We start from the raw sequence: 125,598 nt of genomic DNA on the forward strand, positions 1-125,598 counted from the left end.
TGGCCAGGAAGGCTCCTGGGGCAGCTTACAAGATAGGTGGTAAGATCATCGCTGCCATCAGGATTGCAATGTAAAAGACGTGGCACGCATGGAAAAGGGTAGAGGGAGGGAAGAGGAAAAATACAAGCTCAGGCACCGCTTTTTTAAAGTTGGAAGGGTGGAAATCCAGCTGGAACTTCTTTTTTCTGCAGCAGAGACCTTTGGTAAAAGAGGGGAAGCACCCCTTCCATGGTCATGCTGTCTCACCCTGTACTCAGAGGGGACCCCCCAACTGTGCAGAGCAATTTGGGGGGGTGCTGGGCACTGTCAGGGGGAGAGGGATCCCCTTCTGCTAGCAGATAGCTCCACCAGATCAAAGTTCTGACAAGCACCCCCTGAAATGGAAACCGTTCGGGTACCCTGGTGGAATGGTTGTTGCTAGGCAACCATTGAGGGAGGGGCCAATGGTGGCTAGCATGTCAGCAGTGGCGACAGAAGAGCTTCCTTCTCTCCATCATGGACCATGTTGGAGCCCACGTGGTTTGGGAATCTGTTAAAATCAGGAGGCAGATTATAGGAATTATGAAGTCATTTGAGACTTGGGAGAAGCTTCTCAGCTGCCACATCTCAGTTTTCAGTTAACCTTTAAAAAAGGACAGAGGGCCATAATGATGGCTGACTGGAACAGTTATGGACCACAGGTATGAAGTTCACGGCATGCAATGCCTTAAGAGAGAATATAATGAAAATGATATACAGGTGGTACATGACCCCAGTCAAGCTCGTAAAAATCTATCATTTGCCCGATAATAAATGTTGGAAATGTAAAGAAACTGAAGGTACATTCTTTCACCTTTGGTGGACGTGCCCAAGGATTAAGGCTTTCTGGGAGATGATATATAATGAACTGAAAAAGGTATTTAAATATACCTTCTTGAAGAAACCAGAGGCCTTTCTCCTGGGCGTGGTCGGCCAAATGGTGCCAAAGAAGGACAGAACTTTCTTTATGTATGCTACAACAGCAGCAAGAATACTTATTGCAAAGTATTGGAAGACCCAAGATCTACCCACTCTGGAAGAATGGCAGGTGAAGGTGATGGGCTACATGGAATTGGCGGAAGTGACTGGCAGAATCCGAGACCAGGGTGAAGAGTCGGTGGAAGAAGATTGGAAAAAATTTAAAGACTATTTACAGAAATATTGTAAAATTAATGAATGTTAGAATGATGTAAGAATGAAATTAAGTGGTTCTAGCAGTAATGTTATAAAGGTGTATGAAAAAATAGATGGTTAATAGGTGAGAATTTAAAGTTATAATATATTAAGTTAAAGGACTAAGACAAAAACAAAGAGGGAAAGGAATTGCTGAATTAACCAATTGAACCGGAATACAAAAAAGGGAGGTGAGAGGAGGTCAGGGAAGTAAGGAAATGAAATGTAAAATATGGAAGGATAAATTTGTTTTTAAGTGTTTTTTCTTAAAAAAAATTATACTTTGTATTTTGTATGTTTTTTCTTTTTTTTCTTTTATATTTTTCCTTGTTTATGTAATTTTTTGTTTCTGAAATCTTAATAAATATCATTTTTTTAAAAAAAGGACAGAGGGCTTCTCCAGATAACCTGTATATTCATTCTGCTTCGTTTGCACAAAGTTTATACAGAGGCTAGATTATGTCTGGTCTTTACTGAACATTCATTTGTATTGTCTTGCTGTTAGTCAGTCACTTATTCCACACTCTGAATGCATTTCTTCTTCATGTTCCTAACTGTGAAACAAAGGTTTTCTATTTGGAGAAATTCGCACTACAATGCCAGTGAATTTTCTGTTAAGTTAAACTAATTGGAAGTAGCTTGCAAGCAACAGATTGGCTTAGGAATTTATATAAGTTAAGTGATGTTTAACATGTACAATTTTGAATTGAAAAGATATAAGGATGTTAATGGACTAAGTTAAGTTTATAAGAATTATGATTTGGAAAGCCGTTATAAGGATATGCATAGAAATTCAACCAAGGGGAAGCAAGGAAGTCACTTAACAATGTTAATAAGTGTAATTTTAATAAGGTTATGTTTTTGTTTGTTTGTTTGTGTGTTTTGTTTGTGTATAATTTTGCGAAACTTAATAAAAAAAATTGGGGGGGAAATGCCAGTAAATTTTCACAATTACTTTTTATTATTTTTAAAAAATGGCAAACTGATGTGGAAATATGGAGAGATGAAGTCTTGAATAATGAGAGTCTGAAATCAACAGACTTCCCCACCATTACATCTTCCTTGGTTGGGATTAAATCCAAATCATCCCTGCCTGGAATGCCAAAGAGCAAAGAAAGATGCACAGGGTGTTGTTCCTTAGCTTCCACCAAGGAATTGTGGGAAATTTAAATGGTGCTTAGCCCAGCCTTCCACTATTTAGGACACTTGGAGCAGAGCCCTTCTACTACCAGGTAAGCCTGTCAGGCCTCACAACCAGAGCGGGGCTCCTAAGAGCCAGCCCTGTTTCGTCTGAGTATCCCTCTCATGAAGCATGACAGAAATGTGCACTCTGTATATGTTCAAGGTACTTCTTTATCCACCTCCAAATGGGGGAGTTTCAAAGCAAGTACCAGAGGTTACCCACCAAAAACGCCAACAACAGATACTGCATCACAGCATCCAAAATGTGTTGTTTTTTCAGGATCACAAACGAAGCACTGGATTCAGTTCCTTAAAAGGTTGCTGTTCTGGGGGTGGTGAGAGATGCACTCTGTACATGCTCTAAGGTGCTCTCTCTGTACCAGGTCTGAGGGCATATTTCAGGAAGGGCAGAATATAAACACAGCTAATTAAGAAGAATTAAAAGTGGGGAGGGAAGTCTGGTTTCTACAACTGGAAGCAGAATGCCGAACTATCTTTGATTCGATCCAAAAGGGCTCCTCCTCTTGTTTTCTTAACAGCGGGCTGAACCCAGCCTCTAGCTATGCTGCAGAGTTCGCCCTTGAACTGCATGTTGCAAGCAAGGTCTGAAAATGAGAGGCCCTTTTCGTTTACCGGGCTATAATCTGCATCTCACAAGTCTGGGCCATAGCTGTCGCGTGGCACCTGCCTTCTTCAACATCCTGCTTTGTCTTGGGGGCAAAGTCCAGGATTGCTTGAAAATATACCACATGTGTATAATAGTGTAATTTTCCTCTCTGGGTCTCGCATGGTTCAAGCCTCCTAAGCGATGTGGCAACAGCCCAACGTAACCCTGAGGAGGTTGGGTCAGCTGTGCACATAGACTGCAGCGATTGGGTTTCCATCCTAACAAGTCGAAACAGGGTTTTGAGAAAGAAAAGAAAAACGACCAGGAATTCCGAAATGGAATGTTGAGCAACCGACAGGTGCTGACACCCAAAGCTCCAAACTTCGGCACCCAACAAGTCCAAGGAATCAGGCTTTCTGTTATTTGCTCAGATATCTTAAGGCAGATATCTCCAGAGGTCCTCCAGAGGTCTTGGGCTACATGTCCCATTAATTAATTTACCGTATTTCTATCCCACCTTTTCCTCCAAGGAGCTCAACGTGGCATGCACGATTCTCTGCCTCCTCACAGCAACCCTGAGAGATGGTGAGTGAGGCAAGGTCACCCATTGAGCTTCAAGGTCAGGTAGAGATCATCAGGCCTAGCCTGGTGCTCATCTGGAGAGCACCATGGCTGGTGAAAGTTGTCTTTGAGGAAGGTGAAAACGCCTGGTCTTACACGAGGAAAACAAATGGGGGTTCCTCCCTTTGCAACAACAACAACAAAGATCCTAAATTCCTTAAAACTGTAGGCACCGTATGTTCAAAACAACGGCAACACAATATTCTCCTGGTTTTTAAAATTGGTCACGCATTTTTAAAAACTGAAAGCAATGCAATAAGAGAACCCGTTTTCCATAATAAATCCAGCCTTCTTCTTCCTCAAACCATACGACCCTTCTCTCATAAACCTGTGGGACCCCCTTCAGAAGTCTTCTTCACTTAGCCAGCAGGAATAAGGCCTAATAATTCTGGGCTGGGCCACCTGGATCAGGCCAGTGGCCTACCTTGTCCAGCATCGTGCTCTAACAGCGGCCACCCAGGTGCCCATTTTTGGAAGCCCACAAGCAGAACTTGCATGCAACAGCACCCTCCCCTCCTACAGTTTCCAGGAACTGGTTTCCAGAAGCATTTATTGCCTCCATCCATGGAGGCAGAGTATAGCTGTCATGGCTTAAATAGCCACAGATAACCTTATCCGCCATGCCTTTGCCTAATCGTATTTTAAAGCCATCCAAAGTCAGTGGCCATAACTTCCTCCTGTGGAAGTGAGTTCCATAGATGTCTTTTCTTTCGTCTGGCCTGAATCTCCCAACATTCAGCTTCACTGGATTACCTCATTGGGTTCTAGTGCTATGAAAGGGGTGAAATAACTTTTCTCTGTTTTGTACACCTCTTATCATGTCCCCTCTAACTCACTTTTCCTCTAAAAAGCCCCAAATGCTGCAACCATTCCTCATAGGGAGCCTCTCCATCCTCTTGATCAGGCATAGGCAACCTTCGACCCTCCAGGTGTTTTGGACTACAATTCCCATCATCCCTCGCCACTGGTCCTGTTAGCTAGGGATCATGGGAGTTGTAGGCCAAAACATCTGGAGGGCCAAAGGTTGCCTATGCCTGCTTTTGATCATTTGGATTGCCCTTTTCTGAACCTTTTGCAACTTTGAAATATTATTTTAGAGGTGAAGCAACCAGAACTGTACACAGGAATTCCAACTACACTTGAGACTGTGTGTGTGTGTGTGTGTGTGTGTGTGATCCACCACAAGTCCCCTGTGTGAAGCAAAGTAGCGCAAAATACTTTGCTCAAACCTTCTCTCTGGGGAACTACCTTACTACATGGCAGAATTGCCACTGTTGGTAAGCAGGAAGAGCATTCCAAGCTGTGTAATCTAAAACAGTCCAGTCCAGAATTCTGCCACCTCAGTTTGTATCATGGGTAGATCAGCTTGATGGAGATAGCAGAGCGAGTGATCCGAAGTATTTTCAACCTCCAGGGAATGCAGCAGGAATCTTGCGAGCCGGGAACCATTGACCAACCAGCCCAGAAGTCAGGCTGGCTCTAAACTCGATGGTTTCTCTGCCTGCCTTATGACAATCTCTCTCTCTTAGTTGATATTTTGGTGAAAGGAAACATTCCCCCTGCTTTTGAGCCTCTCTTGTGACAGTGTGTGGATGTTTGACAGCAGAAAAGAGTTATTTTCTCATATATAGATAGATGATAGATAGATGTTGTTTAGTCGTTTAGTCGTGTCCAGCTCTTCATGACCCCATGGACCAGAGCACACCAGGCACACCTGTCTTCCACTGCCTCCTGCAGTTTGGTCAAACTCATGCTGGTAGCTTCGAGAACACTGTCCAACCATCTCGTCCTCTGTCGTCCCCTTCTCCTTGTGCCCTCCATCTTTCCCAGCATCAGGGTCTTTTCCAGGGAGTCTTCTCTTCTCATGAGGTGGCCAAAGTATTGGAGCCTCAGCTTCAGGATCTGTCCTTCCAGTGAGCACTCAGGGGGATATATATGTGTGTGTGTTTGTGTGTATAGGATTTTACAGCTGGGCTATGAAAAATAGATCAAAAATGCCTATTGTGTGAGTTTAAATTTCTGAATTAAAACTTTCTACCCTCAGAGAAATATTCTCACATTGGCTTTATCCACTGAGGAGCAGTCTCTTGCATTTGCCACAGAACCACTGTCAGCAGAGGATTCTGGGATATATCCCAGAATGCATCATTCATGTGGGGTCCTTATATATTGAGAGCCCCACCATCATTGGCAAGTTTCCAAGGAAAGCCAGGGGTGGGTAGGTGGTTGGGTGGGTATATGCGCAAACACCACCACCTGGTGATCATATTTGGGAATGCCATGCATTTGTTTGGTCAGTACGACAGAATGTGAATGTGATAGAAAAACAAGCTTGGAAGCTCATGCAGAATGTGGTTGCCTGTTGACAGGTTTCAGATGAACAGATAATATAACATCAATTCTCTGTTCCAGCTATACTGGCTGCCTCTTCCGAGCCCCATTCAAAGTGCTTGTTTTGAGATTTAAAGCTACTCATTGCGTGGGACACCAATATTTTCTAGAATGCCTCTCCTGATATGAACCCACGCAGGCCCTTAGATCATCATCTCATGCCCTTCTCCAGGTCCCACATCCGAGGGAGAATCAGAGGCTGTTGATAAGGCCTTTTCAGTGTTGGCTCCTCATTTCTGGAATGCTCCCCCTAGTGAGGTCTGCCTGGCTTTAACTACATTTTATCAGCGCCTGGTAAATACTTGCATTTTTTCTCCAGGCTTTTGATAGACTTAGGATGATACCGCTTGTTAGTCTGTGCTGCCAAAACTTGTGATGATTATGGGGTTTGTTCCCCCCACACACACTTTTTTGTTTTCTGGTACAGTGGTACCTCAGGTTACATACGCTTCAGGTTACATACGCTTCAGGTTACAGACTCCGCTAACCCAGAAATAGTGCTTCAGGTTAAGAACTTTGCTTCAGGATGAGAACAGAAATCGTGCTCCGGCGGCGCGGCAGCAGCGGGAGGCCCCATTAGCTAAAGTGGTGCTTCAGGTTAAGAACAGTTTCAGGTTAAGTATGGACCTCCAGAACGAATTAAGTACTTAACCCGAGGTACCACTGTATTATCAATATATTTGTGATTTCAACAGTATTGTAAGTCATTTGGAGAACTTCTGGTAGCAAGCGATTAACAAATCTAAGAATGAAAGCAATAATTTAATTAATTAATAATTCTTGGGTAAAAAAGGGAAAAAATTTGGTTTGGCTCTGAATTAATGTGACCCTCCTTAATTAGCATTTTCTGAAACCTTTTGCAAACTGAAACCCAGCTTTTCCTCTCTGAATTTTGTAAAACAGTTATCCAACCCAGTAATGTGTACAAAAGTGACTCTATTAGGGGGAAATGTACATTAAAATGCCTATATATTAGTGAAAATAACATTTAAAAGCTTTACATTGTGGGAAATTGTTTGCCAAAATGTGCATGTCAGGAAAAACGGCGTATTAGGAGAAAGTTGCACTAAAATGTTGGTGGGTTTTAATGAGGACTTAAAAAAACAAAACTACTCACAAACTGATGAAGGAACATGAAGGTCTGAACTTAAAGCTGGGAAAATGAGAAACCAAAATTGAAAAATCCATTCATTCAAAGGGTTCAAGTTGGGGGGATTCATATTATGAGTGTGGCCTGAAACCCAGGGAACTGGACCAGAAGGCAACCTATTGGTTTTCTCTGAATTCTATGACCAAAAAGGAGGAAATGGTTTTTGGCATGCAAATGATTTTTTTATAGCAGAACAGAGCAGAGCAAAGCAGCTGTCGTTACACTAGTGCTGCAATGCATGGTTGGTGCTCTTTTCATGCTTTGAATGATGGCAAAATGCAGGCAGAGGTTTCGTGGTGTGTGCACAGCACCCCCTGGCGGCTAGGAAATATTTTCAGAAGAAGTCCACAGTTTCTCCTGCAGCATCGCTCCTTGAGTATTTGCCCTGATTTGTTTGCAGGAAGGGAAGGCTGGACCACACCAGCTATTTATTGAACATTATTCTGCTTTGTTTTCGGATAGCTTCAAGGAAGTGCCACCCCACACTTTGCCATGCTTTCCCCCACCACTTTCCTGACTGCAAAAAGTCTGTTTCTGGGCAGACGTGGGTATGTTTGCAGAAGACCTCTCAATGAACTATTATCGTGCAACCTGAATCTGCCAGCATATGATTGAATCTTGCATTTCCCCTTTCTTTTCCTTCATGCAGAGTCAAAAACCATCCAGAGATGATCTCCTGCATGATCTCAGTCATGCCTGCTCCATATCAGAATCATACCAAACAGATCCCAAACGGGTGTGGTGGGCAGAATAGATTGGAGAAGGCAGATGTGGAGAATAATTCCAGTTTCTTGGATTTTTATTTTTGCTTCTGCACAACCCTAGCTAACAGGCCTATGATGAACAGAGACTCTTGCACCATCAAGGGGAGACTGGCATGTATGGGTGAGCTCTCCTGAATATCTTGGTTTGCTAGCCTTCATAGAATTGTGCTGCAACAACTAATCCCACTTTCCAGGGAACTCTGGGAATTGGAACTCTCTGAGGGGAACAGAGGTCTCCCAATTGCTTTCGGCGCCCTTAACAAACTACTGTACACTTCCCAAGATTCTTTAGGGGAAGCTTGTTTAAAATGGTTATGATACTGCTGTAAATGTGTGGTGCAGATGATATTGGCTGGTTGTTGATAAGTGTGGAGTTTTTCTGTGTGTGCAGCTTTAGTCTAGGGATGAGCAGAAGGTAGGTCTCTGGGAAACCTGCAGTAGATTGGCAAGGCCTTCTGATGGCCAGCTGCCTTAAGAGCAGCAACATTTTAAAAATGTCCCCAGGTTGCTGAAAAGAATGCTTGGGGGGAAACAAGGAGTGGATTTTTGTGCAGGCTTGGCTCTAGTACTGATTACGCATTCTTGGCTTCAGCATGTGCCCAGGGGCACCATGTTTCTCAATTATTCAAGAATAGTTACAAGTAGGTAGCCATGTTGGTCTGCCATAGTCGAAACTAATTAAAAAAAAAATTCATTCCAGTAGCACCTTAGAGACCAAGTAAGTTTGTTATTGGTATGAGCTTTCGGTATCTGAAGAAGTGTGCATGCACACGAAAGCTCATACCAATAACAAACTTAGTTGGTCTCTAAGGTGCTACTGGAAGGAATTTTTTTTATTCGAGAATACTCACTCAGTTGAGCCACAATTTTGCACTGGGCCCCAGTTGGCATATTGGCAGCAAAAACCAAAACAGATCCCATAAGCCTAAAGTCCACCCACCTCTTAGATTGATTACATTTATATCCCACCATTCCTCCAAGGTACTCAATGTGACATGCATGGTTCTCTTCCATTTTATCCTCACAACAACCCTGTGAGGTAGGTTGGGCTGAGAGATTGTGACGAGCCAAAGGTCACCCCACAAGCTTCATGGCTGAGTGGGGATTTGAACCTCTCAGTTCATAGGCCAACACTCCAACCACTACACCACAAAGGCTCTCTCAAGATGGTCACAACCCTTTAAGCAGTTCTTTAAATAAAACCAGAGGGGCTTATGTTTGCCCCTCTGTCACGAGTCTCTTTGGTTTAGTAAGTCCTTCGACATTCGTACGACCCCCAAAGGGGGCTCCCATCTTCCTTTGGCCAGAGGGAGCTGTTGTCAGGGAGAGGGGCTGTGTCTGAAGACTCCTCTGAAGAGGTCTGGAGCATCTTGGGAGTCAGGTCACTGGCCACACTGGACATAAAAGATGAGAATGGGTAGGGAGACGCAGCAGAGTAGCCGGCTGCGTAGTGGACGTCATCCAGAGCATGGAAAGAGTAGGATTGAGTCCCAGAGATGGGTGAATTCCAGCTGGGATTTCTGTACTGGGAGGAAACTCCCAGCTCATGAGAGGAGAGGCAGCCAGCAGTGATGGAAGGTGCTTGAAGGGGGTCGGGAGGACACACATCCGATTGGCCAAGGCTGTCGGGCATGGCTTGCTCCCAGGAGTCTCTCTGCAAGGAAGAAAACGGCCCACAGCTTAGAGTTTTCAAAGCGGATCGAGAAGCAAACCTCCCTACAGAGTTACAGGTAGCAGCTTGGGCAGGGAGACATGATAAGGCCTTCCCTAGATAATCTCCGTTTATTTCTTTGTGTGTGCATACATGAGAGAGTTAACTGTTGCAGGGACACATCAGGGTCCTGCACAAGGGCTTCCCATAACAGGAATCTGGTTGGCCCCTGTGAGAACAGAATGGTGACTAGATAGACTACTGCAATGCGCTCTACGTGGGGCTACCTTTGAAGGTGACCCGGAAACTACAACTAATCCAAAATGCGACAGCTAGACTGGTGACTGGGAGTAGCTGCCGAGACCATATAACACCGGTCCTGAAGGACCTACATTGGCCCCCAGTACGTTTCCGAGCACAAATTCAATGTGTTGGTGTGACCTTTAAAGCCCTACACGGCCTCAGTCCAGTATAACTGAAGGAGCGTCTCCATCCCCATCGTTCAGCCTGGACACTGAGGTCTATCTCTGAGGGTCTTCTGGCAGTTCCCTCACTGTGAGAAGTAAGGTTACAGGGAACCAGGCAGAGGGCCTTCTCAGTATTGGTGTCCTACCATCAGATGTCAAGGAAATAAACAACTACCTGACTTTTCGAACACATCTGAAGGCAGCCCTGTTTAGGGAAGTTTTTAATGTTCGATGTTTTGTTGTGATTTTAATATTCTGTTGGGAGCCTCCCAGATTGGCTGGGGAGGCTCAGCCAGATGGGCAGGGTATAAATTTGATTGACTGATTGGCTTCTGGCCTGATCCACCAGGGTTCTTCTTAAGCTCTTGGATAGAAGAATCTGCTAGGTAGGTCAATGTCTACTAGGCATGATGGTTCTTTTCTACCTGCACTGTCCGAGGCAGTATGCCTCTGGAGACCGATTGCTGGGAATCTCAAGTGGGGAGCAAACTGTTGCAATCAAGTCCTGCTTGCGGGTTCCCCAGAGGAAGAAGAAGAAGAAGAAGAGTTTGGATTTGATATCCCGCTTTATCACTACCCGAAGGAGTCTCAAAGCGGCTAACATTCTCCTTTCCCTTCCTCCCCCACAACAAACACTCTGTGAGGTGACTGAGCCTGAGAGACTTCAGAGAAGTGTGACTAGCCCAAGGTCACCCAGCAGCTGCATGTGGAGGAGCGGGGAAGCGAACCCGGTTCCCCAGATTACGAGTCCACCGCTCTTAACCACTACACCACACTGGCTCCAGGTTGGCCACTGTGAGAACAGGAGGCTGGACTAGATGGGCCTTTGGGCTTGATCCAGCTGAATGGGCCTAGTGTGTTCTATCTTATGTACTTACACTTAAAAAATGTGCCGAGTCACTTGGGAAGGATGGCATGACTGACGTCAATGGTGACGAGGCGCTAAAGAGGGACGAGGCTCCAGAGGTGACGGATGCAGTTCGGTGGTCAGCATATTGGTCAATGAAATGGGTGTCTAGAAGCGAAGGATATCCCTGAACTGCCGGTGATTCATACGCAAATGGCTTTGCTATGAGGGAGGAAGTGTAGATGTCACTTGAGATCTGCTTATTGTTTTGTAAATCCGCATCTGCCATTAGGGATCTTCGGATGCCATAGTAACCAGACATAGCAGAAGAACCTATTGGCAGTGGAGAAATCAGTTACCATAGCACCAGAAGCCAACAGGGAGTGAGTTGACGTGGGGATAGACACAGCATATCAATACACACACTAACGTTTGAGCTGCCATCCCATTAAAGTAATCACAGCTGATTAATTGTATTAAGGTTGAGATGAACAATTGATTGCATTTGCATAGAGGTAAAAACAGTCGTTGTGAATGAAGAAATGCTCAGGCTGCTTCCACATTGCACATTTATTATGAATTAGCCACACTTTGTTCACTCGTTTTTCACAGGGTGTCTGCTCAAAACATCCCCCATCTAAAGCTTTCAGCTTTAATGGTTTCCCACCCTGCCCATAGCTCAGAATATCCAGGTTGCTTTAGACCCCCTAAACTCAGTTGAATAGCCATACAATTATCCACTGGTCCATGGCCTATTGCACAGCTGTTGTGGCCAATTCTTGCCTGTATTGCTCTGAGCAGCATTCAGCTATGTTTTACTCAGAGTTGCCATTAATGAGCATGAGTAAGTTCAGTCCATTAATTTAAATAGATCTACTCTGAGTAAAGGGGACGCGGGTGGTGCTGTGGTCTAAACCACTGAGCCTAGGGCTTGCCGATCGGAAGGTTGGTGGTTCGAATCCCCGTGACGGGGTGAGCTCCCATTGCTCTGTCCCTGCTCCTGCCCACCTAGCAGTTCGAAAGCACGTCAAAGTGCAAGTAGATAAATAGGTACCGCTTCAGCAGGAAGGTAAACAGCATTTCCGTGCGCTGCTCTGGTTCGCCAAAAGTGGCTTAGTCATGCTGGCCACATGACCCGGAGGCTGTCTGTGGACAAACGCCGGCTCCCTCGGCCTATAGAGCGAGATGAGCACACAACCCCAGAGTCGTCCATGACTGGACCTAATGGTCAGGGGTACCTTTACCTTTATCTTTTTACTCTGAGTAAAACTTAGTTGAATACCCTATAGTCAGTTCCTAAATTGCGCAAGCCACAGATTTCTCTACGGTCCATCTTGCTTCTTTAGAAATCAACTCTATCACTTTAACCCTTCTCTTTCCCTTCCTTAGCATTGCCTTGAAAATTATTTCTCTCCCACTAATCGTGACCAGGAGAATTTTGGGGGAGATATTTAACTATCTCTCAGTCACTCATTCACTCAGTCTCTCTCTCTCTCTCTCTCTCTCTCTCTCTCTCTCTCTCTCTCTCTCACACACACACACACACACACACACACACACACACACGTGTCTATGGCATCTCATGCTCACTGAGTTGTTTCAAGAAAGACAAACCAGCACAACCCATCTATGTCCCCATGGGCTTTTTGGAGGAAGGAATATACTCACCTGCCAGTGGGACAAATGACGACTGTGTTGTGGCAAGACTTCCCTGAAAGGAAAAAGAGCTAGGTGTTGAAATCTTAATCATTTCCCTCTCACGTTTACCAGGTTTGACTGGGTAATACCTTGGGAATCCCAGTGAAATTCTGGGGCCAGTGAAGCAAGCTTGAAGTGCTAGCATAAGCTTAGTGACAAGGCAACGATGCAGGACAAACTATGCCAACCTGTTTACCCCAAGTAGCTGGAGCTGGTGGGAGTTGCAGTCCAAAAACATCTGGAAGGCACTACTAGGTTTGCAAAGGCTGATGTGTGAGAGAGCTCCCTTCTCTCAGTACAAACTGGGCCACTTCATTCTCACCCAAACCTCCATCCTCCACTAAAAACAAGACTACTGCAGTGAGTAGGAAGTGCTCCCATTGGCCTTGAACCGCCTTCCAGTTTGCATAGTGCAAATAGGAAGTTCCTGACATGGCAAGCAACCAAATTTAGAGGTTTGGATTTGAATTAAAATTTGCCAGTGTCAAGACTTCCTTCGGGTTAACAACGCTCAGCTTCCCACCTGGCCATGTGCTCTTCCATGGAAATGAGCTCATTGGATCTTGCCGTAGTTACAAACCACAGGGCAGGGGGGAAGCGATGCAATATTCCATCAGCAACTCGAAACTGACACCTTCCCAGGGATTGTTTTGGAAAAACCGATTCACGTCATCGCTCCAGGGGGCTTGTTAGGTTACCTACCAAGCCGCCTTCCACTGACTCAAAACACTGGTCCCCCTAGATGAGTAATATTGGCTCTGGCTGGCAGGAGCTCTCCAGCAATACAAGCTCCCTAAGGTAGGGACCTTCAGTACTGGGGCAGGGATGTCTGGAGCCAATGACTCCTCAAAATCACTGGCAGTGTAGAGCCACCTGGTGGGTCCAGTCATTCAACCAGCTACAAATCCACCTAACATTTATCTCATCCAGTCCAGATTTTACCAGCTTCTCTGCAAGAATACCAAGGGGGCCTTTGTCAAAAGCCTCACTAAAATCAAGATGCTTTGATACCAAGATACAGTGGTACCTTGGGTTACAGATGCTTCAGGTTACAGACTCTGCTAACCCAGAAATAGTAGCTCGGGTTAAGAACTTTGCTTCAGGATGAGAACAGAAATCGCGTGGCGGCGGTGGCATGGCGTCAGTGGGAGGCCCCATCAGCTAAAGTGGTGCTTCAGGTTAAGAACAGTTTCAGGTTAAGAACGGACCTCCAGAACGAATTAAGTTCTTAATCTGAGGTACCACTGTACACTATGTTCACAGTATTCCTCTGATCCATCAAGCTTGTAACTCCATTTTTTAAAAATGAAGTTCGTCTGGCATGACTTGTTTTTGAGAAACCCATTCTGCATCTTAGTAATCACAGCATCCTTTTCTAAGTGCTCACAGACCGACTGTTGAATTATCTGTTCTAGGACCTTTCCCAGTATCAGTGCCAAGCTCACCAGTTGGTAGTTACCTGGGTCTCCCCCCCTCCCTTTTGAAGATGTGGACAACATTTGCCCACCTGCAGTCTGCAGGGACCCCACCTGTTCTCCAATAATTCTTAAAGATCATCTGCAGTTGTGTCAAGGCAAGTATTCTCCCACACTTTCCAGTGCCTTGTTGTATCACCTTTTTGCAGAACAAGTCCGATCTTTTGGGGAAGTGGGTTTGTTGCACAAAAGCTCCCTATAAAGTAAAACCGCACAACCTCAGTTTGCTGGTATGTGATTGAATCCCATTTGAAAATATTGAGAGTCTGGAATCTCCCTAAGTGTTTAAAACGGAGCATTTGCAAATTCTAGAAATAGTTATTATTCTCGCTGGTTTGCATTTAGTGACGTCTGGGATATGCTAGCACAAACGGCTGCACAATAAGTGTTGTTTATTTTATAAGAATATTTACAAAATGGTTAACTTATAAGCAGGGCTTTTTTCCTAGAAAAAGAGGTGGAACGCGGTAAAGGCCAACCCAAGTGGTTGAGCTTTTAGAGAGAGGACCTTTTTTAAAAAAAAGCTTTTCTTCTCCTGCCACCGCAATGCTACAGAGGTGCCGGAATGCACCAGAGGTGACAGAACTCAATTCTGGTGAGTTCTGGCTGGAAAAAAAGCCCTACCCATAAGAAAAATATCATGGCAATGTGCAGTTAAAATCTTAAAACATCATAAGAATGTAAAATTATAAAAGAATCAACAGGTAGAGGTCTGCAACAGAATGTTGCTGACTTGAATGCTGCTGTTCAGGATTCCAGCTGGGAAACCATATCCCCTTTCAGGAAACTTCATTTCCATCCCCCATTTTTCTCCTTCATTCCCCAAACAGACAGACAGCATTCTGTGGCCACTGGCCATGCCCTCTCCTTTGGGGGCTTGCTTGTTTGCTTGACCAATAGGTTTCCCCTTCTTTTATTTTTAGAACTGCAAATTTCTGGGTTCTCCTGAACATGCTGGTACATTCCTCTTGCTTTTCCCTGTTTTGGCTACAAGTGGAGAAAGATGGGAAATTCAATCAAGTTTGCATTTTGAGGCAAATCCTCCAAATTTGCACTTCCTAAATCAATAGGTGAACGGAAACGCAGCCATCCTTGAGAATTCACAATTCTCCGAATGTCGCAATGCTGTTCTCCAGCCTAGTAATGTCTCTATTGGGGAGGGGGGGTGCCAAAAAATACATATGCTGGTGCAGATAACATACAAAAATGTTGTATATTTGGGGACATCACTTTGCAAAAATGTGTGTATTTGGCAAAATTGTGTTTGTGTGCGTATTAGGAGAATTTTTACACTGAAATGCTGTTGAATTTTCATGAGGTCCTTGTAAAAAAGATTCTCAAAGTAACACAGAGATGTGGAAAACTGAACTTAAATTTGGAAAAATAAGAAACTGAATTTGACAGGTTCACCCATCCCTTACTATACAGCAGTTGGCACTCACCCACTGAGTTTACAGTTGGAAGGAGACGATAGGATATTGTCATTGCTGCTGCTTTATATAGCAGCACATGGTACTTTACAAACTATGAAGGGGCAACAGGTGCCTGGCCTGAAGGATTCACAGTGTTTTATACTATCAAGTCCCATTTCCAAAAGAAGATGCACAGAGTCAGAGATGTGCAGAACTGGCCAGATATGGAGAAGAAGAAGAATATGTGACCTGAAATGTGAGTGGCGTTTTGTAAGGGACTGCTGTTCCTAAATGAACCCCCTCACCATTGACATATCATGGGCAAGGCCACAAGGGGCAGTTGCCCTTGGCACAAAATTATTAGGGACACAAAATTCCAGAAGAATGAAGTAATGAAAAATAAAAAAAATTGTGTGCCCTCCCTATCACACAGAAAATCTCACAATGTTTGTGTGGAAGAAGGAAAGGAGAGTGAGTTTGGATTTGATGTCCCACTTTATCACTACCCTAAGGAGTCTCAAAGCGGCTAACAATCTCCTTTCCCTTCCTCCCCCGCAACAAACACTGTGAGGTGAGTGAGGCTGAGAGACTTCAGAGAAGTGTGACTAGCCCAATGTCACCCAGCAGCTGCAGCGGGGATGCGAACCTGGTTCACAAGATTACGAATCTACTGCTCTTAACCACTACACCACACTGGCTCTCTGTGGGTGGACAGAAGAGAGGATCTGGGAAAAGGCTGGTTGCTATGGTGCTTTAGAAAGATACCCGCTCCTGACCAATCTCCCATCCCGCTCTCTGCACTCATGGGGTCCTGCGGCTGCCACTCAGGTAGGTTGCCGAGCCATTGCCCGTCCGTTGCAGCCTATTGGCAGGTGGAGCCAAGGATACTTGCCTTGCCCCGGGTGCTGGCAACACACACTACGCCACTGCCCCTGGCTAACCCCTGTTGATCCACGGCACACATGAAGCCCAAGTCTACCCTCCTGGGAAATAAAAAATGCAAACAGCGCATATATCATCACCATGCAAATTGTGCCTCTGGTGATTGTCAGGTAAGAGCCAGCCCTTCAAAATCCCAACAGTGTAGATGGTTCATTTAGACAAGAGGCCATCTGCTGAACTCCACCCTTTTTCTCCACAGCCAGGTCTAGAATCATCTGCCCATGAAAAGTTTTGTTTTTGTTTTGCTTTGGCAAATCAGAGTTTTGGGTGCACTGGATATCAGTTCCAAGGAAAGGCAAGCTCCTTCCTCATCAGCTGGCCGAATCACCCCCACTCACCTGCTGTTTGCTTTCAGGGTTATAGTATCTGTTTTGCGACAACTGTGACAACACAGTTGCGAGACTGACCAGAGTGCCGCCTGGGCTCTGTGCAAACAAGGAAGTTTGTTCCCACACTGTAGCTTTTGGATTGGGTTGAATGGGCCCATTGATAGCTGCTGGAGTGTATTGACTCTGAGAGGCAGATCTGGCTGTGAACCAAGAGGTCTTTGGTTCGCTGTTTGCTGATGCCCTACAGCCACCCACTCAGCATCCTTAGGCGAGCTGTTATTCTCTCAGCCTCAGCTAGGGATGCAAGAAGGCATTGTTTTCTGTCTTGCCCTGTATCCATCATATGCAGCACTGTTTCCCTTCAGCCACAGTTCACCTGCCACCAAGAACCACCCTATTCACCTCACTGTCCCCTGTAGCGAATATACATAACTGAGATGATTAACTGCATAAAGTATGTTTCCATTAACATTATTCCACCCCGTTCATTCCTGTGCGAAGGAAGCATAATGCAAATGGGGTATATAATCAATTACGTATTTTATCAAACTGAAATCAACAGCAACAGTAATACTCATAACACTATGGATTTATTTCTGCTCCAGACACGTGCCAAATAAGCAAACTTTGGCAATTTCCTCTAATAATAATAACAACAACAACAACAACAACAACAACAACAACAACAATAACAATTTATTATTTATATGCTGCCCATCTGACTGGGTTGCCCCAGCCACTTTGAGCAGCTTCCAGCAAATTAAAAAATCAAACACAGTAAAACATCATACGTTAAAAACTTCCCTATACAGGGCTGTCTTCAGATGCCTTATAAAAGTCAGAGAGTTGTTTATTTCCTCGACATCTGATGAGAGGGTGTTCCACAAGGCAGGCACTACTACTGAGAAGGCCCTCTGCCTGGTTTCCCTGTAACCTCACTTCTCACAGTGAGGGAACTGCCAGAAGGCCCTTGGTGCTGGACCCCAGTGGCCAGGCTGAACAATGTATACGGGTCTACTCCCATTTCCTTCCAAATTCTCTGACATGCCTAACCTCAGCTCCACATCTGCAAAATGTGGAGACCTACCTTGCAGGATAGTTCTAACTTCTAAGCTTGATTTTGTCATTCGGATTTTGGATCTGTATCTCTATCTTTAAATCCTCTTCACATTTTCGAAGGTGAATTTTTACCCAAGACTTGAAAGACATGTGGCTTTGCTGGCAACTCATCGTTGTTTTGTCAGCTCTCAAATATGAAACCCCCTAAGAGGTGGTCATATACTAAATACTGTCGCATTCCGTATGCTATTGCATGATGCCAGGTGACTAAATGCTATTTGTGCCATCAGTATCAAGTATGAAACATCAACATCAAGTATGAGACATCCATCAATGTAAGGTATGAAACACCACCGCATGTCAGTTGTCAAATGCTGCCGTACTTCAACTGTCAAATGCTGAAATCAAATACCATTGAACATCAAATACAGATTTCAGATATTTGGGGAATCTCTGAGAATTTGGAGAACATCTGGGGAACACTTGTGATCCAGAGTCTGCAAAGGGCAATTCTAAAGAGCCAAAGAGGTTTCAGCTTTGTTCTGTGGCTTTGCTGGTTTGCAGGCAGACCAGCACTGATCATTACCCAGCTTTTGGCATTAGTGCACTTTTTGAGATCTTTCTGTATGTACCTCTTTCATACTTCCAAAGATATCAGGGACCAGCAAGACTAGCTGGTCAGGACAGGACAGGACTAGCTGGAGTCTAGACTCAAAAGAGGGATGCAAAGGTTTGTGGGGACCTGTACTAGCCAGTAGGGAAGAATCAGAGGCAGGGAACGCTTCAGAGCTGGAGAGTGGAGCACGGGATGGGTCGGAGGAAGAGGCAGGTCAGGCAAATGAAAAGCCAGGCGCTTCCCCACCCTCTCCTGCATCTCTGTCTCCCAGAACCAGCAGGGGAATGAAAAGGAATGAGCAGAGGAAGTTTCCACGCAGGCACAGTCTCTGCTTGCGTATGTGCAGCCCATCGGGAGAAGATACATAAACTGGTTAAGGGGAAGTAGTCTCCTGTTGATGCAACCGCTCCATGGAGCATGGACCTGGTGTGCGTAGGTCTGCAGAGCTGCAGAAGTGTTATATTTGACAATAAATACTTAACTATATGCTGTGTGCATGCATTCCTTTGTCTGGGAAGAGCCTTGACATGGGTGAGGCCAGAGTCACAGCAATGGATGTGACTTTTACCTCTGTGCAATGGCTGGATACATTCCAGCCACACGCAAGCCAGAGGTTTCTGCAACCATGCAAGGCACACACACCTCCATCTCCCCATCCTTTATCCAAGCAAATGCAAGGCAAAGGGCACAGGGCCAGTGTGGGGCTTAGAGGCCTGGGGAGAGTCCTGAGGGCCAGATAGAGAGGCCACATTTGGCTCCCAGGCCTACAGTTCAGCATCCTTGCTCCAGATCACACTGCACTCTTCAACATGCACTTACGTTCAGCCGTGAGCTGCTGGTCTGCCTTGAACGCTTTTCAGCCAGCAGGTCCTTCACCGTGTGCTTGACCCGGACTCCTTGGTAAACCCGCTTGCCGTAGTCTGCAGGGACTGAACCAAAGAAAGAAGCATGAGCGGGGAGGAGGACACCCAAAAGGGAATTCATTCTGAGCCCAATGCTTAATCAGTGAGGAGGCCCACACATTCTCCACTCAGCCAGGTTATTCACTAGGTAGTCCAGTCTACTTTGCAGGGTTGTTGTGAGGATAAAACAAGGCAATGCTATAGATGCCACTCCCTGATCAATGGGCAGGGACAGGGACAAAGCCTGGGCGGTTTGGGTAACATAGGAGGTGAAGCCTGATGGGTTTTGGTGGACTGAAGGGTAGAGATCAATGCAGCCTCCAACAAACTGATGCCCTACAGATGTTTTGCACTACAGCTTCCAAAAGCTGCAGCCAGCACAGCCTTTTCCCCAAAGAAAGCAGATGTAGGGATGGAGGAGTCTGTCAGTTTTGGTTTCTCTTTTTTGCATTCTTAAATTTGGTTCTTTACATTTCTGCCGCAATTTGCTTTTTTGTTTTTTTTAAGTCCTCCTGAAAGTTTGTCAGCATTTTAGTGTGAATTTTCTCCGATAAACATCCTGTGTGCGATTTTGGCTAATATACACATTTTACAACTATTTCCTCTAATATAATGTACTTCGGTACATTGTTTTCGCAAATGCACATATTTTTATGCATACTGTTCCCTTCCTATATGCATTTTTGCACACAATGGTTGGACAACTGCAAATTTCAGAGGATAGCTGTGTTTCGGTTCATGTATTGATCTGAGATTAAATTAGTAGGGTCTCTTTAAAATGCAAACAATATTGGATTTCTCCCCCATCCATACTCTGTGCACATACTTAGCCCAGCAATTTGCTTTCAGGACCAGAACTCATCTCATGGTCCTTTCACACACAAATTCATTTCTGGTTTCCCCACAAAGTTTCTTTGCTTCAGCAATCTAATTTAGATGGGGTGCCTTTTCTTGTAGCTATTGTTAAAACAGTGGGAGTCAGAAACTAATATGAACATGATAAGAGCCTGCGCCTTTTTGTTTTGATTATTTTGATTATGTATTTTGTGTTTTGATTATTTTGATTATGTATTTTGTGTTTTGATTATTTTGTGCTTTGTATACTGTAACAACTGTGTTGTGAACCACCCTGAGACTGACGGTTATAGGGCAGTATACAAATTTAATAAATACTAATAGTAATAATAGTAATAATGGTTTTCCCAGTAGAGATGTATGGAAGTGAGAGCTGGACCATAAAGAAGGCTGATCGCCGAAGAATTGATGCTTTTGAATTATGGTGCTGGAGGAGACTCTTGAGAGTCCCATGGACTGCAAGAAGATCAAACCTATCCATTCTGAAGGAAATCAGCCCTGAGTGCTCACTGGAAGGACAGATCCTGAAGCTGAGGCTCCAATACTTTGGCCACCTCATGAGAAGGGAAGATTACCTGGAAAAGACCCTGATGCTGGGAAAGATGGAGGGCACAAGGAGAAGGGGACGACAGAGGACGAGATGGTTGGACAGTGTTCTCGGAGCTCCCAGCATGAGTTTGACCAAACTGCGGGAGGCAGTGGAAGACAGGAGTGCCTGGCGTGCTCTGGTCCATGGGGTCACAAAGAGTCGGACACGACTAAATGACTAAACAACAATAATAGTAATAATAACAAAAGAGCCCACTGAAGCAGGCCAGAGCTCTTTTAGTTCAGCATCTTGTTCTCACAATGGCCAACCAGATGCCCATGGGAAACCCTTAAGCATCCCTGAGCACAAGACCATACACCCCTCCTGCAGTTTCCAGCCACCTTTGGGGATTGTGTCTAGTAGCCACTGAATCCGTCTAACACTCTTTTAAAGCCCTCCAGTTAACCGACCTGACCGGAAGAGTCCGCGACCAGAAGGAGGAGGAGTACCAAGAGGAATGGAAGAAATTCAAAGATTACTTAGCTAAATATTTTAAGATAACTTAAATAAAATTACTTGCGAGTACCAGATAGGCCTAGGATTTAAATATGTGATGGTGTAGAATACTATGTTAAAAGTTTAAATGAAAAGAAAGAAAGATGTTAATTGACTAAGTAAATTTTATGTGAAAATAGTTTTGGAAAACTGCCACAAGGATTTATATGGAAACTCAGCCAGGGGGATTCGAGGAAGTCACCCAACAATGTTAACAAAAGTGGAACTGTTATAGCTAGGATAAATGTTTGTATGTTTGTTTTTGGTGTTTTTTGTTTGTTATAAATCTGGGGAACCAATAAAAAAATTTGGGGGGAAATTAAAATAAATAAAGCCCTCCAGTTTGGTGGCTGTCGGTACCCTCTTGTGGAAGTGAGTTCCACTTTGTCTGTTCTAAATCCTCTAACATTCGGGTTCACTGGATGTCCGTGATTTCTAGTGCTATGAATAAAACATTCAGCTTGGCTAAGTGGTGCATCCTCTTCCTACAAACAACTGCCCCTTGTGCAGAGAACCGTGTGCCAGCCCTTTGCTACAAAGGATTTTGTTTCGCACTCGCAAAAATGCCCATTGTTCACTTCATTATGTCTCTTGAGTTGTGCCTTTAAACTGGCTATTTGTTTGTATGTTTTCGACCTTTTTCAGAAGGCCCATCCCTGTGCCAGCCAGCCCAGGATAATGAGACAGGATCTCTTTTCTTCCATTTGCCCCATTGGAAAGAACCTGCACCTGTGATGGAAGCCTGCATCAGGCTGGGGAGAGCTTTTAGTCAAATGTTACAGGTGGGAGCGTGGTGCTCTGCTTAATCCTTTAGAAAACAACAAAGATGAGCATTTCCTGAGCTAAAACAAACATTCATGCCCTGCAGGGGAATTGTTTGATCTTTTCCAGTGCTGGTTTGCTGTTCCAAAATTCGGACCTTTTGTGGGTTTGCATTTGGAGCTTTTGTTTCACCTGGATTGCGACAGCCAGATTAGTTTTGCTAGGAAGGGATGGAGCTTCAACAGAAGCTCCTCCACCTCCCAAGAATGGGGGCCTATCCATACCTTGGCTGAATGTGGATTGTGAACCCCTTGGGCCTCGTTTAATTCCTCTTCATCATCCGTGCGGCATTCTCCTCCAACTACTGTTGCCCTGCTCTTTCTCCTCCTTAAATCCAGAGTCTCCCTATGCTTTGAAAATCCAAATAGGAGAGCTATGTCGATTGCATATAAGGAGTCTGCAGCTTTAAGCAGGACAAAGTGTGGGACAGAAGTGTTTAGAGGAGATCACCTCACAGATGAGGGTAAATTAAAGGAGGTACCAGGGGTTCAAAGCTCACATTAGGCGGAGGTCTGGACGAGCCCTGAGATCACCTACAAGAAAAAAGAAGCTGACCATCTTGTTTCTAGCTTTCTCCAATTTCCTGCTTAGGCTGTCAGACCTTTCAAGTGTCTCTCTTTTCCAGGGACAGTCCCGGATTTACAGAAGCTGTCCTGGTTTCTGATTTGATCCGGGAATGTCCCGCTTTTACTTAGGACATCCTTATTTTCACCAGAGAAATGTTGGGAGGGTATGGAGTACTGTGAGCCCTGAGCCAAGGAGATAAGTAACTATACAACCTCCAGAAGATGTCTGAAGGCAGCCCTGCATTGAGAAGTTTTTTAATGTTTAATGTTTCATTATGTGTTTATATATGTTGGAAGGGGAATAATAATAATAATAACAGCAGTCTGTGCACTGCACACAGCCTTAGGCACAAGGTTCATCTACCCTACTACCACCAATACTATTCAGAGATTTAAATGGTTTGTTCTTTAAGCTAAAGCAGCCTTCCTCAACATGGTACTCTTCAGCCATCTTGAACTACAATTCCCATCAGCCCTAGCTAGAATGACCATGCATCCTGGGGCTGATGGGAGTCATAGTCCAAAATATCTCAAGATCCCAAGTTGGCAAAGGCAGGCTTATGGATTTGAAAAAGGTATGTTTGAATTGCTCTGCTTTTTTCTTCATTATATGTTATATTCAGTGCTATTTTTCTAGAAAAAGAGGTGCCAGTGCTGAGCTCCGGCTGAAGAAAAAGCCCTGGTTATATTTAAAAACTGGGAATAAATGTTACTTTTTCTTTTATAGCACAGGTAGCTTCTGGAACCAATACCTAGGAAAAGCAAGCATATATTTGTAGACATCAAATGCCCTGAACCTCTGCAGACTTGGTCAACGCTGCTGCCACCCTAAGCTAATAACTGGAGTCAAAAGATGCTTCCAGATGAGGGTTTGATTTGTAAATGAGTCACTGAAATGTTTCAGTCAGGTTTTTGGCAACAGAGGGTTTTTTTTAAATTCTTGGATATCTCCCAGAAAGAGTAAATCAGGATTACATAAGGATTTTATTTATTTTTAATTGACTGGTGTTTTGATGCCAATTACATCATTGCAAAAAACTTGCGTGCACAAGGAGTGCCAATCTCACAATAAACACGTACCCGGAAGCACCTTGTTGTTGTGTTGAGTGCCCAGTGAGAGCCCAGAGTAATCTAATAAGATTCTTGTAAAATGTACAAGGTCAGTACCAGTAGCAGTCAGTGGCGGAGCTGAGTTTACCGAAATTGGCACAGTGCAAACACACAGCAGAGTCAATCCAGTGCCTCTGTAGGTGCATTAGGACCACTGCAAACTCATCCCTTCCCCTCCTGATAAGCCATGGCAATGTTGGTAATAGGAGACCAGGTAATCGCCACCACCCACTCCTAGTTGGCACAAAAGACCACAGAACTGTAGAATTGGAAGGGACCCCCAAGGATCATCTAGCTCAAAGCAAGAATATTCAGCTGTCCCATATGGGGATCGAACCTGTGACCTTGGTGTTATCAGCACCATGCTCTAACCAATTGAGCTATCAAGAAGATGACCATTTATTTGCAGGATTGCCTTACTCCATATATGCCCACTCAACCACTTTGATCCGCTGAACTGGGACTGTTACTGATGCCAAATAATATTTGTTCCACACTTGTAAGAAATTGATCTTTTAGTGTGACAACAGCTACACTCTGAAACTCCCTGCCTACTGAAATCAGGCACCTTCGCTTTCTTCTTTTTGGCACCTGCTTAAAACATTTTTGTTTAGGCAACCCATCCAGAGATATGTAGAAAATATCACATATGCTTTAATCTATCTTTATATTGGTGTTGATTTTAATTATCTTTTGAAAAATTTTAATACCTGGTTTTGATTGTCTTTTAATTTTTTCTTATAAAAGATTTTTATTGATTTTTTGATTTCCAACAAAATATGAACAAAACATTAAGTTTCCCCCATTTCCATCTCCTCCCCCCGAAACAGAAGATTAATGTGTCAGATTTTGTCATAAACCTGTGTGCGTAGTTAGTGGGTTCCAGTCTGCCAAATGTTCAGTGATTGCTTTTTCTTGATAATGATAATGTTTTATTCTTCTAAATCACTTAGAGGTTGTGTTACAATCAAGCAACATATAAATTTTGCTAAATAAATAAATACTAGGTAGAATTTACATAACACATTTTCAAATGCTTCACACAATACATTGGCTGCATTTCAACAACCATACATTGGATTAATAGGCTGAAATGTGCAGACAGGAACCTTTTGCTTACATACATGACCTCTCCCCTCTTCTCTGTGTGTTGTACCTGAATGAAATGCAGAAATTTACAGCTAACCACAGTTTCTCATTTTGTCCAGATAAAGAAACTATGGTTAGGACAAGACGGGATCTCAAACCATGGTTTAAAATCTTGAAGTTGGTAATCACAGTTTCCTAGTTTGGACAAAAGAGGAAACTATGTTTAATTGAAGATGTCCACGTTTGGTTCAGGCTGCAGAGGCAGAAGAAAAGGGCTACATGCATAGGCAAAAGTGGAAATCTCAGCCTATTAAGCCACTGTACATTTGTCCAAAATGTACCATTATCTTAGTAATCCCTATAACAACCCTGTAGGAAAGATTGACATCATTACCATACTGCTCTTATAGGACTAAGCCTGAGGTCTAGTTTCTTGCCTGAGGCTACCCTATTAAGAATGAAATGATCAGGCTCCTAACTTCTCCATGGACCTGTCCTTCAAAGGCATCACCCCAGTCTGGGGCCCCATTTTCTGTCTTGTGTCTATAGAAATACATACGTAAATATGTATGTTTTCCATTGTCAATAACTGATCTTTTGTGTAACAATCATCACACGACTTTCATCAAGAGAGTGTGCCGTCGATGACACCTACCCGTTTCCATGGCGAAAAATGATCACTTCCACCTCTGTATTCGACAGGACTTTACGGTGGGATGATCAACCTTCATGAGCTCCGATCTGCAAATGAAGCCACTGCAAAGGGCTGTTCCTGGTCAAGCTTGATTCTGAGCCAGACGGAAATGGCCTTCTCCACAATTTGGGGCAATGCCTCTGAAATGGCTTGCCTGGGATTTGCGTACATGCAAATCCTTTGATGTCTGTTTAGATGCAATTTGCATGGCCGGCGAGGAACACCATGAAAAGGCTCTTTCACTGGACCAAAAGGATACTTCAGAAGAAAGAAGCAGGGGAGGGCAAAATAAAAATAAAATAAATGGGGTGTTCTTTTACTGATAAAAAATTAAATGCTTTTGCAGTAGAGTGTTTTAACATAAAATTCCTCAAGTGCTTGACTGCTTAAAGATGATGGGACCTGTTCAAAACTGTTTGCTTAGATTATTCTTAGAATTTCTATTCAGCATTTGTAACTCAATTGCTTACAGAGACCCTTTTTGAACTAAATGTTCCACAGAGGATTGGCTAGCCAAGAGACCACCCTGTAAGGGCTAGTTGAACCATTCTGCTAAGTACACTATAGCATAGAAGCCTGCTTACCTGAGTCCTTACCTTTAACAATTAACAACATCATTCAATTTTTAGAAGCCTCTTCCAAAGGGAGTTTTTCAAAACTTTTAATTTTTGTTCTAATTTTAGTTAGGTTTCTTCTCTTTCATTTCTAGTATAATATATTGTTATATATATTTTTAAATCTTAATAAATTTTGCATAGGAAGGTGGGGGAAGACTCTTGCTCCTTGCCTTATTCTCTCTCTCTCTCCCAAAAAGAGCTGAAATGAAATGTACACTTCCAAATTTGACAGCATCTCAGAATTCAAATTCACCTATGCAGATCTATAAGTAAAGGGGGGTATTTGCCAATTTGTGTTCAATAACATTATCTTTCAGCTGAAACCATCTACTTGATGAATAGTCAAATGGTTCATGTTTACTCTGCTTTGGTAGCGAACTGCAGCTGTCAGGAGCTGGATTATATTATGGGATGGTGGTGTAAAGAGCAAGTTGTTTACACAAGTCCAGTGTCTTTTTCATGTTCTGATCGAATGCAGCACAACACATGGCATATCATGTTGCAGGAAATAGCTTTTTATTTTGTTAACACTTTGTCAAATTTCAGTGGAAAAGCAACGTGGATTCTGCTGTATCTGAAATCCCTAAAGCTCATGATAACCAGCTGCATGAGCAGTGAGCACCGGAAGCTTCACGAAGCTTAGCTGCTTGATCAAACCAGAATTCTTAGCAATCAGTAACCCAAGATAAGCTTTGCAAGATCAGAATTTAGTAATCGGGGATGTGATGAATATGAACATGAGGCTTAAACATTCTTGTTGAATAATACCCAATTTATTTTCTCTGAATGCAGGAAGTGTGAGAGGTGGCGCTTCTCAAAACCTAGACCCTGACATTCAGAGGGCTAGGATCCCATTGCCACGAAGATGCCCCTCTATGAGCCTGCAGGTGTCTTTGGCTGTGTGCACACCATGCATGTATAAAACACATTACTTTCCCCCAAAGAATATTGAGAACTGTAGTTTAAGGTGCTTGAAATTGTAGCTCCATGAGGGGAAAACACCCAGGATTCTTTAGGGGAAGAAGTGTGCTTTAAATATAATGCTGTGTACATAACCTTTGTTCCATCTTCCTCCACTGCTTGCTGCCACCATTCAGTACTGATTTGCCCTTGATTATCCTGGCTAGGTATAAATATTTCACAGTAATGGCTGATTGTGGGATAGGTCTATTTGGCTGTGTATCTCCATGCCCAGTTGGTTAATTCTTGTTCCCACCTCCTGTTCTTAGATCAATTGCCTAACTCTTGACTGCTCTTAATCCCTGGATTAAGCCTGGGTAGATCAGACAAAAACCTACCCATCCAGTTTTCCACCATGGCCAACAAGATACCTCTTGGAATTCCCAGCAACTGGTGTTCAGAGGCATGCTGACTCCAACAGTGGAGGCAAAACATAGCCATTGTGGCTAGTTGCCAGGGACAGCCTTATCCTCCACAAAATTGTCTCAACGTCTGTAAAGCCATCCAAGTTTGTGGCCATCGCTGCAACTTGCAGAAGCAAATTCCATAGTTTAACTATGTGCTGCTGTGTGAACAAAGACTCCCTTCTGTCTATCCTGAATCTTACAATGTTCACCTTCCGTTGATGTCCCTGGCATCTGTTGCCCCACTTTGGCACTGTCCTGAGTCTACCGCCATTCAGCTTCATTGGGTGACCCCATTGGTACTAACATTATGAGATAAGAAAAATGTCTCTGTCCACTTTCTGCTCATCATGCATTGTTTTCTAAACCTGAATCATGTCCCCCACATACTTGACATTTTTCTAAACTAAAAAGCACCAAACATTGTTTACTGTTCCCCAAAGGGAAATGACTCCATTTTGCATGCACATTTCTGCACCTTTACAGCCCTGCCAATACCCTTTTTAAAATGCAGTGACCAAAACTATACACAACACTCAAAGTGATGTACCATATAATGTTTCACACAGGGACGGCACAATACATCTTTGCCCCTGAGGGCATAAAAGGGCACCCCACCGGAGGAGTGACAAGAACCAAACAGAAGGTTATGCCATATTTTTTAGCCAGGGTCACCCTGTTCCAAAAGCCAGTCTTCACCAACCTAGCCCAAAATTAGGGTTGCCGTATTTCAAAAAGTAAAAACCAGGACACCCCAAAAGTTGTTGAAATATACTTGGAGTCAAGAGTGGATTTCATGCTCTTTATTCAGCTCATAGTGGTGAGGGGGAATGGAAGTTCCCCCAGAATGTCTCCTTTATATACATTATTTACACAATGGGTCCCACGTGATTGGCTAATTTCAGGATTCTCCTGTAGGCCAATCAGGTTGTGGATTCACTTCCACCTGGAACTGGATTGGGTGGCTCCTGTGGACCAATCAGACTGCTGCATTCTGAATCCTTTTGTTCTAGGACCAATCAGACTGCTGCATTCTGAATCCTATTGTTCTAGGACCAATCAGACTGCTGCATTCTGAATCCTATTGTTCTAGGACCAATCAGACTGCTGCATTTTGGATCCTATTCAACTCAGTACATAACAGTTGTTGAGTTTGCTTGTTTTTTTAAGAAAACCACCAACATTGTTGAGCATATGGCAGCCCAACCAAAATATGGGGAGATCACCATGCTGGCATAGATTGCCATAGGCACACTCTATTCCTTTTGAACAGGAGCAGTATAATGTCTGGTACAGCTGGTGGAAACCATGGAATACAGAATTGTAGAAAGGGACCTTAGCGATCACCCAGTTCAGCGCATTGTCTTGCTAAGAAGCTAACTGTATTCATATACAGGGCTCAAATTAGAGAGGCAGTCTGCCAGACCCTGCTAACTTTTATGATGGCTCCCTACAATTCCCAAGATCCCCTAGGAGAGGCTCCAAGGGCGTGTTTTACCAGAAATTTACATTGTGGGTGGGGGCATGAGATGGTCCTGGGCGTTTATAGTACAGTGCTTATTTAATACAAGGCAAGTTTAATCAAGAGGCAAGGCAACAAGAGGCTGTTTATTGATGAGCAGGCTAACACACAACTACATAGAAAAATAAAAGCACCCACAAGAACAAGCTGAAGGGTGGAGTCTTAGTTCCAATCCATAATAACTGGAGACAACGTCTAAGTCTATAAGTACTAGTTACTGCACGCGCGCAGCGTCTTTTTCTATCCTTTGATTTGTTTATGTTTTTCTCCATATAAATGGCCCCTTTTAAAAACCCATGAGGCTTTCAAAACAACCCGGAACCAAAACATTGGAGCCGCTTGTTCCCAGCCGGACTCCACAACCCGATACCCACTTTATGTTTTGACAGCCCGGCTGGGGCCCGCCCTTCATGCGACGCCATTGGCTGCCTCAGCGGCTCCTGGCGCTCTCATTGGCCGAGAGGGTTCATCCGGGCCGTTCGTCGGCGCACAGGTGGCGGGGGTGGGAGGGGAAGGCGACCTCGCGCTGGAAGTTGGAAGGGCGGAAAACTGACGGTAACTATGGAAACGGGGCCTAGTGCCTGCCTCTAAGCCCTGGGTTCAAGGCCCGAAGGTCTTTTTCGTTCCCTGAGCTTTTGCTTCTTCGGCAGTTGGGCTCCTGAGTGGGGAGGGACTGGGAAGCCCCTTGCCTGGTCCTTCTTGGTCTTGCTCAGAGCCCTAGAAAATCGGGCAGGGTGGAGTAGCCTGGAAGATGGGAGAATGGGACGTTCGTGGGGGGTGGCTTCCGAATTGAAGGAGGGGAGATAAGATTCATTATATCGAGGGATTGCCTTGGCCTTCTTTGGGGGCAGCTTGATCTGAGGAAGGTAAGGGGCAGCGCCATGAAACATAACCAACTTCCACTTCTCTAGCCGAAAAACAAAATATATCTCTTATCTATCGCCCCAGCAACTGTCCTTTCGCTTTGGGAGAGGCTGCAGCTTCCCTGCCAGGAACTCTAAACGAAAGACTTAGGACTGTCAGGGCTTTATGTGTGGTCTAAAAATAATAAGTAAAATGACTGGGGAAGCTGAAAGGTTGTGGTCCAATTTTTCAAGCTAGCCTCTGGCAACCTGCTTTCCTGCAGCTGTGGGGAACCTTTCCCTTCCAAATGTTGTTAAACTCCTATCATTCCTTGCTCACGCTGTTGGGAATTGTAGTTTAGCAACATCTGGAGGGCCAAAGGTTCCCCACACCTGAGCCATCCTTGCCCATTGGCAGTGTGGGTCAGATAACAAAATCTACCACTTTTACAGGGTGGTTCCAATGGTAACCCAGGTAGTGTATCTGAAGTACTTTGAATGCTTTCTGTATTATTTTATCACTTTTATTTCTACGGGCTGATTTATTTTTTTATGTGAAGCTAATTTAAGATACCTTAAATTAGAAAATAGTTAATTGCATTCTCGCTTACTATCCCATTTTAGACGAACCCCTTCTTTGCAGTGTAATCATATGCATATCTATGTGAAAGTGAGTACTGTTGAGTTCAGTGGAACTTACTCCCAGGTAACTGGGCATCAGATTGCAATAATGTAAAAAGCACTTGAACTGTAAATTGCCAAGTGTGGATTTCTGTTCTGTCTGGTGCTTAAACCTTACACAGTTAATTCAACTATCAGAATAAAAAATGGAAAATCTTAATTTTAAAAATGACTTTAGTTTGAGATTCTATATAGTAGTCACAGCCTCAAAACCGTTACTGCAAAACCTGTAAAAGTTCACATTTAGAAGTTCAAATATAATTTTAGTGTAATGAAGTGTGTGTGTGTGTGTGTGTGTGTGTTTGTTTGTTTTGCAGGCGAGGAAATATAAGAGAGCCAAGGTTCTTCTAATTGTGGGAGCTGGATATTTTTCTAAAAACAAAAAGTCAAAAGCCTTCCAGTAAAATTCCACTAAATAATGTTAGCCTAAGGGAGGCATATAGGAGAAGATGATACTCCTATCTATCTGAGACACACACACACACACACACACACACACACTGTATATATATGCTTTTGTTGAGGTAATTTGTATTGTGGTAGAGAATGAGGGGAAGGCTGCCAGTCTCTATCTCAGAATCTAAGAGAGATTGTATTTCTCTAGAGAATCTCTTCTTTGTCTTTCTCTAGTGCTCTTAACATGCCTCCCGGGAAGCTGAGCCACAAGCAAGCCTTGGTCCTGCAGTGTGAGTGGGACATTTGCAGCTTTGTGGCCTCAAAGATGGAGGAGTTCTGTGAACATGTGTCAAAGCACTTGCAGCAGCATCTTGGTGACAAAGATGAGGATGATGAAGTGGATTCTCTCGGTAAGGGGTGCAGTATAAAATGAGACTGACCCTGAATTAGTCTTTAGTGTAAGTTATGGTGTTACTCTCTGAAAACTGCTACTTCTGTGATCCCCCATGAGATAGATCTCTTTCCCCAGCCCTGCCATAACAATTGCATTGACTTGCTTGATTTTATTGAATGGGGGTGGGATCGTCAATGGTTTGATAAACTGAAGAGCAGTATCCAGGGTTAGTGGTGGACACTAGTAGTGGGAAAATGATAGCTGTAAAGACTTAATGCTTGGGATATGCAAAAGTGTGGTTAAGATCACACTAGGGTTGTATGAAATGAATCTGCAAGCCCTTCTCTGCTGTGCCCTCAGTTCTCTGTGTGTAGAATTTAAGTAGCATGGAGCGGCAGATCAGGAGTGCAAGAACCAAGCAGATAACACACAGTATAGTTTCAATGTGACTAGTGAAAATGTGGGCATCCCAATAGGCTTAGAAAGTAGGGAACACAGCTTGATGAAATCTGGGAAACATAAACTTTCACATTTTTTTAAAAAAAGAAGTAGTGTTAGCAGCCCTACACATAAGTTAGGGTGGTATTTCCCAAAAGAGAAGGGAGGGGAAGACTCTAAAACTAGCACTTGCCACAGACCAGATACTCTTTGTTGTTTGCTTTATGAAAAAAGCTTTTCATTCCCATACTTATGTAGGAGAACTGCCTTTGAAAGGTCTCTTCTGGTTCCATGCATACTAGTTCCTTGGACCTGCAGGCCCTCATTTACCTGCAAGTATGAATTTCTGTATTCTTGCATTTCAGAAAAATACTCCTGCCTCTGGCAGGAGTGTGGATTCTGTTCTCCCGAGAGCCCTACAGAGCTGGCCCGCCATGTTTACTTCCATTGTTACCACACCAAGCTAAAGCAGTGGGGACTACACGCCTTACAGAGCCAGTCGGACCTAACCCCCTGTCAGTTGGACTTCCAGAGTCGCAACATTATCCCCGAGATCCAAGAGAACTTCCTCTGCCTCTGGGAGTACTGTGAGGTGAGAGACAGGATGGGTGTTGAAGTATTTCCAGGGGAAGCATCAGGGTGGTGGGGGTGGACTGTTCAGTGTATGAAGCTGGAGAACAGCCAGATTCAATGAGGAAGGCAATGGAGTTTGTTCATGAACTGTAACTAAACTGCACTTTTCTTTTTCTAAAACAAAACTATCAATTTGTACAAATTATTTTCACTACTGAGTAAACACACCTAAAGTTCTAGAACAGGCATCCTCAAACTCGGCCCTCCAGATGTTTTGAGACTACAATTCCCATCATGGTCCTGCTATCTAGGGATCATGGGAGTTGTAGGCCAAAAACATCTGGGGATTGAAATTGAGATTGACATGTATATAAATCCTATTGGTTTTTAATTTTGATAAGCTGGCCTGCCACGTACTCTCTGGCTGGCTTACAAGATGTGACTATTTCTCCACTGCCCAACTTGCAGCTCATTAGGAAATTATCTTCCTTTCCCTGTCTTCTCATCAGAGAGGGTTTGATAACCCTGAGTGGTTCTACAGGCATGTGGAAGATCACAGTTTCTGCACAGAGTACAAGGCAATTGGGAAGGAGAACCACATGTTCTTCTGTGGCTGGAAAGGTAGGAGTTCACCTTGCATGAGAGTCTTTGGGGTTTGAGGTGAAGTGGATCTGCACAGTGGCATTCAGAACATTTTGGCAACTCCAGGTTTTCCTGTTGCTTTGAGCCAGAACAAAATATCTAAAATACTGTGGGATTTAGAAAATCTTTTTTCACAGTTCTGTTGAGTTTGTTTGTTATTTATTTGTTTATACTGCAATATGGTAAAATCTCAGGGCAGCGTGCAGTAATAAAACACACCATTGAAAAACAATACACATAATCATTAAGCTCTTGGCATAAATAAGTTCTCAAGAGACACCAGAAAGTCAAACAGCGGGTGGGGCAGGGGGTGCCTGTGGAATCTCTGCTGGAAGACTGTTCCTCAGCATGGGGTGGGCAACACTAAATGCCCAGCTTCTAAATGAGGTCAGTCAGGCCTCTGTAACACAGGAGACAACCCAGAGGGCACCTCTGGATGATTTCATATTGGATCATACTTAACTGGCATCCTTGGACCTGCTCAGAACAAATACGATTCTAATCATTTTTCCTCCCGGGTCTAGATTGTGACTGCGCCTTCAAAGGCCGGTGTAAGTTGCGCGAACACCTGCGCAGCCACACGCAGGAGAAGGTGGTGGCATGTCCCACCTGCGGCGGGATGTTCTCCAACAACACCAAGTTCTTTGACCACATCCGCCGGCAGACGGCTTTAGAACGTGAGTATCTGAGCAGCCAAGCAGGCAGAGGGGCTAGACACAGTTTCTTTCTGGCAAAAGTGACACTTGATGGTGGTATTTTAAGGAACTTTAAAGCTTCTTCTAGTCACCAGAACCAGAAAAAAAGATTGTCCACAATATATGAGTTTAAATAGACTCATATATGGAATCATTTGGACAAAAAAAAAAGACTTTTCATCACTCCACATAACAGGTCAGCTACATTTACATGTTATGTAAAACCATACTGGGAATGAAAGTGCATTAGTTGTCCCCCTTGTGAAAATGTCCTCTGACAGGCATCACAATGAGGTCTAAAAACAGTCCTTTTAAAGAAATAATTAAGCTGATGCTGGAAATCCTGAGATGTCTTTCCAGAAGCAACAGAAATTGTTAGACATGCCCACAGACAGGGCAGTTCCATGATGCCTGACTTGGATGGTTTATTTACAATATCCATATACCATTTTTGATAACTTGTCAATTCCTAGGTTCCACCGTCTTCATAAGAACTATTCTTCTTACTGTGTGAGATCCCTAAGTGGTTTACGTAAAGCACAATGAGATCATTTCTTTTTTAAAAAATCCATATCACAGCATTTATAAGCAAAGTTAAAACAAATTCCAGTGAAAAGGAAATCTGCTTCGGTAAAACAAAGCAGTGTGATGAATCTAGTGTGACGGGGAGACTGCATAAATAGATGGGTCTTCAAGAAGCATTTGAAGCTTGCTACTGTTTCCACATCATGAACTGCACATGGGAGGATGTTCCAGGGTGTGTGTGCAGGATACCCTCTGTGGGTTTTGCAGTAAGAAACTAGAAAGGCTTTGCACCCAGGTAGAAGGGGCCAGTTGCTGCCAACAGGTGCCAAGGGGGAGAAACACTCTCCACCTGAGTCTTGCCCCTCTCTGTTCCGTATCTGATTCATCTTCACCTGCTGCCTCCTCTTTACAGAGCAGCGATTCCAGTGCTCCCACTGCTCCAAGAGGTTCGCCACAGAGAGGTTGTTGCGTGATCATATGAGGAATCATGGTAGGTGGCAGGAGTTTCTCTTTCTCTTCCCTCCTCCATCCCTCCTCCCCTCCCTGTGCTAACCTCTCCTCTTCTTCCTCTTCGGCAGTCAACCACTACAAGTGCCCTCTGTGTGACATGACCTGCCCTCTGCCCTCCTCCCTGCGCAACCACATCCGCTTCCGGCACAGCGAGGAGCGGCCCTTCAAGTGCAATTATTGTGACCACAGGTAAACTTGAGGCTGGTCTAGGGAGAGGGTGGGCAGTTCGAAAGCACCCTTAAGTGCAAGAAGATAAATAGGTACCGCTTTATAGCGGGAAGGTAAACGGCGTTTCCATGTGCTGCGCTGGTGCTGGCTCGCCAGAGCAGCTTCGTCACGCTGGCCACGTGACCCGGAAGTGTCTCCGGACAGCGCTGGCCCCCGGCCTCTTAAGTGAGATGGGCGCACAACCCTAGAGTCGGACGCGACTGGCCCGTATGGGCAGGGGTACCTTTACCTTTAGGGAGAGGGAAGCAAGGAGAGGGTGGGCACAGAATCGCAGAGCAAGGTAGAGAGGGAGGCTGGATGAGAGCCCTGAACATTAAGGAAGGAAGCAGCATTTTTTGCAACTGGCTCTTTTTCACTGTCTTAAGATTTTGGGAATTACAGAGGCCTAAATTGCGACAAAAAAGAGCTGTTGCGTAAGTGAGATGGAAACATACAGACAACTGTGTCCCATTGTTTGGCCTTAAATTGTATTATTGCTATTGTGGCCTAAAATTCCTAATCTACCCACCTTCCCAACACAGGGGTTGTTAACTTTAATAAAAGAAGCCACCATACTTAATTCAAATGATATTCAAATATCTGTGGATTCAAGGATTGATCTGTCAGGCCGCTATTGTCCCGTCCTCTGGGGGAAATGTATTTATTTATTTTCATTTTTAAAATTTCTATGCCATCCTTCAGTATAAAACTCTCAGGGCTGCATGCATTAAAGGGGTAAAAACAAATATATGTCTGTCACTACAAGCATAAAGCTAGCAGGTCAGCAGCGGTCAAAACAAAAAATGCTCAGCAGGAAAAGCCTTCTGAAAACTAGCACATGTTAAATGTTGGAGTGCCTGGGTAAATAGAAGCTTCCTTGTTTGATGCTTGATTGACATCAAAATTGACACTGGATGAGGGCATTCCATAAATGGGATACCATAACTGAGAAGACCCTCTTCCTGGTCACAATCTGCAGGTAGCAGGGTGAACAGAGGGCGACTTCTGAGGATAATCATAGAATCTGGAGCAGGGGGTTGTTTGGTGGAAGGAAGTCCCTCTAGTAAAAGGTAAAGGTACCCCTAAAGTGGCAGGAAAATTCAGCCTTGGTGCATGCTTTTATTGAGTCACTGATTGACATTTTTCACTCTTGCAAAACCAAGCCATTCTTCCTGGGAACTCTCCTGCACTTGAAAATAGTAGAGCTGTTTTCACTAGCAGCAACAGGTACAACATGTGCACCTTCTGGCTTGGAGCCTCTGCAGACTGTCAGCTGCGGTCCTAGTGTGCCAGAGGTTGAGATCCTTCCTTTTGCCTATTCCTTCCAGCTGTAAGAATCTCATTGATCTACGGAAGCACCTGGATACACACAGCAAAGAGCCGGCCTACCGCTGTGAGTTCGAGTCCTGCAACTTCAGCGCCCGGTCCCTCTGCTCCATCAAGCTGCACTACAAGAAGGTTCATGAGGTGAGATGGAGTCACAGAGCCTGGGGCTGTTTACTCTTAGATTTTCAAAAGAGCATCAAGGCCTAGGGGACAATAAAAATCTTTGCAGCGTTCATGAAGGATATGGTTGAGATTTGACAATGCCGTTGGCTAGACCTAAAGTGAAATTCAGTTTTCCAGCAAAAGGGCATATGGATATATGGCACCTTCATTATACACCTTTAGGCGCCAGGCAAGAACATTCCTCTTTAACTAGGCCTTTGGTCGATTGACATCCTATGCCCTTTTAAAATGTGTTGGGAGAGGGTTATTGGGCTGTTTTTGTTTTTGTTTTGAGGTTTTATATTCTGGTTTTATCCTGTGAAGCACCTTGAGACCTGCATGTATAGGTATACAAATTTAATAAATAATAATAATAATATTGATAATAATATTTGCACCAGCTAATTTTGTGTTATTATCTCCCTGAAACTACTGCAGCCATGGATAGGGGTGAAGAATAACTGGGATTCTCCCCCTTCAGTACTGGAAATTCATCTCAGTCCCTTATTTAAAGATTTTACCAGCCCGACTTTTTGGGTAGAGGGGTAGCCAATGTGAAGCCCGCAGGATGTTGTTGAACTACAGCTCTCATCATTCCCATCCAGCATGGCCAGTGGTCAGGAATGATGGGAGTAATAGCCCAACAACATCTGGAGGGCACCGCGCTCTCTACCCTAGTCTAGAAACTTGCTTTTTAAAACAACAATGAAAGCTGAGGTTTGCAGCATGCTGAATTTCTCATCCAGGACTTAAACCGTGTGCTCTTGAATGATGCGCTGGTAGAAGATATTTGTGCCTCGCCACTGCTGTGCTGACCAGAAAGCACGCTCGATGCAGATGGTGTATAGGAACTTTCCAGCAAACCAAAAGATGCATACCTTTGTTTTCTCTTTTTCCGCACCCGCTCAGGGTGACTCGGAGCCCCGCTACAAGTGCCACGTCTGTGACAAGTGCTTCACTCGTGGGAACAACCTTACTGTGCACCTCAGGAAAAAACACCAATTCAAGTGGCCTTCGGGTCATCCTCGCTTCAGGTACGTAGGCTTAGGGGTGGGCTTTCATCCTTCCCTCCTCTTTTTTGTGGCCCTCATTTGCAGGCAATGAGAGCCTGAGTGATTTGGGGGGCGGGGTTTGCAAGATTTTGAGGGGGGAAATCAACTTGCTACTCCAGTGGGCTGTTGGCTGCCATCTTGTACCCAATGGCATTCTGGGGGAAAGTTAATCAGAGCTGCCAGCCTTCAAGGAGCTCTAGCCAGTCCCCTCTTAAATCATGCCCCCCCCCAAAAGGCAAACAAAGCTGGGTGTGGGTGTTTATACCTTTATTTTGCTTCCAACCTCTCTCCCTCCCCCAACCTACATGGTCTTGCTGGCCTTTTCCTTCAGTCTCCACAGAACAAGCAAGGAGACTAATTGGAGAGCAGGATTGCTCCTCTTCCATTCACATCCCTAAGGCTACGCATGTTGCCGTCCAGTTGGAGCCAAGGCCACAACCAAAAATGGCTGTGGTTGCCACAGTACAGTGGCTTGTGATCTGCAAAAAAAACAGGCTGAAGCAGTCTCTATAAAATCACCAGTTCTTGTGCTCTTTGCAAGAACCACTAGGTGGGGCAGTTGGCATTGCAAAACTCAACAATTAGCCTTTGCATTGCAAAAACATTCGTATTCTGCCTTTTACAGAACTTTGACTCATTTCCCGTTACTTTAATAGCCAGGTGGGATGGAATATTTTTCTCTGGGATTATTATGCCCTTAAAGCATTGTCTCACCTTGAGGTGAGATTTCCGTATAAAGAATTATCATGTGAATTTGCCCCATAGGTGGCATGACACCTTTCCAGCGTGTCCCTTTGATCTTTAGAAATTGGCCATCTCTTATATCAGCCATCTCCACCTGGTCTGGTTGTGATTTCAGCCCTAGTAGATGCTGTGCACAAACAGCTTAGAATGCAGCGTTCCATAATGGCTTACACCTCGCTTATTCCTCCTCCCCACCAACCCACAACACTCCTCCCCCAGGTACAAGGAACACGAGGACGGCTACATGAGGCTGCAGCTGGTGCGTTATGAAAGTGTGGAACTGACAGAGCAGCTGCTGAAGGACCGGGAGAAGCAGGGTGAGGTCCTGGATGACACAGCCCAGTGTGTGGTCCTGGCGGGGGCTGAGGGCAGCCTGCAGGGCATCATACTGGAACCGTCAATGGAGGACGATGCTGACGTGGACTTGCAAGCTGCCACGCCCCCCCAGGGGCCTGCTCAGCCAGAGGCTGATGCGTCGCCAGACCAAGAACCAAGTGCACCATCCAGCCCCATCATCCGCGTTGTGAACAGGACCAACGAGCATGGGGAGAGTGAGACTGTATACTACGTCATGGCCAATGCACCCTCTCAGAGCCGGGCAGCTGCGCCTAGTGGGTTTGCCACGGACCTGGAGGAGAACGTCATGGACAGGCTTCAGAAGACAGCTGAGGAACTGGGCATCCAGATTGTGTGAGGCTCCTGGATAGATTATCAGGTGCTTTCCACCAATCCCAGTAGGTGGCCTGGAGTCATGAATGCCCTGCTTTGGCTCCCTGTGCTCCTCAAATGCACATCATGAGAACCAGATGATGCTACAGGGAGAAGGGGACTGTTTGTTTCTCCCCACCCTTCAAGCATACTCCATAGGCTCCAGACCCAACAGATGCGTCCTCTTTTCTCCTGCCATGGGGATCTGGTGGGTGGTCTGGCAAAAGGAAGAAGGAAGCCAGCTTCTGAGATGGTTAGGACAGAGGGCAGGGGCTGGTTCACCTGTCAGCTACTTAGGAAGGCGAGGACAGCTGCTGCCTCTGGTGTACCCTGTGCTGTGGAGACCATCCTAGGAATGCAAAATATCAGGGCTGAGTCAAAGCAGTGGGTTTTCCAAGACGCCAACTCATGCTCCTTGCCTTGACGGTTACCAGTGCCCCCACCAGAAGTGTTTACTTTTCTTTTGGCTGCATCCTGGCCAGCCTTGTTCCTTACTGTGAGCCCCACATTCGGACTCTGTAGTTCTTTCGTATGCCTCTTGCCTCTCACCTGTTGGTACCCCTGCCTTTTGAGATGCTTTCTGTTATCCCGTTTGCCCAGCATAGACAGTAATACCTGATTCAGTCTCCATCCCTTCCAGACTGTTCTGCATTTGACTGTTCCAAGAGAGTTCCAGCACTGTTACCTGTTTGCTCTGGAGTTTGAGATTGTGAGAACCTGTTATTCCCAGCTGCCACTCCACAGTTAGTTGCTTACTGCCTTTTTTGTCATTGGCATGACCTCCGCTTGCATTATCTTTGTAGCATGGGAGTCACTTGGGTAATGTAGAAAGCTTCAGGTTTTCATGTTACCTGAGCAGTGCAGGAAGCAGTGTGTTGCAGTGGCTCCCACAGCACAGAGAGGTAGAGCAGAACAAAACAGGGTGCTAATTCTTGCCCTGAGGTCCTTCCCCCACATTGGGGTTCCTGCTCCTGGCTTGCAAGGTTTGTGTTACAAAAAAATAATAATTAAAGAACAACAACACTACCAGGTCTTGTGGTAGACATGATGTTTGCTGTAATCTGTCCTGGAGGTGCACGTGATTGGGTCAAATTTGAGACAGGTGGCGGTTCAAGAGCCCAAATCCTTGAGTCGGTGGCCAGGGTTGGGTGGCTGCCACAACTGATGAACGGCATGGAGCTGCATGAAGACTTGGAGATGGGTTTTGTGGTCATGCTTGGCATCGTGATTATTAAAATGTAGTGCTGTATGATCATTCTGTTAATGCAAGCATTCCAGCTCATGTAATGGAACTTCCCCCTGCTCTTGTCTTCCAGTGCCCTCCCAACATCTGCTCTGGAGGGTTGGGGAAAACCCCAGAACAGATCTAGGGACTGTACAGGGGGAGGAAGGTTTGACTGTGCAAATATAAATCCTTGTGCTGGCGTAACAAGTTTGTTGGATACCACCCATTAATACATATTTTTTCCTACTCTTCACCGTAAGGTCCCAGGGGCAGGCCACATCAATTTAAAATACAACATTAAAGACAGTTTAAAACAAGTGGCCATATTGCAGCCAGGAAAAAGTTTCTGCTTCAGTAGGGATGGCTTCTCTAAAAGTGGGGTATGGGAAGGTTGCCTTCCTCTGCTGCATGCAGCTGGGTTCACTTCCTGCCTCATCTAGATTCATTTTCTCTGCCAACACCTGTCATAGTGTCACCTGGTCAGGGGCCACAAATATTGGCTGGGTTCAGTAGCCAACCATTTTTGTTGTAGCTACCAGACGCCTCCACACAGAGTGATTGTGTGAGAAACAGCAACTTGTCTCTGGTGTTGGACTGGCAGCAGCAAGACTTGTCCTCGCTCCTCTGACCCAGCATGAGGTCAAAGACAAATTCCTGCTCATCTCTCCCTTCTTGCAGGACCAAGCAGCTGCCAGCCTTAAAGATCTACCCACTCCTGACAACCCTGTTGCTGCCCATTGTATCTATACTTTGTGGCCTGGATTATTTCTTTGTTGAGGGGGGAGAGTCAGGCTCCTGCCTTGTAAAAGGGGTCCCAAAGTGCTGGCAGGTGATTTTCCACTACCCCCGAGATACCTATATGATGACTCCAGAGATCCTCTACGCAGGGGTGGGGAACCTCTGATTTGGTGCAAATATGGTGCTCCAGGCCTGGGGACTCTGCTCAGGCCATGCCTGCAACAGACCTGGCCCTCTGTGCTTTTGCCTGACTGGAATATGTCCTTGACCTGTGATGAAACCTATTGCTTGCCTGGATGGACGATGACAGATGTGTGCACACGAATCTGACACTTGTGTGGTTGAAACACAGCTGGCTGCGCAAAGGCAAGAGTCTTATCTGTTGCTTTTGCCTTGAGCCACACCCATCATTGGTGCTGACCCCACCCACTGATGCCTCTGGGAGATTTCCCAAGGGGGGAAATGGTTCACTGAACTAAAAAGCTGCCTCTGCTTTAGCCTCATGATGGGTACCTGAAGCCTGGTAAAGAAAGGGCTGGGAATTTGTAAATTGTATTTTGCATCTGCTTGCTATTCCCCCTCAGCCTTAATCTGGGATATATCTTGAACAGCTGGTTCTGTTTGCTGCACATTCCCAGTACAGGCTCTTAATCCAGGGCTTGGCATTCTAGGTTTTGTCCCTGGAAACTCTGGACCAAGGTTCCTGCAATATAACTCACACTTGGAAAGTTGACTCTCTCTCCCTCCTTTCGCCTTAAGATTGTCACCTGGAAATGACAGACTGGGGCAGTATTTACATGCCTTCCCGGGTTCCCCCTTTTAAAAACAGTCCATTACACACACACACACACACACACACAGAGAGAGAGAGAGAGAGAGAGAGAGAGAGAGAGAGCCAATATCCTTAGGAGACCCTCCTGTAATCTCCTTACCCATCCCTTTACGGAGCTTGTCTTGCAAAGAAGATGCCTTCTGTTCCAGAGGTTATCCCAGGTTGCTTTCTTTGAAATGCTCTCTCTCTGTAGTGTTTTGTGACATTTTCCCACGCAACAGCCCTGTAAGGTAGGTTTAAGGCAGCTGATAGGACATGGTTTGCTCAAAAGCCACCCAGTCCTAGTTCTCCATACCCCAAATTCTATCCAGTGTGTCTCCATTCTCTGTGGTCCCCAAACCTTCCCCACACTAACTACTTGAAAATGGCTGGTTTAGGAAAGCATCTATGTTTGGTGCTCCTGTGTGAGATTCCAGGACTTGTGGTATAAGGTTTTTGGAAGAGAGAGGAAAAAATAATCGCTCTTGCTGTTGTGGGATTATCTGTGGCATGGAGAGGCGGGGAGGGTTTGTTGAGGGATTAATGGAAGCTTCCCAACCTCCCCCTGTGCTGCACAGTATCTTGGAAAAAAAGAAGCGAAGGCGATTTTCTCTGCAGTTTGAATGGATCTGGGCTGCTGCAAGGCCCTCTGGCGATCAGTTCAACTTTGCCATGCCCATGAGGGCAGGTGAAAAAACTTATTCCCCAAATTCCACCTCTCCCTTTGAAGCCACTGAAAAGCTGTCCCCTAGCGGGGTGCCAGCCCTGCTATACCCACCATGGCGCTGATGATTCTCTTCTTCCTCCTTTCCTTCTGCGAGTTCCTCTCGGGCGAGGAGTTGGAAGGTAAGTCACAGGGAACCAAGGTACAAGGTAAGGGCTGAGCTTCCTCCTTCTTGGTGTTGGAAGCTTCATCCATGCTAAAGTAGCTCTTGGGGTTAAGAGGCACTGATTTCTGGGTCAGCGGCTGCAGAAGGAGTGGTGAGTCTTACAAGTCAGTTGCACAAATAAAGTTTCCAACTCATGGTGCATAGTTAAATGATCCAGGTAGCCCCTGGTTTATATTTTACTCTGCCAGAAACTAGTTGGCTGCCCTTAGACAAACTACAATCTATCTGAGCCTCAGTTACACATCTGTAAAATGGGGGGAAGAATACTGACCTTTTAATTGTAGTTGAAGGGGAAGATAATGATAAAAGTTTACACACACAAAATCCTACTATATAGCAAATTTTTAAAAAGAAGACAAAATACTGACACTTTTATCGGGTGGCTAAGTTTGCAGTCTTATCTGATTACTTGGGAGCAAGCCTCATTGAACTCTGGGACATGGATAGGCTTGGCCTATAAAAAAGGATTATCAAGGTAATAACTTAATTGCTCTGCATGTTTTGATGCTAAAAGCCATTGTTGTTTATTGTGCTGTGTAATTCCAGGAACTTAAACTAAGATTAAATAGTTCACAAGTTTGAAATCTGAAAAATTTTAAACTTTATATTTTTCTGTTGTCAAGTGTAAATCTTGAGAGATTTTTTCTTTCTTTTTAAAAACCTCTTGACCAAACTTCAAGGCAGCCTTCTTAAATCTAGTGTCCTCCAGATGTTTTGGACTACAATTCCCATCAGCCTCTGCCAGCATTGTTGTGAGACACTTTGCAGACTCTGAAGTAGGAAAGTAGCAAACTCCTATTTAAACAGATAAATAAATGAAATGTTATGACACTAAATAAAAAAATTCCTTCCAGTAGCACCTTAGAGACCTAAGGTCTCTAAGTTTGTTATTGGTATGAGCTTTTGTGTGCATGCACACTTCTTCAGACACTGACACTTAATAAGTATGTGCACTACCTAGTTTTATTTCTGTCACTTAAATGCTGGGGTTTACCAAATATTGTAACGTTTTCATTCAGTTATACCAGTGTTCCCCAACCTTGGGCCTCCAGCTGTTTTTGGACTACAACTCCCATCATCCCTCGCTAGCAAGGTCAAGGATGATGGGAATTGTAGTCCAAAAACAGCTGGAGGCCCAAGGTTGGGGAACACTGAGTTATACCAATCTGGCTGACAGAAAGAGGCCACGATCCTAACCTCACTTACCTAGGAGTCAGCTCCATTGCATTCAGTAGGATTTCCTTCTGAATAGACATGCTTAGAGCTCTGCATTTCATAAATGGATATAACAATCACAGTCATACCTCGGTTCCAGTTACAGATAGGTAGCCGTGTTGGTCTGCCATAGTCAAAATAAAAAAATTCCTTCCAGTAGCACCTTAAAGACCAACTAAGTTAGTTCTTGGTATGAGCTTTCGTGTGCATGCACACTTCTTCAGATACCAAGTGTGCATGCACACGAAAGCTCATACCAAGAACTAACTTAGTTGGTCTTTAAGGTGCTACTGGAAGGAATTTTTTTATTTAGTCATACCTCGGGTTACAGACGCTTCAGGTTGCGTTTTTTCGGGTTACGGACCGCCAAAACATGGAAGAACAGGTTACTTCCGGGTTTCGGCGGTCGCAGATGCACTAAATTGTGCTTTGTGCATAAGCACCGAATCGCAACTCGCGCGTGCGCAGACACCCACTGCGGTTTGCAAACGTGCATCCCACACGGATCACGTTTGCAACCCAGGTGTCCACTGTACGGTGGTACCTCGGGTTACATACGCTTCATGTTACATACGCTTCAGGTTACAGACTCCGCTAACCCAGAAATAGTGCTTCAGGTTAAGAACTTTGCTTCAGGATGAGAACAGAAATCGTGCTCTGGCGGCGAGGCGGCAGCAGGAGGCCCCATTAGCTAAAGTGGTGCTTCAGGTTAAGAACAGTTTCAGGTTAAGTACGGACCTCTGGAATGAATTAAGTACTTAACCTGAGGTACCACTGTACTATAATTTATTTTTAGGATAGAACAAATTATTACACTTTAGGTTGTTGTTTTAAAAAAATCTTCTTTTTCCAGAAAATGTGGACACTTATTGGTCTGGGACTGCCCCCATCTGCATGGGAGGCTGTAAAGGAAAGCACAAAGAACTGAAGAAAAGCACGTGTGGGAATGGAAGCTGCTGTTGGTTGGGGTACAAATCATTTTGCCGGGGTATGTGCAAATCCAGAATACATAGATTCAAATCCCAATTAGGCTGCAAGCTGCAACCGGCGCTGTAGTGGTCTAGGGTCATGAGAGGTCAAAGGCCATTACTAATTCTGCCACAGGGTGCCTGCTGCCAATATCCTGAAAGGGGAGGGGGGGTTTTAGCCACTGAGAATGATTCTTCTCATCCTTGATGCTGATTGGAACCAATCAGAGTGAAAGGAGGTGCGTCAGACATTGAGGATTGGCTCCTAGGGTCAGTCTGGAGAAGGCGCTTGTATGTTCCAGAGCATAGGCGCCAACTGTATGTCCCCCCGATAAAATATTGGGGGGGTCACCCTCCATATTTTCTGCAAGTTGGGGGGAAGTGGGGGCAGCGGGAGCACACATTTAGGAACACCCAAGTGCTGAAAAGAGAATGGTGCAATGGAACATCATGGAAAACAAAATTTAAGTCACTTTAAAATAAGATGTTGGAGCACTCGAATTCATTTGCCCACGTAGGTGCATAGAAATCTAGCTGAAAGGCAACACATCGGAGATCTGAACTGATTGTTGCATTGCATCCCTAGTTGTTGCTGTATAAGTCTAAGATTATTGTATAATTATAAGATTATACAACCTTCTAAGATCATACAATAATTTTTGAGAGTGTGTGGGTCATGAAAGGACCCTGTGCTTCTGAATTTGCCATGGCATTACTGGATGCAACTAACTCCCCCCCCCCCCATGTAGAAATATCATTTGTTGCTGATGAGGAATATGGGGTTGTGGTTTTTTTAGGATTTTTATTTTAGGGGGGGAAATCATTAATAATTTAGCACACGCACATACTGCAATCACATGTCATCACCGCTCTTGGAAATGATTGTGTTGTTAATGAGGGCAAACAGAATGGAGATTGTAAAGCGTTTAGCTACGGTAATCGTATAGTAGTAATTGGGAGGGGAAAGGGGCGACGTGGAGGATTTAAAGAGGATTAAACTTCTCTTTTTAAAAAAGGATTACTCAGGTTCACGGTGGAGAAGAGGCTGATCAGGCAGGCTGTCATCCTAGTTAAACAGAACTTCCATGTGACTAGATAGTCTATCATGATATACAGGTGGGAGAAACTCGAAGGAAAGACACTCCCTGGTGGTAAGCTCCCAGAGACATCTGGTTGGGAGCAGAATGCTAGACCAGGTGGACCTTAGCTCTGATCCAGTGGGACAATACTTCAGCAGTATGCTGGCCTGGGATTGGAAGCAGGGCCCAATGTTTGGGGTAGAGGGGTGCTTTGGGGGGAACATGAACTGAAAATGGAATGAGGCCAACAGAAATTCGGACTCCGAGGATTATGTAAGAGTTTCAGCACCAGAAACCAGCAAAATCACATTTTTTTCTGCATTATGATTTGCTCTCATGATGGCATCCGGGGAGTTATAATAATAATAATTTATTATTTATACCCCGCCCATCTGGCTGGGTTTCCCCAGCCACTCTGGGCGGCTTCCAACAGAACGCTAAAATACAATAACTTATTAAACATTAAAAGCTTCTCTAAACAGGGCTGCCTTCAGATGTCTTCTAAAAGTTTGGTAGTTATTTTCCTCTTTGACATCTGGTGGGAGGGCATTCCACAGGGCGGGTGCCACTACCGGAAAGGTCCTCTGCCTGGTTCCCTGTAACTTGGCTTCTCGCAGCGAGGGCACTGCCAGAAGGCCCTCGGCGCTGGACCTCAGTGTCCGGGCAGAACGATGGAGGTGGAGATGCTCCTTCAGGTATACTGGACCGAGGCCGTTTAGGGCTTTAAAGGTCAGCACCAACACTTTGAATTGTGCTTGGAAACGTACTGGGAGCCAGTGTAGGTCTTTCAATACCGGTGTTATGTGGTCTCAGCGGCCGCTCCCAGTCACCAGTCTAGCTGCTGCATTCTGGATTAGTTGTAGTTTCTGGGTCACCTTCAAAGGTAGCCCCATGTAGAGCACATTGCAGTAGTCCAAGCGAGAGATAACCAGAGCATGCACCACTCTGGGGAGACAGTCCGCGGGCAGGTAGGGTCTCAGCCTGCGTACCAGATGGAGCTGGTAAACAGCTGCCCTGGACACAGAATTGACCTGCGCCTGCATGGACAGCTGTGAGTCCAAAATGACTCCCAGGCTGCACACCTGGTCCTTCAGGGGCACAGTTACCCCATTCAGGTCCAGGGAGTCCTCCACCCCCACCCCACCCACCCCCCAAAAACAGTACTTCTGTCTTGTCAGGATTGAACCTCAATCTGTTAGCAGCCATCCATCCTCCAACCGTCCTGCCAGCATTTCACTGCTGTGCAAAAGTGTCCCTCTTAAAGGCGAAAGGAGGAAACATAGCTGAACGGCCAGTCAAGCAGAATGGCGTGCAGATGGTCCGTTATAAACCCACTGCTAAAACACAATTCTTGCGTCAACGGCATGTTGTGGAAAACAGTTGCCACAAAGCAACCACCTGGAGGGTCCCTGTGTGTGTCATTTTTCTTTCTCAGTAAACTGCGGACGACCAGAAACAGAGTTCAATTCGGTGGTCTATGGGAACGACTGGTGGGTCGGGTCGGTGGTGCGCTACAGCTGCCGGCCTGGGTACCTGCTGGTGGGGGATCCTGCTAGCGCCTGCCAATCGAGTGGCCGCTGGACCCCCAAACCTACTTGCCTCAGTAAGTATAACTGTGTGCCTTCCATGCGTGTATCCAGAGCTTTTTTTTCAGTGGGAACTTGCTGCAACTCAGTTCCGGCACCTCTCAGGTAGGCACCATTGCCAATCTTTTTCTTTTAAAAAAAAGTTTTTATTTATACTTTTCATGTTTATACGTTTAATTAGTTTTACAATCAATATAACATTTCAAAATTTGACTTCCTTCCCCCTCTTTTTGCTGTTCCTTAAATTTATTTTAAATATCTTCTGCATATCCAAATTCATTTAACTTGCTCATTTAATTATCTACTATAGATATACACTGTAAATATATACTGGAGGTTATTACAATAATCCTGCCAATGTTCTTATCTGTTTACAGTTTATTTGTAAATATTCAATAAACCATTTCCATTCTTCTATTAAAAAGTTTGTTATCTTGATTTCTTATTTTTCCAGTAAGTTTTGCCATTTCTGCATATTCTTGAACGAGTCATTCTGGCGTCATGCCTGCTTTTATTGCTTTGTGTCTTTCTGCGAAGGGATCTGCCTCCGGGGTCGGATTGAGATAAATGAGCGGGATATTGATGGGAGCTGCTCCTCCACCTGTCCCCATAAGGTGTACCCAGGGGCCTTTCTCAATCATGGCTGCATCAAGATCTCCTCCTGCGTCACCAAGCAATCTGGCTGGACCCGATGGTTCTCTCGCTGTGACTTTTGTGAGTGCGATTGCTACATCCCCTGCGGTGAGTACACAACCTCCGAGTATCCCTATTTTCAAGGGACACTCCTGGATTTACAGAAGCCGTCCCGGTTTCTGATTTCATCCCAGAATGTCTCGCTTTTCCTTAGGATGTCCCTATTTTCATTGGAGAAATTTTGGAGGGGATGATGGCATCTGATTGGCTGGTGTGGGAAGCGGGATGCTGGGTTAGATGGAACTTTGCTCTGATCCTGCCAGGGTACTTAGGATATTAGAGGTAAAACGCAGGTGGCACTGTGGTCTGAACCACTGAGCCTCTTGGGCTTGCTGATTGGAAGATTGGCAGTTCAAATCCCCACAACGGAGTGAGCTCCTGTTGCTCTGCCCCAGCTCCTGCCAACCTAGCAGTTTGAAAGCACGCCAGTGTAGGTAGATAAATAGGTACCGCTGTGACGGGAAGGTAAACGGCGTTTCTGTGCACTCTGGCTTCCGTCACGGTGTTCTGTTGCACCAGAAGCAGTTTAGTCATGCTGGCCACATGACTCGGAAAGCTGTCTGTGGATAAACGCCGGCTCCCTTGGCCTGAAACGAAATGAGCACCACAACCCCATAGTCGCCTTTGACTGGACTTAACCATCCAGGGGTCCTTTACCTTTACCTTTACCTTTACCTTTACTTAGGATACTCTCAGTTTCTGGTCTTACCATTAGACAGAATCAAACAACTCCCTCAGGTGGGGGATAAGGATAGGGAACAGCTGTCTCTGGCATGTAGCCTGCTCTGTGCCCCATAAGACAGCCTTGTTTCCTCAAGGTGAGGTAAAAAATATTGACTAGTGCTGAAGTAAGTTTCAGCTATCAGTCTAGTTGGCTTTGAAGCATGGAGTCCAAGGGCTGCCATCTTGTCCTTTTTTTTAAACTCAGGCTGCCAAATATCTTGGGCTAGCCCCAGATGTTCTTAACCATCACACAGGCTTTCCAAGGAATCCTGGGAACTGAAGTTCTAGGAGGGCAATAGGAATCTCTCTCAGAAGAGTCTCCTCAGCAAAGTATGCTTTCCTAGCATCCTTTGGGGGGAAAGTGATACAAAGCCGATATAAGCTTGTGGAGTAGATAGGGGCCCTGGTATTCACCACAGGGGATCCCCAGTAGTTGTACTGGTGAGAACCCGAAGGCTACCACCCAATTTCTTCTCTTCCGCAGCTTCCTCAGGATAAAAAACCAACTGCTGTGGAGGGGCTGCTTTGCGCACTGCAACACCTGACTTTTATGTAAGTTTCAGGCACCCTTCACACCTAGATCTGTGACATTTAATCTATTTAACTTCTTTTAATAATTGCTTAGAAATCCTTTTAAATCTACTTAAAATGTTAATAATTTTAACAACGGGCAGAGTGCCTTAGCAAGTCATTCGCCTCACACAGGAAGGAAGACCTCATCCAAGATGGCGCCTGCTGCAAGGGGGGAGGGGGGAGACGCCCTTGGCCCTCTATGTGTTGTTGGACTCAAACTCCCATCAGGCCTTGCAACTGGCGTGACCAATGGTGGGGAATGATGGGAGCTGGAGTCCAGCAACACTTGCAGGGCCACAGGTTCCCCATATGGTGGCTGCTTGCGCATCCTGTAAAATAGAGAGCCAATGGTGGTGCAGTGGTTAGGGTGTTGGACTAGGACCTGGGAGACCAGGGTTCAATTTCCCACTCAGCCATGAAGCTCACTGGGTGATCTTGGGCCAGTCACTACCTCTCAGCCCAACTGTGTCACGGGCTGTTGTGGGGATTAAATGAGGCATGGGAGAAATATGAGTTCCATGGGGGGAAAGGTGGGTTATAAATGCAACAAACAAATAAATAAAATTTGCACATGCTTATTTATATGTAAAAAAATAAAAATCAAAACATTGAAAAGAGTTACTATAATTTGAAGTATGAGATACAGTCTTCCCCACTACGATGAAAGAGATTGCAGTGAGGCGACTTGTGCCTGCTCAATGCAACTATTGATGGGCCACTGTCTGGTCTATTTCCCAACTTTGTCTTTTAAACCCAACTTGGACCAGAGAGCCCTTCAAACAGAGCAGGCAGGGGGAACCTGTGGCCTCCCAGAAGTTGCTGAACTACAACTCCCAGCATCACCCACCATAGGCCAAGCTGATAAAGCTCATCTTCCGGAATCGCCCTCCTGACAAATAATTAACAACCTGAGCCTTTGATGAGGCCTCAGGCACATTCCATTCAGCAGAGAATCCAAAACAGCATGCAGAAGTGATGATATTTATGGCTACATGCTATGCTTTATTTCTTACTACGCAGACAGCAAAGAAACATCCTCTCTCTATGAAAGCAGAGAGCAACTGAACAAAGGAACAGGAAACCAGTAATGTCACATCCGTCTCCCTTCTCTCGTGAGATTTCCAACAGCCTGGACTGTCTCTGGAATGTAAACAGAGCCTTGTGACTCTAAGCAGCTGCACAGTGGCAAAACAGAAACTAACAGCTTGCTAGGGTTGATGGCAGCTGTAGTCCAGCAACATTTTGGGGGCTACAGGTTCCCCATTCCTGAAACAGAGGATGTCTCCACATAAAAGGCTGTCCTCTGTAAATCAGGACACAGGTTTACCCAGATTCCCCATCCCTGCTACACAAGCACCATCGGAAATCTCTTGTTTATTCAAAATGACTAATTCATTTGTATGCAGATTTCTATGACTGATGAATGCATTAATGTTAAGTTGTCTAATTAGCTAAGGTTTCCTTCATACGCCAATGGATAATCTTTCCTATTGATTTCAGCAGATCTTAAGCAACCCTTGTTTTCTCGGGAATGTGGTTCACTGATGAAATAATCCCCGCTGAATTCATCTCCTCTTCCTAACCAGTTTCTGGAATGGCGACTGGAAATTTTTTTAATTGTGTGCGAATAAACCTGTTGCAAAGAACGCATGCGTTCTGACTCTCCCTGTAAGCAGCCATTTTCTTTTAGGGTGGGGAGGTTCCCAGGGGACTGGAATCCTTAGTTGACAAGACACACAGGTTGGTGGCAGGACACCTGCTTGACATGCAGAAGTCTCCAGAATTGATTCCTGGCAAGGCTGGTTCAATACCACCTGGTAGCAGTGCTGAGAGAGAACCTCACTCTGAGACCTTGGAGCGCTGGCAAGTGGTGCTCTTTGAGACTGATGGAGTGGAAGGCAGGGACATACACCTCCAATGTCCCGATTAAAATGGGACATCTCGGAGGGGGGGCCTGTGCTCTCATGTGGGAGCACAGTGCCCCAAAACTTGCAAAAGCACAGCCCTGAAAGTCACACTCTTTTTCAGGGCTGCAATCTCACAAGAGAGCACGGCACCCAAAAGCACATGCGAGCTTGGCCCCAGAAGATGTTTCCCTGTGTGTGTGTGTGTGTGTGTATCTGTTTTACAATTTCAAATACTCATTTTACATCCTTAAGGTATCAATGACCTCCCTTCTTCTCTTTCCATGGTTCATTTTACATACCTTAAATCCCTGCATATTTTACAAAAACTATACTAATCAGTATTCCATTATTGCACCCATCAAAACTTATTTACACTGATGAATTTATCTTAATGCTGCCAGCGCTTTCACACAATTATTTCCCATATACCCATGTACCTTGGTTTACAACCATAATCCATTCCGGAGGTCCGGTTGTAAACCAAAACAGGTTGTAACCCAAGGCGCGCTTTCGCCAATGGGGCCTCCCCAAAAAATTGGTTGTAATCCAAAAAAAGGGGGGGATACTCACTTCCAGGTTTGATGTGGTTGTAATCCAATAGGGTTGTAATCCAAAGCGATTGCAAACCAAGGTACACTGTATTCAATAAACATTTTCCAATCTCCTTTAAACGTATGTTCTTCTTTTTCTCTTATTCTATATGTTAAGTCTGCAAGCTGCACATATTCTGTCAATTTAAGTTGCCATTCTTCTTTGGTTGAGACATCACTCGTTTTACATTTTTGGGTTAACAACGCGCATCCTGGTTTTCTGCTGGGACATATTGAAGGATATGCATGGAGGCCAACACTAGGTAGAGCCAGAGAGTCAATGACTGGGGGAGCTAAGTAAGTCTAGTTTTGTCCCCCATCTTCCTCCTCTCTGGTGAGTTCTACAAAGGCAACACTGAGGAGAATGAAGCTGACAAGAAATGCCATTTCCTGGATTAGTTGTAAATAGGAAAGCAGATGGGTATTTAGGGGGAGGGACTCCTGGATGAGGGCAGACTGTGGTTGGTGGATTAGTGTTCCATTTTGCCCTAAAGGCCTTCATTGTCTTGGAGTTCAGTATCTACTGGGGAGGGAAATAAAGGGGCCAGCAGGCATGTGGGTCCATACAGGACAGCTTTATAGGGTCTCTTTGTTCCTCTGGTTCTCTCTCTCTCTCTCTCTCTCTCTCTCTCTCTCTCTCTCTCTCTCTCTCTCTCTTATTATACAATTTATTAATTTTATGAGAACAAAAAACAACAACAACCCAATAAAAAAAATCACAATCAAAACCATACATCTTAATTGACTTCCCTCCCCCTCTCCCTCCTGGTTCCATTTTTTTTATACTTATTTATGCACGTCCAGATAATCTTATACTCTTACCTATTCAATTTTAAAACCTTATACATATTACAAGTGACCTTTAAAAGTTCAACTAATGTAGAAACCAATACACAAAGCTTGCTGTTTATGCCTGAACATTTCTCCCTTTTTTTAAGGAAGGGGGGGGGGAGAAAAGAAATTGTCTGGTGTGTCCAGTATAGTTCATTAGTTTGTTTTGCCAATCTCCTTCGTCTTCTTTGGCGGTGGCTTCTTCCTTCTATAGGGATGGGCTTGTCTTGGCCTGGCGTCCGTTCTCAGATGCAGGAACAAAGTCTTTTGCATGGTAAATCCATTATGTTCTGTACCTTCCAGGATCATTGCTTCAATTTTATTAACCAAAGTCATTTTCAACATTTTCTTCAAATTTTTATGTATCACCTCCCAGGCTTCCTTAATAATTTTACATTGCCACCACATATGGTAGCCTCTCATACCCTTCCTGCTTCATCTCCATCACCGTCAAAGCTTCCCAGATCAATTCACACAGGGTATCATTTTTATCTTGGGCCAAGTCATAGGCCTCCCATATCAGTTCACATGAGGCATCATTTTTGTTATAGACCAGGTTTCCTCAACCTCAGCCCTCCAGCTGTTTTTGGCCTACAACTCCCATGATCCTTAGCTAGCAGGACCAGTGGTCAGGGATGATGGGAATTGTAGTCTCAAAACATCTGGAGGGCCAAGGTTGAGGAAGCCTGTTATAGACCAATCTTCCTCTCCCTTGTATTTTCCTCAAACCTCGCACCTCAGACTTTCCTATTTTAAAAGTTTGTGCATTCACCTCTCTAAGTTGTCCGGCAGCCTCTGACAGTAATTTAGTATTTTCCCAAATTTGAGTAGCTGCCTTAATCTCAGTTGAGTGCATAGGTCTCACCTTCTTCATTAAAAAGACTTGATAAACTTCTCAGCTTGCTTTAGCATCTCAAAGTGTCCCTGGCAAAAAGAAAACAAAACCCTGCAATGTGGAAAATCTCCCTTCTCCTTCTATGTGTTCTGCATTGTATGATGATGCCTTTTCTCTCTACCGCCAGCTGCCTGCAGTCTGGCTGGTGACAAGAGGGATCTGGGGAGGATGGGAGCAGATCCTCCTTCCAAGGTTAACCGGGAGAGAGAGAGAGGATAAAAGCAGAGGATGAAAGAGGGGGAAAACGCTGGGTTTTCAATGCAAATGTTCTCAGTGCAGCAGTGCTGCCCAGAGCTTCCCTTCCCTCCAGGAGAGAGCGGAGGCCCGAGAGACCCACCAAGGACAGGCTGAGAATGCAAAGCCACACAGCTTCCTCAAACTGCATTTTCTCTTCACCTCTCTACTCGCCCCCAATGCTGCAGGCATGTCTTCCTTGCCTAAACAACTTCTTGGTGGGATGTGCTGCTGACTGACCAGGTCGTAAGGCAAAGGGCCTTAGTTGGGTGAGGAATTTTGTGGAGCAGCTAAGGGGCAGGTGGACACTTTGAGTTGGAGGACCTTAACCCTGCCGAGAAAACACAGCCCTATAACCTGGCAATGCTCCACTGCATGCTGCTACAGTGGTACCTCGGGTTACATACGCTTCAGGTTACAGACTCCACTAACCCAGAAATAGTGCTTCAGGTTAAGAACTTTGCTTCAGGATGAGAACAGAAATCATGCTCCAGAGGCGCAGCTACAATTCTACAACAGGAGGCCCCATTAGCTAAAGTGGTGCTTCAGGTTAAGAACAGTTTCAGGTTAAGTGCGGACCTCCGGAACGAATTAAGTACTTAACCCGAGGTACCACTGTACTGATCCAGGGTTATCTCTGCCCATCCCCACACCTACATTTCCGAAAGTGCCCCCCAGGTCTTTCTGGGTGGCTAATGGATTTGGCAGAAATCAAATTGCAGTGGGGAGATCTATGCCACTGGGTAGCATTTCAGTTATGGAGAAGAATTTCATGTTAAGATTTTCTTTAGACCCGGGATGTGTGTGTTAATGAACGGGCAGTAATTGAAGGGGGATTTAATTGATTTGGAATGGGATCCACTGGGAAATTAATTAGGGGTTAATGAATCAAAGAGGAACCGATTTGGAGTGATTCGGGAGTCGTGCAAATTAACTGAAGAATTTATCTGGGATGATCTGGATGAGAAATTAGTAGGCGTGTGGCTTTTGACACTTAAATTCTAAATTTTGCATCTATCCATAGAAATTGATACAGTAAATGCAGATTTGAATCTTTTAAACTTATCCAGCAGCGCCCCTGCCCAGGTCCTAAAAGTAGGCAGCTGGTTACATCCATACATACATCATTTTGTTTGCAGGCCACCTTTGCATAGTTAACAAAACACTCCATGCTTACATAATTACAAATATAACAAACCCATAATTACAAATATAACAAAAGTAGTCACAAACAATAGATGAAACACATCAAAAAGTACACAGCCAAATGGAACAATTGCCACATAAATCACAATAGGATCTAAAAGTAAAGATACAAAAAAATTTAATATCAATAACAGCAATAAAATGCCCCTAAACAATAACCCAATGGAAGTCAGTGACAAGAGTATCTGGAGAAGCTGAAATCTCCCAATGGATTTTTGAAATTCCCATTTCGGATGCCAGATTTGTGTCCATTTAATCTGCCCCCCCCCTCTCTCTCTCTCTCTGTGTGTGTGTGTGTGTGTGCATGCATGTATAGAGAGACAACCTGTCTATCCTATGTAGAATACAGAAGGGTGGTGTCAAGGAACAAGGGTGGGAGAGGAGACTTAGAGGCAGCTGTAGAGGCACCACTGGGGGCCGGATGTGAAAAGATATGGCAGATCCAGCCTCCAAGGAGTGGACCATAACTGTTGCTGCTACTGTGGCAGTGGCGGCGGCAGCAGGGGATACATTCCTTGGCGGCCACATATGCTGCCCCTACTAAATTTTTTAGGGAGCTTAAACAAATATCTTTGGCCCCATCCACCATTGGTGCACATCCCCCAGAAAGTTGCCCATGAGGGAATGCATTCCTCAGGATGAGAAACGCTCCCCATCCCTGCTCTGCCTAATTGTAGGCAGGCCTCACATTAGGGCTATGTAAACGCTATACCTTTAAAGCACATTCCCCACCTCAAAGAATTCTGGGCCCTGTAGTTTCCTCAAGTTTGCTGGGGATTTTAACTCTGTGAGGGGTAAACTACAGTGCCCAGAATTCCCCAAGGGAGAGTATGTGCGTCGAATGTGCTTTAAAGGTTTATGCAGCACAGATTCCAAAGCTGAGCAGTACCTACAAATGATAACAAAAAATAAATAATAATAATAAAATAAGCAAGTCACCCAACTCCTTCCTCTGTTTTTGTGGTTAAACTTTAGAAGAGTAATGGCGAAAGTGAAAAAAAAGCTTACATTTGAACTACTGTACTTTGTTTTCACGCAAGAAGCAAAATTAATTACCCACTGGATTCTCCCCTGTGAATAAACCACCAGGGACAAAGCTGGCAATAAGCAAACTCCCCATGGCTTCTCTCTCTCTCTCTCTCTCTCTCTCTCTCTCTCTCTCTCTCTCTCTCTCTTGGACATTCAATGCTTATTCCATCAGCAGCTTGGCTCCCGAAGGGGGAGTTTTCATGAAGATTCCTGGGAGGATTTTGTGCTGGCTTTTGAACAGGAAGAGGAAACAGTGTTCCTGCCTCTATGGGGGGGATATAACCATAGCTGTCAACTTACAGATTTGAAAATAAGGGACCAGCAGCCTCGAAAATAAGGGATCAGCAGCCAAAATAAGGGATTTTCCAGGCACAGGTATATTCGACTTCTGAGCCCCTCCGAGCCAAAGGCAGAAAGCCCAGCCAGCAGCCAAACGAAGCCTCATCAATAAGGGACAGCAGCGGGACATGGCGATGTGATAAGGGACTGTCCCGCCAAATAAGGGACGCTTGACAGCTATGGATATAACCAAAAGGAACAGAGTGGAGGGAAGCAAAGAAGATATGAAGCGGGGGGGGGGGGAATGAAACGATGCTTGTATGCTGCCACTGCAAAAGCATGTCTAATGCTATGGTGCCATGGGAAGGGGTCACCTTTCCAAAGACCCCTATAAGATCCCAGAAGGCACTCATCCACATCCTGCTCCACTTTGTACAGTTGTCGCATGTTAAAGACATACTGTACTGAATTGCATCCAAAACAGTGCTGGCCAGAAAGAGGGCATGGGGAGCACAATGCCAACAGGGTTAGATTTGTAAAAATGCATCTACAGGCTCCTGCAGGTGACCTATTTCTGGATCATGCATCCTGATTTGTTTGCAGGTGCACCTTAAAGGTAAAGGGACCCCTGACCATTAGGTCCAGTCGTGACCGACTCTGGGGTTGCGGCGCTCATCTCGCTTTATTGGCTGAGGGAGCCGGCGTACAGCTTCCGGGTCAAGTGGCCAGCATGACTAAGCCGCTTCTGGCGAACCAGAGCAGTGCACGGAAACGCTGTTTACCTTCCCGCTGGAGCGGTACCTATTTATCTACTTGCACTTTGACATGTTTTCGAACTGCTAGGTTGGCAGGAGCAGGGACCGAGCAATGGGAGCTCACCCCGTCGTGGGGATTCGAACTGCTGACCTTCTGATCGGCAAGTCCTAGGATCTGTGGTTTAACCCACAACGCCACCCACGTTCCACCAGGTGCACCTTAGGTGGAGGTTAGATGATGCCCAGTCGTTATCGCGCATTCAGCCTGTATTCATCCTGATTTGTTTGCAGGAAGGTTCTACGTTTACCAGTAAATAAATGGTTTATCTCACACTTTTCAACTGCAAAAACATCTGGTTCCTTTCTTTTTTAAGTGAATTTGTTGCACTGGGGCAACAGAGTGCTTTCAATCCATTTGTACTGCACAAACCTCACGGTTCTGTTATGCGACTGAATTTCCCCTGCAAAATACAGGCAGTCTGGAGACAGCTGCTATGAGTTCCAGATTGCCAGTACCTGTAGCTTGTTAAATCTCTGCTCTTGCCACAAGAGGGCGCATTCAAGCTAGGATGGAAATTGCCTTGTGGCAGTGAACGGGGCCAAGGGTGTTTTGAAAATGGGCAAGTTTTCTAGATTCAGAGTGTTGGTGCTGACCTTTAAAGCCCTAAACGGCCTCGGTGCAGTATACCTGAAGGAGCGTCTCCACCTTCATCGTTCTGCCCGGACACTGAGATCCAGCGCCGAGGGCCTTCTGGCGGTTCCCTCACTGCAGGAAGCCAAGTTACAGGGAACTAGGCAGAGGGCCTTCTCGGTAGTGGCACCCACCCTGTGGAACACCCTCCCACCAGATGTCAAAGAGAACAACAACTACCAGACTTTTAGAAGACATCTGAAGGCAGCCCTGATTAGGGAAGCTTCTAATGTTTGATTCATTACTGTTTTTTAATATTTTGTTGGAAGCCACCCAGAGTGGCTGGGGAAGCCCAGCCAGATGGGCAGGGTATAAATAATACATTATTATTATTATTATTATTATTATTATTATTATTATTATTATTATTATTATTATTATATGTCCCTCATGAAGCACCATTCTAGGGCTGGCTTTCCCTTCCCTGCTGCTCAGAATGCCTTCTTCACAGGCAGGAGGTTGCAATCCCTGGCATTTCCCGCCAGAGCAGTGGCAACAGGAAATCTATGGCCCTCCAGATATTGTTGGACTACGACTCCCATCAGTCCTGATTGCTGGCTTGGGCTGGTCTGAGCAACATCTCATATCTGGAGGGTCATAGGTTTCCCACCTGTGAAGTAGAAAAATCAGCCCATGGGGGATGGCAAAGACCCTTCTTACTCTGAGGCCAGTGGTGGCTGGTGCTCATTGGGCTTATTGGAGTGGAAGGCAGGAAGCTGACAGTAGGTGGAGCCAAAGTTCGGAGGTGGTTTTAAGGTAGCACGACGGGTGCAATCACACTGGGTGCCACACTGCAGAATGCTGTAGAATGGAGTACAAGAGGTGGGATGGGGTGGGGAGGGGTGCAAAAACAAATTGAGAGCCCAAAGTCTGCCACTGCAGAGTTAATGACAGACAAGAGACAGCGAATGACAGGCAGAGCCAACTCCTTCTAGGCCACATAAAGCACTATGATGGCCGATTAGCTCAGTTGGTTAGAGCATGGTGCTGATAACACAAAAGCCACAGATTTGATCCCTGTATGGGTGCATATTTCTCAAGGACTGGGCAGAGGAGGAATGGTGGAGATCGCCTCCCCATCCTGACCCTTCCAGGGAGAAGAAAGAGGAAGACAGTATAGATTTACAACAGGGGTTTGAGGGAAGTCACAGCTCAGAGACAAATGAGGGGGAAAGTTGGGAAATCATGGGAGAGCCAGAACAACACCTGGCTGACACATTGTCGTTAGAAAGCATTCCAGACCCTCCATCTCCCAGAACCCGGCGAGCCTTAAAAGTAGGAGAGCAAAGAGCTCAAAGACAGAGGGCACGTAGCAGCACCGGTAGAAGTGACAAATGAGGAGGTGAGAGAGACGGGAGGTGGAGATTAACTTGGGACAACACCATTATCCAAGAAGCTGGGTTCTATAGCCTCTCTCTGTAAAATCTGAAATAAAAAAGGACTGTAAGAAACTTTCCTTTGTCTTTATACTTTCCTGGACAACCAGCCAGGAGCTGCTGACAGCATCCTGACAATATTCCTGCATTACAGGGGGTTGAACGAGAATAGATGATCCACAGGATCCATTCCAACTCTATGCTGCTGCTTTAAATAGGCACGGCTTCCCCAAAGCATTCTGGGAACTGCAGTTCAGGGTGCTGGTAGGATGCCCCCTATTCCCACACAGAACTATCATTCCCAGAGTTCCCTTTGATTGGTTGTTAAACCGTTCTGAGAATTGTAGCTCTGTGAGAGGAATAGGGGGCCTATTCACAACTCTAAGTGCCCTTAACAAACTACAGCTCCCGGGAATCTTTGGGGGAAGCCATGGCTGTTTACTGTGGTATCCTGATGCTGCTGATGTCAGTCAGAGTTGATGTCAGTCAGAGGAGCCAATCCTGAACTTGAGGGACTGGAGGTCTGACTCAGTGTGAGATCTTTGCGTCTCTTTATGTGTTTCCAAGTTTGCTCACCAATCTCTACGCTCACGTCACTCAGTTTCCTCCCAACCTCCCCCCACCTGTTTTTGTTTTTTTTTATGGCACAGGGAAAGATTGGCAGCAGATGGTGATAAATTAATGCCACTCATTTTTCCATATGCCTTTTGTCTTCCAGGCAAGGTGGTGATGTTGGGTGAAGCAGATGACTCACAAGGGGATGGCAGTGTTCTGCCCATGGAGGAAAACGAGACCTCAGATTCTCCTCCTCAAGTAATGTCCTTAACATATAGAATTAGACCACATTTGCACCATACATACTTTAAACAGTCATAGCTTTCCCCTAAGACTCCTGGGGCTTGTAGTTTGTTAAGGGTACAGAGAGTTGTGAGAAGGCCCCTATACCCCTCACAGAACTACGGTTCCCAGAGTTCCTTGGAAAGAGGATCTGTTGTTAAACTGCTCTGAGAATTGTAGCTCACGGGGTGGATCTACGCACAGGGGAAAACCCCCGCTATAAATAAGTCAGAAATTAAATCGTTAAAACGAAAGGGGAAAAAGCACTAAGGGAAATCGCAAAGAAATTTTCTTTGCTCTCCAGCGCCATCTGGTGTTGCATGTTTATAATACATTCAAAGTGCTATTTTTTTGACTAACGTAGCTGAATTCCGTGAGAGCTGCCTGTTTGGGGAAGGAGTTCCAGACCAGGGACAGGTGCAGAGAATCCCTTCAGTGTTAAAAAGAAGAAGGCATAAAAGCAAAATAAAACGAAGATGTTGATTAGAAAAACTGAGGTGGCAGTCATTTTTTTTATTTGCTCTAAAATTATATTTGCTTCCTTAGGTAAGTCATAGACTGTTCCATATTCCAAAGAAAACCTCTAAGCGGTTCACAGCATCTTAAAAATACCACAAATAAATGCCAAATACAAAGAACGTGGGGGGAGGGGAATCCACATTTTAGTGCAGTGCAGATAACACTTAGATAAGATTTCCTCCTAAACATAAATAGAAGCTGGAACAACTAACATATGGGGACCCATAATAACTACTAGCAGATCCAAAATACAGCAATGCAACAGAAGCAATTAGCCTCACCCAGCAAATAGACACGCGTGTGGAACTCTCACTTCTGCTTCCATCTCCCTTTTAGCTTACACCAAAAGATGGAACAAAATGACACACTCCCCACAGCTCAGTTGGTTAGAGCGTGGTGCTGATGACACCAAGCTTGCAGGTTCGATCCCTGTATGGCACAGGTGCACATTCCTGCCTTGCGTTGCAGGGGGTTGGACTAGATGATCCTCAGGGTCCCTTCCAACTCTACAATTCCATGATTCCTGGAGCTCCCTCTGCTATCATCAGGGAGCACCCACAATACCCACAGAAATAACAAAACACAATAGCAGGAGGCACCTTCAACATGACCCCAAAGGGATCTCTGCTGCCCTTTGATGTCACCCATTCAGGGATGCCCTGTTAAAGACTATTGCAAAAGTATCACACGAGAAAGTGAAAATTAAAAGAAGAGCAAACATGCAGTGGAAATGGCTGTGACCAGCATGGTAATATAGTCCTGAAGGTGTTGTGGTGGATTAACATTCATAATATGTCACTGCATACATTCAAAGCCATTCCTCTTCAGAAAGGTGGGAAAGTTGCGCTAAGGCAAACTTCACCTGCACAGGTAGCACTCCTGATTCTCCCCCAAAGTCATATCGTCTGCAGCCTGAGAAAACAGGAGGACAACAATTTGATGATGACATCATGCAGATGTTCTGTAAAAACGGGAGTGAGGGAAACATGACTATTTTGGAGTAAACACCAAGGTTGCTTTCAAGCGACCTGTTTGTTGAGCAAGTTAGAGGGTTAGACAACGCCAGCTAATTATTGAGCATTCATCCTGATTTCAAAGGTGCATTTAGGGGGCGCGGAGCAGTGCTGTCGCAGGAGGGCATCTCAGCTGTGATGTCGACTGGAAGGCAAGGGGCAGGGGGATGGTGAACTTTGGTGTCACACAGGGCCCCACCGAAATCTGAGGCCCCAAAGTCCACCACCACTGATTTGTTTGTGAGAAAGTTAGATGATGTTGCATCAAGTAACTGTATCCCATGTTTCCCAGGGCATTTTCCTGTCATCTTCCTTCTTGCAAAAAGTCCAATTTGGGGATGCGAGGTGAGAGTGGATTTGTTAAGCAAGAACGCCAAACCAGCTTTAACTGTGCAGCTTAAATTTGCCACCCCATTAAAAATAAAACTTAGGGGGGAAATTGTAAGAACTAGATATTCTGCAAAGCAAGTGACAGTTAGACCTCCGAAACTCATTGTCTTAATTTGCTCAGTTACTATGTAAATTAGCAAGTGGAAATGTGATGTAAATTTGTGCATTGGGTCTTTTATGTTCCTAGCATAATGGCCCTGTGTGGAAATACTCCATTAAGATGAGAAACTCATAGAGCTGCAGGTGGAGTCAGGAAATGACAGGTGGCCCAGCCACCTGCCCATAGGAACAAACTTAAGGGAAGGGCCATAGGTCAGTGGGGGAGCATCTGCGTTGCATGCAGAAGGCCGCAGGTTCAATTCTTGGCATCGCCAGGTAGGGCTTTGAAGAGGCTCCTGACTGAAACCCTGGAGAGATGCTGTCAGTCCCATGAGAAGCGTGTGTTTGAGAGAAGTCGCAACTGTTCACTTGAAGCTAAAAAAAACAATGTGAAGTGACACCTCAGTTTAAGGCTGGTTTAGGAAGACTTGCGGGATGCGAGTGGCGCTGTGGGTTAAACCACAGAGCCTAGGACTTGCCAATCAGAAAGTTGGCGGTTCGATTCCCCACGACAGGGTGAGCTCCCGTTGCTCCGTCCCTGCTCCTGTCAACCTAGCAGTTCAAAAGCACATCAAAAGTGCAAGTAGATTAATAGGTACCGCTCTGGCAGGAAGGTAAACGGCGTTTCTGTGCCCTGCTCTGTTTCGCCAGAAGCGGCTTAGTCATGCTGGCCACATGACCTGGAAGCTGTACGCCGGCTCCCTCGGCCAATAAAGCAAGATGAGTGCCGCAACCCCAGAGTCGGCCACGACTGGACCTAATGGTCAGGGGTCCCTTTACCTTTACCTAAGGAAGACTTGGTTTGAAGAAGGGGGAAGTCCTGATAACGTGTTAGCAAGGGCTTTTTTCCCCACCCACCCCTAGGAAGAGGCAGAAATACAGTGGAGACATTTCTCCCATCCTTATGACGGAAGTGCATTAAAGATCAAGTCTGCAGACTAGTAGAAGGAAATGGCCACTCTTCTATGAATACTCAGAAGCCCCTTTTAATTCAAAATGTGTGGATGCTTGGCAAACTCTTTGCATGCTCTGATGCACTTCCTCCTGTTTCAGTGGTTTTTGTGGTGTCCCCTAAGGTTCAGTTACAGGAGACCTGTGACCCCTCCAGATGTTGGCGTCCAGCTCTCATCATCTCTAAGCACTGGCCATGCTGACTGCAAAGGCTGATGGGAACTGTAGTCCAGCAACATCTGAAGGGTTCCTTATTCTTGCCTTATTGGATCTGACCGAAGGACCATATGGTCCAGCCTTCCTCTAGAACAGTGGTGTCCAAACTTTTTTCAAAGAGGGCCAGATTTGATGAAGTGAACATGCGTGAGGGCCAGCAAAGCTTTTTTTAGGATTGAAGTTGTTGGGTCTTTTTTAAGATTTTGCCCCAAAGTTGTTGAGCTTTTTATAATGCTGGGCAGGCCGGGTCTTCCTGTTATATACCTGCTGGGATTGGCAAGGCATCTGACCCTCACCTGAATCTCATAGCTTTCCTAACAAGAGTCTGCCCACCAGATACCAGGCACTCTACTATTCAAATTAGGCCCCAGTGCTTTTGTTACAATCCCCTTCTCAATTAAGTAATAAATTTTAATCTAGAATTTAAATTCTCAAAACTTGTTTGTTAATTTGAGCAAGTAAACTACTGCTCTCACTTCATTACAAACAGTATTTCTACCTGCTAACCTGCTCCTCTTCCTTTCACAGATATTTTGTTGCCATTTGCAACTGTAGCTGCCTCTGATTAGTTATCATTTAACTTTTGCGGGAAATAATTAGCATCACCAGTCATATGCATGGAAGTTGCCAAACCAATTAACCAACAAGAAGGATTACTGTTAATAGCACCAGTTTTCCTATAACTTGATTTTCCTGGATAGTTTTGATGAACTGCAAAAGCATTTTTAGTTTGCTTTCTGTTGCCACCCTGGAACTTTTCTTTATTAGTGCCACTTTGTTTTGTATGATTCCTTGCAAATGAAGGAAAACAACTTTTTTGCTTGTATATGTTGATAATATAATTTTGGTTACTGAAGACAAACAAGATCATACAAAAGCAAGACTGGGTGCAGGCCTGGCCAGGACATAGGCAACCTGACTGTGAGAAAGGTGACCTGTGTGCTTCCTTGCTTGATTAACAGCTGTTGGGAACTTCCATGTCAGGAAGGAGGACAAGTGGGCACCCTATCAAATGACAGGGCAGGAGCTACATGGAGCAGGGCCTTTTCACCGGTGGTGCCCATTGTATGCCTCGCTCTTCCCAGACCTGCTCTCTTTTGGCCTGTATTTTGGAGCTTTATAATTTAGGAAGACTTTGGAAGAACTAGTTGACAAGTCTTATCGGTTGCTGACATATGAGCGGATTTTATTTGCTGCTATTCTGGGCTTCTGGTGCACCAGGGTTTACACCAGCGTAATAGAGTTGGTCAGGATGCCAGAAGGGATACGATTTACGAGCTTTCTCCATTATCTGCACAGCAGGAGGTGTTCAGTCAACAGTGCAAAGGCTGAGCTGAAGCATTTCCTGCTGGTTACCTGCTTTCAGCAATAGGAGCCAGACTTTGGACATGCCTACTCTAGAATGTTGTGGGACTACAACTCCCAGCACCCCCTTGGCCATGCTAGCTGCAAGGGCTGCTGGGATTCCAACCACATTTTCCCTATCACTGCAGCCAACTGGAGAGTTTTTTCTTGCTTTTAGGAGCTTTTAGGGCTGACTGCTGTTTTTAATATTGTATTTTACTTTATTTTTAAATGGTTCTAATCCATGCTGGCACCTCATGGTGAAGGGAGGGTAAGAAATAATATCACATTTATTTCGTTTGATTTCACAAAATGTATATACTGAGTCTTGAAAAAGACAAAAAGAGAACCAAATCTCAAAGCAGTTTACAAAAAGAATGGGCATCCTCCTCTCTCTCTAGAGACAATGAAGTCAAACCTTTGGAGAATCACAGCTGCTGCTGTGGCTGCAGAGACTGGTAACTCGCTCCTGCATTGTTTTTGCTGCATTAGCAGCATCAAAGTTGACCTTTCCAGGGCAAGCCTGGGCAGCGTGTATGACCAAGATGATAAGACGATAAGACGGATGTGGTCCAAAGGAAAGGAAAGCAATACACCTGATATCATCTTGGCTGCAGGAGTTGCCAGAGGAGAAATACAAGACGGCATCCAACAATATAATCACCAGTATAACAATATAACCATCAATAAGAATAATAACAACAACAATATTAATTTTATTATTTATACCACCCATCTGGCTGGGTTTCCCCAACCACCTGTTAAAAACATTCAGAAAATAATTTAAATCAATGACAAGCTAAAAAAAAAGAGAGAGCTGTTATTTAAAAAGTGGAGGCCAGGGGAAACGTTCTAGCCCTCTCTGCAGAGAACTAGCAGCTTGCTGGGGTTTTTGTGGGAGCAGCAGGAGCGCCCCCTCGAGGAGGGAGCGTGTCCCGGGGGCCTGCCGGGCTGCAGTTCTTGGCATGATGCTTTTTTTCCTTCCTCCTCCTCCTCTTCCTCCACCAGCCTTCCACTTTTAAGAGCACAGCCGGCTGGTCCCTTTAAGGGAAGCTGTTATGCTGGCTGGGAAAGCAGAAACCTGCCTGGAAAGCCCGGCCCAGCAATCCCTCCCTCTCTCCCCCCACCTCCGGCCCGCCCTGCTAGCTGGTGCTTGTGACATTCAGCAAGGAGGGGATGAACCTGGAGAGACGGAGGAGCCGGCGGCGTCGGGCTGATGGAGCAGAGAGGAGCCCTCCCCACTACCAGCCGGGGCAGAGGGGCTGCTAGGGGGCTGCTGCTTGGCTGAGGAGAAGTGGGGAGCAGGGGGGGCTGGCTGGCTGGCGTCTCCCCCCCCCCAAGCCCAAGCCCCACCACCACCTTCCTCTGAGAGGATGGAGAAGGACGGCTGCAGGAGCTGAGAGCTGCCCTCTCTCGGTCTGCTCTGCAGTCACTACTTGGCAGCCGGCTGGTCCTTGCCCTGCCCAGCCCTTCGCAGCAGAGCATCCTTTGGGAAGAGAGAGAGAGGAGAGCCCAGGATCTCCGTCCATTCCTCAGCATCCTTTCCCTTTTGTCTCCAAAAGGAGGGGGGGGGGGACCGCTGCTGCTGCAAAGAGAAGAGGGAGGGTGGAAGAGAGAAGAAGAAGAAGACGCCAGCACCCACCCACCCCACATGTCTGCAGCTTGGGGGGTGGCGGCAGGCAGGACCCAAAAGCCCCGAGCACCCCAGCAGAAAAGGGGAGCCTGCTGTCCATCACATCCAGACGCGAGGGAGCTGAGCCAGCAATAAAAAGGAAGAGAAGAGAGCGAGGTGAGTCTGAACTAAGGTGTGGGTGGGGGGGGGGAGAGATGAAGTAGGCAGCATCTTTTGACACCCTCCCCTCCCTCTTCCCTGCTGAAAATCGAGCCCTTTTATTATTGGGGGTGTCCGTCCCCTCCATGCATTGCTTGAACTGAGGCTGATGTTGGTGTGGCACTGAGATCAGTGACTCTGGGGTGTGTGCATGAGAAGCCCTCCCCCTCACTTATAGGGGGGGAGGTGGGGCAAGGAAGAAGGGGTTTTTTTGGGGGGGAGATTAATAATAATAATAAATTTTGAAATCAAGGTGAAATCGAGGACCAGCTTGCCTGTCCTTTCTGGATAGCGCAGGTGGAGAGACTGCTCCTCCTCCCCCCCCCCGCCACCGCCCCCCCCATCTCTAGTGCAGCAAACTTTTTGGCATTCCTATTAGAAGGTCCTTGTGTGTTCGATGTGGGGGGGGGCGGGGCAGTGGGGGGGGGAGAGGATTTATGGCCTGAGTTGGTCTAAGAGTTGCCTTCTCTGCAGGATGCTCTTTTGGGATGCAGCAAATTTGGGGAGGCAGGTGGAGAGAAGAGAATGAGGATGGAATTCTCAGTCCTGGAAAGGGAATTCATTCTGGTAGCATCAGGAAAGACTGAGATGAGCTTCAGGGGTGGGAGTGCATTTTAATTTGCCAGAATTTTTCTCTCTCTCTTTAACACACACAAACATCAACTTCCCATCCTGTAATTTTGGAAGATTGTGGGAAGGGGTAGTGGAAATGTGTGATTATAATGGCTGCATTAAGCTGGTTTAAAAGGGTTGTTTTTTTGTTGTTATTATTATTATTATTATTATTATTATTATTATTATTATTTATTATTATTATCACATATAAAATATCCCACCCAAACCCAGAAGACAAGCAATTCTGATGCCCTAAAAATGCCTTCAGAACTTCATTTGTTTTGTTTTCAAATAATTGCCTCAACTGGAAGCCATTAAAAAGAAAATTTGACTAGAGGAATGAGGCTTGCAACTCCCAACTATCACTTCACCCGAAGGGATTTCAATATTTGGATTATCTAAAGATTATCGCTACCGGATCATTTGCATGTTTTTGGAAGCCCCCAGTGATCTTGGTGGAACTTGTCTTCCCAGGAACCATGCAAAGAGCCAGGCTTCACTTGTGAAATATCTCAAATGCAGAGGGAAAATTGGGAAGAGGTGTCCAAAATCCATAGCTGCCCCTCCTCTAGGGGGTACTGTTTTGGGATTCCACGGGGTGGGGAAATTGATGAGTTTTCAGTAAAGAGCAGGCAAGATTTACAGGAAAAGGCCAACTGGCCTGTTCTTGAATAGATCCGAGATCAGATTGCAAATAAGCAATGCATTTTAACACCATTTGCTGGCTTAACCAGAAATAAAAGAAATCCCTGAAACATGATCACATGTGGTTTGAAACCTGTGGGGAGAGAGGGTCTTTAGGAGACCAACCCACACTTCTCACCCCATTTCAGTGGCATTTCTGCCCTCCTCTAAGGAATATTTAGACTAAGAAAAATGTGCGTTTGTGGTATGGATGCTTTTGTATTGAGGCCGGGGGCAGATCTTGATTATGTTTTATTTATTTATTGGTGGGGGAGGGAAGGAAAAGGACACTGGGAGAAATAGACAGCGCCTTGTGGCGCTTCTGATGTCAAGGACAGGTGCCAGCCCAGCCCCCAAAACGAGGCTGCTTACTTCTCTGTGCCTCCGTACTGCACAGGAAACTGCAGTGATCAGAAATGTGGGTTAAAGAATTGCAAGGGAGCAGAGTGGGCTGAGCCCAGAGGGGGGGGAGGGAGAAGAGGAGGCTCCCACCGGCATTCTTCTGCCCACCCACGGGTGCACACTTCCCCAGAAACCTGTCCAGCTCTCTGCTTATTATTACCCTGTAGGGTCCGTTTTGAAATGCAAGCTTCCAGAACAGGGAGAGGAGGCCAGTTCTTGTGGCTTGCCTACCTGCAGCCAAGCATTTTTGATGCTTTGCCTTGAGAGCTGATGGTAAGAGCTGACTGTACCACCCTAGCCTGCCTTGCTTGCACACCTTCTCCGCTGCACCGTGCACCCTGTTCCTGCACTATGGCTTCTTCCATTGTGGCACCTTTTCTTTCTTGCTTTGCCCCTGGATTTGAGTGGCCAGCTCTGCGTTCGATTCATAGCAAGGATGGAGGCTGGCTGTTGGCGCAGGCTAGGCTTGATTTTCTGCTGTGGCTGCAATCTATGGGAATTGTTCAACAGTTTTCCTTTGAGGCTGGTTTTGCCTCTTCTTTATCTACGAAATCTCTCTCGGGTGCTGGAGGGAACAGGAAGGGTGGTGGGAATGAAGGGCGAAGGCTGTGGAGCCTTTTGGTCATACGCTTGCAGACTCCAGACGCAATTGCACAACAGCCCGGCAATGGAACGATCTTTCAGGCACCTGGGTCCAAATTGCTCTTGTGCGGCTGGGCGTTGACTGGGGCTCCTCCACTCAGTGGTTCTCAGATGCCAACCAAGATCAACTCAGTACTTTAATGTGGCAGCACCAGTTCTTTGGAACCCCCTGCCGATTGAGATTAGGCAAGTGCCTTTGCTTCATTGATTTTGACACCTGCTAAAACCCTTTTTGGTTTAGGCAAGCCTACCCAGACATGTAACTTTATTGCCTAGGTTTGTTTATTTTGTTAATGTCGATTTTAATCTATATATCGATCATTTTATTGTGTTTGCTGCTTTAAAGTCTGTTTTAATGAATATTTTATGTCGTTTTCTGTAAACCACTTATAGATCCCCCCCCCCCCCGGTTAAGCGGTATATCAATTTTGAAGACTAAAAAATAGGTGCACCTTTGTAACACTCCGCTTCTAATACGAATGATCGCTGTGCTCTTCACCTTATGCCAGCCTTATATCTAACAGCTCACTTGGTCACCACAGGCGACCAGAAATTGCATGCAGGTGAATGCATGGTATTTCATGCAGGCTGCCAGAGGAAGAATATACTGCTCCATTACTCTTCCACCAGCCCACTTGGGAGAAGCCCACAAGAAGAAGGATGTTTCCCCAAGCTTTGAATCACAGACCCTCCAAGTGTTCCTATTTTCCAGGGACGTCCCTGATTTAGAAAAGCCACCCCGGTTTCTGATTTGATCCTGGAATGTCCCACCTTCCCTTAGGATGTCCCTCTTTTCACTGGAGAAATGTTAGAGCGTATGGTAGGATGTTCCTATTTTCATTGGATAATTTTTGGAGGGTATGGAGTTATCGGATGGCAATCCTGTATAGGGAAGTTGTTTTTTAAATGTTTAATGTTTCATTATGTTCTTATATATGTTGGAAGCTGCCCAGAGTAGCTGGCGCAACCCAGTAAGATGTGTGGGGTATAAATATACAGTGGTGCCTCGCAAGACGAAAAGAATCTGTTCTGTGATTCTCTTCGTCTAGCGGTTTTTTCGTCTTGCGAAGCAAGCCCATTGACGGATTAGCGGATTTGCGCTATTAGCGGCTTTTAGCGGCTTTTAGCGGCTTATCTGCTGATCGGATCAGCTGATAAGCGGCTTAGCGGCTTAGAAAAAGGGGGGAGGGGAAAAAACCCGCAGGAACTCGCAAGACATTGTCGTCTTGCGAAGCAAGCCCATAGGAAATTCGTTTTGCGAAGCACCTCCAAAACGGAAAACTCTTTCGTCTAGCGAGTTTTCCGTCTTGCGAGGCATTCGTCTTGCGGGGCACCACTGTAGTAAAATTATCAGTATGGAATGGGACATCCCTATTTTCATCAGAGAAATGTTGGCAGGTATGGAATCACTGGAATATTTTTAATGCCTGCTGTCTAGTTTTTGCCCTGCCCTTTGCCAGTTTGTTTTCTGGGTTCTGTGAGGTCAGGTCAAGATGGGCTGTGCCTGGGAAAAGGAGAATACTCCAAGGGCCAGGCGAAAAGGCCTGGATAGCTGCATTTGGGTCTTAGGTTTTCCTCCCTGATTTAGGAGAAGCCCTGCCTCTGTGTCGAGGGCAAGATGTTTTCAAAGCGATAAGGGGGAGCTATGGACTTCCTTGGGACCTTTGGTAGGTCACAGCATACCCTCTTGGTTATTTCTCTGCAAAAAAAAATGGCCAATGCTCTCCTCTTGCTCTTTTCCCTAGCTGGCAGAGAGGAGATTATGATGCCTGGAGGCGGGGTCAGGGGGGGAATTGGGGACACAATGGGAGGCAGGAGACCATTTCTGTTCTGCTGCCTCAGCCTAGGAGCTGGGCCCAGGAGTCAGTAGAAAGAATAATAATAGGAGGCCTATGCATTATTGAAACACGAAGTAAGTGACTGCTGGCTTTCAGACCTCGGTGCTCCAAGGGATGGGGGGCGGGGGAGGCCATAGGAGCAAGCAGGTGTCTCTGTGCAGGGAGGAAAGATGGCCCATAGCTCAGGGGTGCAAGGCAATCAGTCTTCACCATCTCTGGTCACAAAGATGTCAGGAACATCCAGCGAAGCTGAACGCTGGACTGACAGGAGGAAGCCTTTGTCCACGCTTAAACTATGGAAGTCGCTTCCACAAGGGGCAGCAATGGTCACTAACTTGGGCAACTTTGAAGAAAAAAATCAGAATCTCCCTTCTTGCAACTTGAATCCATTAGTTTGGGTCCTACTCTCCAGAGCAGGAGGAAACAAGCTCACTCCCTCTTCCATGTGAGATATTTGAAGGTGACTATCATGTCTCCTCTCAGTTTCCTCTTTTCTACATTCTTCTTATGTAGATGTAGAATCCAGGGATGAAGAGCTGTCAAGAGTTAGGTCCTCTGTCTAAGAACAGGAGGTGGGAACAAGAATTAACCAACACAGCATGGAAGTGCCCAACCCAAGAGACTTATTCATTACCTTGCTGTTACTGTGAAATATTTATAGCTGGCTAGGGGAGAGCGCTGTTGCACTCAGGGCCTTCTTGTGGGTTTCCCATGGGCATCTGAGTGGCCACTGTGAGAACAGGATGCTGGACGAGATGGGCCATTGGCCTGATCCAGCAGCCAGGCTCCTCTTATGGGCTCATGTTCTGGATTTCGTAAGAGAGTGAGTGAGTGAGACACTTCTAGCCCAACAGCTTCCTGATGCCTCCATCCCTTTTTCTGCAGTTCAGTGGCGATGGCCGAGAAGAGCCTTGACCCTGCATGCGTCTCCATCGCCCTGGAGGACACGGTGTGCAATTCCGGCTCGCAGGATGCTCCCCTCCTGACCACCCACCTGAAGAAGGTGGAGAACCACATCACGGAAGCCCAACGGTTCTCCCACTTGCCCAAGCGCTCAGCTGTGGACATTGAGTTTGTCGACCTGTCGTATTCCGTCCGGGAGGGCTCCTGGTGGCGGAAGAGAGGTAGGATGCTCTCCCGGCTTTTGTGCACACGTGTGAATCAGGGCCCGCTGCTTTTCCTCTAAGTCTCTCCTTCCATGGCCCCTCGTGGCTCTGCGCGTGCAAACATCTATGCACACACATGCACACATCTGCACGTGTACATGCGTGTGCATAGATGTGATTTGCTGGCATCCCTCTTAAGCAGGAATATAATGGGAAGAAGCGTGTGGAGGATTGTGACTAATGTACCAAACTAAGCTACATCTGCCTCTGAGTCACAGGAACAGCCTGGCCTGCTCACCGGCTAGTTAGGACATATTTCTTGTCTTCTCTTTCTTCCTGAATGCAAACTGGGAGGCTTCAGTGTTTGCTTGAGTGATATAGGAAAGAAGACCTGCAACAAAATGTTGCAGCATGGAGTGTTCCCATTAGTTGTGCTCCATGACACTCCTATCCACCCCCCTGCCCCATAAGTCAGTCAGCATTGCATGCCCACCAAGCATGCTAAATCCTCACTGAACTGCTGTTTTGGCGTTCCTGCCTTGGGGTCTTCTCCCTGTCCAATCTTTTTTCAAAGAGGGCCAAATTTGATGAATGAAGGGCCGTGGGGGCCGACCAAAGTTGTTGACCTTTTTGAGGTTGTTTAGGGATTTTTTAGGATTTTACCCCAGGGAATAAACTGCCACAGGGACCAGATTAAACTGATTGGTGGGCTGGATTTGGACATGCCTGCCCTATAGTTTTATTGCGGGTTTGTTTGCTTTTTTTCCAAATCCTGTTTTTTCTTTAAACCAGTTGAGCATGGGTAGTACCATTTTTGGCTACATAAGCATCAGCACTTTCACCTGAACTTCTGAAATCGAGGGATGGTTCCTTATGTGCAATGAAAAGAGAAGGGACTAGAAACTGAGGGTGGTGAGGTGTGTGTGGGGGATTGGCAAAAGCTGCTCACTTTTGGAACCCTCCGAGAAAGGAGATCTTTGTGAAGGTTCAACAGCAATTAGAGACATTATTCTCCCTTGTAAAACCCGCTCGTCTCTTGCCCAGCTTTCTGGGAAAGAAGACAGCAACCTAGGTGATGAGAGAATTTAGACACTTTGATGGATTTGCTTGATAGCTTGAATCTAAGGTCTTGCAAGCAAGCCTTACAAGACCTTAGCTATCACCTACCTGCCAACTCCAGTGTCTATATTAGCTTTCGTAAACAAGGTTGTTGGCAATTAAAGCTGCCATCTTGTGCACACTTAACTTGGGAATAAATCCCACTGAACTCAGTGAGACTTACTACTAAGTAAATCAAATCATAGAGGTGGACTGTAGCCTATCCAGTAGCTGAAATGGCTGGTTCAGTGCATAGCACTTTTCATCTTTTAACCTATCTCGGGACCTCAGGGTGAAGGGTGAGATGATGATGATGATGATGATGATGATGATGATAAAATCCAATGGGATCCATCCAATGAAACCGAAGGATAGGAGACTCAGGACAGACTAAAGGAAGGCCTTCTTCTCTCAGCGCATAGGGAAGCTGTAGAATTTGCTACCCCAAGATGTAGCAATGGCTGTCAATGTGGGGTAGCTTTCAAGGGGGATTAGATAATTTTAAAGGGGATTAGACAAATTCGTGGAGGGTAAGGCTATCAGTAATGACCAACGGCAGCTGCATCACCTCTAGTATTAGAAGCACCATGCCCTCCTGTGGCACAATGGGTCGCACATCTGGCTGTCAACTGGGAGGTTGGTGGTTCGAGCCCAGCCAGGGATGGCTGTGGGCCAGGTTCCTGCCTTGCAGGGGTTGGACTAGATGATCCTCGGGTCCCTTCTAACGCTACAGTTCTATGATCAGCAACTGTTAGAGAGGTCAGTTGAGCTCATATTCTGCCTATGGGCTTGCCACAATGGTTGGCCATGGGGGGGGGAATGCTCTATGAGGAACATAGGACACTTCCTATCAGACCATTTGTCCATCTACCTCAGTGTTGCCTGCACTGACTGGCAGCAGCTCTCCAGGCATTCAGACAAGGGTCTTTCCCATACCTGCCTGGAGATGCAGAGGATTGAACATGGCACCTTCTGTGCACAAGGCAGGTGGTCTACCACTGAGCCATCCCCCTTCTCCTAAATGGCCCCTTTGGTTTGATCCTGCTACAAATCTCTTCTAATGTTCTCATGTGTATTGTTTTTAACACTTGATTGGAAGCCACCCAGAGTGGTTGGGAAACTCAGCCAGATGATTATGTGTCCCAAGTCCAAAACTATCAGCTTGTTCCTCCTTTGCCATTTAGCCAACCGTTTGGGGAGCAGAGACCCTTGTTTTGCACGCAGGAGGTCCCTGAATTCCATCCTTGGTGTGCCTTGTTAAAAGAAGCTACACTCCATGTACATTACACATTTAAAGAACCATGATGCCACTTTCAAAGCTATGGCTTTTGCCCAAAGGATCCTGGGAGCTGTAGTCTGTTAAGGGTGCTGGGAAACCCGCAAGCAGGACCTGAGCATCCCATTGACTGGTATTCAGAAGCATTTCTGCCAGTGGCCACGGAGGCAGAATATCTCCATCCTGACTAGCAGCCACCGATAGCCTTCTCCTCCATGAACAGAGATGGAGCGCTACAGGTCCCCAGCCTTTGATCCACCTGACCCCTGTTCCTACACAGGGCTCTGGTATTTTTGCACACCCCACATGGTGAGAGAGGTCCCACATCCCATGAAGTTCCAGAGGCAGGAATTCTGCCTCTGGGATGGGGACTCCCCACCTGAAGGCATGCCTTGTTCTGCTCCGTCTCCCCGAAGATCGGAGGCCTTGATGCCAGGCAAGAACACGTGACGATAAGGAGATAAATTTAGCATCTGTTTCCTGCCCCAGCCACGGGCATCTTTCCCTCTCTTTCTCTGAGCTCTCTGGGGAGCCTGATCCTGCGTAGGCGGCACCGTTGCTCCGCGCATATAAATCAGTGCTGCAGAAAGCCGGGGGAGGGTTATGGCAGGTGGGAGGTGGTGGCCTGCCTTAATTAGCTCCTCTGCATGGAATGCCAATCACCAGCCTCCCCCCCAAAGCAAAGCCCCCAAAAGAAGGCGTTTTCTTTGGGAAAGCATAAGGTCGAGAGCACGCCAGCATGGGGCAGCGCCAAAGGGTGCTGAGCTCAAGGAAGGGGTCATTGGGCGCATAGGAAGCTGACTTATACAGAGGTCACATCCACACTGTACATTGAAAGCGTATGATTTCTCCCAAAGAATCCTGTGCACTGTAGTTTGCCAAGGGGAGTGGGTGGGAATCAAAGCTCCATGGGGCAAACTGTAGTTCCCATTATTCTATTTTTTGGGGGGGAGGGGTGAAGCCTTGTGCTTTGAATGTATGGGGCAAATGCAACCAGAGTCAGACTATTGTTCCATATAGCTCGGTATTGTCTACGCAGACCAGACAGCTACTTTCCAGGGTTTCAGCCATGCTGGCATCTTCTGAATGCCAAACAGATGGTCTGCCACTGAGGATTCGTCAACACTTCTGCTTGTCCCATGCTTAAAAAGCACAGGTCCAAGAGGTTTTGTCTTTTCCCCGCTGTCCCCATCCCCCAAAAGCCTGCTCTATAGCGCTTAATCAGAACACACAGCAATCCATGGAAAACCCGGTTGCCGTTTACTCCAATTCAGTGCTAAAGAGCAGGGTAGCACCACCAGGGAAGTGCCCAAAGTGTGCATGTGTGCGCGCACTCTATTCAGAAGCATGTCGTTCTGGGGAACCACCTGTTAATCCTTATCCACTTGCATAGGCGACCCCATCAAATGTGCTTGCTAGCCACGCACGGTACCCCAACCAGGGCTTTGATTGCCCTTTTGGCTTGGCCACTCATCCAGGACTGCAGACAATAGAGCAGTAAGGAAGTTGCCTCAGTGGCTGACAGTGACAGGCTGCCTTTGGCTTGGCAGGTCACAGCTTGCACAATCCTGCACTCCGTGGTTCCCCCCTCCCTGTCCCCGAATGTTTATTCCATTGCTTCAGCTTTAGGGAAGAGGGAAGGGATGGCTTGATAGACAGCGGCCAGTTCTCTATCTGCTGAGCCCAAAGGAGTTTGGCTCTGCCTTAAGCCAGTAAGATCCAGGTTAATCCTACTTGGGATTGACTTTGTGGAGCCCTTCAAGAAGCGGCTTCCTCCACTGCCCCTGATAAATGCTGAGCGTCAGCTGGGTCCCCTCTCTCCCCCTAGCCCGGGTCAAGTTATCTGGGAGAAATTTGACCCCTTCCTGCACACCATCCCTAAGGCGAGAAGGCTGGTGGGAATAATTTGCGTTTTGTGTAAAAAGCTTGCCTGTGCTTGCCTTGACGGTTGTATGACCCCCCTTGTCCATGCTGTGCTGTGTTGCTTTTTAGGGCAAAGGCCATAGCACAGGTGTAGAGCATCTGGTTTGCATGGAAAAGGTTGCAGGTTCAATCCCTGGCAACTCCAGGTTAGGGCTGGGAGATACTCCCTGGTCTGAAACCCTGGAGAGGTGCTGCCGGTTAGTGTAGGCAATATTGAACTTGGTGGGCCAATGGGTTTGAATCAGGACATGTCCCTGCGTTCCTAGGAGAAGTCCACTGACTGCGCCCTGACAGCTCAGTCAGTAGAGCAGAAGACTCTCAATCTCAGGGATTGGATTTGATATCCCGCTTTATCACTACCCGAAGGAGTCTCAAGGCGGCTAACATTCTCCTTTCCCTTCCTCCCCCACAACAAACACTCTGTGAGGTGAGTGAGGCTGAGAGACTTCAGAGAAGTGTGACTAGCCCAAGGTCACCCAGCAGCTGCATGTGGAGGAGCGGGGAAGCGAACCCGGTTCCCCAGATTACGAGTCCACCGCTCTTAACCACTGGGTTCGAGCCCCATGTTGGGCAAAGGATTCCTGTATTGCAGGGGTTGGACTAGATGACCCTTGTGGTTCTTTCCAACTCTACAATTCTATGATTCAAGCCAGGGGTAGGCAACCTAAGGCCCGTGGGCCAGATGCGGCCCAATCACCTTCTAAATCTGGCCAGCAGACGGTTTGGGAATCAGCGTGTTTTTACATGAGTAGAATGTGTCCTTTTATTTAAAATGCATCTCTGGGTTATTTGTGGGGCATAGGAATTTGTTTTTCTCTTTCTTTTCTTTTCAAAATATAGTCCAGCCCCTCACAAGGTCTGAGGGACAGTGGTTGAGGGGGGAGGAGAACGAATTCCTATGCCCCACAAATAACCCAGAGATGCATTTTAAATAAAAGGACACATTCTACTCTTGTAAAAACATGCTGATTCCCGGACCACCCGTGGGCTAGATTTAGAAGGCGATTGGGCCGGATCCGGCCCCCGGGCCTTAGTTTGCCTACCCATGTTCTCAGGCAGGGAGAATTCCCAACCCTCTCTGAAGATGTTGAGGACTGGACCTGGAATTTTTTGCATGCAAAACCGCTGAGCTTCAACCCTTCATCCGGGATTGTGATTCCTGCACACTGCAGTATGCATGCAGAACGTCTGAGTTGCACTGATGGCAGACTCCCCTAGCTGCAAGCAAAGACCCTTGTCTGGATTAGTGCAGAGCCCCTGGGGAAGGAGGGGGTGGAGGAAACCATCCCTACTGTTCTGTGAAAGGTTTGGGGGGGTGCTCTTTCTTTCTGGGGGATCAGGCCCCAGCAACCAGACCCTGGTCTTGGCTGAAAGGAAGACGAAGAGAAAGCAAACCTTGCCGAGAAGGATGCCCTCCCTGGCATTGCCGGAGCTGAGTTAGATTTGCAGCAGCTGAGCTCAAGGCAGGCGGAGGTTACTGGCAGTCAATGAACTCGAGTAACCACACTGCTCTGCGCCGCAATCGTGTCTGAGTGGCAGGCCAGCGGCATCTCTCTCATGCTGCGGGGGGAGAGAGTCCTTCCCATTTTTTCCCTGGGTTTTCTTGCAATCGCTCGCAGATTAAAATCTACTGGTTTGTTGTTTTCCCCTCCCTCCCCCCAGTCCACCTCTTTTCCCCTTCCCCCTCTTCAAACCAAATTGCCTGCATGCGTGTAGCTCAGTGGTTCTGTGTCTAAGCTCTGGGGCTTAGTCTGAAGTATAGGGTTTTGCCCTAGAACCTGTTTTCAGTGTCGGGGCTCAGCTTTGCAGAGGAATGGAGGCTGGGAGGAAGGAAGAGCTTTCTTTGAGGATGTGCAGAGCGGTTTCCTTAGGGCACTGCATAGCGACAGACATCTGGGGGGTTTTCAGAAAAGAGGATTTGGGGCAGGTGACAAATCTGTTTAGGGGGTTCATGGCTGCAATATATGCAGCAAGCAGTTACACACAGAGAGAGAGGGGGGGAGAAAGAAAGAAAGAAAGAAAGAAAGAAAGAAAGAAAGAAAGAAAGAAAGAAAGAAGGAAAGAAGGAAAGAAGGAAAGAAAGAAAGAAAGAAAGAAAGAAAGAAAGAAAGAAAAGAAAGAATTTTTATTGTATTGTGGAGTTACCGTGAAATGAAGTGATAATGAAGTTAATTTCTTCCCTCCCCTTGAAGTGCCTTGATTCAGAATGGAAATAAATACAGATTCAGATTTCCAGTCACACACACACACACACACACACACACACACACACACACACTTCAAATCCAGTTTCACTGATTTTTTTTTAATTGTTATTATCTGTTTTTCACCTCTACATTCTCAGCATATGAGAATGGCTTGGGTGGAAATTTCCCCAGCTTGTTTTCGCAGGGTTACTGTGCCAGGATCACTTCAGAAGTCAAGATTAGTGAGGCAGAGAAAGAGGTTTTAGAATGCAGGGGATAGGATCTGCAAGAGAGATCAGATTAGGTGGATTATAAATCTGCCATCCTCCTAACCTACTGGATTTCCCTAGCAAAATGCTGGCAGGGATATTTGTGCTCAAATGCTCCTTCCCCCCTGTTACACGGCATGACTTCTCACTCAGTACAGCTCCTTGCGCAGAGGTGCCCAACCACCACTGATACAGTTTGTCATTGAAAGGTATTCATGTTCAGCTGTTAAAATTCCAGATACCATTTCAAACATGGAACAGGCTCTGGCAAGGAAAGCTTTCCTAGGCAAACTCCTAGAATAGTAATACATCCCTTTCCAGCCTGGTCCCCTGCAATAAGCTTTACTCGCCCCAGATGACCAGTTGGGTGACTGTTAATAAACCTGATATAACAATTATTATGAAAACATGAAAATATTTGGGATTGTGTCTTTGATAATGTTTCCCTCCAGTCCTGGGTTTCAGCATTCCATACCCTTTAAATGCCTCAGGTGGGGGTTAAGGGTCTGTATAGCATTTTGGTTGGATGGGTGGAAACCTTAAATTTCATGTTATTTTTTAATTCGGCCCTCCCGTAGGGAGCATCATCTTTTCAAAATAGGTCAAAGGCAGGAAAACCATGCTTGGTATTTGCTGGTATTGGCAAACTTATTCTTTATTCCCAGTGATGCTTGTGGTTTGGGGTTCATTTTGCAAGACAACAAAAGCGCTGGGGCAAATATTTCCAAATGTCAGGGCTGGCCTCGGCCACCAGAACAACCTACATGGAGTCTGAGTTTGCCGTTTCTTCATTCACCTGCCTTGCAGCTGTGTACCTCATCCTGCAATTGTGCTCTTACTCCCTCGCCCCTTATACTCGGGCCCCTCTGCCTGTATCACCCTCTTTCCTCCCCACATGTCTTCCCCTTGTGCTGTTTCCCTGGGCAGCCATTTTGCCACTTGCAAGGGGTTGTGGGAAAGCACATCCGAGTTGCTAGGCAACCGTAGGGCCGCATAACACAGCCTGGACCACAGCACGCCACCGAGAGTTGGCACACTGCAGAAAGTTGCTTCCATAGGAAATAACTTGAGCTAACTCACGGCAGTGAGCCAAGTCACATAAAGGGAGGAAAAGGCAATAATTTCCTTCTTGTCCCCTAGCGCAGTTAGTCGGTGGCTTCCACGTTACATACTTTGGTGCTGCTGATACACTGCATTTCCACCATCGACTGGAAGTGGAATTAAATGGCTGGTTTTGCAATGCACTTAATATAGCGCTATTTTCTACAGCAGTGCTTCTGCCAAAGCCCATATCTAATGTTTGCTCAGAAATAAGTTGCGTTCAGCAAAGTCTCCAAAGAACTTAATTAGAAGCTTCCTCCTTTCAGCTTCTGTTACTTTTATCAGCTTCCCTTCCGTGTAGGGATGGGATAAATGATTGATTGCATCTCACTGCTCCTTAATTGCCACATAATTAGTCAGTTTCTGTTCACCTTTCGGGGGAGCGTTAATTTCTGACTTCCTCTCTTCTTTCATCCCTCCCCCTTTGATTGTAAAATCCTGCTATTTCATTTATCAACTTTGCCATTGAAAGAGGGTGGGGTGGGGAGGATGACATCAGTAATTAAAGTTTCCTCCCCACAGGGAACAAGAACTGATTAATTAAGGGGCAATTGATTAATCCCCAGCCACCCTGAAAGGAAGCAATCAACAGGGCAGACGGGGCAATCAGGACATTACTACACTAGGACCTTTGAAACCTCAGTAGAGTTTTGCCTGACCACAGTGGACAGGCTGATGCTGCAGTTGTGCTTTATTGCGAATTAATTGCCACAAATCAAGTCGTGGGGTTGGGGAGAAGTGAGCCACACAAGAAGAACCTGAAATACAACAGACTGGGAACAACCGAGGGGCTCTATTATGGGATGGTTGCTCCTCAGATGTGCATTTATTTATTTTTTGCATGATCCTTATGGCATGTTTGGCATAAAAACGCTTATCTGTATTTCACACATATCCCCTTCTAATCCAGATTTACCCTTTCCTGGTGAAATCTGACAAATAAACAAATTGTTGCAAATGGCCTGTTTGCAAGTTAAGTCTTTAAGCCCTCTGGTTGTTAATAAAAAGTGAGCAAGTTCAGGATGGCAATTCCAGACAAAATGCCAAGTGTGGAAGGAACTGTTGTTTGATCAATGAAGGCAATATTTGTTGTGAATAGACAAATCTTGTCTATTGGCCCTAACCTTTGACTAATCCATCTTAAGAAAGGAGAAGACGAAAGCTTTGGAATCCAACAGAACTCTTTGTTGGGCAGGAACATGGTAGGCTTGTGGAAGAGCTCTGTGTAGCTTCTATGCCCTTTGCGCTGGCAAAATGTCGGCCCAGCAGAGTAAGGCACCTGCTTAGCTGTCTTGGGCAGCAGGGACTCGTGAGCTGGAATGACTCATTGGAGGTCCTAAATCCACAGGTATATTCATTGTAATAGCAACAGGATTGATAGGAATCATGGGTGTAGCCAAGGGGGGCAGCTGCCCCCCACCCAAATAAATACAAATCTGAGGTTCTGTCCCCCTAACAAAAGCCTGCCTCCACCATCAAAAATCCTGGCTACGCCCATGATCAGAATGTCTACCTGTCACTCTCTTTAATAGAGAGTCCTAAACACATTTACAGTGGTACCTCGGGTTAAGTACTTAATTCGTTCCGGAGGTCCATACTTAACCTGAAACTGTTCTTAATCTGAAGCACCACTTTAGCTAATGGGGTTTCCTGTTGCTGCCGCACTATTTCTGTTCTCATCCTAAAGCAAAGTTCTTAAACCGAGATAATATTTCTGGGTTAGCGGAGTCTGTAACCTGAAGCATATGTAACCTGAAGCACCACTGTACTATGGAATATTCTGAGTAACAATGCAATGGTTTGTACCGTTCCCTAAACCGCTGTCTTCTCAATAAGCATTCACCTCCCTCCCAAACTACCGGTATCAGTTTGGAACATAGAAAGCTGCTGTATACCAAATCAAACCGAGCTCAGTATTGTCCACCAAGCTCAATATTGTCTACACTGACTGGCAGCAGTTCTCTTAAGAAGAAGAAGAGTTTGGATTTGATATCCCGCTTTATCACCACCCTCAGGAGTCTCAAAGTGGCTAACAATCTCCTTTCCCTTCCTCCCCCACAACAAACACTCTGTGAGGTGAGTGGGGCTGAGAGACTTCAGAGAAGTGTGACTAGCCCAAGGTCACCCAGCAGCTGCATGTGGAGGAGCGGGGAAGCGAACCCGGTTCCCCAGATTACGAGTCCACTGCTCTTAACCACTACACCACACTGGCTCTCTTAAGGCTTCAGAGTGGGTACCTTCCCTGCCCTTGCTGGGAATGAGGCCAGGGATTGAACCTGGGACCTTCTACATGCTAGGCGCATGTTGTACCACTGACCTATGTCTCTCCCCCAGTTCCTTTATGCTACAGACTCTCTCTCTCTCTAAAGGGATGACTTTCCTTTTTATTTATTTATTTAATAGTAAATTTTATTAGTATTTTCCACACAACTACAAAAAATAACAATACACCAAACACAAAAACAAGCATATAAAAAAACAAATCTAAATCCTACAAATTAACAATATAAACAGTAAAAAGGAAAACAAACCATTGACTTCCCCCAATGACTTTTCTAGAGTGGCAACCTGCTGCTAGTCACATGTCATTAAACTTCTCCAGCAAGCAAAAATGAAAAAAAGCTAACGCTAATTGGACACTTAAGCCCTTAGTAATGCTAAGCACGATTAGCAGCTGCTCTCTGCATGTTGCTGGGTATATACTAAGCAGGTCACTGTCGGCCATTGATCTGGTGGGTGCAAGTAGGAGTGGCTTTGCCAGGTCTTCTGAGGCTCAGGGGAGGAGCCTGGGGAGATGTGGGTGGAGTCTCAGTGTGTGGGTGGAGCTTAGTGGAAGGAGGATGCTCAGATTATTTGCTCAGAGGTAGTGCCTAACTGAGCTCACGTATTATTTGTAAAACACCTCGTATGTGCCAGGCGTTGTACAGGAATTGAGAAGACACATCGGGTCTGAGACAAAAGGAGAAGGGAAAACTTAACACCATCAGGGAGAAAGAGAAAAGGAGAGAGATTAAATTGTCTAGGAAGGGAAGTCAAACCCATAAAGCCAAATAGGATTAGGAGAGACAACAGAAGTTTCAAATAATTTCTTAAACAAAGAAAAGGCTGACCAGATAGTTTTCACCCAGGTGAACAGTATTAATGTGAATTAATGTGCTTCGAATGAATGTTGCGGATCTGCCCTAACCCTTTTGAGGGTCTCTTCATATGTCCAATTTATTAAGCCTTGGTTCTTATTCACTTGCACAAAGTTCATGCAAGGGTTAGATTGTGTCCATTCTTCACTGAGGCTTTGTTCTGATTTGTTTACAGGGTGGTTATATGACAAGAAGGATATATCCTGATTTGCTTGCAGGGTATTAATGTATCTTCCTTTAATCATTCATTCCACCCACATTTCCCAATACATTTCTCTGTCACATTCTTTCGTTTGTTCGTTTCCTAAGTGGACTTGTTGCGCTAGAGGGACAGAGCATTTCAATCCACTTTTAACTGTGCAAACTCAGAAGTTCCAATATCCCTCCTGCAAAAAAGAAAACCTTCTGGAGGGCAGACCAAAGATGAATAGAGTTGTGGAGCCCTCTAGCGGTGCTACTAACTTCACAGCTGCTGATTTATTTATTTATTTTAAGCACATTGCAAAGTAGCCAAGTTGTTCAACAATGTCTTCATCTGTGCATGTGTCTGCAGTAGACAGGAATCTAAGCGAGGATCCTAAAAAACATTTGCCATGTGGATCTTGAATCAAGCGAGTATGACAAAATCCAGCTCCCCCTGGTTGGATTCTGCAAGGGCCCTTCATCAAGTGCCTTATCCATAGCTGTCAATGTTTCCCTTTTTAAAAGGGAAATTCCCTTATTCCGAATAGGATTCCTCGTAGGAAAAGGGAAAAGTTGACAGCTATGGCCTTATCTCTTCCTGTCAAAGGCTATTGGACTCTTCCTGTCAAAGGCATCTTGGTGGTCGCTGTGAGAACAGGATGCTGGACTAGAAGGGTCATTGGTCTGATCCAGCAGGGATCTTGTGATCTTCTTATGTTCTCCCTCCTCACACATCTAGTTGCAGGTTCAGGGGTAATGTGTGCAGGGGGAAGGGCAGGAGAATAAAAGATTAATCACTTTTTCCCAAAGCAGCCTTCCCCAATCCTCGAAGTGGCTCAGTGGGGCTGCTAATTAGCAAAACAAAATCCACAGGAGACGTATTAATAACACAGCCTCCATCTCTCTTTGGTCCTTATTCAATTTATATTCTTTTATTCATTCTGGAGTATGGCACTGGTGTTTTTAATTATTATTGTTATTAACACGTATCCATTGCCTTGTACGAAATAAAATAAAATCTCCAAGTGATTTGACGAGGTAAACTGTAATGCGCGGAAGCAATTTAAAACCGTGAAAACGTTTGAAAACAACAAAGACCTAAAAAGCTTATCCAGTAACGTATCGATGAAGACAAGTCCTCCTACCCAGCCCACTAAAAGACAGTCCCCACCATAGGAGACAATATTAATTAACCAAAGGCCTGAGCGGGCAAAAAGGCCTAGCCTGGCACCTCAAGACTGGCAGCTGATGAGTAGTTATCTACAGGCAGCGATGGTGCCAGGTGCATCTCCCAGAAGCTGTAAGAATTGTGAGCCATGGGGTGAAATTCACCAAGTCATCCTACATGCTGTACGTTTAAAACACATTCGAAGGACGCTCTTTCCCTCAAAGGTTTCTGGGAAGTGTGGTTTAAGGCTTGCTGGGAACTGGAGCTCTGTGAGGGGTAAACTCCAGTACCCAGAGTCCTTTGAGGGAAAGAATGTGCTTTAAAGCATCGCGGGTACACAGCCTAAGTGTTTACACCAGGGCGGCTAACCCTGTGACCCAAGGACCATATTTGCCCTTGGTCAAGTCTCTGGGAGAGGGCCACATGCCCAGTAGTGCGTGCGAAATACTGGAGAGCTACTGTTATGTACTGAGTTGAATAGGATCCAAAATGCAGCAATCTGATTGGTCCTAGAACAATAGGATTCAGAATGCAGAAGTCTGATTGGTCCTAGAACAATAGGATTCAGAATGCAGCAGTTTGATTGGTCCTAGAACAATAGGACCCAGAATGCAGCAGTCTGATTGGTCCACAGGAGCCACCCAATCCAGTTCCAGGTGGAAGTGAATCCACAACCTGATTGGCCTACAGGAGAATCCCGGAATTAGCCAATCACGTGGGACCCATTGTGTAAATAATGTATATAAAGCAGACATTCTGGGGGGAACTTCCATTCTTCCTTACTACTATGAGCTGAATAAAGAGCATGAAATCCACTCTTGACTCCGAGTATATTTCAGCTACTGCCGGTCAGTGTAGACAAGACTAAGGTAGATGGTACAGCGGCCTGACTCAGTGCAAGGCAGCTTCCCTGTGTTCCAGCCGCTTGCTCTGTCCAGCTCATCCATCCCCCTGTTTTGCTTTCCATATTGCGGTTGGCATCACAGTGGTTGCCAGTAAGAATCAGGTCATCTTGAAATTCTGCCAAAATCTGCCGGTCCATCTGCGGGAGGGAGATGGGCGCTGCTGACCTCGGCTCCCTTCCTGGAACTCAGCAAAGCATCCAAAATTGATTCAAGTTCTCCGTTTAGGGGCTGGGCGTTCCCTGAAACGCTGCACACCTCCTCGCTAGGCCTGGTCTGGACTGCTTCAAGACAGGAAGGAGCGGTTGATGAACTAGACTAGGAACCAACGTGTGTTCCCTTACTCCCTGTACCAAAGATCACGCCTTTGTCTTCTGAGCTAGGCTGTGGACACACACTACATTTAAATTTTGAATTTAATTTTAAAGCTAGGGTTCATTTAAAGCAAGTGGTTTTCTGCAAAGGAGCTGGGAAACGGTAGCCTAAGGGTGCTAGGAATTGTAGCTCTGTGAGGGGTAAACTATATAGCTCCCAGAAGTCTTTGGGGAAGCCATGTGTGCCAATAATAATAATAATAATAATAATAATAATAATAATAGTAGTAGTAGTAGTTATGCAAATTTATTTGGCGTGTGGTGTGCATGCAGCCTCCGTTAATCCCAAGGAATTCCTGTGCTGAGAATGCTTCCAGGCAACAGCTGCTTTGCCAGCAACAGTTCAACAGGTAAAGCTTTCCTCAGAGTAAGGAGAGGATGCAATGGTGGAAAGGTCTGAAGCACTTGCTCATGCAGAAAGCCCCGGGTTCAATCCTCAGTGTTAAGTTGTGGGTGAACATATCAGACGACACAGCGATTCTTCAAACAGCTCTTGTTTATTCACAGGCCAGAACAGAACTGAACTGAAGGGTTCAGCCAGCCTGCTTATATAGAGCTCCACTACAATGCAACAGTAACAACTTTCTGTAACTATCCAATCACTGAATGTCACTTTCGATCCCTTATTTGCATATGTGGACCTGAGTGAAAACTATCTACAGTATCTCCCTGCTGGCCCAGGGTGAGAAATTCAGTACATAACACCCCTTCCCACCAAGATAAGGCGTTAGTTACAATCGTAATGGTTTCCTTATATACAGCACTACACGTAATGGTTCAATTAGACACAAAAGCATATCGGTTACATTTCACCTACTTCCATTAGACTGACAGTATTACATGTCCAACAACGTAGTCATTTAAATAAGTTGGGTGTTTGGAAACTCTGCCAGACCACCGGGGAGCGGTACCCAGGTCTGGGGGGCTGCCCGATTCTTCCCGAGGCTGTAGCGCAACCCTAGGTGGCGTTGAAACCAAGTCCCCTGGATCTGCTGCTGTGGGTGGAAACTCTGTGAGTGGAGTTGGCGGAATGTCAGGCATGGCAGTGGTCTGAGTCTGTGGGAAGTCCAGCAGACCCTCTGAAGCGGCTTGGTTCAGCTCCACGCCTGCAGCTTGTGAGAGAGGTGTAGGTGGAGCCTCGCCATCTGGTCCAGGGTAAGAACTTCAGTACATAACACTCAGCATCTCCATGCAGGACTGGGAAAGTCCTTGCCTGAAACCCTGGAGGCTGCTGCCAGTTAGTGCAGCCAATACTAAGCTAGATGAACCAAAGGCCTGACTCGGTATAAGGCAGCTTCCTATCATGTTTGGAGAATGACACCATGGGCTGAATTCCTGCATCCCTGTTAGGCAGGTGCTTAAAAGCACTGGGACTAAAACAGAGGAGGGGTGAGGAAAGGGACATGACCCCTACCCAAGATTCTGGTGGTGGTGGTGCAAAGGAGCTTTGCTTGGGACTAAGAACATAAGGAAAGTCCTGCTGGGTTTGGCCAGTGGCCCATCTTAGTGTTATGTACTGAAGTTCTCACCCTGGGCCAGCAGGGGGATACGGTAGATAGTTATGCAAATAAGGGATCGAAAGTGACGTTCAGTGATTGGATAGTTTTAGAAAATTGTTACAGTTATGTTGTACTGGGACTCTATATAAGCAGGCTGACTGAACCCTTCAGTTCAGTTCAGTTCTGGCCTGTGAATAAACAAGAGCTGTTCGAAGAATTGCTGTGTCGTCTGATATGTTCACCCACAACTTAACACATAGTCCAGCATCCTGTTCTCACAGGGGCTATCCAGATGCCTGTGGGAAGACTGCAAACAGGATTTGAACACAAGACCATTTCCCTCTCCTGTGGTTTCCAGCAACTGGCATTCAGAAGCATAACTGCCTCTGATCATGAAGGCAGCGCATAGCCATGGTGGCTAGAAACCATCTATAGCCCTCTTCTCCTTGAATTTGTCTCATCCTCTTTTAAAGCCATCCAAGTTAGTGGCAACCGCTGCTAGGGTTGGGTGATATATCAATATATCAATATATCATCCCAAACCGGTTTGAAGTCCATACCGTGATATTGGTTTCATAGTTTTTGACCTGGCAATATATTGCGAATCGTGGTGTGTGTTAGGGCTGGGCGATATATCGTCCAAAACTAGTTTCAAGTCCATATCATGATATTGGTTTTATAATTTTTGACCTGGCAAAATATTGTGAATCATGATTTTTGTGTGCTGCGCATAAATCACAATGTGGGGGAAACCGTGAAGCCAGCCAATGCCTCTACATAGCTCCACCTTACTTCAGATGTTGCGATATATCAGTACCGTATTTTTCGCCCTATAGGACTCACTTTTCCCCCTCCAAAAATGAAGGGGAAATGTGTGTGTGTCCTATGGGGTGAATGCAGGCTTTCGCTGAAGCCTGGAGAGCGAGAGGGGTCTTCCTCTCCAGGCTTCAGGAAGCTATCCGCAAGCCGTGGGAGCCCGGCGCGAAGTCGCGCAGCTCTCCCAAGGCTTGCGAATAGCAGCCTGCTCTGGGGGCTGGGGTCGGGGGAAGCTCGGGCCTCCCCCGCCCCAGCCCCGCACCTGGGGGGGGGGTTCTTTATTTCCCCCAAAAAAACTAGGTGCGCCCTATGGGCCGGTGCGCCCTATGGGGCGAAAAATACGGTATATCGCAATGTTAGCTGGTGATATATTGTGATGTTGAAAACCAGATATTGCCTGGCCCTAATCGCTGCCTCCTGTGGGTAAGGGAGTTCTGTAGCTTAACTCCGTGCTGTGTGAAGAAGTCCTTTTTTTTATCTGTCCTAAATCTTCCCACATTCAGCTTCTTTGGACGGCCCCGAGTTCTCACAGACTTGCCCCAACACACACGCCTTCTGAACTCCGAACTTTTGAAAACTCTGCCTCACCCCCCACCCCTTTCCCAAAATGCCTTGTGGTTCCCTCCAGCTTGCTTTCCCAATAGATTCTGCTTCTTGTCCCATCTGCTGACAGGGAGGCAACTATTTGGTTGATGGGATCTGTGCATGGCCTGTCCCTCTTCCGATAAAGCACATACCAGGAAATTAGTGGGGCGAAGGGTTGCAGGAGTCAAGAATGATGAGCAAATTTGGCAAGAACAGACAAAGCTGGAGGCAGACGCTGATCCTCGCGACATAGATCTCGCTCCCTCCCTCTTTTTAAACTCCTTCTCAATAGCGCTGGCAAAGAATGTCATTGTACGTCTTCATTTATGCAGAGCTGGGATGAGGTGGTGACTGGGGCATGGTTTCTGCTAGTCATTAGTTTGAGCAGGAAATTGGAAGCTTAAAAGGTATTCCTACTTATCGCTGCCTCACACTTTCTCGAGGCTCACTCTTAGCAACCAGGCTTAGCCATTGTGAGTGCAGTGGTTAGAATGTCACATGAGGACCTGGGAAACTAGGGTTCAAATTCCCACTCGGCCAAAAAGCTCACTGGGCAACCAGTCACCACCATTCTTAATCTAACCTACCTCACAAAGTTGTTGTGAGGATTAAATGCAGATCACGGCGGTAACTATCTACTTGCACTGGTGTGCTTTCGAACTGCCAGGTTGGCTGTAGCTGGGACAGAGCAATGGGAGCTCACCCCGTCGTGGGGATTTGAACTGCTGACCTTCTGTGGTTTAGACCACAGCACCACACGAGTCCCATCCATGGAGTGTACAGTTATACCTCATGTTACGTTTGCTTCATGTTATGTTTATTCAGGTTGAGTCCCGTGGTGACCCGGAACTAACAGAAAGGGTTACTTCTGGGTTTCGCCACTCGCGCATGCGCAGAAGTGGCGAATTGCAACCCGTGTGTGCGCAGACACGCCGCTGCAGGTTGCCTTCCTTTCATGTTGCGAATGGGCCTCCAGAACGGATCCCGTTCGCAACCAGAGATACTACTGTAATGATGTCACTCGGTATTGTGTAATAAAGGAGGTCTGAGGCCACATAACTTGCTCAATCCCAAATTATGCGCCAAATGCTAACAAGTGTGTCCTCCACTGTCTCTCAGACATGGGTGGGGAACTTGAGGTCTTCCCTGCATGTTGTTGGACACCAGCTCCCTTCGTGTTGGCTGGAGCTTGGGGGGAGATGGAGTCCCACAGCACTGGGTGGCCCTCAGCTCCCTCACTCCTGCTCTCTGACTTCTGGGGCAGCCCTCACAACTTGCCCACCTTCCTCCCTCTTTTCCAGGATACAAGACGCTGCTGAAATGTCTGTCTGGGAAGTTTTGCCGCCGCGAGCTTATCGGGATCATGGGCCCTTCCGGAGCTGGGAAATCAACCCTCATGAACCTCCTGGCTGGTTACCGGTGAGCCAATGCCCTTTCCTCAGAGAGAGGCATGTTTTTACCTGAAAGGATTGGGATCTTTACAGCTCCTGGTTTCACTGTTGTTGCATTGTCAGATTTATGTCCTGTAATGAGCATATATCACATGATGTCTTATGTCACGAGATGAACACGGATCATCTTTTCCAGAACAGGGTAGGGGACTATTTTTCCTATATCTGACCTGCCCGTCATGGGCCAAATTTGACCAGTAGGCGGATCCTCAGCCAGCGTAGCCAATAGTTTGGGGTGACTGGAGTGGGCGACGGCTCCACGTTTTAAAGGACCCTGGCCAATTTACCCTTAACGGACCTCCTCCAGCACTGACCCCGCACATCTTCACTGTAGTGGGTCTTGTCAGTGTGGCCCCTATTTGAGTGTGGGTCATTGGCAAATGCCCAACCACGTTGACTGTTGGTGCCAGCTCTCAAGAGAGAATGCCAGGGGAAAGCCCATCTAGATCTATCCCAACCCTTGACTTCTCCCTTACTCCAAGCTGGGAACGCTGAGATCATTGCAGGTTCTCCAGCTCCATGGACATAGCTCAAGTGGCGGTGAGCCTCTGGCTTTCCAGATGTTGCCAAAGCACAACTCCCAACATCCCAGGTCACTGTTGTCGTTTACAGGGAGACGGGCATGAAGGGGCAGATCCTTGTGAATGGGCGGCAGAGGGAGCTGCGCACCTTCCGGAAGATGTCTTGCTACATCATGCAGGACGACATGCTCTTGCCGCATCTCACCGTGCGCGAGGCTATGATGGTGAGCAGGGGAGAAACGGGGCCTGGAAACATTTGGGTGATAGTGGGGGGGGGTTGTGCCAGGAGAAACCTAGGAGGAATCTGGACTTCCAGAGATGCGCAGAGGTCAAGATGGAAGAGAATCACGCCCTGGTGGCAACAGCAAAGGCTCTCTTCCCAACCCACTTCACCTCATGGATTCCACATTATGGAGCTTATAGCCTGAGAGAAGATTATTGTCAGGATCCTATTGGTACACCACCTCCTGATTCATTCCTCCTCAAACTGCAGAGGGCTGCAGTTTTATTGTTTTTAAGCATTGTATTTTGTAAACGGGGACATGGTTCTGTGGTGGAATGTGTAAGTGTTTTGCCCCATATTTAAACAAACAGTCACTGTCCGTGCCTCTGTCAGGAATTTGATTTCTGTGAATTTCAAAGCAAAGTCGCCTAATGTGCTTCTCCTGGGGTAAGCTACAGATCAGAATGCCATTATACTTCAGGTTTTGCTTTTTTTTTAAAAAAAGTGATACAGTTCTTGAAGGAAAACAAGAAATACGTCTTATAAATGCCTTCTTTATGTTTCTAAATGTATCTCTTGCAGTCAAAATACTTATTTAGAAATGAATTTTCATCCCAAAAAATTTTTAATATGCAAATTAATACGGAATAAACTTATGAATAAACACATACAAGACTGACAGGGGTTGGAAACTGGTTCGGCCATCTCTTGTGTCATGGAGAAAGCCTGTTTAGAACCGTCCACTTTCAGTGTGGGGAGATGGTCTTTTTTTATTTACTTCATATGGGAGAATCCCTGAAAGATATGATGCTTCCACAATTCAGGAAAACACCATGTGGTTTTGATTCCTTGTGTAGCTCAGCTCTAATGTCTCTGGTGCAGTTATGGCAGTTCTCATTTATTTAAACCTGACCCAATGCCGGATTTACGTATAAGCTAAACAAGCTATAGCTTAGGGCCCCACTCTCTTGGCCCCCCCCCAAAAAAATATTAAGGAAAAAAAAACCCTGGATGTACATTTCCAAAATATAAAAAACAAATGAAATAAAACCTACATACAGCAACAATGTTTTGTGTTGTGTAGGCTCCTATGATGTAAGTCATGGGCCCCTCCTGCTAGCCTGCTCCCTGAAATATCACTGGTTTTCTCATTTCTATATATAGGGTGCAACATTCTGCATGTGCAAATGGCTTTAGATACCTATTAGGTCCATAAATTACCATATAGCATATATTCAACACAAAAAACAGCAACAATTTGTTGTTGACAAAGGACAGCTGGACATATAAAGGGTCCCATTACCTTCAGTAGTGTAGGACCTCATCAAACCTAAATCCGGCCCTGACCTGGGCTATCCTGAAGCTAGCTGCTCTCCTTTGAGCATGTAAAACTCCAGGGGTGGTGGTAGAAGGGATTCCTCCCCCCCTCACATCCACAGGTGGACAGGGACACCGGTTTTTCAATCACCTGACATCAAACAACCTGTTTTTACTCATGCCAACGACCATTTGCAGGAACCCCAGCAAACTAGACTTCATTAGGCTGCTGGGTGCGCATCAACCTGCTCAGATCACTTCCTAAGTAGAACATTTTCACTTCCCTCCTCAGGTTTCTGCCAACCTGAAGTTGAACGAGAAGCAGGAAGTCAAGAAGGAGCTGGTGAGTTTGCTCATTTCCTACATTTGAAAACCAAGAATTGTGTGTGATTCCCCCCCACGCTGGGCCTCATCAAGTAATGTTGGCAAGAGCCCACATTTTGGGCTACCTATGGCAACTAAACCTGTCCATTTCCCCCTCACTCCCTCCGTGGGGTCCAGGTGGACGAGATCTTGACAGCTCTGAGTCTTCTGGAATGTTCTTACACCCGCACGATGTCCCTGTCCGGAGGGCAGCGCAAGCGCCTTGCCATCGCCCTGGAGCTGGTCAACAATCCCCCGGTCATGTTTTTTGACGAACCCACCAGGTAAGATGCCAAGGTGTTTCCAGGTTTCCCTATCCCTTCAACCTCACCTGAGGAAAGGCAGCAGGACTCAGTTAGCATCCAGTGGATGTTTCAGAGATTCCATGGGCCTCATTCAGCCTCGGTGTCAATTCTGGGGGAGAGGGCAGGAGGCAATGATAGGAGGAGGCTCCCCACTGGGTAAGCAATGGTGCATTTAAGGCTGGAACCTGGGGATGAAGTCTAGGTGCCCCGCAGCCCAGAAGGCGGGGAGGGAGGGAGGGAGACAGAAATCGCCACCCAAAGAACAGCCCATGATGGGGCAAATGGAGGCTAGCCCATTATGGCACTCGGGCCCCAATCTCGGTCTTGATTCCTCCAAGCCCACCTGCCTTCTTACTTTCAACCATTTCTGTCTGCTTCCTTCTCCTTAGGCCGCATTCACACCATACATCTAAAGCAGTGCAGTGCCCCTTTAAATAGCCATGGCTTCTTCCCCCAAAGAATTCTATTAATATGTTTATAAGGTTGGATTTTTAAAGAATTAAGTTTGTTTTTATTGTTTATCTGCTTATTGTTTTCTTCTTTGATGTACTTTTTTGTCTTTTGTTTTTGTTTGTTATTCTGTTATGTGATATTTGTTATAATTGTGTAAAACCTAATAAATATTTTTTTGGGGGGGAAAGAATTCTGGGAGAATTCTGGGGGCTGTAGTTTGTTACGGGTGCTGAGAGTTGTTAGGAGACCCCCGACTCCTTCCCCAAGGCTCCAATTCCCAGAGTTACCCGTGAAGAGGGATTGATTGTTAAACCAATTGTAGCTCTGCGAGGGGAATAAGGGGTACTGTCCCCCAAAAAACAACTTCAGCTATGCCATGCTGGTACCAATCATGGAGAGAAAACACACATACTGATGCTGTTGCCTTCTAATAACAACAGGGAGCATTCCTCAGTACCAGGGAAAACACACAGGGTAGACACACCACTCTCAGTGTGGTGTAGAGCCAGTGTGGTGTAGTAGTTAAGAGCAATAGACTCGTAATCTGGTGAACCGGGTTCGCTTCCCCGCTCCTCTACATGCAGCTGCTGGGTGACCTTGGGCTACTCACACTTCTCTGAAGTCTCCCAGCCCCACTCACCTCACAGAGTGTTTGTTGTGGGGGTGGAAGGGAAAGGAGAATGTTAGCTGCTTTGAGACTCCTTCGGGTAATGATAAAGCGGGATATCAAATCCAAACTCTTCTTTAACAGAAACCACTCAGAAGGTACCTGCACATTTCTACACACACACACACACACACACACACACACACACACAAACAAACACACACACACCTTTCTTTCCAGGAGGGCTGGAGACTTATTTTCTTTTTAAAAAATGAAAGCTCAGGGTTTGGGGCATCTGCCCAGAGTCCCCATTTGAAGCCTTCACAGGTGCCATGATTTGTTTGCATACAGCTGGTAAACCATAGTTTGGCTTACTGTGTCGTGCAAACCAGACTACTCTCCATTCTCCTCCTTATGCCGTCATTCACTCCAGCATTTTCTCTCTTTCCCTGGCTCTGCAGCGGACTGGATAGTTCCTCCTGCTTCCAGGTGGTCTCGCTGTTGAAATCGCTGGCCCAGGGCGGTCGCACCATCATCTGCACCATCCACCAGCCCAGCGCGAAGCTCTTTGAAAAGTTTGATAAGGTGAGGGTCTCTGTGCACCATCTGCCTCTGAACTGGGATATTGCTGTGGCTCAGTAAATTCAGCAGGATCCAGATTGCAACCTGGTGTGGCGCTACTGGTGCCATTGTGGCTCAGGGGTGTGTGCAGGGGGTCTCAGAGCCCATGCTGTACTGCACTGTTCCTGATTGGAGAGGCAGGCTTTAGGATCCTTTGCGGCCTGTCCATCCTCTCACCAAAGCTGTCTCCATTTTGTTTGTTTTTTTATCCTCTGTGCCCCCGTCAGTCAGGGCAATGCAGTCTAAAAAGAACAGAATTCTGTGCACAGCCAAGCAAAATTCGGTGCCAGGGAGAAAGGGAATTTGTGTGCCCTGCGGAAAATGATGCAAGTCGAGCATAATTTCCCAAAAGTTGCAGGATTTGTTCTGCAGTTTTGCATTGTTTTTTGCCAAGTCACAGGAGGGATAGATGAGGACACTGTTACTCTGTCCCCAACCCTGGAATATCTCATTGAGCCGCTTCTGACTGGCTTCTAGATTTCAGGGGTATATCCTCAGCCAAAAGGGCTAGACGCCTGGTTGACGACAAAGAAAGAAAGCTGAGGCGTTCAGGAAGTTGCTACCACATTTCGCTTTCTCTGAATTGTGGCATATGCACAGCCTTGCCAGATGTGTGAGTCAGAACGGCAAACGGCGCACCCGACACCACATCTCGAGATGCGCATAACCCAAGGCCAGCCAAGCCGTTTTGGCATGTGATCCCAAACATCCCACAAGCGCTTCTCCCTGGGAGTAAAAAGGCAAGAAGAATAAATTAAAGAATTAACTATTGTATTTTTTGCTCTATAAGACTCACTTTTCCCCTCTTAAAAAGTAAGGGGAAATGTGTGTGTGTCTTATGGAGCGAATGCAGGCTGCACAGCTATCCCAGAAGACAGAACAGCAAGAGGGATTGCTGCTTTCACTGCGCAACGATCCCTCTTGCTGTTCTGGCTTCTGAGATTCAGAATATTTTTTTTCTTGTTTTCCTCCTCCAAAAAGTAGGTGCGTCTTGTGGTCTGGTGCGTCTTATAGAGCAAAAAATACGGTATTTGCTGCCCTTTCATGACACTCAGCTGTCTGAGGTGGCCGCCTCACTCTGCTCAATGATAGCGCCGTCCCAATATGTTAATCCTCATAAGTGTTTTTCTTTTCTTCTTTCTCTCTCTCTTTCTTCCAGCTTTATATCCTGAGCCAAGGTCAGTGCATCTTCAAAGGAGCAGTCCCCAACCTCATCCCATACCTGAAAGGGCTGGGCTTGCATTGCCCCACCTACCACAACCCAGCTGATTTCAGTAAGTGATGGCTTTAAAAAAATTAAACGGACAAATTCATGGAGCCCGAGGGCTGCATTTTCTTCTGAAGGCCGCAAGCCAGTGGTAGGAAGTTCCAGAGGCAAATGTGGGTGTAGCAATGAGCATTCATTTTACCTTTGTGCAGCAGGCTGGCTTCACACACACCCCTCTCTGACCTCCTTTCCTCCCTCCACCCAGAATCTGACTTCTTGCAGTAAGGAAAGTGATGCGCAAAATGAACCGGAAAGTGATAAGCCTCGCTTCACACAACAGCGTATAAATTCCCTGCAAGCCATTCGGAACGATTGCTTAGCAAATAGCCAACAGTTGCCTGACTTCCCTGCAAAGGTTGTGCAAACAGATCAGGATAAATTGCTCGATAAACAAGGTTGTCTGAAAGCCGCTGCTTTCTCGTTTGCAGTTATCGAAGTTGCCTCGGGAGAATACGGCGACCTAAACCCACTACTGTTCCAAGCGGTCCAGAATGGGCTCTGCGCCATGGAGGAGAAGAAGAGCAGTCCGACCAAAGCAGATTCCTCTTGCCCAGGACACTGCGTGGCAGTAAGCTGGGGCAGGGCGGGGAAAGGGGTTGGCTCTGGCTGCTTGTTTTATGACTCAAGAATCCCAATGTATACACTCAGCCCTAGGGACTATTTTTCCCATTCCTCTCTCCACATCAGAGCACCATCATTAGCAGCAATACACATGCTGGTGAAGGGCAGGTAGCCGAAATAACAATAACAATAAAATCTACAGAGAATCGAATTTGCCATTAGTAATATTTACTTACTTACTTACTTACTTAATTATTTACTTATTTACTTTCCTATTTATTTATTTATTTATTTTATTTAGTAAACTAATTTATGGATTGCTTCAAAGCATTAAGCCATTGAAGCAGTGTGCATGGCTAAAAACAGGACAAAACACGGAAACACAAACTTGGAAACAATAAAACCACCTGTGCAAACTTTAAAAACCGCCAGGCAATTTCCTCGAATGTAAATTGGATCGTACATAAATGACTGGGCAAGCCATCCTAAGCAAAAATTAAAAATATAAAAAATTCAGTAAGCACCTAAGACATCATGATAGTAGGCACCTTTTTGATATGGTCTGGCAACTGCTTCCAGAGAGCTGGAGCTGCAACACTAAAAATCTGGTTCCTAGTGCAGGATGGGTGTTCACCTCTGACACTCAGATAATAATAATAATAATAATAAGTATATCACTTATCACGACAGTTCCACTAACCTCCTTTTCCCCACCCCACCCCCTTTTTCTTTTTTTGGCCCTGTGTCACTCTCAGGATTTGGACCACATCGAGAGCCATACTTTTGCCACCAGCACCATGACCCAATTCTGCATCCTCTTCAAGAGGACGTTCCTGTCTATTATGAGAGACACGGTGAGGCTTGGAGGAGGGGCAAGCTGAGAGAGGGAGGAGCTTGAGTTGTGGGAGGAGGAGGGATGTGGGGTGGGACATGTTGTATGTGGTGGACGATGTGGCTTGTTTTGGGGTGTTGTTGTTTTAAGAGTTATGTGCTGGGAGCGGAGAGACCTTCCCAGGTTTTTGGGATCTCTCTGTGATAAGAGAGGCACTCTGCACATGGAACAGATGCATTATTTTAGGTACTCCAGAATCAGAGCAATGAGGAGATGGTTTGTTTTGAACCCGGGTCCTTCTGCATGCAGGACACCTGCTCTACCACTGAGCTATAGCCCCCAAAGTCAAGACAGATCTCACCAAGAGGGCCGGAATCACAGACTTAAGGCTGTGTATACCCTATATCTTTGAAGCACATTCAAAACACAAAGAATTCTGGGAGCTGTAGTTTAACACACACACACCCCGCAGACTTACAATTCCCAGCAACCCTTAACAAACTTGTGGGAATGTTTAGGGATGCAGGAGAGGATATATTGTGAGATTATATCCTTATCCAACTTGTGCTAACAAGTTCCCAAAATATCAGCAGAGTAAAACAGTCCCCTTTTTAAGTTCGCAACGGTAACGTGTGCTCAGGTTCGCTAGAACCTCTATAACAATCACTCTGGTACTTTCCCTTTGTTCCCTCTTAAAATACAAGTATAAAAAGAGTTTACTCACGTTCTGTTCACAGTAGGATCCCAGAAGGCAGACAGGCTTAATAAGGTAATATACATTTAGAATCTATCTTATAGGAAGATAGTCCCTTTCTCCTCTCTTGGTTGGGAGCCAAGAGGGCATCTTTAGCAGATGTTGCTTCTTCGAAGGAAGATGACAGAGAGACAAGAGGCAAGAGAGAGATGGCTGCCCTGCCCTGCCCTGTGCTTTTATCATTACCTGCACAGGTGAGGCCACACCCACCTCTGGTCACATGCGGAGAAAGTCTGTCCCAGGAAGTTTACCTGCTGGCTGGACAGACATCCCTCCCCATGTCTTAACATGTACACTCTAGGAATGCTGTAATTGACTGCTCCTGTGTTTTACATCCCACAAAACTACAGTGCTTGAAATTATTTTTTTAAAGATTTATTTATTCAAAAGAAAAACAATACAATATTAAAACACAGGGGAAAGGGGGGCAATGACTGGTGCAAGGCACATTGCAACCTCCTCAAAGAATAAAAAGTTCCTGAGTTCATGTTACATATATTAATGTTGCCAAATGTTCATAACTGCAGTGGTTGCGTATTTTTGTGAGTATTTCCTGGATGCGTATGTAATTCAGTTCTGCCAGGTGGCATAATAAGATTGCGGTTTTTCTTTTCCTTGCATAAACTGGGTTCTACATGGAATTATTGCCAAAGCACAAATCGTTCTATATCATGCTGTAAGTTCAGGTTATCTGTTTTTTTCCCCCACCATGGTTTGTCTAGCAGCAATTAGCAAATGTGAAGTTAAGTCCTTAAACTTTATATCCTTATTATGTCCCGTTAAAACATAGGAAGCAAAAATAATTCCCATAATTCTTTGAGGGAAAGAATGTGCTTTGAATGCCCTTTAAAAGGATGGCATGTACCTAGCCTTAATGCAGAATCAAGGAACTAAGTTTAAAGCTGAGGACCAGATCAAAGATGAAATACAGAGTTCAAAGAGGCAACAGTTGAGTTGCACTCTTTCCCCCACCTCTACTCATGATGTACATACCAAGCTCTCCTTACCCCTTACTTGAGTGATACAGGATATTTTGCTACAAAAATGGGGTATTTCAGTTCTGTCCTACGGAATCTGGGCAACAGGCAAGGCAATCTGAAGCTGGTTCAGCAGGAATGATGTGCGACAGACAGTGGTCAGGAGTCTTCTGGTGGCTCAGACTGAAGAGGAGAGGACAACCCAGGTAGTATTTATAGGCAGGTGAGAGGTTGTCATGTGACTACCTCTGGCCAATCAGGAGCAGAAGGAAGTGTCCTGCTACTGCCCTCCAGTTTTCTGCTTCCTTCTTTCCCCCCATCAATGTGTGCTGATAGGGGGCAACAACAGCTGGGAAACGAAGGGGCCTCACTCCAAGTCCAGCAGCGAAGCCAAGTCATGGTTTGATCATGAGCACCTTGGCCTCAAGTCCTGCCAGTGCTATGGACTTCTTGTGTGGCCACCTTGCTATCAGTCAGCCTCAGTGATCCATCTGTGAAATGGGAAAAGGAGTGACAAGCATGGCTGAAGTATACCTGAAGGAGCATCTCCACCCCCATCATTCTGCCTGTACACTGAGGTCCAGCGCCGAGGGCCTTCTGGTGGTTCCCTCACCGTGAGAAGCCAAGTTACAGGGAACCAGGCAGAGGGCCTTCTTGGTAGTGGTGCCCACCCTGTGGAACACCCTCCCATCAGATGTTAAGGAGATAAACAGCTACCTGACATTTAGAAGACATCTGAAGGCAGCCCTGTTTAGGGAAGTTTTTAATGATTGATGTTTTAATGTATTTTTAATCTCTGTTGGAAGCTGCCCAGAGTGGCGGGGGAAACCCAGCCAGATGGGCGGGGTACAAATAAATTATTATTATTATTATTATTATTATTATTATTATTATTATTATGGCTTTAAGATGGTGAAGCACCTTGCAGGTGTTTATATAGGCTTTGCACGAAGGGTGAGGTCAGTCGTGCTAAACTTGCCGCATCTCCCTTTGCACACAGGTGCTAACCCACCTGCGGTTCATGTCTCACATCTGCATCGGTGTGCTGATTGGACTGCTCTACCTGCACATTGGCAATGACGCCGCCAAGGTCTTCAACAACACCGGCTTCCTCTTCTTCTCCATGCTCTTCCTCATGTTCGCTGCCCTGATGCCCACGGTCCTCACTTGTAAGCGCTCTGTCCCCAGATGGAAGAGAAGGGATACCCAACATGATGGCATTGCGGTGGTCAGATTTAGACGGGTGTGGGGAGGGCTGGAGCTCCCAAGTCCTCCTTGACAGCTCGTCCTCTGCTGTGGCTTCCAAACTCCTGGCTTAAGAAGCAGAGAAACTAGAGAGCCAGACTGTTGGTCTGTCTAATTCACACTGTCTGGCACCACATGCTCTCCCACTGAGCAACATCCCTTCCCCAATGTCAGCAGCTGTTGTAGAACTACTGTATTTTTTGCTCTATAAGACGCACCAGACCACAAGACGCACCTAGTTTTTGGAGGAGGAAAACAAGAAAAAAAATATTCTGAATCTCAGAAGCCAGAACAGCAAGAGGCAGTGGCGTAGCGTGGGGGGTGCAGGGGGGGCTGGCCGCACCAGGCACAACATCTGGGGGTTAGGGTTAGGGGGCGCAAATCACGGGTTAGGGGGCGCAAATCCACGGGTTAGGGGGCGCAAATTATTTGCCTTGCCCCGGGTGCTGACAACCCACGCTACGCCACTGGCAAGAGGGATCGCTGCACAGTGGAAGTAGCAATCCCTCTTGCTGTTCTGGCTTCTGGGATAGCTGCGCAGCCTGCATTCGCTCCATAAGACGCACACACATTTCCTCTTACTTTTTAGGAGGGAAAAAGTGAGTCTTATAGAGCAAAAAATACGGTAACTCCCTCTTGCTCAGAGTTGGGGAACCTCCAGCCCATGGGTCTAATACAGCCTGACAGGGTTCCCACTTTGGTCTGTGAGGCAGTTTCCCCCAAACCACACTGATGTGCCCCAAACCTCACATCATATATAATGTCAGATGTGGAGCAGGTAGAGGCACAGCTGCAAAGGAACCATCAGAAGCCTTAAAGCACACTCTTGATTCTTCCTCAGCAAGTGGGGTTTTTAAGTTTGGCATCAGCTCCAAGCTCTACCAAGAGTAGCTCCACTTGGAAGCTCCTGAGTGGAGCCCATCCCTGCCAGAGTTGGGTTCACAAGCGCCCCCACCCACCCACCCACAGGCTCCGCTTTTGGAAGAGATCTTCCCCTGCAGTCCACTTCAGCCCATGCCAGGCTGTAAAGGAAGAAAGGAAAGAAGTAGGTCTTTCAATGTGCTCCCAATTCCTTGCTTTGAAGTGAAGCCACCTATTGTCGTGGTGGTTGACAGCCCAGCCAGATCCTCTTCCCCAGCCCTGCTCTGGCCCAGAAACAGGCTCCCTTCTTGGGCTGGCGGTTTGGAGGGACAGCTGCTTATGCCATGGGCACATCCCCAGGTGCCTGGGTCAAGACCACCAGGTTCTCAGGGAGATAGCTATTTTCCAAGCCTAGCAGCTGAGCTGCCCAGGCACTGGAGCCGGGGCCTCCTGTAGGGAAGTACACTGAACCCACAATTGTGACGCTGTGCTCCGCTCTGTCTCCTTGTCCCTCCAGTCCCGCTAGAGATGTCTGTGTTTCTGAGAGAGCATCTGAACTACTGGTACAGTCTGAAGGCTTATTTTCTAGCTAAAACGATGGCGGATATTCCTTTTCAGGTAAGCATCTTCTGTACTCAGGTCATTCTCCATTGCCCGTGTTCCCGACCAGGGACGCCACATTTCCTGCCCCCAACAGAAGCTCTGTGCTTTTAACCCATGAATGGGGAACTTGTAGGTTGCTGGACTCCATCTCCCACCACCCAGAGTCTAATTGCTGCGTGGCAGACAGAAGTTCAACGGGTTCAGCTCCCTCCCACAGGGGATTCTAGACTGTGCCTGTTTCTGCTCCCAGTGACTTTTGCCTCCCCCAGCTAGCTGCCATTTACACCAGGGGTGGCTAACCCAAGGTGAAACAACAAGCTGCCCACCCCACTGCCCACCTTACAAACATCACCTAATATGCACTCTTAATGGATTCTCTTGAAAATATAAAACCAAATAAACATAAGTCTTATATGGTTTTATATTTTCAAGACAATCCATTAAGAGTGCATATTTTGTGACTTTCAGAGATTCATTAGTTTTCTGTTTATGTGATTTCATATATTTCATATTATATAAAGAGTGTATATTGACATTGTATCATTGTATTTGGTCATTGTGTTGCCTTGGATATCACTGACTATTGTTTGCAACACAGGGGTTAAATGGTTTGGTTACAAACGTCAGTGGCTTCCGGTGAGATCTCGCAAGAGTCCTGCAAAATCTCACCAGAAGGGGCAGATGGGGCACCTGTGGAAGCACTGCTCCACAAGATTCTGCCAACCAAGGCAGCTGCCTTAGTCTGCCTCATGGGTGGGCCGGCCCTCATGGGTGGGAGAGAAACCCCAAACTTACAAAGTACTGTAGCTCTAACCTGCTTCCTGCTGCCCCCTGCAGGTAATATGCCCCATTACTTACTGCAGTATTGTGTATTGGATGACGGGCCAGCCTCCAGAAGCCACCCGATTTCTGCTCTTCTCTGCTCTGGCCACTTCCACCGCCCTGGTGGCCCAGTCCTTGGGGCTCATGATTGGAGCAGCATCCACCTCCTTACAAGTAAGACCAGGGAGGAAAGGGGCTGGTGGTGCTTTGGGTTTTCAGCACAGGGATGAAGTCCTGTAAGAGGACAAAGGCTACGCCCACTGGATCCAAGCAAGATCTGTCCAGGCAGCATCCTGTTCCCAACAATGGCCATCCAAGGAAGTTGAATGTTGGAAGGTTCAGACCCAACAAAGAAGTTCTTCATGTCAGGAGTTCAGCCTACACTCGAGTAGGACCCTGGCAGAGACACATGCCCGACTGGCATGTTCTCTCCCTACTGGCTGATTGTTTGGGAGCTTCACAAGCTTTCTTCAGCCCGAACATCACAGCGATCGATGCCAACCGACACCGGCACACTTAGGGATCCGCAGAGTTTGCGCATCATGTGTGTGACAGACCTCAGCAACTCAGCGTTTTGGCTAATCTACTTTTTTTACATATAAACACACACGGAGCATTGCAACATGGCTCCCTCTCTCTCTAGCATCAGACAGCAAAGAGTTGCCATATTTCAAAAAGTAAAACCCAGGACTCCAAAATTGTTGAGTGTTTTTTTTAGGAAAATGCAAACGTTGTTGAGCTTTTTTCCTTTCGGAAATCCCTCCTGAACATGAAATCCCAGGAAAATCCAGCCATATGGCAGCCCTACCCAAATGGGGAAAGGGGGGGGGGGGAGGAAGTAGTGGTTATGGGGCTGGAACTATTATACACAGCATGGAAAGTTTCCATGAAGAACTGCCCTCTGCTGTTGAATAGATAACAGTGCATGGAATATCTGGCTGGGGGGTGGGAATTAAGATTAAAAGATGGAACGTATGAGTGCCAATTGTAGGGATAGGGGAGAAATTCAATTCCATTCTCATTTAAAGGTGAACCTCTTTAATTCACACTTTCTGAAACCATAAGAGAATCGAAACGCAGCCATCCTGCAATGCAGTTCTCCCTATAATCATAGAATTGTAGAGTTGGAAGGGAACCCCAGGGTCATCTAGTCCCATGCAGAAATCACAGCCAAGCGTTGTGGGCAAAAATGTGTATACTAAGGTAAAGTGTGCATGAAACCCCCGATAGGAGTGAAAACAACAAACAACAATGGGGAGAAATTGCTTGGCAAAAATGTGTAAATAATAGTCAAAGCCACGTGCAAAACTATGGAGACAGTTGCACCAAAACGCTGTTGAATTTGGTGGCATAAAGGCCTTGTCTGGAAGTCCTCCTTAACCTGTGTGCCTCTTTCTCTCTTTCCTCCTTTGTCTTCCAGGTGGCCACCTTTGTGGGTCCCGTCACAGCCATCCCCGTCCTCCTCTTTTCTGGCTTCTTTGTGAGTTTCAAGACCATCCCTACCTACCTGCAGTGGAGTTCGTATGTCTCTTATGTCAGGTGGGGCTCCTAGCGCACATAAGCGCACCTTGCTGCATTCCAAGGCTCTGCAATGCAATCTGGCCAGGGATGTGTGCCATGCACAGTAGCTTTTGCATCGGTTGCTTCAAGATGGGATTATTGCAATGTGCTCAATCCGGGGCTCAATCTCTTGCACATGACCTGGAAAATCCAGCTAGTGCAGAATGCTGCACCAGGGTTGTTGACGGGAGGGAAACGTCTGTTCAGATACTTGTACCAGTTGCCCATTCGCTACCGGGCCAAGTTCAAGGTGTTACTCTTGGTATATAAAGCTCCTGAAAGCTTGGGACCAGGATCTGCAGAACTGGCAATGTTATAGGTGCTGCATAATACTCGTTCCACATTTATAAGAAATCATTCTTTCAGTGTGGCAGCCTCAAACCTGCTTATTGACACCAGGCAGGTGCCTTCACTGTACTGTTATTGTCTCCTGCCAAAAACATTTTTGTTTGGGCAAGCCTATTCAGACATGTAGAGTGTTGGCATGCGTTTTAATTTGCTTTTTAGCTGATCTTGGGCTTTAGTTAATTTTTGCGGGTTTTCAGTTGTTGCTTTTAAGTGTTAGAGAATGATAATTTCGGTGTTCTTTTTGTAAACCACCTCGAGGGGTTGTTGTTTTTTGTTACAACCAGACATAAACTTTATCAAAGAAACATGCTGTTCTTGGCTATGAAGCTATGAAGGAAATACAAAAACCTTGTTTTTATTTCAGCCTGGTGTGGCAGTGAAAAGGACTGGGGAGGAGCAAAGGAGGGCACATTTGAGCATTAACAGGAAATCATGGTTTGCCTTACTATGTCATATCATATGAACCAGGTCAAAATATCAAACGCATTTCAAAATAGTATATTTTAATCCAGATTAACAAACTAGCAAAACAACAGCAACAAACCATTAGAAATTCCTGAAACATATGAAATACCTTCCAGGTTTCTTGAGCAACGTTAACGCACCAGGTCACGCAAGACTCATGGGGTCCTAGCAATGCTAGTCCTACTCAGAGTAGATCCCCTGAAGTTAGTGCTAATTTAGGCTTATTCGTTTTAATGGGTCTACTCTGAGTAGGATTTGGTTGGCTACAACCAGCAGTTCTTGAAAAAAGGGGTGTAAAAATATGTTCTCAACATTCTCAACTTTTGCAAGTCATGGGAGTATCTTCAGGTTGCATTCAGCTTAGTCCTGCTCAGAGTAGACCCATTGAAATTAATGAAGCTAAGTTAGCAGTGCCCATAAACTTCAGTCGGTCTGCTCTGAGTAGGACAAGCAGTGAATACAACCCTGTAAACACCCCAGGTTTTTTTAGCTTTCATTTGGAAGTAGCCTAAAAGTTCAGGGATCTCTGAATATGCATTGGTGTTAGATTTACAACACTGTTTTGTATCTTGGCATACAGGTACGGCTTTGAAGGTGTGATCCTCACCATCTACTCCTTGGAGCGGGAAGAATTGGAATGTAAGGTGCCCGATTGTCCTTTCAAGGACCCGATAAAGATACTCCAGGAATTGGACGTGGAGGAAGCTAAGCTCTACCTTGACTTCATCGTCCTAGGGATTTTTTTCGTCATCCTCAGGCTCATGGCTTACCTCACCCTGAAGTACAAGGTGAAGTCCGAAAGATAAAAAGGGGACTTGGGCACAATCCCCGATGCCCTTTGGCAGATGCTATTGACTGCCCCACAAACCTACTTTCCAAAGGACACGGGGAAAATCTGTGCGTCGTGGACTCAGAAAGGGTTGATGTTGTTGGGTAGCTGGTGGGTGACGTCACCTCAGTCGAGAAGAGTTGATGAGACATCTCGGAACTGTTTTAATATTTCCAGGCATTCTCTTCATTGGCAAAATGGTCTTTCCTTCCCCCCTCTCCCTTTTCTTTGGGTAAAATTCTGGAATGTGTCAAAACTCTCTTCCCAGAGCAATATCAGCTGGAGGGGAAACCTGCCCTCATTAGGATGCCCAAACCTTTCCCTAGCAAAGCACTTGGAAGAAACCTGGTTTCTGCTCCACTGGGAGGGGAAATGGAAGGTGGATGGGAAAATGCTGGAATCAATTTGGGCAGGACCCAGGGGGGTTGGGAGAAGGAGACAAGGGGTGGGAAGCAGGGGTGGGGTGGGGTGGGCGAGGGGCAAAACGAGGGTTTTGCTACAGGCAACCACGTCCTCTGCAAAGCACAGTTTTGTAGTGCCGCCGTTTTTGTGCCGTTTTTTGACTTGCTCGCTTGCGGACGTAACTGTAGCATGTGTATCAATATTAAGAAACTGGAAGACTTCTACTAGGGGGGTATGTGTGTGTGTCGCACAAGGCTTTAAATGTTTGCCATAACTGTAGCAATGGGGATTATTATTATTTTGTATTTTCCTCCTCCCCCATCCCAATATCTCCGTTTCTTCTTTCTTTACAAGAAAACCAAATTACAATCTGTGAGCAATTTTTGCAAGAGTCGCAGGCAGGCCTAGAACAGGAGATCAGAGCAACCGGCTCCAAGAGGATTCTGCAGGATTAGAGGGCCTCGTTCGTAGGGTGAGGTGAGGCTTAAACTTAATAGTAGCGTGTCAGAACACCCACAGCCTCCCTTGGGCTGGTGAGTGTAGTCAGGGCTGTGTTTATGCTGTGATTCCGTGTGAGCACGGAATGTTGTGCTAGCTACAGAATCCAACCCCTTGATGTACCTCAGTTATAAAGCGGGAGGGAAAGGGCTGTCAGTGCCCTGCCTAGCTCTTCCACCGTCTCTGCGATTGTCAAGAGAGGAATAAACAAAACAGAATAATGAAAACTGCAGAATAAGAATTCTGCAACACGAGATCAAATATGCAAATGGAGCAGTTTTGCATTCAGGTATGCAGGTTGCAGAATCCCAGCTTTTACTTGGCGCAGAATTTTACTTAGTGTCCCATTGGACCTGATTGGGTCTTACTTTTAAGTAGGCATGCATAGGATTGGGTCCCACAAAACTTTGGTGCCCTTGTAGGCTGGAGACAGACTCAAGTGAGAATTAGTACTGGTGCCATAGAACCATCAATGCTCATTGCATGGGCATTCCTCTCTTGTTTCCTTATTGTCTTTGGTCAAGCAGGTTTCAGAGGGGGTTTTTTCTGAAGCACAACATAAACTCGGATGGCCTGTTTGACCAGAGAAAACTGGGGTAAATAAAGGACTACACACCATGAGAAACGATAGCTCTGTTATGCCACTTTCAGCTCACTGATAAAGCCATAATCTTTATGCTGCTATAGAGGGAAAAGTGCTGGTCTAGGACTTTTGCATATCCCCAGTCCTTCTTGGATTGCCACCTATAGCACGATGAAGCCAAGGTGCAGCCAAGGTTCTTTGCCATTCCTTTGCTGGAATACAATCTTAAATATTGAGACAATCAATAGTGTACCACCTAATTGTTATTTCCTCTCTTTTCCGTTCCTTCTCTGTCCCTGCTGCCTGTTTACCTTTCTAGCAATCTTACATTTGCAGAAGTTGTTTGTCTGTAGCAGGCACTACCAAAAAAATTGGCAGACTCAAGGATGCTTTTGCCTTTCTCTGAGCCTTTGGTGGCGATGGGCCACTGGGATGACAAAGAACCATTTTGGGCTCCGATTCTTCCTTCACTAGCTCTTGCACTTGGGAAGAGGGTAGTCCCTTGTCAAGAGGATGCCCCAACCTGTAGCTCTTCCACCTTGTCTGTGTTCCTCGTGGGAGAGGAAGGGGCAGGGGTGCAGAGCTCATTGCCATCTGTAGTAGCAATAACATCCATTACTATGCTTTTTTATGGGTAGCTTGGTTCATCTTTCCCATGAAGTGTATCCCCTGTGACAAAGGCCACCAAAGTCTTTGGCTTTGAGTATAGTTTCCAGGGGCTGCTGCCCTCACTCACTCAACTCGCCAAACCCTGCTAACTTGCTTAATCAGTGTGTGAAGCTCCTCTCTCCCCTCTGTTAAACAGGAGGTCACCTTCTAACAGTGCTCGCCTGCCTGCTATTCATCACGCTGGAGTTGGTGCGGCCACCTATTAGCAGCCATGCAAACTGCAGCATGACGACAGCCTTACATTTTTATTTATATAGGAAGATAAGGTAGTGATACGTGAGCCAAAGAGTGAGGATGTCTATGTCAAGGCATCTTAATGCTGTGTTTTATTAAGATCAGGGTGGTTAGTTGTGATGCCTTTTAAGAGAGCCCAGTTCTTTGGAAGGGGAGATAGAGATGGCTCAATTTTGTTTTCTCCCCATTTCTCTTTTTTCCAAGTTCAGTCCACCACATTTCTGCAGCAGTTTGTGAGTTTCTTTGTTTTCAAAAGTGTTCATGAAAATTTATCAGCATTTTAGTACACATTTCTCCTAATGCACACATTTTGCAAGACAATTTCTGAACTGTAATGCATTTGTTATTTTCACAAATACTGTACATGCATATCAATGCACACTTCCCTCCAATGTATGCTGGGTGGGTTATTATTATTATTATTATTATTATTATTATTATTATTATTATTATTTTGCATACATTATTTGGTTAGAGAACTACTTTGCAAAATTCAGAGAAGTGTAAATTTCAAAGGGCAGCTGCGTTTCGATTCACAAATTGTTTCCAGAAGTATGAATTAGGTAGGTTTCCCTTAAAATGTGGACCAAGTCGGATTTCTTCTCTGTCCCTAGTCATGAAAGAGCAGGTAGAAATCACAGTGGTTTTCATCCTGATCTTGTGCAGCCCTCTTTGCACTTCCAGCTGCTAGAAATGAATAAATTCTATCTGTAAAGCAGATTTTGGAGGGGATTCTTTCTTTTTAAACAAAAAACAACAAAAAAGCAGGCAGCTAGGGTGGATGCTTTGCAATCTGCTGCAGCACTTTAATGCAATCATGTGGTGTCCTAAGCACTGCCTTTCAGGAACTAAGCTGCCCACTGCATCGGCAGAGATACAGCTTTCCATTTTTAACAGAGACTTATAGCCCTCCCTCTCACCCAAACGATGAGATGGTGAGCATCATTTCCTCATCTCATTTATTATTTTAATAGCATGCCACTATTATTCCTATTTTACAGATCTTGAAACTGAGGGCTGTATCCAGCGTTCTCTGTCTACTGGTGCAAAGGCTCTTTGCACTGTCCAACCAGGGAGTTTTAATGTTGCACAACGGAGGAATCCAGCGCAACAGTTGCCCTAGCAGACTGCCCTGGCAGTTGCCCTGGCACAATCTGTTGTGCGAGAAAGTTGCTAGCGTCCTGCTTAAGCCTTCTGCTGCGCAACAATGTTCTGCCGGCACTTAGCCAGCGAAGCAAGGAGATCGCTAGGTGACTTTAACTTTGCGCTATGTGCAATGTTGCGCTCTCCATGAGCAAATCCAGAAAAATTACCCCTTCCAATTTCAAACCTGCACTCCCAGCCAGGGCTAGAGACCTGGTCTAATCCAGCAAGACAAACCTTATGAATGCATGGATAGGGGGAAAGCCTCCCCTTTAACTTCCTCCTTCATTAAGTGTATGTCCTTTCATAAATATTGCTGCTGGGACAGGAGCCAAAGACAGTACACAGACAATGAGTGGAAATGTATTGTACCCAGAGCCAGCCCTGCCATTAGGCAAAGTAGGACAATCGCCTCCAGCAGCAAATGTTGGAGGGTGGCAGTGACAGAACCCTGTTGTGCCTCTTCAGGCACCCCCTTGTCCATGCCCCTGTTGGAGATCAGAGCTGTGTATGTGCCACTTGACCAACCATGACCCCTGTAAGCTAGCCTGCTGCCCTCAGGTGCAACGGAGGATACAATCCCATTGCCAGTGTTGTAGTGAGATTTAACTGCCAGTCTAATCAGTTTATGTTTGTGGAACAGGAGGGACACCATTTTGTCCTTGGCCTTTGGCCAGCTCTGGATGTATCCAAAAGTTGTGGTTCAAAGGTGCTGTGGGATAGCAGCAGGGATGCGGGTGGCGATGTGGTCTAAACCACCGAGCCTCTTGGGCTTGCCGATCAGAAGGTTAGCAGTTCGAATCCCCATGATGGGGTGAGCTCCTGTTGCTCTGTTCCAGCTGTTGACAATCTAGCAATTCGAAAGCACACCAGTGCAAGTAGATAAATAGGTACCGCTGCGGCGGGAAGGTGAAGGGCTCTGGTTTCCATCATGGTGATCCGTTGCGCCAGAAGTGGTTTAGCCATGCTGGCCACAGGACCCAGAAAGCTGTCTGTGGACAAACGCCAGCTCCCTCGGCTTGAAAGTGAGATGAGCGCCACAACCCCATAGTCGCCTTTGACTGGACTTAACCGTCTAGGGGTCCTTTACCTTTACCTTTATGTGGTAGCAGTACTCTGTTAAGGGTGTCTTGTGCCCATGTTCTGAGATAATTGTTTGGGGGATCTATGGTTTATTGGAGACCTGCCCTCAGGCTGCCTGCAGTAGGGCTGGTCCTACCATTAGGCAGAGCAAGACAGCCATTTTGGGTGGCAGGTGCTGTGTACACCATGAGACCTGGTATGTGCCCCCTAAACCAGCCTGTGGCTTTTGGCTTCAGTGAAGGCCACTGTCTCATTGCCAGTGTGGAAGAAAAACCCAGCTGTCCTTCTGGTCAGCTTTCATACATGGAATTGTGAAGAGTAGGGGTGGGTGTGTCGTCTTGTCCTTTGCCTCAGGCGGCAAAATATATTGAGCTTCTGAAGGCCTGTGGCTACCAGAAGAAGTTCTGAAATGGGGACAGCCTTTACAAGAAGCTTCCCTTGCACTGCGACCCTCCCCTACCCAAACAGCAGGCAAATAAATGTAAAAGGTAGCCCCTGCATGGTGATGCTGTTTAAAGCGCACACACTTTCAGAAGAAAGCAGATTTCCAATCGAACCCGTTGGTGCTAAGAGACTGAGGATGGAAGATGAGATGCAAGAGGGGAAGGAGGCCAAGTGGCCCACACATTCCTCCCTCCTCCGAAGTCAGGCAATAATTTTTTAAAAGGGGTTTTGTTCTCCATCCTGCATAGACTTGGAACAATTCTGCTGCAAGCCTTGGAAGGCGTGTGTGTGTCTTCCTAGACATTTTGATCGCTGTGAGCTTCACGGTATCCTTTTCTTAACCATGGAAATCTGGGGCGGAGGAAGGCGTCGTTCCCTTCCTTGCTTTCCCTTCTTGTCTGTCCTCTCAGTGTGATGGTGTTTTTTGCGGGTGGAATCCTGTATGGGACTTTGTACATACAGCTTTGATGGTACTAAAGCAAAACAACTTAACAGTGCTGTTTTTCTTGGAAAAAGAGGTGCCAGAAGTCACCATAAATATCTCCCTTCTTCTCTTAGAATGGCAATGACTCCCACTTGAGAGGTGCCAGGACTGAATTCTGGCAAGTTCCGGCTGGAAAAAAAAGCCCTGCAACTTAAGGATCCACTGGACCTTGATTGCAAGAGATTTCTGCTATTTAAAAATAAATAAATAAGGGAACTCAAGGAGCTCACACCAAAACTGGAAACACCCACCATTGATGATACAAAGATTCAAAGACAGCACAATACCTTAGGCATGTTGACTCAGAATTGAGTCCTGCTGCGTTCAATGGGTCTTATTCCTGAGTAAGGGAACATCTAGACTGTTGCTATTTTCCAGTGGGACTTCAGTCACATGCTGGCAAAGACTGGGAGGTCTTACGCAACAAACTGGCTTCCCCCTTTCTGCGATAAAGAAAAGTTTCGGGGCAAAGCAGTGGGAAGTGTGGGTTACACTAGCTTTGACACAACGGCCCTCTTAGTATTGCTCAGCCACTTCCAAAAAGTGCCGGGTTTTTTTGCTGGTTTCCATTTTGAGCCTAGTTCAAGGAAGGTTGCTGAGTTCAGTCAAAGGACTCTTAAGCATCCCTCCCCTGCCACTGTGTCTGTCTTGAGGAAACTACCACACTGGGAGGAAAAGCCAGTCTCTCACAGCACTGAGAGCTCTCCGTGTTCACACAAGGTGGGGAGCCAGCTCAAAGGCCACTAAAGCAAACAGATAGGGAACTCCAGATCTCCAAAGCTGAGTCTTAAATGTAGGGCCAGGGAGGCCTGCAAGAGTTGCTGACATGACTTGTTTGTTTCAAGTGTACATGTGGAGACCTCCAGTTGGATTTCACACATTAATAAAACCTATATTTATACGGTAATGTTCTCTCTCGTTTCTGGAGGATCTGTGAAAACTGCATGGCGGTAGAAGGAGGTCTGCTTCTGTGTTCCTAGAATGATGCACGGTTTTGGCATCCCAATTTCTGCGCATTTCATGGGGAACAGAGAGAATCTTGTTATTTACTTGCCCTTCACCCTAATGTTCCACAAATAAAATGCAACATTAAAAACAACTTCCAATACAGAAACAAGGTGGGTTCTAAAGATATGCATTTCAAGCAGCCTCTTACAGCAATCGAGGTACCATTCTGTGTCATGTGCAGAGGCGAGATACTATTGAGGTTCCAAGGGCTACTGTGCCTTTGAGTAAAAGCTTCCTTTTTTGTAGCTTCTGCCCACCCTTTTACTGCTTCCTGTTTAAGACCATCCTCTTAAATTTGTAACCTTCCAGATAGAAGTTCTAATGGCAGTCCATCATGAAAAGACAAACAATGTAAAAAGCTGATCAATAAGAATCAGAAATAATAAAATAGCAGGTGGAAACACAATAAGGGAGAAAGCTTAAAGCATACTGTGGCTTTAAAGGACTAAAAGAAACTGGGGACTGGGGGGGGGCACAATTTAGTGAATAATTGTCACTTAATTTCCTTAAGTGGTAGTGGAGATATGCATAAGAACCTTATTTATGAAAGGAGGGAGGAATGATGTACCGTATTTTTCGCCCCATAAGACGCACTGGCCCATAAGACGCACCTAGATTTTAGGGGGGGAAATAAAGGAAAAAAAATTTATTTTCCCCCTAGGTGCGCTGCGCTACACCAGGAGCTTGGGGCGTGCTGAGCTCAGCGCGCCCCAAGCTTCTGCGTGCCGGCAAGGTCTCCGCTAGCGTGGGAGAGCCGGGCGCCTCTCCCAGGGCTAGCGGACCCCTGCGCTAATCCAGAAGCTTGGGGCAAGCTGAGGTCAGCGCGCCCCAAGCTTCTGCGTGCCGGCAAGCAGTCCACTGCCGCCCCAAGCCTCGCGCACCCGGCAGGAGGTCCCACCGGGTGCGCGAGGCTTGGGGCGGCAGCGGACTGCTTGCGCGCACCTAGAAGCTTGGGGTGTGCTGAGCTCAGCGCGCCCCAAGCTTCTGCATGCCGGCAAGCAGTCCGCTGCCGCTCCAAGCCTCCCGCACCCGGTGGGACCTCCTGCCGGGTGCGCGAGGCTTGCAGACACTCGCACGAAGCAGGGGGAGCCCTCCAGAGGGCTCCCCGTGCTTCGGGCGACAGGCTGCCGCCCCAAGCCTCGCGCACCCGGTGGGACCTCCTGCCGGGCGCGTGAGGCTTGCAGGCATTCGCCCCATAAGACGCACCCCGATTTCCCCTTCATTTTTGGAGGGGAAAAAGTGCGTCTTATGGGGCGAAAAATACGGTATTTCTGCCCTGTTCAGTCATTCATGCAGGCCCAGGAAACTGGAAAAGCTGGAAAACTCTTCTTAGTCACTTCTCAATAAGATTCCCTCCCCTCAGTCCAAGACCCAACACTGCTTAAGGGTGTTGGGCGACTGGCAGAGAGAATGTGGATGAGGAGAGCTGCTGCCAGTCAGTGTCAAGAATACTCAGCTTGATAGGCCAGTGGTCTGACTCAGTATATGGCAGCTTCCTACACTCCTGTGGGTAAAAATATATTCAGCGGTACCTTGGTTCTCAAACTTAATCCATTCCTGAAGTCCCTTCCAAAACCAAAGCATTCCAAAACCAAGGCAAGTTTTCTTATGGGAAAGTAATGCAAAATGGATCAATGCGTTCCAGACTTTTAAAAACAACCCATAAAACAGCAGTTTAACATGAATATTACTATCTAACGAGACCATTGGTCCATAAAATGAAAGCAATAAACAATGTACTGCAGTCACACAATCAATCAATCAGTAGCTGAACTGGGTTCCACACAGACACAAAAACAAAACAAAAAGAGCTGCAAAAACAAAAATGCAAAATACATATCAAAAACAGATGGACCTCAGCATAACACTCAAAATGGAAGTGTGGCACTCAAATCGTAAGCATAACTCCCAAAACAGAGCACATTCAGCTTCTGAAAAAAGTTCGCAAACTGGAACACTTACTTCCGGGCTTGCAGTGTTTGGGTTCCAAGTTGTTTGAGTACCAGGGCATTTGGGAACCAAGGTACCACTGTAAATATATTTGAAAACCTCAGATTGTTATGGACCTTCAGTTAGAATGTTTATCTGAAAATACATATCACACCTATCCCTGGATGATAATTTGGGTGTTGTTGTTTTTTAAAAAAGTTTTTGTTGAACATTTTTTCACAAAAATGTAGTACAACAAAGTACTACAAAATCACCATAGTGACACAAAGCCATGAGGAAAGTGAGGTGGGCAGTGAGAGACATAATACAGAGGGATTTTTATTATTCTGAAATTGCAGAACTGAGTCAAACCAAAAAGCACAGATGAGATGCTGGATTACAATTAGTCACATCCCAGGAAAAACGTTGAACCTGGATGCAATGAGTCATCAAAGGGCACACCTTGGCGATATTTACATTATCAGGTCAACACACATACAAACACACCTTTTGATATTGGTCGTAGTAAGTGGGCTGTTTCCCCCCTGTTTCTAAACAATATTAAAATACACAAAAAAGGTACAAACTGTATACAAACACTCTATTTCGCGAAGACTGTACCTTAAATTTTTTAAAAATAACCCTGCAGTTTACATCACAGGGAAAAAAATGGTTATACCTGTTAATATCTAGAATGCATTGATTTTTCATGAAATAAAGTGAAGAGAGACTGGTTTATTTGTTTGCTTTATATCCCACCTTTCCTCTCCATAGCTTAAGGTGGCAAATATGGTTTTCCTCCCTCCCCATTTTATCCACACAACAACCCTGTGAGGTAGGCTAAGAGACAGCAACTTGCCCAACGTCACCCAGGGGGCTTCATGGCAGAGTGGGGATTAGCACTCTGGTCTCCCGGGTCGCGGGTGGCGCTGTGGGTTAAACCACAGAGCCAAGGACGTGCCAGTCAGAAGGTCGGCGGTTCGAATCCCCGTGATGTGTTGAGCTCCCGTTGCTCGGTCCCTGCTCCTGCCAACCTAGCAGTTCGAAAGCACATCAAAGGGCAAGTAGATAAATAGGTACCACTCCGGCGGGAAGGTAAACGGCATTTCTGTGCGCTGCTCTGGTTCGCCAGAAGCAGCTTAGTCATGCTGGCCACATGACCCAGAAGCTGTACCTCGGCCAATAAAGCGAGATGAGCGCTGCAACCCCAGAGTCAGCCATGACTGGACCTAATGGTCAGGGGTCCCTTTACCTTTACCTTTTCTCCCAGGTCTTAGTCCAATACTCTGCCACTACACCAGACTTGGCTTTGAGAGTTCTCAATCTTGTTTAAACTTGTACAAAAAGTTGCATACATTCCAAGACACCTGCCTATCAAATATTGTATTAATGGAGGAAGTAAATTACGCACCAGTCAGGTGCAATTCTCGCATCCACATCTATCCAACAGTTCTAAAGGAATAAGGTAATGAAACATTAGGCTGACTGAATACCGGTATATAATTCTCCCACAGACCATTCAATCTCCATTAATTTAGGTAACGACATGAGAAGCGCCTGCTGGATCATGCCAGTGGCCCGTCTCACCCAGAATCCTGTTCTTACAGTGGCCAACCAGATGCATATGGAAAACCCACAAGCAGGAGCTGAGGGCACCTGCAGTTTCCGTCAACTGGTATTCAGAAACCTCCATGTGTAAGAAATGGGTCCAAGCTCAACTTACCGTATTTTTTGCTCTATAAGACTCACTTTTCCCCTCCTAAAAAGTAAGGGGAAATGTGTGTGCGTCTTATGGAGCAAATGCAGGCTGTGCAGCTATCCCAGAAGCCAGAACAGCAAGAGGGATTGCTGCTTTCACTGCGCAGCGATCCCTCTTGCTGTTCTGGCTTCTGAGATTCAGAATATATTTTTTCTTGTTTTCCTCCTCCAAAAACTAGGTGCGTCTTGTGGCCGGTATTTAAGCAGCTACAGAGGTTAGTTCAGGTTGCATACTCCCATCAAATTGCATCCATTTTATATTAGGCAAAGAAAGGATGAACTCATTTGATGCCCTGCATTTCCTTGGGGGATGAGAGACGAGACGCTTTTCACTGCCACGGATTCGGGAGGCAGCCTGAGCACCTGGAACGACTCACTTCCTGCCAGCAGCCAACACCACCCTTAGCTGCTGAGGAAGGCGGCTTGACTAAGAGGCCAAACCAGAAGGGCTGGAACACCATCATTTCTGGTTTCACAGGGAGTGGTGCTGCAGCTTAAACCAGTGTTGCAAATTCTGGCCAGGCACATGGGTGGGTGGTGAGGGATGCTGAGCTGAAACCGATGTGCTGAGCCACATCAAGGGGTAAACGCTGCCGATTAGACTGGTGACATTTGCACATCGCAGTAGGCAAGGGTTCCTGATCGGGCAGCGCAGTGCCACATTCTCCCTGCACTTCCTTTTTGTGCGGTTGGTTAAAACATGCCAGGAAGCCACTATTCTGCTCAGCTTCCCGTGACACGAGGACCTGACATTCTGATTTGTTAGGAAGAGATGTAGCTCAGTGGATTGAATATCTGCCTTGCATGCAGAAAGGCCCAGGATTGATCTCCGACATCTCCAGATAGGGCTGGGAGAGATTTCCCTGGTTGCAGCCCTGGAGAGCTGCTGCCAGTCAGTGTGGACAATACTGAGCTAGATGGACCCAAGGATGGACCCAAGTCATTCTGGACTCACAGCTGTCCATGGAGGCACAGGTCAGTTCTGTGTCCAGGGCAGCTGTTTATCAGCTCCATCTGGTACGCAGGCTGAGACCCTACCTCCCCACAGACTGTCTCGCCGGAGTGGTGCATGCTCTGGTTATCTCCCGCTTGGACTACTGCAACGCGCTCTACGTGGGGCTACCTTTGAAGGTGACCCGGAAACTACAACTAATCCAGAATGCGGCAGCTAGACTGGTGACTGGGAGTGGCCGCCAAGACCACATAACACTGGTCTTGAAAGACCTACACTGGCTCCCAGTACGTTTCCAAGCACAATTCAAAGTGTTGGTGCTGACCTTTAAAGCCCTAAACGGCCTCGGTCCATTACACCTGCAGGAGCGTCTCCACCCCCATTGTTCTGCCCGCACCCTGAGGTCTAGCGCCGAGGGCCTTCTAGCGGTTCCCTCGCTGCGAGAAGCCAAGTTACAGGGAACCAGGCAGAGGGCCTTCTCGGTAGTGGCACCCGCCCTGTGGAACGCCCTCCCACCAGATGTCAAAGAGAAAAATAACTACCAAACTTTTAGAAGACATCTGAAGGCAGCCATGTTTAGGGAAGCTTTTAATGTTTAATAGGTTATTGCATTTTAGTGTTCTGTTGGAAGCCACCCAGAGTGGCTGGGGAAATCCAGCCAGATGGGGGGGCTATAAATAATAAATTATTATTATTATTATTATTATTATTATTATTATTATTATTATTATTATTAGGATCTGGCTGGGGAGAAGGTAGTTTTCTATGTTCCTATTTCAATCACCATCCCCCCCCCCACACACAAATGCAACTGAAATTAAAATCTGCCTTGTCATTCTTTCCATTTTCCCAAGGCCTCTACTCTTCTGTGCTAAACAGAGGTGGCTACTCAGACTGAGCAACAGCCATTTAGTATTAGCGTGAAGAACAGAACCTCCCTATTCAGGGCAGAAAGCACTCTGCCCATGCTCAGAGGCATAGCTGTCAACCTTCCCCTTTTTGTGGGAAATTCCCTTATTCCAGCGCCGTTTCCCGCTGCTATCCCAGATTGTTAGATACCCCGTAGTCTGTCTCCGGGACAGGTGAGGCTGCTGATCGCTTATTTTCAAATCTGAAAGTTGACAGCTATGCTCAGAGGGCCACTCTTGTTTAGCATTGCTTCTCACATTCCAGGGTTCTTTGCAAACAGGTTTTGTAGCTGAACCTTCATGTAACACCCAGGAAATAAGAAGAGGGTTGCAGCAGCATGTCTTGCACATCTGGAGAAGGTTTAGGGCAGGCAGAAATCCCACAGGTGCTTGTTTCCAGCAAAGGGGATGCAGAGTCACAGGAGTGGATATCTCCACGTTTACGCAATTCTGCATAGAGGCGGCTGCATCTGCAGCAAATCCAGTGGAGCAGGAAGCAAGCCGTTCTGCCTGTGCCAGAAAACGTACACAAATGCACTCTGTGGTAATCCAGCGCCTATCTTGCTCGCCTTCTCTGCTCAATCTTCCCCTCCCTGGTTTTGTGTTTTTCCCCCCTTCTGGAAGCTCTGCCAGCTGCGAGAGAGGCGGTTTGTAAGGCCAAGTGGGAAGGGCTTTCTTTGCAGGAAGTTACGGCTGCAAATAAACTGACAAGAGGGCAGGAGCCTTCACAGAGACAAAAATAAACCGCCGGAGAGGCGAAGAGAAGCTTGTTCTGAATGCAACGCGATCCTCCCAGAGGCCTATTGAAAAAGCAGATCAACACAGACAGACACACGGCAGGCGACCGAAAGACCCTGATGGGACAAAGGGCACGGCTGCATCGGCCGTCCGCTCGGAAGATCCTTCGCCGGAGGTAAAATTTCGCGGGTGGACCGAGGGTTCACGTCAGCGCAGGGCCAACTCTGAGCCGCTTTCCCGCTCTTCTCTCTCGGAGGGCTCTGGTGGCAAGGGGGGGTTGGTAAGGGAAGCAGTAAAGTTATCCCAGCTGCCCCGATTCCCTGCGATTTTTCCTTGGTAGGCGATCATGGGGGCGATCACGGCAGGTGTGTTCCAGACAATCTGTTTATTGAGCATGCGTTCTGATTTGCTTCACAAAGTTTCTTTGTTGTTTTTTCCAAAAAAAATTATTGGTTTTCCAAATTTAAAACAAATATATCAACCAACATAAAAAGAAAACATCAAAAAGCAAGCAAGCAAACAAACATATATCCTAACTGTAAACATTCCACTTTTGTTAACATTGTTAAGTGACTTCCTCGAATCCCCGTAGCTGAGTTTTCATATTGTAGCAGTTTTCCAAAACTAGTTTCACATAAAATTTACTTAGTCCAATTAACATCTTTCTTTCTTTTCATTTAAACTTTAGTTCATGGTATTCTACAATGTCACATGTTTAAATCCTAAGCCAATTTGGTACATACAAGTAATTCTGTTTAAGTTATCTTTAACATATTTAACTAAATAATCTTTGAATTTCTTCCATTCCTCTTGATACTCCTCCTTCTGGTCGCGGACTCTTCCGGTCAGGTCGTCTAGCTCCGAAAAATCCATCATCTGCTTCACAGAGTTTTAGGTGTCAGCTGTTCGTTCACTATTCATTTTGATTTGTTTCCTGGCAGAGGTGCCAACTTTAACAAAATATTGGGGGGTAAGCCCTGCCCCACATAAATGATCATAAGACATGGAGCATACACACAATTTTAATGGCAATGCCCATCAACTATGGGGGGCAGGCCCCCTCAAATATTTTAGGGGGAAGCAAAGGGCCCTCGGCCCCGAAGAGTTGGCTCCTATGCTTCCTGGGAGGTTATATGATGTTGCTTTGAGCAAATGTTGTCCCACATTTTCCTTTGCCTTTCTCTGTCACTTTTCTTATTGCAAATAGTCTGGAGCGTGGGGGGTGGGTGCAGGTTTGTTGCACAAAAGCACCAAATTATCTTGAATTGTGCAAGCTGAATTTGCCGGTATGTAATTGAATTTCGTCAAAAGATAGCAAGAGCCTGGAAACGCCCACAGACATCAAAACAAAAAAATGTATATGGTATAATCCTGTCAGGTTTTTTTCTCCCAAGAGTAGAGGAAAGTGCAAGGTAGCTAAAATGTTAGCTCCCTATATTCCTACTCTCTATATTCCTGGAGATTTAACAAATCCCTCCCTATTGCGATATTTAAGATCAGCTCAAACACCTTGGCTATATTCTCTGAGCACTCAAGTTCTTCAGGCCATTATCGTTATGGGGAAATGCAGGGGTGGGTGACAGCCCCATGGAGATAGGGGAACCCCCAGAGTCTTGCCAAAGTGTTGCTAGAACTTCTTGTTTGTGCTAGCTTTGAATGGCCAGAGTTCATTCATTTCCAAGGCTATAGAGCAATCCCAAGTTATTAAGGATCACCGGCCCCATTTTGTGATACACATTAAACTGTTTCCACTGTTAACCGATTACAAATTGCACAGAAAGGTTCTGAACTTTAAAAATTTAAAAGAACACAAATGTTCTACCTAACTGAAATTTCAAGGAGAGTGAGTTACAAATGTTTTGCATCAGTGTTTTGCTTTTAATTGCCATTCAGATGTATCACTCTTTGGTCAATCTCTCTGCTAACTTTGAGGTGGGTGGGGACTGCTGGAAGCTGGGCTGAATCTGAGCTGGGACTCAGTCCAGCATGACAGAGTTCAGTGTTTGATCAGAGTTCCAGAATTTTTTATTAAAGTTCTCACAATACAATAAAATAGCTATATCTATATATCTGCAACAAATGTTTGATCAGAGTTCAGGATACCCGAAGGCTCCTGAGCATGTGCAGAGATAATTTTCCTCTTCATGCATCAGAAACAAAACCTAAGCCAAGAATGTAGCTCTCAGAAGTCTGAACCCCAGTATCTCTCCTTTAGAAATGAACCAATAGCTTTAGATTAATTTCATGTTAAAGCTTTGTATACCCCGCTTTTCAAACACTTGTAGTAAAGCAAATCTACAATAAAACAAATTTATTGGAACAAAAAAAAGGAAAGTCAAAGATGAAATGAAGCAGTAGCAATATACCCCAGCATTAAAAATGAGAGGCTCCTCCAGATAACCCATTTATTCAGCATTCAGCATTTGTTTGAACAAAGTATGTGCAGTGGTCTTTACTGTACATACATACTGATTTGTTTGCAGAGGGGTTGTGCAACAATGAACATTCATCCCAATTTGCTTGTGTGTTGTTCAGCTGGGCTGAGGAACAACAACTTACTTGTCCCTCTCCCCTTGCTGTTTGCCTTGCCTTGCTCAGCAAGGCTTGTTGGTGTGAAAACACACACATCTCAAGGTAACCAAAGAACAGCAGCAGATACAATTCCTTAGAGACAGGCCTGGATTTACAGGTAATGACAGGTGTGAACAGGCACACTCTCTGATGCTTTAAAGCCTCTCATCTTAACTCTTTGGTGCCTGCCATGATGGATTCAGCTACATAACTTTAGCCAAGATTCCAGACTCTGTAGCTTGACTTAAGATGCAGTGGATGAGCCTTGCAGTCTCTAGGATTCTGTTACCAGTTAAGCCAGGGGTAGGCAACATGAAGCCCAGGGGCTGGATGCGGCGCAATCGCCTTCTCAATCCAGCCCGCAGACGGTCCGGGAATCAGCGTGTTTTTACATAAGTAGAATGTGTCCTTTTACAGTGGTGCCCTGAAAGACGAATGCCTCGCAAGACGGAAAACTCGCTAGACGAAAGAGTTTTCCGTTTTGGAGGTGCTTCGCAAAACGAATCTCCTATGGGCTTGCTTCGCAAGACGAAAATGTCTTGCGAGTTCCTGCTGGTTTTTTCCCCTCCCCCCTTTTTCTAAGCCGCTAAGCCGCTTATCAGCTGATCCGATCAGCAGATAAGCCGCTAAAAGCAGCTAAAAGCCCCTAATAGCGCTAAGCCACTTATCAGCTGATCCGATCAGCAGATAAGCCGCTAAAAGCCGCTAATAGTGCTAATAGCGCTAATCCGCTAATCCTTCAATGGGCTTGCTTCACAAGACGAAAAAAACCGCTAGACAAAGAGAATCACAGAATGGATTCTTTTCGTCTTGCGAGGCACCACTGTATTTAAAATGCATCTCTGGGTTATTTGTGGGGCATAGGAATTCGTTCATTCCCTCCCCCCCAAAAAAAATATAGTCCGGCTCACCACATGGTCTGAGGGACGGTGGACTGGTCCATGGCTGAAAAAGGTTGCTGACCCCTGAGCTAAGCTATAGCCACAGGGCTGCCAGCATGTGCTTTTGTTTTATCTTCTCAGACGTCCACTGGCGTTTTCCCTTTAGCAGGAGGTGGTTGTACAGCAATTGTATTTTTTCTGCCTATCGATTTCTGCACATAAAAGCTACCGTTCAAAGCTCAAGAGAAGGCAAGGCTGATTTATTCCTGATCAGTTGCAAACCCCTGGACGCACATGAGGATGTAGCAGGTTCTGCAAAATTGAGCCCATTTTTGCATGCATTTGCTCGGAGAAAATCCATGCCTTCTCTCTCCGTCTTTTGCTTATTTGCGAATGATTTGCACCGTGAATTCTGAGAGCAACGTTTAAGCTGCCTGGCCTCAGAGCTCAAATTTCATTTTGCGTTTTCCCCCGCTTTCTAACGGCACAATGTTCTGAGCTGGCCTCTGCACCAGGAATTGCTAAGAGCCCTTCCGTACCAGGCAAGTTCCAGGCCAGGCCACTGCGGCAAAGCCAGCTATAAATGTGTCCATCTTTGCCAGCTTGGTGATGTCCTTTAGTGAGGCCTGCTGCTTTAAGGGGAGAGGGAGGAGGAAGAGGAGGAAAGCAGATTATTTTTTCAGCTGGCTGTCAGTGACAGCAGAAAGGCACACAGCAGAGCCACAAACAGGCTGGCAGTGTGATGATGTGCAGTCACTGGAGATGGCAGGGAATGAAGCGAGAAAGACCTGCTAATTCGCCCCCAAGGTGCATGTGTGAATTTTACAAGAAGGACCCCCTCTTCTATTCACCTTCTTTCCAGGTCCTCTTCTCTCCTCTGTTTCCCCCTTCCTTCCGAAGGCCTTTCTCTCTTTCTTCTCCCCTCCTTATTTACACATCTAGTGTTGCCCCTTGTGTACTACGGCTGCATGCAACTTTTACATACATGTAGGCAGCAGGCGGAAGTCAACAGGTGAAGCTCATCAAATTGGGGGTCTCCCAGAATGAGAATATGTAGCTTAGTGTGATGCATGTTTCCTGAAAAGTTCATTTTAGTGGGACTTGCTGTCAAGAAAGCGCACGTAAGGTTACTGGGACTAAACGTCTTGTCTGTTTTTCTTTAAAGTTATATTTTTCCTTACTTTGTAGTGGAAAAGTATAATGAACCATTTTGGGGGCTTGTGTTCAGAGGGCTGTGGAGAAGAGACAGTTGCATGGATTATTGTAAGGTTAAAGAAACTGGAAGAGAGGAGTTGAAGGAAGCATGGAATGGGAGGTGGGAATTTGCTAAAATGAAATTTGAAAATAATCTAAACTGGGTGATGTTGTTCCGTGCACAGCCATTAGCACCTCGGGCAGTGCAACCGAATTAGCCATCCTCACAAGGTGCACTTCTAAGCCCACCCAGTCTAAAATCCAATCATACTAGCCAAGGTGTGACTATGCCAAGGAAAGATAACTAAAGATAATCCTATTAGGGCGGGGACCCACCCCACCTTGCCATGAACCAAAAGGATTGGCCAGGAGCAACACGTCACTGATCCAATCAATTTTGGAATTCGCTTTGAAGCTTTTGTCCCCCAGAGTATAAAAACCAGGCTCCTGAATCAACTCTTGGCTCCTTTTCTGCTGGCCTCCACTACCTGCCTGAAGTCCTTCTTGCTGAATTGCTTTGCCCTGGACGAAACCCCGGTCTCTAGTGCTGCGTTCTCGCCCCTGCTTTTCGTCCACTGCCTCCAGTCTCCTGCTTCCCTGGGTCTCTACTTGGTGAAGCAGAAGTCCTTGCTGTTTCCAGCCTTACTTAGGACTTTTGACAAGCTCCAGGACTCCTTCTTTGCAATTGTCCACAGGGACTGAAAAGGTACCTTTGGCTTCCTCCCCTGTTTTCTGTTTTCACAACAAATGGTAGCCTCCAAACTTGCTCCTTCTTTCCTGTCTCTGAGAATGTGTGACTGTGTGTTCCGATCAGTTTTTGGCTTCCTACCAGTAGTGTGCATGTGTGTTTTGGAAGCCACCCTCTTGCATCACCCCTTGCTCCTTCTTGGGCATGTGTAGTCAGGGAAGGGCTATGGGGCAGGTCATCTGCCTTGCATGCAGAACGTCCCACATTCAGTCCCTGGCAGCATCACCAGGTAGGGCTGGAGGAGAGACTTACCTGCCTAAAAATCTTAGCGAGTCCCTATCAGTCAGTGTAGACCAACTTTGCCCCCACCCCCCGGCCACTTGAAAGTAGCTGATGGTCCTGGCAGACCACTTAATGATCTTTTCTACCTGTTGCAGCAATTGTAATGTGCTGTGTTGGATGATGTGCAATCTCTAATTAGAATTCTATTTGTAATACAATGAATTACGGCTGGCTGATATATCGCTATATCACCCAAAACCAGTTTGCAGTCCATATCATGATATCGGTTTCATAATATTTGACCTGGCAATATATCACAAATTGTGTGTGTGCTATGCAAAAAAATCACAATGTGGGGGAAACCGTGAGGCCAGCCAATCTTTCTCTCGACTCCTGCAGCCCCTGATAATTTTGCTGGCTCAGCTCTCCCCTGCCTCATGCAGGGAGCAGAAAACCACAAGAGCAGGCGCCGGCAAAAATCACAGTGCAGGAAAAACCAGAGCCAGCCAATGCCTCTACATAGCTCCATTCTTATTTGAGACTTTGTGATATATCAGTATATTGCGATGTTTAGCAGGTGATTATATCATGATCAGATATTGCCCAGCCCTGCAATGAACTGCAATATAAAAGAAGCAATAAAATTACAATTAGAAACAAACACGAGTATTTAATGCAGGCATGCTGTGGACCACAGTTTGGGGACCTCTGGCATATAATAGCTCGGTTGTTTGATTTGGTACAAGGCAACTTCCTATGTCTCTGTGGTTAGAATTAGCTAATTCTCCCAAACCATTCTCTTGAGTCGTTCCCCATAATAGAAATGTACTATTTGCTGAGCTATTCCCCACTGAAGGGTTAAATGTGTATATTTGATTCTTTTGATTCTTTCTGTGTGTGCTGTAAACAGTCTCCCCATTCTAAGATCTGTGTGAGTGCAAGTTTCTAGATAAAACCTGCTATTGCTGCTGTCTGGAGTTCCTAATTTGTAAGACTCCTAGAATGTGTGCATGTGAAACCCAGGTCTACCAAGGAGGATTGGGGGGGGGGGACTGTAATCCTCAGATGAAGGGTGGTATATAAATTTAATAAATTTAATAAATAATAAAATCAGAACCGTCTGTGAGACCTCTGGTTCTACCTGCCATTATCTCCCCTGCTAATCACCCCACCTTTCCCAATCCGCAGTAGACTCTGAATCGGCAAATTCAGGTTGCTCAGTTAATGTTGATTTTGCACTATTGTGCAGCAAGCGTTCTCCCCTCCCCATCCCCCAAAGGTCAGATTGTTTGCTGTAAGGAAAGTGACAGGTAATTTGCTCTGGGAGATAATGCTTGTTTGATGCAACGCTGTCTAATCTCCCCATAATCAAATCGAGATGAATGCTCATTAAAGAATAGCTCTCACTGCAATCAAATCATGCTAAATAGTCATTAAACAGCTTGTCTGGAAGTGACCCTACAGTATTGATGTGAGCTGTTTTGAGGAAGGGAATTATCTGAAAGAAGTGTGAGAAAAAATATATAGTATACAATAGATATAGTGACAGAGGCAGGCTTGCTCAGGAAGCCTCTGGCCTCCAAGCTATGTCTGCCTCAGTGACGAGATTTTGGCAGATCTTGATTATCAGATTCTGGGGAGCAGGGCGGTGGTGGAATTCCAGCTCTGCTTTCTGACCTTTTTACGTGTGTCTTCCAGTTGAAAGGCAGGTCCCTTCCGCCACCATGCCGTTCAGGAGATGGCCGTCCCAGGCGGGGAGCAGCTGGAGCAGGCTGAAGCAAATAGAGGCCAAGCAGAAGGCCGGCAGAGGCGTTGTAGCTTCCGCGATGCACCTGGACTCGGCGCTAGGTAAGGCAGAGTTCAATCTCCAGGGCTCTGCTTTCAGAGTCTGGAAATGGCCGAAGTAGCAAGAGTGCCTCTGAGCACGTTTGTTCTCTGGGCAGG

General features: G+C 46.0%; 5 protein-coding genes across 10 annotated transcripts in view; 4 read left to right on the top strand and 1 right to left on the bottom strand.

Annotated features, from left to right (window-relative positions):
• Positions 1–8,729: 8,729 nt before the first annotated feature.
• On the bottom strand, positions 8,730–29,377 carry POU2AF2 (POU class 2 homeobox associating factor 2). 2 transcript variants are annotated; one of them, XM_081172728.1, is made up of 6 exons: positions 29,166–29,377; positions 25,486–25,782; positions 19,222–19,331; positions 12,540–12,582; positions 10,903–11,204; positions 8,730–9,560 (listed from the first exon to the last, which is right to left on the bottom strand). In XM_081172728.1, exons 2-6 carry the CDS (start codon positions 25,493–25,495, stop codon positions 9,153–9,155), a joined length of 873 nt encoding a protein of 290 aa, XP_081028854.1. In that variant the 5' UTR covers positions 25,496–25,782; positions 29,166–29,377; the 3' UTR covers positions 8,730–9,152. The 2 variants fall into 2 exon arrangements, with proteins under 2 accessions (XP_081028854.1, XP_081028855.1); XM_081172729.1 differs by lacking the exons at positions 25,486–25,782; positions 29,166–29,377 and having other exon boundaries at positions 10,903–11,093; positions 19,222–19,837.
• A 148-nt stretch (positions 29,378–29,525) lies between these two features.
• Positions 29,526–39,948, top strand: HINFP (histone H4 transcription factor). 3 transcript variants are annotated; one of them, XM_081172619.1, is made up of 10 exons: positions 29,526–29,582; positions 31,181–31,356; positions 32,144–32,370; positions 32,861–32,972; positions 33,518–33,670; positions 34,626–34,703; positions 34,792–34,912; positions 36,259–36,397; positions 37,328–37,452; positions 38,434–39,948. In XM_081172619.1, the coding sequence occupies exons 2-10, from the start codon at positions 31,191–31,193 to the stop codon at positions 38,906–38,908; spliced, it is 1,596 nt and encodes a 531-aa protein (XP_081028745.1). In that variant the 5' UTR covers positions 29,526–29,582; positions 31,181–31,190; the 3' UTR covers positions 38,909–39,948. The 3 variants fall into 3 exon arrangements, with proteins under 3 accessions (XP_081028745.1, XP_081028746.1, XP_081028744.1); XM_081172620.1 differs by having other exon boundaries at positions 29,547–29,640; XM_081172618.1 differs by lacking the exon at positions 29,526–29,582 and adding an exon at positions 29,589–29,893.
• A 1,822-nt stretch (positions 39,949–41,770) lies between these two features.
• Positions 41,771–51,069, top strand: LOC308574663 (inactive serine protease PAMR1-like). The gene is made up of 6 exons (XM_081172779.1): positions 41,771–42,542; positions 44,655–44,789; positions 47,284–47,451; positions 47,972–48,175; positions 49,335–49,402; positions 50,924–51,069. Exons 1-5 carry the CDS (start codon positions 42,476–42,478, stop codon positions 49,346–49,348), a joined length of 588 nt encoding a protein of 195 aa, XP_081028905.1. The 5' UTR covers positions 41,771–42,475; the 3' UTR covers positions 49,349–49,402; positions 50,924–51,069.
• Positions 51,070–65,586: 14,517 nt separating this feature from the next.
• Positions 65,587–105,642, top strand: ABCG4 (ATP binding cassette subfamily G member 4). Of its 3 annotated transcripts, none has more exons than XM_081172561.1 (15): positions 65,587–66,374; positions 71,483–71,721; positions 89,522–89,639; positions 90,284–90,416; positions 92,025–92,075; positions 92,234–92,379; positions 93,922–94,045; positions 95,241–95,355; positions 95,777–95,916; positions 96,665–96,763; positions 99,563–99,641; positions 101,096–101,196; positions 102,019–102,177; positions 103,424–103,542; positions 104,957–105,642. In XM_081172561.1, the coding sequence occupies exons 2-15, from the start codon at positions 71,493–71,495 to the stop codon at positions 105,180–105,182; spliced, it is 1,839 nt and encodes a 612-aa protein (XP_081028687.1). In that variant the 5' UTR covers positions 65,587–66,374; positions 71,483–71,492; the 3' UTR covers positions 105,183–105,642. The 3 variants fall into 3 exon arrangements, with proteins under 3 accessions (XP_081028687.1, XP_081028688.1, XP_081028686.1); XM_081172562.1 differs by having other exon boundaries at positions 99,473–99,641; positions 103,424–103,483; positions 104,957–105,098; XM_081172560.1 differs by having other exon boundaries at positions 65,589–66,374; positions 99,473–99,641.
• A 12,043-nt stretch (positions 105,643–117,685) lies between these two features.
• The window catches only part of NLRX1 (NLR family member X1), a 20,372-nt gene continuing 12,459 nt past the window's right edge, over positions 117,686–125,598 (top strand). The window contains exons 1-2 of the mRNA XM_081172487.1: positions 117,686–118,213; positions 125,353–125,502. Of these exons, the coding sequence (XP_081028613.1) occupies positions 125,379–125,502 (124 nt within the window). The 5' untranslated portion in view covers positions 117,686–118,213; positions 125,353–125,378. The remainder of the gene's footprint in view (positions 118,214–125,352; positions 125,503–125,598) is intronic.

This window comes from Podarcis bocagei (assembly GCF_964188305.1).
Source record: "Podarcis bocagei genome assembly, chromosome: 15".
Classification (NCBI taxonomy): domain Eukaryota; kingdom Metazoa; phylum Chordata; class Lepidosauria; order Squamata; family Lacertidae; genus Podarcis; species Podarcis bocagei.

What these genes read in the sequence shown, in the direction of transcription:
- LOC308574663 (XM_081172779.1), top strand. Translation starts at nt 42,476, where the DNA reads ATGGCGCTGATGATTCTCTTCTTCCTCCTTTCCTTCTGCGAGTTCCTC. An exon ending in CTCGGGCGAGGAGTTGGAAG is followed by an intron (nt 42,543 to 44,654) that starts GTAAGTCACAGG and finishes TTCTTTTTCCAG; the next exon opens with AAAATGTGGACACTTATTGG. An exon ending in CCCCAAACCTACTTGCCTCA is followed by an intron (nt 47,452 to 47,971) that starts GTAAGTATAACT and finishes CTTTCTGCGAAG; the next exon opens with GGATCTGCCTCCGGGGTCGG.
- HINFP (XM_081172619.1), top strand. Translation starts at nt 31,191, where the DNA reads ATGCCTCCCGGGAAGCTGAGCCACAAGCAAGCCTTGGTCCTGCAGTGT. An exon ending in GCCTCTGGGAGTACTGTGAG is followed by an intron (nt 32,371 to 32,860) that starts GTGAGAGACAGG and finishes TCTTCTCATCAG; the next exon opens with AGAGGGTTTGATAACCCTGA. An exon ending in TGCAATTATTGTGACCACAG is followed by an intron (nt 34,913 to 36,258) that starts GTAAACTTGAGG and finishes TATTCCTTCCAG; the next exon opens with CTGTAAGAATCTCATTGATC.
- ABCG4 (XM_081172560.1), top strand. Translation starts at nt 71,493, where the DNA reads ATGGCCGAGAAGAGCCTTGACCCTGCATGCGTCTCCATCGCCCTGGAG. An exon ending in AACCTCCTGGCTGGTTACCG is followed by an intron (nt 89,640 to 90,283) that starts GTGAGCCAATGC and finishes TGTCGTTTACAG; the next exon opens with GGAGACGGGCATGAAGGGGC. An exon ending in AGGAAGTCAAGAAGGAGCTG is followed by an intron (nt 92,076 to 92,233) that starts GTGAGTTTGCTC and finishes CGTGGGGTCCAG; the next exon opens with GTGGACGAGATCTTGACAGC.
- POU2AF2 (XM_081172728.1), bottom strand. An exon ending in CCAGCAGCTCACGGCTGAAC is followed by an intron (nt 12,583 to 19,221) that starts GTAAGTGCATGT and finishes TTTTCCTTTCAG; the next exon opens with GGAAGTCTTGCCACAACACA. An exon ending in ACTCGGCACATTTTTTAAGT is followed by an intron (nt 9,561 to 10,902) that starts GTAAGTACATAA and finishes TCTTCCTTGCAG; the next exon opens with AGAGACTCCTGGGAGCAAGC.